Raw genomic sequence first — 144,179 nt, 5'->3', positions numbered from 1 at the left:
TTAACTAAGGTATTCATTTATACATGATTTAATAGTCTACAAAGATGACTAATGTATAAATTAATACCTTAGTTAACATGAACACCATTAGTAAATGATTACCAGACACATTAGTTAACTGTTAATTAAGGGTTAGTTAATGCTTATTAAGCATTAACTAACCCTTAACTTAGTGACCCTTATTGTAAAGTGTTACCACTTTATTTGTATAGCACAATTCATACAAAAAGCAACACAATGTGCTTCACAGAGCCAAAGTAGAAAAAACAAAAGAAAAAAAAACCCCGCAGTTGTACCTTTTCTCATTTTATCAGCCTGTTCTTTCCATTGTTTGACTTCATTCTCCTTGACCAGCCTGTGGACACGGACACACACACACACACACACACACACACACACACAGATGTGAGTTAAGTTTTTATCAATGGAAAGTAGGGTTTTCAAGCATCTTGTGCATCTCTCTTACGAAAAGCAAAATGTGACAAAACTGTGCTTGAGCCGTACACTCTATTGAAAGTGCATGTGACAGCTGACATTTATTTATCTATTTTAGATAGGTTGGGGAATCAGAAAGAGTTTTGTGCGGGGGCCCAGGGCCCATTAAATAATCAAGTAATGAATTACTTTGTAATTTAGTCTATTTATTCATAGATTAATAAATTAATTTGCAAACAAATTTATTGTACAATTAGTTATTAATTAATGAAATGCTTTATTACTATTTCCATGACACTTGTGGTCCTCCATACTGGCATAGCTGCTCAGCAGTCAAAGGTAAGAACCCTAGAGACTTACATGCGGACCACATTTTTGACGTTGAAGTTCTCCAACGGAGCGACGTCGGGGTTGTCGCCTTTGTCGTTCTGGAGGACCAGCTGCTGAACGATCCGGTCCAACAGCAACCAGTACTGAACTGTGTTCCCATTTCGCTTATCTGGTCAAGAGAGAAATAGACAGCGAGAGAAAGAGAGGGAAAGAGAGACACAGAGACACAAAGAGCCCATCAAAGAGAGTAGGTGTGAAGGCTGCTGTATCTGAGACAGGGCTTTTAGTGGGAAATAATAACCAAATGGCAGTGGTGGAAGAAGTACTCTGATCCTTTACGTAAGTAAAAGTACCAATACCGCAATGTAAAAATACTCCATTACAAGTAAAAGTCCTGCATGAAAAATCCTACTTAAGTAAAAGTACATAAGTATTAGCAGCAAAATGTAGTTAAAGTATTAAAGTAAAAGTAGTGGTTTGGTCCCTCTGACTGATATTTTATTATATATGACATCATTAGATTATTAATACTGAAGCATCAGTGTGTAAGCAGCATGTTACTGTTGTAGCTGCTGGAGGTGGAGCTAGTTTGAACTACTTTATATACAGTTAGCTAGTTTAGTCCAGTGGTTCCCAACCTAGGGGTCGGGCCCCTCCAAAGGGTCACCGGATAAATCTGAGGGGTCGTGAGATGATTAATGGGAGAGGAAAGAAGAAAAAACAAAGTTCTGATACACAAATCTGTTTTCAGTTTTTGGACTTTTTCTCTAATCTTTGATTTTTGCTGAAATATTGGATCATTTGAACATTTATTGAAATGAAACCATGTGAGGTTTAGAGGGAAAAATCACTATTTGGTGGAGCTGTTAACAACTCATAGACATCTGAAATGTGACCCGACTACACACTGCTTTTTGTAAGACGTCAAAAGCCAAAAAGGTTGGAAACCACTGGTTTCATCTTTAACAATGTGTTGTATTTTAAAAGCTTGTTATATTATCCATTGTGTCAAATCTCCATCTGAAAAGTAACTAAAGCTGTCAAATAAATGTAGTGGAGTAGAAAGTACAATATTTCCCTCTGAAATGTAGTGGAGTGGAAGTATAAAGTAGCATCAAATGGAAATACTCAAGTAAAGTACAAGTATCTCTAAATTGTACTTAAGTACAGTACTTGAGTAAATGTACTTAGTTACTTTCCACCACTACCAAATGTACCCTGTAACAAGTTTTGCACAGACCTTCTTGGGGCTTGATGGATTTGCTCACGCAGGCTGTGGTTACACTTGTCATTTCCATATGTTTATTGGGATCTGATTACATTGGATTTTATGTGATCACATCACTGTTTGTCCACACTTAAGGGCTGTGCAGAGGTGGTAGAAGTACACAAATTCATTCATTCATTTTGTTATGCTAGGCTTTCCAAGCATGAGGAAGAAACTGTATGAAACAAGGAAACGCTCCAGTTTCAGGTTTTCCAGGTTTGAGAGTATTTTTTTAATTTTTTTTTTATTTAACCTTTATTTCACCAGGTGAGTCTCACTGAGATTAGAAATCTCTTTTCCAAGGGGGATCAGCACAAAACGTTACACAAGATATGACAGGACATAATAATGATACATTATAACAAATACAACAAAGTATAAAATGCGATAGTATAAACTAGTTTATCGAAAAGAGAAAAGCAGAAGCTAGAGAGAGAGAGAAGGAAGGTGAGAAAGAAAATGGGTTCTTGTACAAAGATCTTCAAGAAAAGTTTCCAAATTAAAAGTTTTAAAAAATTAAAAGTTTGGATTTTAATGCTAACCTCACAGCTCACACTCTGCTACTTCTCCACTTCTTGTGTTTTTTTTTATTATTATTAATATATTGCTGTTAATTGTTTCTTTATTGATCCTAAAGAAACATTAATTGCTTTTATATACAGTAGACACAGTAGTAGATGACACACACACACACACACACACACACACACACACACGTGCAAACAAACACAAACACAAAACATGTGTTACTATTTTCTGCCATTTTCTTGTTGTTTCTATTTATTTATTTTATTTTATTTAATGAATTGTAGATATATATATATATATATATTTTTTTTTTCCATCTCATTATTGAATTGTATTATCCTTGGTGGCAATATTGCTCACCTGACATTCATGCCAATAAAGCATACTGAACTGAATTGAATTGAATTGAAAGAGAGAGAGTGTGAATAAACTGCTCCAGACATCCTTGATCTGAACCCCCCGAAAGACTGGATCATGGATCATGTTTTATGGTAATCTCATGCCACTAAAGTCATTCAAATTGAACGTTTATTAGGCAGACAGACTGAAAGACAGGCAGACTTACATGGCATCATCAGACAGTGTTGAAGTACAGAGAGGAAGTGCGGGTGAGCCTCAGTGTGGTTCAGATTCTTCCGGATCAGCTCAAACACCTGACTGGCACTCTTAGTCTCTATGTGGATCTGGGGAAACATCACAAAATACTATTATTACTAGGATTCTAACATATCACACACCTGACTGATAAACTATGCACTCAAGGTGGGATGCAGTTATTGGAATTTTCATGTTTCATGTTTCATTTGACATCAGAAAGGATTTTAATGCTATAACAGCAGCTGGAATAGGAGTGAATTTTTTTGCAGATTCCCAATTGTTATCATTGGAATTTTTCAGCCTCACTTTGTTTAGGGATATAGGAGAGGGAAGGTACCAGTTAGTACCATCTAACAGCTAAAGTGCATACTGCTCTTCTGTAATCTTTGGTTAGCATTTGTTTTTATCTGATTACTCATGGTGAAAATTAAAAGATCAAAAGCTTTCTCCCATTTGGAAACTTTTCTTGCAGATATTATCTTTGTACAAGAAGCACATATCAACTAACCGGACCAATGTCCTACTAAGGTGAAGAAATGACCCAACAGAACTGTCAGTCTACAGTGAAGTCAAAGCATACTCATAAATGTAAATGGTCAGACCAGTCTGAGGTCATAAACCGCTTATCCACAAGGGGGCAGCAAAGCCAGTAAGCCTGGAGCCATGGGCCAGTCACCCTGAGTAGAGCAGGGTATTTAAAAATGGCTAACGTAGAGTTCTGTCTACTTTTATACACTATCAGTTGCTGCTGAAAGAAAAAGTTGAAAAGAAGACGTTATGTGCGTCCTTCAAATAGGTCAAAAATGCAAGATGAGGAACATTATTCTCTCATTTTGCCCCTGTGGAACTTTGATGAAGAGAGAGATTCCCCGATATTTTTGGATGTCAGCATCGAAATTTGACAATCTCCTTCATCAGATGGCCTTTGATTGGCCATGACCAGATCCAGTGCAATCACACTGTCACACTGAGCTCCTTAGTGACTGGGACCAGTCAATAGGCATGGAGTTTTAATGGTGTAATTCTAGAGAAAGGTTGCAGTATTGAAGCAGTTTGACAGTATGAAACATCTGCATGACTCACAGCGTCAAAACGTTTGGACAGCACAAGTTCATCTTCATTCCTCAACATCTCAAAGAAGTCCAGATGTCTGAAACACAACAACCAAACCAAGAAATCCATTTACAATCAACTCCTGTCAATCTGCTAATACCAATCCATCGGATAACCTGGAGATTAGCAGTAAAGCATCACAGTTTAATGATGATGTCACACCCAGTGAAGAGTAGGTTGACGAACAGTAAAATATAGTAATCGTAAAGACAGCTAGTCATGAAAGGATGTGTTTTTGACATGGAAGGAATCACACCGAGGAATCACAGTTAATATGTCAATTAGGGCTGAACAATTAAAAATCGAAATTTTATCGAAATCGCAATATGGCCTACTGCAATTTTCAAATCGCAGGAGGCGCAGTATTTGTTAAAGGCGAAATGTGTCAAAATAGCATTTTAAAGTAAATATTGTGGTGCTGCAGAGATGTCCTGGCCTACACATCATATTCTACAGACTTAAGAAAACATCTTTGTTTGGTACAGATCCCCGCAAAAATCACACCATAATCATTTTAATACATTTTTCAATGGAAATGAGAATAATGATGTAAAAATTATCATTCCCTCTAATATCGCAAATCATATCGCAATTACAATATCAGTCAAAATAATCGCAATTAGATATTTTTTCAAAATCGTTCAGCCCTAATATCAATGTATTGATATATTGATGCTTAAAAATGCTACAAGCACCACCTGTAAGTTTGGAGTTGCAGTGATATCGTACCTGTCTAGCGTGGAGTTTTCATGGGAGCGTAGCTTGTCAATGACTGGTTGGATACCCTGCATCAGGAACTCATAACGCAGATGGATACGGAACTCTAGACTGGCCTGAAAACACACACACGCACGCATTGCTACTTTGGCTAGAAGAGGAAACAGGGAAGGAAGGTAAGATTGAAAGAAAGAAAAGGCATCATAGAAGACGAGAAGAAAAAGATAGAAGGGGTTGACAGATGTTAAGGGAGGGAGATCCATGGGTTCTCACCTCTCCTGCTCCCTGGCTGAGCACAGCATTGATGAAGGACATGATGGCAGTCTTCAGACTGACTTCATCTCTGTAGCGGCCGGTGGATCTATCCAAGTCTGTCAGCAGAGTCTGTACACACACACACACACACACAAAACAACACACACACAAAACAACACACACACAAAGAAAATCTTAAAGCTGTTACCAGTAGAAGTAGAAGTAGACCCCTTGAGTCTCTTAGTAGTAATATTTTACATCACTGTCGCAAAGACGTCAACGTCAGCCCATACAGTCTATCTCTGGTGTCATTGCTTCTCAGATGCTTGGTCTGACTGAAGAGCAGAGGTGAATTTGAGGAGATGAAACGCACTGCGTGTGGTGTGCTAGTGTTTACCACAACTGTATCTCACCTGCCTCCTGTCTTAAAGAGACCATTTAGAGTAAAAGTACAATTATTTTGCAAATAGTTTTGGCATGGCAGGTAATGATCTACATGTGGCGGGCTGCTATTGTAGAATACATATAGGGGAAATAGTGTAGTAGTATAGTATAGTAGTCTATATAGTTGTCTATAGTCTGTAGTACAAAGCCAGTTGAAACAGCTGGAATATGAAAATCAACAACTTGTGCCGACTTGGAACTTGATAATCTGGATAATCTTGATAACCGGATAATCAAATGAATACCTCCTGCTAATTTGCCATTAGTGGCACCCATTGGTTCCAATGAAACTTGCTACTAGCAATGTTAGCAAGTCATTTTTTGGTTAATTGAACAACCTATGTTTTTTCCCACATTAGTACCAATTCAATGTGTCAAGACATCATTGTAACATTTATCTACTTCATCAACACTTGAATATTCCTTTGCAGACAGTTCTACAAAGTACACACACAAATGAACCCGCACAAACACACACCTGAAAGCGTGTTCTCTCTGAGGCAAACCTCTGGTAGTGCAGCATGGATTCTAGTATTTTCTTATGGCCTCCTGGCACCAAACAGACAGCGCCAAGGATCTCCAACACTGCAACCTAGGGATGGAGAGAAGGGTCAACTAAAACCGAGACAATGAAAGGACTTCTGTATTTCACCTGCTGGTATTGTTTTTGTTCATACACGAGGCTGTATGTATATTCTTGTACCCACGAGTTGTTTCACTGTGATGTACTAATACCAATAATGTGCAGTTTACTGACGTGATGTTATGCGTTTTTTGGGGAATTTAAGTCCTCAAACTTCAGTCTACCCTCGGTGCCATTTGGGGCTGCCAACATGCAAAGTTGCCTAGTGCAGCTTTAATTATGACTATTTCTAATTATGTTACAAAAAAATCAGTGAACGGGCAAATGTCAGACCAGCGTACCTTGGTTTTTATGTTTTCAGTAGCGAGACTTTGTGCAATAATATTGATGCTTTCGCCATGTGCCAGGACGTGAGCTCTGCCCTGGGAGTTGTTCATCAGAGCTTTGATGCAGCCGATCAGCGAGGTGTGGATCTGGGATTCGGTCGTCTCGTAGTCCATCGACTTGAGGAAGTTCAGGATGCAAGTCAGGCCGTCCAAGTCAATGAATCGAGTCACAAACCTGGGGGGAAATACAGGTTGCTTTCTAAATCTTCTCAAAACCATATTTGCAAAAACACAAATATCGGATTTGTAACGATGCACAAATATGTCTGATCATCATCACTAATATTGGATTTATTCATTTTTATTAAGGCAATTACTCCATGTTAGCGGGATTACTGCATTAACAGAAGTCCTTCCTAAGGACTTTCCTTATTAATTTCCAATGTTTGCTCTCATTTGCCTCTGGCAGACCCTTTTAACACCAAGTGTATTTTTATTTTTGTTTTACATTCTGATAGAATATGTCTAAGCTTAGCTGTGCCTAAACGTAAAGGACAGGAAGAGTCCTCACCTACTGACTGACTTAGGGCTGAACAATTAATCGAAATTTTATCAAAATCGCAATATGGCCTACTGCAATTTTCAAATCGCAGGAGGCGCAATATTTGTTAAAGGTGAAATGTGTCAAAATACCATTTTAAAGTAAATATTGTGGTGCTGCAGAGATGTCCTGGCCTACACATCATATTCTACAGACTTAAGAAAACATCTTTGTTTGGTACAGATCCCCGCAAAAATCACACCATAATCATTTTAATAAGTTTTTCAATGAAAATGAGAATAATGATGTAAAAATCATCATTCTCTCTAATATCGCAAATCATATCGCAATTGCAATATCAGTCAAAATAATCGCAATTAGATATTTTTTCAAAATTGTTCAGCCCTACTTTGGAGAGACATTGTCATGCAAGAATAATCTTTGTGAGTTATGGAACAAAATGTGGTAAAACAACCATGTGTTCCAGCAATTACAATAGACTGCTGAGACTTTGTCTGCACCTGTATTTAGGAGACTGAGATAAAAGCCTGAGAATCAGCAGAGCAAAACCTCTACCTCATGGGCTGTGTCCTTAGTGCTGTCTTCAGGCTCTCTATGACTTTATTTCTTTCCTCCTCTTCCTCCTCCTCCAGCGCCAGCAGAGTCTTCCTCTGAGAAGAGAGGGGATGAAAACAGAAATGGCTCACAACAATTTGAAAATTCCAAATAGGCTACAAAACTGAACCACGGCAAAATGATACAGAGGGGCTGGCCAGATTGTCCAATATGTTGTTAGATATGTAAATATATCAGTGCCTTTAGTGATATCATCTGGTATAATATTGCCAAATACTTAGTTATAGCCATGGAACAGGAATGTGGAGCTAGCATGTCTGCCGCACAAAATTGCAATGCACTTTTACCATATTTAAAATCAGAAACTATGGAGGGAATGCCAGAAAGCACTGCATTGAGTCCCATGTAATATCTGTTGAGAGTTTCACTCAAAAGCATTACTATCAAATATAAAAGATCTAAAAATCGCAGGTAATTTAAATGAAGCAAAGCAGGTAATAAAGCAAAAACTGTCCATCCATGTCTCTGAATGAAAATGAAACCAACAAAGCAGGATGGTAACTTGGACTTTAGAGGTTACTCACAGTAGCCATGGACTTGAGCTGGTCAATATAAAACTCCGGCCAGCTAGTTGCTCCTTTGATTTCCTCTGCCTCCTGAAATACATACAGACACACACAGGTCAAGGTTATGGATACACTTACATATACTAGGCATCAAATTACAAATGCATGTGTCCCAGGTAGATCACTGGCTCTGGTGCTCCATGCTAACACTTATAGCATACACTATGTTGAGAGACAGTACCTTTTTCTTACTACAGTAGATCTGCCATTTTTTCTCTGCCGGCAAAGCAAACATGGCCGTCCTATGTTCCTCTGTAAGGTCCAATTCATCCTGGGAAGGAGGAGAAAAGAAAGGGAAGGAGGGAAAGGAGAAGAGGAAAAGGAGAAAGCAAAGGGGAAGAGATGACAGGAGAGTAGAAGAGGAGAAAGGAGAGAGATGAGGGAAGAGACTGACCATAAGACAATAGCCTACATGGTCACACTATTAATGCACTGTTAAATAATGTAACAATGGCTGAGATAAACCCATAGGTTGAAAAATTATTAATTTTTGAAGGGCAATATGAATACTAATTATTCACAAGAGAAAAAAAACTTTATTTTCTTTGACTCAAACCATAGGCTTACAACACTGAAAGAAAAGTGAAAAAGCAAGCCATTGCTTTGCTAGTAGGAGATGGCATGGCAAAGTTAGGACTGAACTCAAAGGTAATGCACAAAAAGTCTCCTTCCCTTAATATCCTCAGTCTGATTTGACATGTCTGGCACAGTTACTTGGTGTGAGAACAAGCGAGTGAATTGCAACAGCCAATCTCTGCAGGACTTGTGTGGGTCAGAGGTATAACAAGAGAGGATGATGTGTGAAAAAAGTACACATGTAAAAGCGCACTCCAAGTATCCCACCATGCAAGCAGTGTATGACTCTATTAATGCAGGGTGAATGAATTCCCATATCCATGATCGGTCTCACAAATGTGTCCTTTGTCTTTATTTAAACTTTTTAAAAAGAAATACAACTCTAATAATGGTGTATTCAAATGGATTACTTGACTATGGATACTTTTGACTACAGAAATACTAATAATTATTTTGACTAGTCCCACGTCACACAAACTTAAAGAATAACACTGGTGTTTTTTTAATGCATTTCTTACCGTCCACAAATCCTATGAAAATAACAAAATCAACAATGCGTTTGCTCTACTCCCGTTACTTTCTGACTTCCCAGGTTCCATTTTTAACTGTCAACCCGGAAGCCATTGGCTCCAATTGTAAGCTAAAAACCTTGAAATACAGCTCAAGACATAGTTTACATTTTAAAAATTGCTAACTGTTACCATGAAAAGTCAGGCTGTTGTAGTTATTACCAAATCAAATTCAAATGGGAACAAATTCTTCATTACGCCGGGGACTATTTTCTGTGCTACGGAACTACTTTCCTGAGATCGCAAACATGTTTACAGCCGGCTTATTACATTGTTTGAGGAAAAAATTCGGTGCATCGTGATGATGAAATATGCTGCATGGCTCTTTGATGTGTTTTTAATTGGGTTTTTTTATACAATGGAGTTCTATGGCTGCTCGGACATGACTGCATTGGGCATCGGCTACATGGACGAGACTTGCTAGCAAAACAAATTCATTGCTGATTTTGTTATTTTCATAGGATTTGTTGACGGCAAGAAATGCATTAAAAAACACCAGCCTTATCCTTTAACGTAAACTCTACTAATGCAAACTATCTATTCCAACAAACTGTTTTGACCAGTCCCATGTTGTATAATGTGGAGCACAAAAGGTCAGTAGGTGAGAAATCGGACTGCATCTGTAACTCAGACAGTGAAAATCTGTGAGCTGACTTCAAAGTGGGGTGTATTAGGTTTGTTTAGTAGAAAAGAACATCCGTTGCTTCTGATTGGGCATGTTGATATGTCATTTGTGTGGGACTCATAACGTGACTGCATTGCATTCTGGTCTATTGAGGCTCCTGTGGGTGGAGAAATCGGTCTCTCTCCTCTTCTGCGATGGATTTCTCCCTGTATGATCGTTGAACGTCTCTTGGTGCAAAATGGCGGCTCAAGAAAGAAGCCCTCGCTCTTTCATTCTGAGGGACTGACACCAAAACCTGACACTTGTACTCACCACTAGCTCAGTAAACATAGCGTCCAGCTCTTCAAGGGGGGGCATGGGCGGGGTGGGTTCTAGCGCGGCCATGGTAGTCATGTTATCATGGAGGTAGGTGATCTCTGGCTGGTCACTTCCCCTGAAACAGCAGGAGAGTAGAGACGATAGGCCACGCCCATTGCGCGGCTTAACTCGGGGAGCCATGGTTACGGCAAGGGCCTGACCAGCGGTATCGACTAGAGAGAAAGACGAAAAGTAGCAATGAAATAGGACGTTCCTGTGTTTGTGATGGCAAATGTTACTTTGAATTTTTTTACAGTGTAGTTTGACATTTTTTACATTGTACAAACTATCCTGTATCTGAGACTTTGCACTTCATTCGTGAAATTGAAACACCACAATCAAGGCCTTGTATTGTCTTCCAGCCTCAGAGGGATTTCCCAAATCCTACTATGTTGTCATGTCACTGCAATCCGTTGAATCTTGTAAAAATGAGTGAATGAATAGGAATTTCAATGGACTATTTTTACAAATGAAAGAATGAGAGGAAAAGAGAGAAGAGGCAGAAAGTTTGTTTAATGTCAGCTAGATTCATTACCATAAAGGCATCATGCATGTTGGCATCAGATTTGGGTCCGAGAGACAAAATCTCATCAAATGGGGGTCCGTGGCTCTAATGTGGACTAAATTAGGGTCCTTGATATGAAAAAGGTTGAGAATCACTGCCTAAGACTTTTGCATAGTACTGTATGTCTCTGATGTTGTGCATGCACACACACTGCTATTCAGCATGCTCCAACAAGGATACAAACACATACACATTCAGTTGGGCGTGACTGAAAAGCCACACCTGAAATTGCTGTTTTTCACTGAGGTGAATCATGAGGTGTGGCATAAGCACACAAGTGTACCTCCATAACAGAAGTCCTATCAAAGCCAGTGTTATTATTTCATCAAAGATCATATTTATGCAAAGCATTGTAGTCACAAGCAAGTTGCGTTTTTCTATACAGCATCATTTTTCCAGTAAAAATCTGGTGTTCTTTGTGGTTCTTGATAGTACTTAAGGGTATGCATATTTGCAAATGCAAATATTTAATGCATTATAAGTCATTGAATGGATGTTGAAATCAATCCACTTGCATTACTGCATTTTTGGTCACACAAGGAATTCCATTCTGTGGCCACAATGAGTTGGACACAAGCCATAATTAGGGCAGGAGGTGACAGCAGGTGTACAATTATTGGCATCCTCGATTAAGATGGTTAATATTAAACTTGGCATGGATTTGAACATTTATAGGGATGTGAGTGCCATTTTACACGAGTAGGCTACTCCCGCTCTAAAACCTACAGTCACAGTTTCTGTTGGTATTGCCATAGGTCACCAAGAGACAAATTCAGCTTGGTCAGTCAGAATGAGACACTTCACTCCTCTATACCTGTACACTATAGAATTGATCACATGGTAAAATAATTTTCTATAAATAAAGATTAATCTGCAATTCATAAAAAGAAGTAAAAGTTTTATTATTGTGAAAATTTAACTATAAATCTTCACGTTTTAGCTGCAAATTTCCAAACAACCATAGTGACTCTCATTCACGAGATGCGAGAACATTCTGGGTTCTTCACTGATTAGTTTGTATGGACTGCTGCACCAACATGATGTATGTGTATATTATACAGATAAATGTTTTAATGATTGTAAGAAATCCCAGACTGGTATTTTATAATAACCTCAGGGCCAGGCACTGTTTTGTTATGGAACTGCACAGGCTAGCATGTTAGCCAGTTAGCTAGTGCACGCTGCTTATTTCCAAAACCTGCAATCTCGGAACCCATCGTCTATCGGTCTGATGACGATTAGACTCTGGGGGCGACGGCCAATATTTTGGGGTTTCCGGTGCGTCTCAAGTTGCTAATCGGACTGTAAACAATGATCGGTGCACGGAAGAGGAAGTCTTGGCCCAGATGTCCACTGGCTACACCTGAAACCCCCAAATATTGGCCGTCACCCCCAGAGTCTAATCGTCATCAGACTGATAGACGATGGGTTCCGAGATTGCAAAACCTGAGGTAACTACAGCTCTCTGGTTGCAGAGAGGAACACCGCTGTCTAAAATGTAACGGACAACAACATTTTCAACCTCATTTCATCTGCGTCCACACTACAGCCACTCAAACCGCTTTGTATGAACCACAAATAGACCAGTTGCCGCCTCGAGTCAAGCAGCTTCCTTGGGAAAGAGTGCCACCAAATTTTCTAACTTCAAAAAATTTTATCAGCACCAATGCCACCAGTGAAAAAAGTGGTGAATCCCTGATAAGCGGTGCAGGAGAGGCAGGAGAGGTATGTGAAGCACGCTAACTCGACAGACAGGCTGAGACACACCCGCAGCAGGAAGACTAATTGGCCGTAACAGATCAGTACTGTGAATCAAGTTGTACTGAACAAAGATGGAGAGCCTCAGCAAGAAGTGGCTCTTTACATGGTTCATCTCTTGTGTTTTAAATGCTTTAAACGCACAGTATGTCATTTCTGCCTCTAGGGGTCTCTCAATCAAAACAATAACAAAAGACGTACTTTGATGACGTCGTGAAGTAGCGTGGGATCATGGGAGTTTTTTTACGGGGACATTTTCAGAACCCGCAGCAAACGGGAATGAATAATCGCGATCCGTCACGAGTGAACGATAAAAACAGTAGAATGAAAAAAACAACAGAGCGGCTACAGCGGCTAGCTAGCTAGTTGGCCGACTTCCTTCCTCACTCTCTGACGGATCATCTGGTGTTTCCCGTGTTTCCCCGGAAGTTAGGGGGTAAAGGGGATATGACGCCATGACAGGAAGTTAGGGGGTAAAGGGGATATGACGCCATGACAGGAAGTTCGGGGGTAAAGGGGATATGACGCCATGACAGGAAGTTAGGGGGTAAAGGGGATATGACACCATTGACAGGCGACCAAATGAAACGCACCGTTACCTTGAATAAAATTACGGATTTCTCTGGGTTTGAACATTGTTGGAAACATTTGGGATAATGTAAGTACACAACTCAAAAAAATAGTCGTTTTCAGATATTTTAATGCAGAAACGTTACCTTTAAAATGAAGCAGGTTTTAGGGGCTAGGCTGATAGTTAAGGGTCTGGGACACTGTTTCCCATGTGGTGTAGCTAGGGTTGGGCCATATGGCCAAAATATTATCACAATAAAGATTTTCAGTCAAACAACAATTATGAAGATACTTCTTGCCTGGCTACTTGTTACTCATAAGTGGAAGCTGAATACACCAGAGTTAACTGCAGTTTATGTATTCTTTGTTGTCAAAACATGACAAAACCACCTTTGCAGTACATTAGCTTATGGCATCTGTGATGTCTGCGGCTGTTTGGGGAGGTTTATTTTTGTTTGGTGTCATAAGGCATAATGCTTGAAAATGCTACTGCTATGATTTGCTGCTGAGAAGTAATGTCAGTTGCACAGTGTAGTTCACTGGTTCTTGAGGGTCGACTACCAGAAGCTCTAAAGGGAGTAGTGCTTCAGTTCATTTGCATTTACTTGCAGGTTGAGTCCGAAACTGACCCACGCAAAAACCTTAGAGGAAATCTTGACCACATACTGTGCGGCAAGAAGCAACTGTTGGAGAACTGGTTCTGATGTGATACCTTCCTCCTAAAGTATGTCCAAAAACAGACACTCAAAGGTTTGATTGCGTTATTAATATTCCCCCTTTTGGGGCAGTTCTGCTTTCATTTCATAGTTAAAGCTGCACTAAACTGCAAAACAGGTGACTCTTTGAACTTCAGTACCAAGAGATCATGTAAGGTGACATCAGTAAATTTCACACAACATGCTCCTTTTTTTTTTTTTTTACCAAAAAGCTGGTCTGTGATTGGTTCATACCAAAGGATGCCAAAGGGACAAGTCAAGAAAAAGACCTACTGTTGGTGAGTCCAGATTTCTCTGGGATGTTTCAGAGACATGTTTGGATTTTGCTCTTAAATTTCAATTCGTCACTTTCTGTGGGTGGAGAAGTGACCATACCCAACACCAGAATTTAATTTGGACAAATAGGACGAATCTACTATGTCTCAATAGTGGGGATGGGATGCTCTTCTCTGTTGCAGCCCCTCTTAGTGATTTAGCCTGATGAGACGGGATTAGTTTAACATCGAAATGTTGCCTAGTGTAGCTTTAACAGAGAGAAAGGGGGGCAGGGTGCTGCGAAGTGAGTCAAACCCAGGACATTGTGGGTAGTACGCACTTTAGCGAACGGAGCCTCAAGCACACCCATTAAAACCCACTTTGAACATCTCAGAACTGGATCAATGCATGTTGAAATTAACTGTGTCACCCTACTGGACAAGAGCCGTTCTGCACGACCCTGCGGTGCCTCTAGCACACCAAGACTAAATTTCAAAATAAGAGTGATACACAGACTAAACAAAGCAAACAAACTCATAAAAACCCTGTGGTACAGAATTGTGAGCTTGCATTTTAGGATTTGCATCTTTGGCATCAATCTCAGCTACTGTGTAATCCCATGGCCATGGTTACCTTTCATTTATTCTTCAATGCTAATATGAGGCACATGGTTATGCCAACAATTTTAGTGGCTTTGCCTTCTACTACATCTCTGCCATTTAGCAATTGTATTGCTATCGTAAGACAACACTTACATAACCATATATGACACTACACAACAGCAATTTCAAGCTATTTAAATATGCTGATGACATGGCTTTAGTGGGTCTTTTCCATAAAAATGATGATGTCTCTGATTATTTCGCTCAGGTTTCCAAGTTTGAACAGTGGTGTAAATCCAGCTCATTGTTAATTAATGTTGGAAAAACAAAGGAACTTATTCTAAACCTAGCAGATCCACTCTCATCACTGACACTGTGTGACCAAACTGTGACCAAACTGTGGAAACTGTCAACTGTTTTAAATATCTGGGAACACACATAGATGACAAACTGAGTTTGACTAGCTTTCTTATATAAAATCAACATTGTTTGTGAGAGACTGTTGCTAATTAGGAAACTGGAGGGGTTTGGGGTCAGTCTTGACTAGTGTTGGGGATTACTGTAATCACATTACATTTGTCTGTAATGCAGTAATGTAACGCGTTACGGTTCCTAAATTCAGTAATCACGTTACAGTTACTAATCAAACAATTATGTTGTTTTTCTCGTGTGACTTTGGCTAGAGACAGTTCGTGCGGGAGATAGGACAAAAATGGCAGAGCAGTCTACAACTTTTAAGAGGTGGAGATATGCACATTACTTCGAATTTGTTGCGCCAAAGGACAAGAATATGACGGTAAAGTGCAAACTGTGCCCAGGCCAGCAACAACGATCCACTGCTGTGAACACGACATCAAATCTCTCCGACATGCTAACACAAATCATCAAATCACAAATACAATAATCACAAATCACAAACACAATTGTGTATGTTCTCCTTATTAGAATAGGCATTTGTGCTGATATGTGGGCATATGTAAGGTTTAACGTTATATTGTTAACTGGCAATTATGTGACAATGCATCTCGGGCGATGTTGCGGAGTAACGCAAAAGTAATGTAACGAGTAGTAATTACTTTCTACAGGGAGTAAATAAGTAAAGTAATGCATTACCTTTTTTTAAAAGTAACGAGTAATGTGTAATACATTACTTTTTTTGAGTAACGACCCCAACACTGGTCTTGACATTTTGGAAAAAGTGTATGTCAGCCTGATAGAGAGCATCCTTGTTTTTAATATCTCTGTCTGGCATGGGCACTTGACTTTAGTAAGTAGAAACAAGCTGAACAGGATTGTTAAAGGAATAGTGCACCCAAAAATGAAAAATCTGTCATCATCTGCTCACCCTCATGCCAAATGAAACACAGGTGAAATTTGTTAGTCCATATAACACACAGGGAGGTTGCCGGTACAACTTGGTAGCAGCCTTCTCCAAAACAACTGAAGTCAATGGGGACCAGTTCTTTAGAGTTCCAAAACAAAAACAGCCAAACAATCACACTGTGAATAGAAAGACCTATACACCATTATTTGTTGCAAATCAATCAGCTGTAGTTCAGATTTGCACTAAATGATGGTGTAAATATACTGTAGGTCTTTTTGGAACTCTGAAGAACTGGTCCCCACTGACTTCAGTTGTTTTGGAGAAGGCTGCTATGGAGTTGTGCTGCAGCCTCCCTGTGTGTTATATGGACAAACTTCACCTGTGTTTCAACTGGCATGAGGGGGAGGAGATGATGACAGAATTTTCATTTTTGGGTGAACTATTCCTTTAAGACAGCAGGGACGCTAGTAGGCCGCCAACAAAAGCCATTAGATGACCTTTAGAGCACAGCGGTACACAGGAAAGCCCTGTCAATCATCGATGACAAGACACACCCCCTCCACCCTGAGTTTGAGTTTTTTTATTCTACAGTGGCATGTAGAATACCCCTGGCAAAGAAAAAGATCCCATTATGCAATTAATGTGGTCAACAAACTACAGTAAACTTAAATATGGGAGTGTAGGCTGTACACCGAGGGTATGAATGCACTGTTGTTGTACAGTTGAGAGATCTTTGTTCTGTTAATGTGATGTTTTGTTGATGTTTTTATCTTGTGGACATGTTTGTGTTATTCTATTCTATTCTATTCTATATGGGTTTACATTAAAGGAATAGTTCACCCAAATGTGAAAATTCTGTCATCATCTACTCACCCTCATGCCTGTTTTTGTTTTGGAACTCTAAAGAACAGGTCCCCATTGACTTCAGTTGTTTTGGAGAAGGCTGCTATGATGTTGTGCTGGCAACCTCCCTGTGTGTTATATGGACTAACACATTTCACCTGTGTTTCATTTGGCATGAGGGTGAGTAGATGATGACTGAATTTTCATTTTTGGGTGAACTATTCCTTTAAAGGCAGTGTTTCTGGCCTCTCTAAACTCTTGGTGTTATAAGCTATGAAGTAAAATCTTCTTCATTGAACCTGATTCATTTTTCCACAGATGTCCATGTACTTATTGATGTTTCACAATGTATTTTCAATGGCATGGAAACGTTTCTGCACATGTGAGACAATGTCAGCTGTCAATGACAATAAAGCAAATGTTGCACCACGTGTGCGTATGTGCATGAGCATGTGTGTATAGATTAATGTGGGGTTTATAATCCATCCTGACTGTCAGATGAACAAGTCTAGTCTGAGGGTTTTAATCGATACTTTATTGATCCCTGTAGGGAAACTGGGTTTGCTCGTAGCCCCTCCCACAGGGAGGTCAGAGGGCAGCTGGTGGGGATTCAGGGTCTCTGTCGATTCTCGATTCTGATTGGCTGAAGGGGTATCTAACAACAATTTATTACTGAGGGAAGAATGTAATTTAATTCATACCTGAACATATTACATCCCAGGACATGAATCAAGCTCTTTCTTTCCACTCATCTTCTGTGAGATGTTGTATGTAGCTGCTCTGGGTAGGCCATGAATGATATTCATATATACAGATTTAGTCCCTATAAATATGTTTTATGAGGATCTAGTTTTTCAAACAGTGGTACTCTTACAGAATGAGTTGAATGCTGCTGCTGCTAATCTATACACTGAATTTAAGACTGCAGCTTCAAGAATTCCGACTTTTTTTAAACAAATATAGACATAAGACACTTCTTGTGTGTGATGTTAGTGCCCTAATTCAGTGGTTCTCAACGTGGGGTCCGGGGACCACCAGGGGTCCTTGAGGGGGTTCCAGGGGGTCCCCAGCACATTGATGAATTATTAAACTTCAGCATTATTTCATTTACATTAAGTTAACACAGTTAGAGAATATAGAAGAATGACTGTTTTGATCATAGTTTCTCTGTTATCTCTCTACCTACAATACAGATAGTCATGGAATTCTGCAGAAAATTATATCTAACAATACAAATATTCTCAGATTTGGGTCTGAGAGACAAAATCTCATCAAATGGGGGTCCGTGGCTCTAATATGGACTAAATTAGGGGTCCTTGATATGAAAAATGTTGAGAATCACTGCCCTAATTGATGCCAGTGCACATCAGATGTGTGTGTGTGTGTGTATTCTCTCTATATTCTCTCTCTATATATTGTGATGGGTTTGTCAATAATATTGTATCACTGATGAAGACGTAATTGAACTTTTGACACAAGTTTGTATCGTACTTCTGTATACGCTCTTTATAATTATGAGCATTATGCAAATTCTTCAGGACCGACTCAATTCACTTTGTATTTGGAGTCAACACACCTGCAGGTCCATATTATTTATGGACTAAATTTAAAGCGCATCAGCCGTTTCCTACTTTTTGATTATATCCTACTGGGGACACCCATGCTAAAAAAGTTTGCACTACAAACATACAAACATACATTTGACATACAAATGTCATAAGTATGTTTTTTGGGTGGTAAGTCCACAGCAACAATCACAACATCACCATGGTAACAGACAAGTGATGCAGTTTAAATGGGCAAAAGAACTCACATATACACAAAATCTTACGCACATGCTAAAACTGTCACTATAAACACACACTAAATCATACATTAGGTGAAACTACAATTTTCTGTGGCTTCTCCACTCATCCAATTATTTGTGTTTTGTGTATGTGTAATATGGTTGATAACATGTGACATCCCTATTCAGCTGAAAAATATTTAGTTTAAAAACAGTGTCACTAAAAGTTTAACCTGCCATAGGAAACCTAGGCCTGTGTAAACTTTCATGAACTCTCTGAAATAGTCGCCCCAGATAGATTATCTGTCAGGCTGCAAAGGCAAACAAAACAGTAACATCCAAGGCTGGGCTCAAATCAATTTGGTTTCAATCAATTCAAAACATTAACCGAAAGTCAACTGCAAACGGTAGAGCATTCATTTGAAAATATTCGGTAACACTTTACAATAAGGGTCACTAAGTTAAGGGTTAGTTAATGCTTAATAAGCATTAACTAACCCTTAATTAACAGTTAACTAATGTGTCTGGTAATCATTTACTAATGGTGTTCATGTTAACTAAGGCAGTGGTTCTCAACCTTTTTCATATCAAGGACCCCTAATGTAGTCCACATTAGGGCCATGGATCTCTCGGACCCAAATCTGAGAATATTTTTATTGTCAGATATGATTTTGTCCAGAACTCCATGACTATCTGTATTGTAGGTAGAGAGATAACAGTGAAACTATGATCAAAACAGTCATTCTTCACATTCTATAATTGTTCTTGTGAATGAAATAATGAAGTTTAAATTCATCAATTTGCTGGGGACCCCCTGGGATGCCCTCAAGGACCCCTGGTGGTCCCCGGACCCCACGTTGAGAACCACTGAACTAAGGTATTAATTTATACATTATTTAATAGTCATCTTTATAAACTATTAAATCATGTATAAATTAATACCTTAGTTAACATGAACACCATTAGTAAATTAAACATTAGTTAACTGTTAATTAAGCCCTAATTAACCCTTATTAAGCATTAACTAACCCTTAACTTAGTGACCCTTACTGTAAAGTGTTACCAATTATTCTAATTTACATTGGATATAACATCCCTCATATGCAGGGGCATTTATCAATTTTCACAGTTTGTTGAAAACTAATTTAGTGAATTGAGTGAACTGAAACTGAAATTGAATTTAGGCCTAAAAGTGAGGAAAAAACTAATAAGAGAAAATCACTATCCTCTCTCAGGACTGAAAGAAAGTGTGTAGGTCATCATGGATTGCTCACCTTTAAGATCAGATTTAAGAGCCGGTTCTATGTGATGCAGTGAGGTGTCATCTCCAGTCCCGACAGTGCAGAGGCTAGTGTCAGTTCAACGTCACATCAGCTGCTTTTACCTGCAAACTGCTCAAACTGCTTCCTCCTGACAACATCTCCAGTCGCTCAAAGCCTCAGTTAAGACTCAACTGCGGAAAATGCTTTCAAGTTTTCACCTGTTTCACAACTTCCCCAGTGAGAAAGTGAGAGAGAGAGAGAGAGAGAGAACTGAAAGTCAGAAATGGAGACGTGGAGAGAGGCAAAGACGTACAAAGATGCACAGAGAGAGGGAGGAATGGTCAAAGCCTAATTGAGATGATCTTCCAGTTCTTTCAGTCTGTAGAGACAGGTGCTGCAATAGTTTAAAAAAAACAATCGGTGTTCAGATGAATGGTAAACCAAAAAAGAATCCGCTTCTGGCCATTTCAACTGAGCAGAAGTTCCATTTGAAATGTTAAGATCCACAAAGAGAGAGTCAGAATCCACAAAAGTTCATTCAATTAAAAACCGGGTAACAAATAGAATCCTCAAATGCCAAGAAAAATAAAAGTTCAGCTGGAGAATAAAACCGACAAAGGAGTTGGATCTAGATCTACCACAAGTTCTCTTTGTCTTATATTTCTGTCCCATCTATTCATGCAACTCCTCCTCTTGTATTTCTGCCTCTGTTTATATTTCTCTTTATTTCCTTCTTCTCTTCTCAATCTGTTCCTGTAGATTACTCCAAAAAAAGATATTCAAGTTGCTGTTTCGGTAAGTGACAAGCTTCCTGTCTGTCATGTAGAACCTAAAGTGAGCTGGCGAGTGTGTACAGTATGTGCGCAGAGATAAAAACACACACTACTGCATTCCTACTGGAGGCAGTCACACCCTTGCTTCTCCCACTGCATTGTGTGTGTGTGTGAGTGTGTGTGTGAGAGAGAGAGAGAGAGTGAGAGAGAGAGAGAGAATCATTGACATAACACAGCTGAGTTTCTGTATGACAATCTGTTCCCACAGTTTCTCATCATGACCAAGTGACAGAAGAATTTGCTGCTCTACAACCCAGACCATGATGCTCTTCTAATCCCAATTCTAATCTTAACCCTAAACCCAAATCCTAAACTAACTTTAACCTTTAAAGACCCTATAGACAACTTTTTTTGCTTTAACTTATCATTATGAAGTAAATGTTGATTGCACAGTGTAATGGCTATAGAATAATGACACCATCGGCATTTAGATTGGTTCCCTATAAGCCTCGCTTTCACTATGCAATTCTGTCTGCCACCGGGTTCGATATCCCGGGAGAATGAAGGCTCCATTTACGGCACAAAGGAAGTGCGTCATCCATTGAGCAACCAAAAGAGGAATAGGATAGGTTTTCCCCGGTAGCTAGCGTTAGCCATGTTGCTAACGCTATCGCTAGCAGCCAGAAAACAAACCAGGAGCTACAAGGAAGCCAGGACCAGCCAGAAACAAACATCTAACTATGTTTGTTTCTGGCTGCTAGCGTTTGCTAGCGTTAGCAACAATGGCTAACGTTGCTAACGCTAGCAGCCAGAAACAAACAAATGATCCATTATCCGTTTGATATGCTGCCTTCAAATGGAACTCATGAGCTCGTGGTTACGACATATGGGAAGTCATGTACACGACTTGCTTGGCGTTCAAGTGGTTAAGTTGTGAGAGCACTGCTGCTAGGCAACGCTGCTAGCGTTACTGTTGGCGTCTAGAAGCCACCGAGGCTAACAATTTAGCTAGCTAGCGAGCGGGTAACGTAAGGCATAATGACAGAGGAAAAAGATGAGGCCGTTGGGAATATCAACATTTTCCTCAGACATATTATAAAATTACTAAGAAAAACTCTATACGACTAAAATTACAATATATTAACTTACCATCCACCGAAAAATGAACTTCCATGGCCTCCGCCATTTCTGAAAACATCAACAAACACGTCACAACTCGTGAACTCGGAGCTTTCGGAAAATTTCCACTTCCGAAGTCGTGAATACCACAGGAGGGGGGGGGGGCGTTCATATGGACTCTTCTCGTGAACACGGTCAACACGACTCCATTTGAAGACACCAAAAATCTAAACAAAGAACAGGTTTTCTTGCAGTGGCCTTTCTAAAATGAGCAGTGGTGAAAGTTACTATATTGTAAATGATCAAGGAGTTGATAAGCAGACAGATGGTTTGTTCTGTTGCACAGAGCTTGGCTCTAACAGAAAGAGATCCGGTTGTCTTTGAGACAGCGGTGCAAACAACAATACCACTTGGAAACACTAGGGGGGGACAACGGGGGGAAAGTTGAAAAGTTGTCTGTATCCACTTTAACTTTAACGCAAGCGAGAGCACATTTCCCCGTACGGGCCTCCCTCCACTGGCTCCCTGTACGTTTTAGGATTGATTTTAAGATTGATTTTATTGTCCTTTTGTCTTTTAAACTGGTCTTTGTTTTTATTGTGTTGTTTTATGGTTTTTGCTATTTTGATTGTACAGCACTTTGGTCAACTGTTGTTTTCAAATGTGCTTTATAAATAAATTTGGATTGGATCGGATAACCTTAACCCTAACCTAAACCTAATTCTAATCTTAATCCTAAACCCAAATCCTAATCCTAATCTAGCCCTTTGAAGAAGACGACGACTGGTAAAATGTCCTCACTTAGAAAGTCTAAAACTCAAACTGGTTCTCACAAGGGTACACACACATACACACACACACACACGCAGTTTCGCATTAAAGCCATTTGAATATTCACTGGCAGAAGCACACCGCGATAACACACACACACACACAAACGTGCATATGCACAAACCCAACCGACACACATACAGCTCTGTATTATGTGGGCAAAGGTTGATGCAGAAAAAGTTGTTGACACACTATGGGCGCAAAGCAAATACCCAGAGAGAAAGGAAGATAAACACAGAAAGAGAGGGAAATAAAGAGAGGGGGAGAGAGAATTTCCCCAGCAAAGTGAGGGCCATCTGAAAGGCAGCCTATGTAAGACTTTCACTTTAATCTAGCCTACAATCTTCTCAGTAGGTCAAAAGATATGGTGGAGGGATACGTTCACACTGCAAGCTTTAGTGCTCAATTCGGATTTATTGCTCAGATCCAATTTTTTTGTTTGGCTGTTCACATTGTTTTTTAATTGTGGCAATATCAGATTCCAGTGTGAACTGGTCACGGTCCTGAACTGACCCGCATGCGCAAGTCGATGTGAGCAGATGATAACGAGGACGAGGATGAGGAGAAAGAGAGCCAAATTTTGAATTATGGCTTTTTGTGGAGCAATGGCTGCTACTTCTGTACGGAGGTGTGTGTGGATGTGGAGTCGGGGCCAGGAGTGGTGGGATCGTGACGTGAATGGCTTCACTCAAACAGATTTCATCCAAAATTTCACCCCAAATACTTATGAGGTCTAACACCTCACTGTCCATCCACTGACACACTCCATCGCAGCTGTCTTCCATGTTTGTATTCACCGAGTGTCTCCTGCCAGAGCAGAATTGTGACGAATGTCGATCCAGAGTGACGTAAAAGTCGCATGAATATGGATATGACTGTTCAGACTGAGGTCGCATTGCAAAAAATCAGACTTGTATCCGATTTAGGAGCACATATGAAAGTGGCCCAAATCAGAATTGAAAAGATCAGATTCCATGTGATTTGTGCTGTTCACACTGTAATGAAAAAAACAGATCTGAGTCACATATGAGCAAAAAAATCAGATTTGGGCCACTTTGGCCTGCAGTCTGAACGTAGCCTAATCTACTCTTTGCCCATTTGGTTTGTTGTTGTCTCATTTTCAGTGAGTGTAGTGTATACGGGCCGTACAAAAGCTCCTCCCCTATAGCTGGAGCCCCTCACACCACTTTCAACCGCCCAGGCTCAACCAACTCCGCCTCCCCCAACGACGGATGTCGAAGAGCAGCCAGGCGTAAGACGGTATGTCTCCCAAATTGCCTTTGATAGAGCAAGGTCAAAAACAAGAATCAAGAGGTTTATTGCTGAAAGGAGCAGGAATCTGAGACAAATCAAAAGAGTCAAAACTAGGGCTGAAAGATTTTGAAAAAATATCTAATTGCGATTATTTTGACTGATATTGCAATTGCGATATGATTTGAGATATTAGAGGGAATGATCATTTTTACATAATTATTCTCATATCCATTGAAAAACGTATTAAAATGATTATGGTGTGATTTTTGTGTGGATCTGTACCAAACAAAGATGTTTTCTTAAGTCTGTAGAATATGATGTGTAGGCCAGGACATCTCTGCAGCACCACAATATTTCAATTAAAATGGTATTTTGACACATTTCACCTTTAACAAATATTGCGCCTCCTGCGATTTGAAAATTGCAGTAGACCATATTGCGATTTTGATAAAATTTTGATTAATTGTTCAGCCCTAGTTAAACCTGATGCCAAGTCGGCCGTTTTTCAGATTTTTTGATACAAGGAGGACATCATCTGCAAACAGTGAAAATGCCAACCTAATATCACCGACTCATACGCCATGACTCAAATATTCATCATTGCTCACAGTGCTACTTTTGGCCAACAGATTGCACAGTTGGATGACTCGTTCGAAATTGCTTTGGTCTCAGTGAATGTAAACTTGTGAAAACTTCTTTGGGTGTATGTACAAATACACATTGAGACATTGGGAAAACCTCAGTTTGGAGTTTTGCAAGTCAGATTTTGACTATAGAATGGCAGCAACACCACAAAGGGCACAACTGGCCATATGTCTGACTGAATGATGAAGTGCCAGGGAATAGCAAGACTAGACCCCACTTACACTTTATCTGTTAAATAATTCTAAAACTGGAACCACTCCATGGCACCGTCCAACAATCGATTCCATAGATAGAAAGACACTCAAAAATGTGCACATATCATTAACTATTTGCACATTTTGGTTTGCTACAAAGTTTTGTAAAAATGTATGTATTTAGAGTTCACAAGGCGTGAGTATATGGCACCCTAAATATACTGCCAAGGGCCAATGAGGTCCCTTTTTTTGGCTTTTTTTTTTGCCTTTATTAGATAGTTGAAAGTGGAGAGACAGGGAAGACTGGGCTAGATCTGAACCCAGGACATCGTGGTTACATGGTATGCACCTTAGACCAGTGATTCTCAATCTTTTTCGTATCAAGGACCCCTAATTTAGTCCACACTAGGGCCGCGGACCCCCATTTAATGAGATTTTGTCTCTCTAACCCAAATCTGAGAATATTTTTATTGTCAGATATGATTTTGTCCAGAATTCCATGACTATCTGTATTGTAGGTAGAGAGATAACAGAGAAACTATGATCAAAACAGTCATTCTTCTACATTATCTACTTACTTCTTGTCGTGTTAACTTCTTGTAAATGAAGTAATGGTGAATTTAACAATTCATCAATTTGCCCGGGACCCCCTGGAGCCCCATCAAGGACCCCTGGTGGTCCCCGGACCCCACATTGAGAGCCACTGCCTTAGACCACCGGGCCACCAGGATGCCCCATGATGTCCCTTTTTTAAGTTGAATTCACATTTCTGGACATACTGAAATCCCTGTCACCATGTTTTCATCGGTTTTATGTTGGAAGACAATGATGCACACAGTATTCAGAGTGCAGTTACAAATAACTTTGGAGTAAAATAAAATGTGTTTCCATTATGTTTTAGGTTGCCTGTAGTTTGTTTTACATTGGTTATTAAAAAGTGTGGCTATGTTTACGTGCACACAGTAATGGCACTATTGCAAATAGGCGATAATTTGATTAAGCCGTTTACATGATTGCATGAACTGGCAACTCCCCATAACAATCCTGTTTACATGACTGAAGTATTTATTGTAAAAATAGAAATAAATAAAATAAATAAATGAATAAAATTTTTCAATTACATCCATGATTCTGCTCTACCATACCATGTAGTTTGCCTTCGACCCATTTCTTCTGAAATTACTGAAATTTTAAAATGCCATATTTCAGATTTGTAGGAAACCAGGAGACGACTCATGCAACTGATGTACCTGTGGCAACCGGCACCATCTAAAAAAAACGCTGATCCTGCAGTTTTTAGATGAGGATCCCCGGTGAGGATTGGTGGGACTGGGGTTCCTGAGGGAGTTCGGTGATGTAGAGTGAAGAGAACTTAAGAACATCGTGAAGATCTTTCATGGAGTTGTTGTGAACTACTGCATTAAAGGAACAGTTCACCCAAAAATGAAAATTCTGTCATCATCTCCTCCCCCTCATGCCAGTTGAAACACAGGTGAAGTTTGTCCATATAACACACAGGGAGGCTGCAGCACAACTCCATAGCAGCCTTCTCCAAAACAACTGAAGTCAGTGGGGACCAGTTCTTCAGAGTTCCAAAAAGACCTACAGTATATTTACACCATCATTTAGTGCAAATCTTAACTACAGCTGATTGATTTGCAACAAATAATGGTGTATAGGTCTTTCTATTCACAGTGTGATTGTTTGGCTGTTTTTGTTTTGGAACTCTAAAGAACAGGTCCCCATTGACTTCAGTTGTTTTGGAGAAGGCTGCTACCAAGTTGTGCTGCAGCCTCCCTGTGTGTTATATGGACTAACAAATTTCACCTGTGTTTCATTTGGCATGAGGGGGAGTAGATGATGACAGAATTTTCATTTTTGGGTGAACTATTCCTTTAGAGAGTGGTAATTGCACTGTATAAACTTGGACGTTTTGCTGAATGCATGGGGAGGTATCGACAATGAAAGACAGTTAATGTGACAGACAAGCTTTCTGTGGTAATGAGTTTATCCTAGCTGACATTATCCATCAGTGTGGTTTTCAACATCAGACATGAAAGAACAACACACTGTCACATCACTGATGCTTCACTGCCGCGCAACAATACTAGCCAGGTAGCTGTGTGTGTGTGTGTGTGTGTGTGTGTGTTCGTCTCACGTACTCTGGAATGTCACCCGGCTTCTTAACACACAGAGAAAGGGAAGAAGAGTGAATAATCATCCAGGAGTATTCATGGCATTCTCATGTCATTTGTCATTTCATGATGTGATGGATAAGATAACATCTTACTGTTCGTTTATGATGCACAGATTAACCCTTCAGTGTCTCTCATTTCCTAAACCAGATCTGATTGAAGGTGAATATAGGAACTGGTAAATTTAAATGTGGATTGACAGCTGTAATAAACAGCTGTCAAAGTACAACAAACTGGTGGTGCACATTTGTCGTCTACTGTGACCTAGTTGACTGGCGTATAGGATTTATGGTAACACTTTACAATAAGGGTCACTAAGTTAAGGGTTAGTTGCTTAATTAGCATTAACTAACCCTTAATTAACAGTTAGCTAATGTGTAATTTACTAATGTGTTCATGTTAACTAAGGTATTAATTTATACATTATTTAATAGTTTATAAAGATGACTATTAAATAATGTATAAATTAATACCTTAGTTAACATGAACACCATTAGTAAATGATTACCAGACACATTAGTTAACTGTTAATTAAGGGTTAGTTAATGCTTAATAAGCATTAACTAACCCTTAATTAATGTACCCTTATTGTAAAGTGTTACCAGATTGATCTATGAGGGGGTAGAGAATGTGTTCATGCATGTTAGCTTAATTAGCTAGTATGCGTTTACAAGACCACAGTGATGGTTAGCTGCCCAGATGGTTAGCAAGCTAACAAGCTGACATGATGTCACCACAAATCAGATGTGTCGGTGATGAAATGATCAGTTCCCAGTCAAAAACAGCACACAAATGAACCCTGTCTATTTAATTCTGTTGAGACGGACAGGTTGTACATTTAGAAACACAATCAGCTGTTCACAGCAGGGTTATTATCGTTAACAAAAACTAACAAAATAACGAAAACTAGGTGTGAAAAAGTTTTCGAACTGAAATAAAAATAAAAACGAGGCTTTACAAAAAAACGATAACTAACTGAAACTGTATGTGTTTACAAAACTAACTAAAATAAACTAAAATTATAGAGAAAATGTCTTTAGTTTTCGTCTTTGTCAATTTCATACATCAGCCTAGTATTTTGAATTTTTGAATCTCGCCCCTGACAAATACCCCATATTACAAAAAAAGACTAAAACTAACACTGAAACTAATAAAAACTAAACTAAAACTAAGCATTTTCAAAAAATAAAAACTAAACTAAACTAGCAAACCCGCTTTAAAAACAAATTAAAACTAAACTGAAATTGAAAACAAAAAGTCAAAATGAAATAAAAATAAAAACTAATGAAAAATGCAAAACAATAATAACCTTGGTTCACAGCCACCGGTGTCATGAGCTGAGGAAATCCAATATGGCTGCCAGAGGGTGTGTAAACATCACCTGAAAATCCTGGCTGGGTCAGGTGTTGCAGAGGGAGACTTAGAATTAGAATTATTATTGGGGAGACAATGCCTTATTTTCTAAAAGTATTATTCTAGATCCTGTAAGAGGGACACCACAGTGGCCCATAGAGTTGTATTTAACATTTATAGATGTATGCATTAACGTGCTTTTTCTTCAAGCATGATTTATAGTAAATAGGTTTCATATTGTCACCAATTTGGGAATAAGAAGACTCAAGGTAACGTTCCCATGACATTGCAACACACACTGCAACACACACCCACAAACCCACACATCGCACACTGTAAGGTTTGCTTGGACACATACGCCAACCATCTCAGAAATGTGTGTATGTGTAATCGTGCAAACGTGCGTGTGTATTGTGTGTGAGCACGTCTTCAAGGTGCACAGGGTGTGTTCCAGGCAGTATCAAGGGTGTGTGTATGAGGGAGGCTGGGAGAGCTGTGTGTGTGTGTGTGTGTGTGTGTGTGTGTGTTCTGTTCATAGTGCATGTATGTATGTGTGGGTTTATGTTTGCAGTGTGTGTGTGTGTATATGTGTCTCCTATGTGTTGTCCAACCATACCAGTCCAGAAAACATCTCTCTCTGCTGGTTGCTATATGCCAAAACACACATGGAATGAATGTGTGTGTGTGTGTGTGTGTGTGTGACAAAACTGAAGTGATACTTAAAATATGTAGACATTCCTGACTGGTCTGTTTAGGTTCAGTTAAACTCTCCCATAAATCATTGCTGGAAAGGCCTGTGTACATTTCAGACACATTTGCACGGCACTGAAAATCAGGCCAGACTGTTTCTAAGGTGCCTGGGAGCACCTCAGGCTCTCAGGCCGGGATCTGTGTATTCGCTGGTTCATTCACACTTTTTGCAATGCGCAAACGCTTAGGGGAATTATGGTATGCGCTTACAGAAGGCTGTGCAGAGCCTCAAGGGCCCTGCATATGGGGAATACAGTGTGCTGCTGTAGCGTGAGTTATTGATGGTGTCTGATATTTAACCAGTGGTGGAAGAAGTACTCTGATCCTTTACTTAAGTAAAAGTACCAATACAGCAATGTAAAAATACTCCATTACAAGTAAAGGTCCTGCATGAAAAATCCTACTTAAGTAAAAGTACATAAGTATTAGCAGCAAAATGTAGTTAAAGTATTAAAGTAAAAGTAGTGGTTTGGTCCCTCTGACTGATATTTTATTATATATGACATCATTCGATTATTAATACTGAAGCATCAGTGTGTAAGCAGCATGTTACTGTTGTAGCTGCTGGAGGTGGAGCTAGTTTGAACTACTTTATATACAGTTAGCTAGTTTAGTCCGGTGGTTCCCAACCTAGGGGTCGGGCCCCTCCAAAGGGTCACCGGATAAATCTGAGGGGTCGTGAGATGATTAATGGGAGAGGAAAGAAGAAAAAACAAAGTTCTGATACACAAATCTGTTTTCAGTTTTTGGACTTTTTCTCTAATCTTTGATTTTTGCTGAAATATTGGATCATTTGAACATTTATTGAAATGAAACCATGTGAGGTTTAGAGGGAAAAATCACTATTTGGTGGAGCTGTTAACAACTCATAGACATCTGAAATGTGACCCGACTACACACTGCTTTTTGGAAGACGTCAAAAGCCAAAAAGACTGAATTCCAAGCTTGTTTGAATTTAAACCCATATAATGAACAGAGGAGATGACTTTATGTGAAAAAATTATATTTATTACACTGCTCCCTCTCCTGACTCTATCCATCAGTTTTGGTTATTCTGCAGTCTCTCTACAGAAGCTTGATGCTGAGAAAAACAGGTAGACATGGCTGAGGTATGCCTTCTCTTCCTGTTCTTCTGTGACGCATCTGCTCCTGTATGTAAACATCAAGAATTTTGCAGGTAAAATACATAGCTCAAAGCACACATCATATTTTAAATAGAAAAGTTTGAAGTTTAGGTTTATTCGTAACACTTTACAATAAGGGTCACTAAGTTAAGGGTTAGTTAATGCTTAATAAGGGTTAGTTAATGCTTAATAAGCATTAACTAACCCTTAATTAACAGTTAACTAATGTGTAATTTACTAATGGTGTTCATGTTAACTAAGGTATTAATTTATACATTATTTAATAGTCATGTAGAGCCATGTTCCCCTGCTTCTAGTTAAGTGGATCCTGTGTCAGCATGTTCTTTGGTGTCTTCCATGCGCCCCTCTGTTGAAAGTGTAAACAAATGGCTGATATGAGTGAAAAGAGAGATCTTTATTTACTAGTTTCTATAGTGGTTAGCCAGCCAACAGCACCACTATCAAGCTAAATGCTCTACTGACACTATCGGGGAATGTTAACATGTTTAATGGGATTAAATTATCACTTTTGTATACAACAAACGCTGATTTATACTGTAGATAGTCTTTTTAGATGTAAAAATTCTGAGTTCGCAGAAAATATCTCAAAAAAGCCTTTTCATTTCATGTCATAATACAGTTTTTTGGGGGTTTTTTTTGCCGTGACACTTCGATTAAAATGTATGCACTCTCCCTATGAGTTTCTATTAAAATACTGTGAATGCTGCATGTATGCTTAATCCGTATTCCCTAAGATGTTTTATTTGTCAGTTTGAGTCCAGATGTCTCATCCAATGCTGGAACTGACCATGTGGAAAAATACCATAAAAATGTGGTGCATTACCATAGGACATGCAGTGTGTGGTAAATATATGGTACATTACCATAAAGCGTGTGGTACATTACCACAGGACATAGTGTGTGGTAAATCTATGGTACTTTACCATAAAGCCTGTGGTAATGTACCACAAAATTTGCTTGGCCTGTGGTACCAAAATGAAGTACTGTAGAGTAGGGGTTTCTGGCACAACTTCACCTACTTCCAAGGTGCATGGAGAAGGGAAAAAAGTCTAAAGTCTGCGTTTCGGCTTGTGGCCTTCATCAGGGTCCCTGATGAAGGCCACAAGCCAAAACGCGTTGGTCTAACAATAAAGTTGTTCTATATACTACAAGTGTTGCTGGAGTTTTGACCTCACCAAAATGAAGTACCGCAGGAATACCACAGCAACATTTTCAGGTACCACAGGAAAAAGGGGAAAGTCAGCTAAGAATAATACTAGAGGTTAGCTTGGCTAATGTTGCACCTGGCTAGCCTACGTTGATCATCGCCACCCTCTTCGACGTCGTAATTTTTGTCGTCCGGTGTAATTCTGATGTCGAACCCATAGTCGCCGACTGTAGCCAGAAGTCCTTGTGATAGAATTTTGCCAAGTAGGTCAAAATGTGGTAGTGTGGATGGGTTGGAGCCACTGGTTGCGTTTTGTTTTTTTAGCTTGGAAGTACGCAGCCTTCAAAGCTTTCCATCAGACATGGACCTGCTCGCTCGTTCTGGGATGACCACCCTCTCTCAACTTCTCTGAAACATGTCTAAAAATGTCACCATTGGGATGTTTTCGCCCATCAAGAAAACACATTAGGTCCATGTCTCTCAAAACTCTTAGCATGTGTTTCATCTGCTCCCCAAAAGTGCTGCTTCTTGGTTGCGGCCATCATTTAAGTTTAACGTGTGACGTTTATCATTATGCAGTTTGAAGGTATGTTGGAACATGTGAGCTTAGTCCAGCTCAGCTCAATTGCTGGATGATATGGGGTCAAGTAGCTTGTTACTTGATCCCATAGACATCCAGCCAGACATCCATCCAATGGATGTGGCTCCCATGCATAAAACTCCCATCATGGTTGTATGGTTGATGCATTAGAATATTATAAAGTGCATTTCTTTGTTTTCATCTCCAAATGAGAGCATGAAATACGGCAAACTTTAGCTGACACTGAAGAACAAGAACAAATTGCCCATTTCTAATTAATACTAATCAATTCTTGAAAGATCCTTTATTCATGCTGATGGAAACACACCTGATTCATATTTTGTTTTTTTTGCGACATTTCAAAAGTTTGTGTAAACCTCGCTTGACAGTGAGATGGAAACATACTGTGACGACTGCTCAGCGAAGAACAGCTGACCAGTAACTAGGCTAGAATTGAAAATGTCACGATAAACAAAAGAGGGATGTGTTTCAAACCCTGTGCTGACAAATGGGGTGCTGTCCCCTCCAGTCCTCCCTCAGATCCCCTGTCCCTTGCTGTGTTAGTCTTTAAATAGACCTTTAGGCAAACGATCTTCAAACGCAGATGACCTTCGGGGTTCGGTACAGGATGTGGATCGATGAAACGGCTTTCGTGGTACAGAGCAGCGTGAGCCACTGCTGCCATCCCGTTTGAAAGAATTTGATTAATCCTGGCTACAAAGAACGTCACTACTATGGGTTTTAATGGAGACATTTACTGTCACATGGTCTAAATCAGTGGTTCTCAACGTGGGGTCTACCAGGGGTCCTTGAGGGGGTTTCAGGGGGTCCCCAGTTGATGAATTGTTAAATTTCAGCATTATTTCATTTAGAAGTTAACACAATTAGAGAATGTAGAAGACTGTTTTGATCATATTTTACTGTTATCGTCTACCTACAATACAGATAGTCATGGAATTCTGGACAAAATCATATCTAGCAATAAAAATATTCTCAGATTTGAGTCTGAGAGACAACATCTCATTAAATTGGGGTCAGTGGCTCAAATGTGGAATAAAATTGGGGGGTCCTTGATATGAAAAAGGTTGAGAACCACCGGTCTAAATGTTATACTGAATAGTGTCATTAGAATTGGTTCCAGTGGAGAGTCAAAGAAAGGCATTGGTGTTCATTTCAATGGAGAGTTTGTCATATGTGAATACTGTTGAGACAAAAAAATGGGTTGCGGTGAAAGCTGATTTTGTCATCGAGGCTCTACCACAATGTGATCCACGTTAACAACCTAGACCTCACGAAAGCCGTCCCCGCTGTCAGCATGTCCTACGTCGTCTACGAGTACACGAGGAAGGTCCTGGGGGTGGGAGTCGAGGACAGGAAGGGAGGGACAAGGGGAAGGAAAAAAAGGATAGATAAGGGGTATGGTATTGGAGTGGAGTGGTGTGGTGTGGTGCGGGGACTTGCATCTACAAGCGCATACAAATCTGTCGGGAATGCATGAGGTCTTGGATTTGGACCATGGCCACTGACTGAATACGCAACTCCTATATAACATAAATCTTGAGTTTGCAGGATGTAGGGAGGATAGGAAAAAAAAAGAAACCATGGAACAACAGATCCCTAACCAACTAGCTCCCCTGCTTCTGGACTTCTGGACTTGCTTGAACCTGCTTGAGAACCAACAGATAAAAGGTGCTGCGTGTGACCAGATTTGGAAACCACGTTACATTCCTACAGTACCGAACAATCCACAAGAAGAAATTACAACGTGACTTTTTCTCCCGTGCATCATTAGGTCGCGCATAGAGAACGCTTTGGATTGACGGGAGGCGGTTCCATCTCAATGTCTTCATCTCAGAGTGAAGGAACCCTGCGGCAGCTCCACTCCTCCGGTCTCCAGTGGAATTCTAGAATCAGGAAGTCCTTTGAGTGACATGCCTTGAACAAACGTTACAAGCAATCACGCCTATGAGCGACAGACAATTTCTGATCTCAGCTCTCAAATGATCTCATGGACACAGCTGAAACGGTGAAAGAGGATGAGGAATAGAGGCGGTCAGCTTCTCTCTCCTGAAAGGATTACTAGGCTGCTGCATAAAGCACCAAAGGACTTCAGATTTTACAGGAGTGAAATGGTCAAAGCCAAGTACTGTATGCTTGGAGGAATAATTGAAACCTCTCTTGCAGCGTGTTTATTTCTGATTCTTCTGATTCTACAAAGAGTGTTTCTACACACAGTGAAAGATGTGCGTGTGTATGTGTGTGTGTGTGTGTGTCTGTATTCTGCATAAGGTAACCTTTTCATATGAGTGCACAACATACATGTTTAAAACTATGTTTGAACTTTAATTGTGTCTATATTATGAATTCCCTGATGCCAATGAACAATTTATTTGATCATAATATTTGACCATAATTGAAATCTGGTCATATTTATTATGGAATACGTAAATTAATGCATGCATGGTGGTGCCTTGAATTTAAATAATGCCATGAAAAAAACAAACAAAAAAAACAACAACCTAGACCTCAGGGTACAGAGGGATGTATCACATCTACAGTTTTTTTTAATATTTATATTGATGCCAACGATTAATTGGCAAGCTGCTGAGATTACTGGCTTGAGTTCAAAAACTCACATCCCTAAAGAAAGCCAATGTCAGGCCAAAAAGTGGTGCCCCTTAAGACAGGACTTCCATATTGTCAATGCTTAAACAAATAGTTCACCCAAAAATTGGTTGAGTATTATATCCACAGAATCCACAGCCTTCTCCAAAACAACAGAAGTGAATGGGAATGTGTTTTTTAGAGTCGCAAAATTAGCAAAAAAAGAACTCAAAACAGCTTGTGCAGCATAACCCAAGTGTTCTCTAAAGCAAAGCAATTGCACTGTGTCCAAAAGTCTATAGAGCAAGACCATCATCAGCATGGTGGCACCAGTTGGACTGTTTTCAGAATCATCAACACTGAACGTTCTGTTATGTTTTACCGAGTTAGCAACTTTTTTTTTTTATATTCTAAAATTCTATTCAAACACTTGCCGTGAATAGGATACTGACATTACCACAGTTCCTGTCTGTGGATTTTTGGAACATATCAAAGGTAAGTACACTACTTCCCCGGTGCATAAATGGGCCGGTCCATTATAATTCCAGCTGTTGGGGGGGGATTATATGTATGCCGAATTTACCAGAGTACCCTACCGATTAGTACAAAAGTCTCAAATTATATTTTCTGATGTGTGTTTTTTGCTGATTTGTAAGGCAAAAAAAAAATTTGCCAGATTTTTGAACAGACCTTGGTGTGGTAGGAGGGCCTTCAAACAACAACAATTGACTACAACATTGATTACATAAGATTTGGCCCAAATATCTGTCTTTTCTCAACATGTACAATCTTCTCAGGATGAGTCATGTTTGAATATGTATGCGTGTCTAGTTAGGGACAACACACATCTTGGCTGGCTACATTTCCATACCAGAGTAAACAGACTACTGCTCATACTGGTTAAAGTCTTATTCAGGTTGTTTACATGAGCCTTTAATAGCCTGTGATTGAGTCTCTGTTGCATAAATAAACCAGTAAACAGAATATTCCCCCTCCCTCTTTGACTGCGCAATAGTAGCTTACTTCTGATACAGCGAAAAAAATAGTAGTAGTAATAGTAAGTACTGCTCTGTGCTTTTTATTGACATCAAAAGGTACCCATAATGCTGTGCAAGTCTGACAGGTGGTGAAAACCAAAAGTGGGAGTATCATACCTGGGTTATTCTAACCCAGGTATGATGTTAAAGGAATAGTTCACCCAAAAATGAAAATTCATCTACTCACCCTCATGCCAAATGAAACACAGGTGAAATCTGTTAGTCCATATAACACACAGGGAGGTTGCCAGCACAACTTGGTAGCAGCCTTCTCCAAAACAACTGAAGTCAATGGGGACCAGTTCTTGAGATGATGACAGAATTTTCATTTTTAGGTGAACTATTCCTTTAACCACTCAAGTTTGAGTCGGCCAAAATAATATGTATTCTCCATATGTATGTCAGTATCTCACCCTGCTTGTTTTAAATTCTATGTCCTGTATAGAATCAGGTACTGTTTGAAACCTTCAATAAAGAGATGAACAGATAGCAGCGTAACAGGCAGCCTATCAGGAGCCTGTTTGATACGGAGTCATTGTGTTGCTTTGATGTGATTGGCTCGCGGTCAGAGGTATGGTATGGTGACTTGCAGGGACAAGTTTGAAAACAGGTAAAGACCAAAGACTATTTAACCAAGATATTCAAATATTATTGTCTCATGTGCTGCTAGTGAACTGTGATCCCCCTCACCAGATTTGACATTGGAGGACATAAGACCATGATATAACTGCGGTGGGATTCACAAAATATCAGAAAAATGTGTTTCCATTTCCAACAGCTTTTCCCTGTTGTACCAGCAGTCAAAAAAAGATCAAATCTAGCTCACAAGATTAAAAATTTTATGATGCTTCTGTGTGAATCCAGGCCAAAACCACATTGAGCCACATTCCAGCTCATACCTTCTTTATATTGATTAATAAAGCAGAACTGCCATAAAAATAGGTAGACAGACACAGACATGATGAAAACGACACGTACAGTATGTTTAAAAGGAAGGGGTTTCCAAAAACACAGATTTATGGATTAGAATTAAGGGAATGCTATATCCTTTCATTAAAATATATGTGTGTTTCACCACAATGTTTGGCACATACATATGCTGCATTTACACATGAACACATAATCTGAAATTTACGCCTTTGTGGGACAGAGCGGGACAGAGGAGTTCCAGACTGTCCCTAGCAAAATGAGAAATTCCCTAGAAATTATCCCAACTAGAGAATGAATATGAATGGCTGTTGTAACCCTAGGTTTCTCTATCACGACTATTATCTCAACCATACAGTGTAGACAGTTCTACAACTCAATACTAAATCCACAACTATAATCTTCCCATATGGGTCCCTGGGATGAAATCTGATCAAATGGGGGTCTGTGACAGGAAAATATTTAAGAACCCCTGGGGCTGGTTGCACAAAACACCTTAAGTTAAGATTTTCCTTAAAGTCCGAGTTAAGGTTTCCTTAAAATAAAATCGGTTGCACAAAACACCCTTAAGTCTTCTCCTTAAGGTTTCCTTAAAATGTTCACTTAAGTATTTAAGGTTTTCTCCTTATCTTGGTCTTATACTTAAGGAATCCCTTAAAGTTAGCTAAACCGATGCACAAAAGACCTTAGCAACCAAAGTAAGGAAAAAAAACGTAAGGTACCTCTGACTCTCTTAACCGCAACATGGCCGAGTTTATGGCGATAAATGAAGAAGTTGTCGTATTTTTTTTTGACCTCTTGGATGAACCTCTTCACCAGACTTCTTGAATTTCCTCCCACATTTGTTGTTTTCTGTTTGCTGTTATTTGCGGATCAAATTTACTTTTTAGTATGTGCTTTCTTTTATTGTATTCCTCCAGAAGTATAATCTTTTCCTCCTCTGACCAATTTGGTTTTCTTGTCTTCTTTTCTTCTGCCATTTTTTTACTATCTATAGGCCGACTCTGTGAGACGATAACAGGTGAGGCGATAACAGGTATCACAAGCGCAAGTGTAAGCAAACAAACGGTCTCCATGGAAACTGTAGAATTTTACCGCTGTAAAATCTCTTTCAATGCAGTAAATGCCTTAACGTTTTTCCTTAACTAAGGAAACCTTTTAAGGGATTCTGTGCAACACCCTTAAGTAAGTCCCTCAGCTAAGGAGAAATTAAGCCTTAAGTGTCATACTTAAGGAGAAAACTTAAGGTGTTTTGTGTAACCGGCCCCTGGTCTGAAGAGAAAAATTCCATGAGGTATTCTTCAATCATCAAAATGAAGATCAGATCTGTGCCATAAAGAGTTAAAACATAGCTATAAAATCCAGCCATAATCCATCAACAGATCATTCTAGTCCACTCAAGAACATCATTTTCTGTCCCTGTGTCACCTAGAATTTTCCAAAAACGTCCCAAACTGGCAGCAGCCTCCTGTAGGTCCGTAACTACGAAACACGGATGCGTTGCAAAAAACTCGGATATTTCAAAATATTCCAAAAAACAATGTCACAAGCTGGTATCGGCCGTCTTCACTTTTGGCCCGCTGACAGAGTTGGGGAGCGCCGCGGTGTCCGGCTGGGCGTCTCGGCAGAAGAACACAGCGGGGTTTTTACAGGCCCACATCGCCACCTCCCCTCCTCCTCCTCCTCCTCCTCCTCCTCCTCCTCCTCCTCCCCCCCCCCCCTTTCCGGGACTGGAACTCGACAGCCGGCTGTTGTTGTTCACTCCGACCCGACTCACGTAGCGGTCCCTGATCCGCTCGGCTTGGTTCGGCCGCCCCTCGCGGTTCTGGGTTTGGTTGGACAGGTACGCGGCGATGTTTCTAGTCCGATAGCCCTCCTCTCGGCTGCGCCCCAGCAACATGGATATGTTGGGGTTCCTCAGGGCGTAGATTAGAGGGTTGATCGCCCCGTTTGCCCAGGCGAGCCAGATAGCCACCGTGTCCATGGCGGGGTTGAACGTATAGTCCCCCATTGCCGTGACCAACCCCATTAAACAGTATGGCCCCCAGCAAAAAATAATAAACACGATCATAATCAATACTGTGGTGGCTGTTCGCATTTCACTGTAGAAGCGTAACAAGTAGGCGTACGTGGTCACCGGCCTGACGCGGATTTCGGAAAGCCGAACTGTCTTGCAGATGTTGTAATGGCAAAAACACATGAGAGAGAAGGGTAATAGATAACATACTACAATAAGGGAGATGCTATAAGCCGTCCCCATGCGGGAGGTCCCAGAGTGGAATACGTACATACAGTGGTAGAAGCCCCGCTTATGGATTTCTGTAGGTGTTCGGACTAAGAGATACCAAGGCAGGGAGAAAACAACCGCCGTTATCCACACGGCTACCAACAGCTGAGTTGCTTTCTGGCGCCCTATTTTGGCCTGCGGCTGCCTCACTATGGCGTAGTATCTGTCGAAGGAGATTAGAGTCATGGTTAGAGTGGAGATGATACCGAAGCAGGTGTTGAAGAATCCGTTGGCCACGCAGAACCGATCCCCGAACATCCACATCCCGTCCTTGCTGAAGATCATGACGAAGGAGAACGGCAGACACAGGACGGCCGTGAGGAAGTCGGACAGCGACAGCGACATGATGAACGCGTTGGTGACCGTCCGGAGCTGCCGGTGCTTGATGATGACGATGACGACCGCCGAGTTGCCGAGGCTGGAGAGGAGGAAGATGGAGAGGAGGACCAGGGCCTGGGCGGCCACCGTGACGCCCTGCAGGACCGAGTTCCGCTCGGCGGCGCTCAGCACCGAGGGCGTCGAGGCCTGGCGGACCGGGTCCAGCTCGTTCCCTCGTCGGTCTCGGAATTCCGAGAGGTTTCCTGCGGCTGGGATTCCCGCTGTGGCCTCGGTGGCGGCGGTCACCAGGCTGGTCACTATGGAAACAACCCTAGGAAACCAAAAACAAAGAGGGGTGATTGTATTAGGAGTAGAGAACAAGTGGGCAGCATAATATCATTTTTTCAGAGTAAACAAATTCATGGGACCAACCGATTTTTGGAAGGCGATACTGATATTTTTGCACTGATACTGCTGATAGCCAATATTTTCTTCCCATAAACAACCACTGTAGTATTGATCAATTCTACAATGAATATGTAATGAAGCAAACTGCATCATATCCATTATATGGTTGGGCAACGCTGACGGGCTAATATCTGATTTGTTTTTTAAAGGCCATCAGTCTAACCCTACGTCTGATATAGGAAATCGACATTGTGAATATGCTAGCAATTGATAAATCAAGTGTCAAGGTGGCTGCAGAAGTTTTCCAACCACTTCCCTTGATTGAAATAAGGCAATGCTGGGTGTAAGGGCAGCAGGGTGGCAGAGTGAGTGAGGAGACTGAAAAGCAACGAGTTCAAGCCTCCATGACAGCAAGCATCCACCCTACTGAAGTGTCCTCAAGCAAGACACCGATTTCCTAAGCCAATGGATCGAGAACCGTTGGCGTAAACTAATTTCTTCCAGTCTAACCTTTGCCAGGGTTCCCACTGTTGCCCTGATGTGAAATTCCATGACTTTTCCCTGCCTTTCCATACCTAAGTTGAAGAGCTTCCATGGCCTAAACATGTTCTTCCTTCCTGGTTACCTCCACCAAGAAGGTTATGTTTTCGGTGCCGTTTGTCTGTTTGTTTGTCTGTTAGCAGGATTATGGAAAAACTACTGGCCCAATTTTCATGAAACCTGGTGGAAGGGTGTAGCATGGGCCAAGGAAGAACCCATTAAATTTTGGAGCGGATCCGGATCCGGATCCGACTCATGAACAAGCAATAATAGCACGAACCTTGGCGGAGGTCTGCGCTCTCCGAGTGCCCTTCTACTTTGTTAGTGTTTTTCTAAAGGGGTGAATAGTCTGGTTTACACTACAGCTGGGCTGAAAACCACCATCTAATTCAATGGTTCTCAATCCTGGTCCTCGGGCCCAGAGTAATGGTAGTTTTCTATCCTACCAACTAGTTAATTGCATTCACCTGGTGTCCCATGTAGGGATGGAACTATATGCTTATCTTATGTTGCGATTTGATACGTAATATAGGGTTCACGATTCAATGCAACCACGATACAATGTAATTAATAAAAGTTCAGTGACAACAAAGTCTGACTGTGCAGAATTCTGTTTATTTCTGAGCCACAAATCTTTCAAGCGATGGCACTGACTTACTAGAATGTAAACAACAATTTAAAAATGTCATTACAAAGTGCAAATAATATAATTTGGATGGAGAGCTTGTGAAATTGATGTGCAAGCTGTCTCATTTGTGATTACTACAGCAGAATAAAATTCATTCATTTTTCTGCCCCACGATACATATTGTCACATTTTTGTATCGCGATATATTGAACTTATATATATCGTCCCATGCCTAGTCAGTGTTTTTGCAATTCCTGCTGGTCGCCAGTAGAGGCTGAAATAAGTCATAAATCAGTGGTTCTCAATGTGGGGTCCGGGGACCACCAGGGGTCTTTGAGGGGGTTCCCAGCAAATTGATCTATTGTTAAACTTCAGCATTATTTTGTTTACAAGAAGTTAACACAATTAGAGAATGCAGAAGAATGACTGTTTTGATCATAGTTTCTGTTATCTCTCCACCTACAATACAGATAGTCATGGAATTCTGGACGAAACCATATCTAACAATAAAAATATTCTCAGATTTGGGTCCAAGAGACAAAATCTCATCAAATGGGGGTCCTTGATATGAAAAAGGTTGAGAATCACTGTCATAAATTACTCACTTCCCCTTTCAGTCAAATAATTCAGTTGCCAAGTGCAGTTTTAATTACAAAAAGAAGGAATTACCCTGAAACAACAGGTGCGGCGGTGCCTAGCTGGTGGGTGAAGCTCGGACCGGAGGTGTCAGCGGTGTAGTTGCCGCCACTGCCGCCCTGCAGGGCCGCGCTAACAGACGGATCCATGGATGGAGGGCAGAAAAGACCAAATGAAATTCATCCCTCCTCTCACGCACATCCATTCAGATTAGCGTTAGTGCGCGTCGGTGGTCTGGTTTCAAACGTAGCTGCTGACAGCTCCTCCTCTCCCGCTTGTACTTTTTTTCCATTTGAACGATCTCAAAATCCATCCACAGAGGGGAAAAATAGACAAGTCTTTAGACAAATCCATGTTCAGAGGCTATTATAGATAAAGAGGAAGAGAAAGCCTACACTAACTTAATTCTGAAATACCCTTATGCAGACTAGTTTCTGGTTCTAGTGCAATGCTTTGTTTTTTTTTGGTAAGTTACTGATAGCTTACAGTGAAACTTACACTGTCTTGACACCATTTATTAGCTAACTGGTGAAAAAAGGTCAGAAATTGTCTTTGTGAGTGACTCTACACATAATGTCAATTCCGATTAATTGCTGTAGCAGATAAAAGCTGGGAATACATTTTTCTATCTCATATTGCAGATGTATATACTGTATATATGTACGTCAAGAGTGTGAATGTGAGTGAGGGATGGCTGCAAATACACCCATCTCATCACTTCTACCTGGATTTTAGAGTTTGAGTCACACTGTGATGGATCTAAAAGAACAAAACACAAAAAATGCATGTATAGGGATTTAGCGATTGTGTCAAATAGATTCAACTTAGAGTAAAAAAAACCCATAACCGTTTAGACGGTCATGTATAATTGCCAACACTGATTCATATCCCATGGAATTACATTGCATTATTATTTGTGTATCAGTTTGCTTTCATTCTCTTCAGATGTAGCCACCTGTTGTCCACTTTTACCACTTTCATATTTATTCTCTTTGTGGACAGGTGCTTGCATTTGTAATGGTGGTCAGCTATTTAGGCTTTACATACGTACTTCTCGATTTTGACAGTATATTTGGTCAACATTTGTGCTTTGCTGAATAAATGTTTTGTTCACCCACATGAAAACTATATAACTATACATATACTACAGCATTGGATTGTAATATTTTACTATAGTAGGCTACAGTGTATTATGATAGAACTGTAATATGGTCATTTGAAAAATACCACAGTATATTACATTATTCAACAGTATTTACTCTAGTATTATGGTAGATGTAGCAATTTGAATAGTACCACAGTAGGCTATACTACACAGTTCTACAGTATTTACTATAGTATGGTGTAGTACAGTAGGCTACTATTCTTAGTATTGCAATTTGAGGAATGTTGCAGTTGCTTTATTGTTAGCACGTACTGTAGTATGCTATAGTAGCCTATTCTATTGTGTGTGATAAGTAGGCTAGTGTTTTGATATGTTTACCTGTCTTACTGTTAAAATAAGCAGCAACCCCAGTTATTGTGGGTTTAGGCTGACGTTACCACAGCACAGGCCTAAGCATTATTTATTAAGTAATAAAGGAAACATCTGTATGTACGTTTAGCCTGCTCTATTTTAATAATAATAGGGTTAGCACACAGTTACCTAACTTACCCGGAAGTTATTTTGTTGTCATGGCGTCGATATTTGGCTGGAATACACGGATTTATATCTTGTTCTTATTGTTATCTTTGTTCCAGACCGTAAATTAGCATATTATATATCCGTTATTTGGTTGCGAACAGGCCTCGCTTCTACTCTCCCTCTCTGCCTCGTTTTACCTTCAATTTTTACTCATTTTGGTACAATCTCCATCGCTCTCCGCATAAATTATTAAACTAAAAAAAAAAAAATCAATGTCAATCCCTTTGCATAGGTGTTTCGCTCGGTCCGTTTGTTTTCCTTTATGTTTCAGCTTCGTTCAGTATGTTCCCCGCCGTTTTCCACAGGTTTTGCGAAACCAAACAGAAATGAAAAGCCACGTTACGTTCACCGCTCAGTGTCGCCATATCGTCATGAATGTCCATCTTATATCCGTGTATCGTTCAGGTTTGCTCTTTGAATTCCCTCGGGAGGAAACAGAAGGCGGCGGAGGAAATCAATACCTCTGTTTTCCTTTCATTGGCTCTGCTCGGCGTCTCTGGAAGGAAAGAAAGGAGAGCATCAGCGTCGCGGAGAATGCGGCTCCCGTCCTGTTGATTTCAGTCAGGAGAAAAAGATGTAGAAGAAGAAGAAGAAATATGTTCGCTTCTGTCTCTCGGCTTCCTATTGGCTCGTAAAACTGCTTTAAAAAATCCCAGGTGTGGATAAGCCTAAGCACGAGCTCTTCTACTTGCATGCAGTAGGCTACTCTCTCCCCGCTCTCTCTCTCTGTCAGGGTCTTTTTCTCTATGTCAGGGTCTCTCTACCTGCCTTCTCTCTCACTCTCTCTCTCTCTCTCTCTCTGTGTTAGGGTCTCTTTCTCTATGTCAGGGTCTCTCTACCTTCCTTCTCTCTCTCTCTTTCTCTCTCTCTCTCAATTCAATTCAATGATACTTTATTGGCATGACAAAATTCACACGTTTGTATTGCCAAAGCATATTACACGTGTAATAATTAAAAATGTGAACAATGTAAAACAAAAACAAAAAACAAAAAAAAAACAAAAAAAGAATATTATTAACATCAATTACATACAATTCAATTCAGTTCAAATTCAATTAATTAACTGGCATGAAGGGTAATCAACCGTTGTTGCCAAAGCAGAACAATGATAGGCTATATGCAAAAGAGGCTATGATTAGATAATTAGATGAAATACAATCTAATGTCTAATTAAGTAAATATTTTAATAATGAAAACATAATTACACATTAATTACAAAAAAGTAAATGATCAAAATTAAAATCTAGCTACTAACAATGGTCATAAAGTTGAAATATAACTGCAATTCAAGTTCAAATATAGCCAGCTGGTAAAGAAAAACTCAAATAATTTTTTTTTTTGGAAAGAATATTTTTCTGATGGTTTCATATTTTGGGCATTGAATTAAAAATGTCACTCCTCCTGTATTTTGTAATGAGGTTCTTTAATTTGGTTAATGTGGAGATAAATAGCACAAGAATTAGCTCTGTCTCTGTCAGGGTCTCTCTACCTGCCTCTCTCTCTCTCTCTCTCTCTCTCTCTCTCTCTCTCTCTGTCAGCTTCCAATGACGTTTAATGCAGTTGCCATGGCAAACGCTGCTGGATTTCTGCATGTATGTTCCTGTAAGATGATATCATAACTCATATGATGATAGGGATGATATATTCAAAATATAGCGTAAAAAATTCATACATCCAGCCCATTAATAGTTAATACAACCGTACAGCAGAATATGAATAGGGTTGTCAGTTTGCTAATGGGGCCAATATTAATCTTTTTTTTTTAAATAAAAAATTAGATCTGGTCCAGTCAGTGTGGTCCACCTCTGATATGATGGATATGATTCACTTTGACTGATTACATATTTATTGTAGAATTGATCAATACTAACCTGAATTTCATCATACTACAGTGAAACATAAATCCCTTTTTTCAAAATGCTTTATTTTCAATTATGCAATTATATACAAAAAATGTACAAAGATACATTGTATAAGAGGTAAAAAAAAATAAAAAATAAAGACACACACAAACAACACACAATCTGTTTATGTGTATTTAAATAAAAAAACATAACATAAGCCTTCAAACATTAAGGGTTTTTCTTGCTTTACTGTTTCTTATATACCATTTTAATATTCAAATTATATTTTGGAAAAAAAAAGTGTTTTCATTTGCCTGTTTATGATATTTTCCAAATATAATGTAAAGATTCAATAACCAGAATATTCTTATTTAGTTTATAAAATATTAGTAAAATGTCTTTACAATCAAAATCAACCCTTTACACCTGTGTATTAAAAAAAATGCATGTCTACATTGTTGTTGTCTGTGATTGGTATATTTTACCATCATATCATGGTCTACAGCATTATGGGTAGTTTTCTAGTTTTCAAAATTATGATTAGTATTTCCATATCAACTCAACCAAATCCATAAGACAGTACACCATCTTGACATTTTCAGTATCTGATGGTAAAGAAAAAAAATGGCTATTAAACATTTTAGTTTGCTGAAACAGCAGACGCTACAATGTGCCAAGATATTTGACATTAAATAGGGGGTTTATTTGGAGGAAATGGCAAGCTGAAAGTGTTAGCATCCAAAGCTAAAATGTATATATATTTTTAAGTAGTTTTTATATTTTTTGAAATAAAAACAACTTTTTTCCAGGTCTTTGCCAGGACGGTCGCTATGGTAACAACATCATGTGTTGGGTAGAGGTGGAATCAAAGAGCCGTTGCCATGGTTACGCTGTCTGCCTGAGGCAATATAGGACGAGGACAGCGCATGCGTATATTAGCAGCCTGAAATATGGGCCAGATTTTCTTTTTTATTAGGTGTTATTGTTTCTGGTCAGATTCTTCTTAATTATTATTCTTCCCCCTTTGGTATTGGCTGTAGCTCAGCATCTGATTGGTCGATGTTTTTCAAATTTGGTGCACACATAGCACACCCCGGTAAGCAGGTTGCCAAGCGGTTTGGTAGCACTTCAGCCACAGGGGGCGCTATAACATGCAGTCAAACTTAAACGGTCAGCCCTGCTGCCCCGTTTGACCTAGATACTTGAAACTTGGTATATAGCTGTCATTTTGCATGCTGAACAAATTTGCCTCAAAGACCCATAAGGTCCGTCTGGGTAGATTGGTTGCCATCTTGGAAATTCTGTGAAACCTTTGATAATCTTCTTCAACCTTAAGTCCAAATGACACCATTTGATATGCATGGTCCATGGACATGTCCAAACATAAATAGCATTTTTCGTGATGATTGGGTAAAGATTTTTAGTTAGGAGTTATTAGCCAATCAGATTCTGACATTATTCAATGAATCTATCACATGTCCACGTCACAGTGGCCTATGACCTTGGAACTTGGTGGGCACATTAATGACAACACCCCTAGGGACTGTACCAACTTTGTTGAGAACAGCAACACAGTACGAATTTCAATTTGTGCTAAGCTAACCACTAATGCTAGAAATCGAACTAGCTAGAAAAAACTTAGAAGGCACATTTGGTGCAAGATTACCTTGCGAGGCAGCTGGATTCGTGAGATCACGATCACACGAGAATCCATCTTGCCAGGCTTCAAGTTATGCGTTTGTGGCCGAACCACAGCGGTTCGGACCAATCAGCGTCCTGTGAGGGCAGCTGGGGGCGGGGCTTAGGTGTGACGACAGCGAAAGGCGACTGTTCGTTCACAACAATGGCGGCTCCTAAAGAGGCTAGTGTAGATGCTGCTATAACATCAGTTATTTCTGAACTGGAGAGTAAGAATGCCCTTCATGCGCAAAATTTTCCTGGCAAGAATCGTCTACCGACATGCTAACTACATAGTTTGTTGTTGTCTTTCACCTGTTGTCACAGGTGAAATTTGTCCATATAACACACAGGGAGGTTGCCAGCACAACTCCATAGCACAAACAACTGAAGTCAGTGGGGACCAGTTCTTCAGAGTTCCCTGGGAACATAGGAATGACTCCCTGTGGACACGTAGTCTGGGAAAATAACGTTTCTCCACCATAAAATAAATTACGTTCCCCCGCAACAAATTGAAATACGTTCCTCTGCCACAAATTTAATATGTTCCTCCGCCACAAATTGAACTCCATCCCTCCATCAGGTTGGTTAATGGTTACGTTTAGGCAAGTACGACTTTGGTTAAATTTAGACATGTAAAACAAGTTTGGTGAAGGTTAGGGTAAAGGTTATGGTTAAGTTCAGGCAAGTAAAACAACTTGGTTAAGGTTTTGGTTAAGGTTATGGTTAGGCAACTAAAACAACTTAGTTAACGTTTTGGTTAAGGTTATGGTTAGGCAACTAAAACAACTTGGTTAAGGTTTTGGTTAAGGTTATGATTAGGCAACTAAAACAACTTGGTTAAGGTTAGGGAAAGGGCTTGGTCATGGTCAATCTCGGAACCCATCGTCTATCGGTCTGACGACGATTAGACTCTGGGGGTGACGGCCAATATTTGGGGGTTTCCGGTGTAGCCAGCGGATATCCGGGCCAAGACTACAGTCCGATTAGCAACTTGAGACGCGAGAATGGAGTTGGAGTTGAGAGACGACATCTACGACCGGATTGTTTCACAAGCTTTTTAGGTCCAGACGACATTTCGGCTAATCTCTATAAACAGATATCTGCATATGAGCTTCCTTTGCCTTTTGTAAAAGAAATTGTCTTTTGTTCTTTTTCTCGAAAATTAGATCTTTTTTATCCGCTAAGAATCTAGAAACTGTTATCCACGCTTTCATTTCATCCCGATTAGACTATTGTAACTCGCTGTATTCCTGTCTTTCTCAATACAACCTCTCCAAACTCAAACTAGTTCAAAATGCTGCAGCAAGACTACTCACAAAATCCAATAGAAGAGTCCACATAACGCCTATTTTAGCATCTCTACACTGGTTACCTGTACGTTTTAGAATTGATTTTAATGATTACTTTTAAAGCATGTTTGGGGTTGGCCCCGGATTATATCTCTGATTTACTAACCCCTTACAAGCCTAAATGCAGCCTGAGATCTTCTGGCAGAGGTCTGTTAGTAATCCCTAGGTCAAGGATAAAAACCAGAGGAGACCGAGCCTTGGAATCATGGCCCCACGACTCTGGAACTTCCTGCCGGAGGAGATCAGGCAGGCTAGCTCTGTTTCTTCTTTCAAATCTCTCTTAAAAACGCACTTTTTCAGAATTGCTTTCTGTTGAATCGGTTACTCTTCCGTTTTGATTTTATTTGTTTTATTGTGTTTTTGTAATCCATACCTCGCATGTCATGAGTACTGTATCAATTCTACTTTTATTTTTATCTGGTAATTTCTCTCGTTTTTAGACTGAACAAAAATATAATTGCAACACTTTTGTTTTTGCTCCCATTTTTCATGAGTTGAAATAAAAGATCTAAGACTTTTTCTATGCACACAAAAGGCTTATTTCTCTCAAATTTTGTTCACAAATTTGTTTAAATCCGTGTTAGTGAGCACTTCTCCTTTGCCAAGATAATCCATCCACCTGACAGCTGTGGCATATCAAGATGCTGATTAAACAGCATGATTATTGCACAGGTGCCTTGGGCTGGTCACAATAAAAGGCCACTCTAAAATGTGCAGGATTATCTTGAAAAAAGACATTTATTAGGCACTGAACTATGGATCTCACATGGCTAGGGCTACAGATATGCATTTTTTGAAAACCAGTCAGTATCTGGTGTGACCACCATTTGCCTCATGCAGTGCGACACATCTCCTTCGCATAGAGTTGATCAGGTTGTGATTGTGGCCTGTGGAGTGTTGGTCCACTCCTCTTCAATGGCTGTGCCAAGTTGCTGGATGTCGCCAGGAAGTGGAACAAGCTGTCGTACACGCCGATCCAGAGCATCCCAAACATGCTCAATGGGTGACATGTCTGGAGAGTATGCAGGCCGTGCAAGAACTGGGATGTTTTCAGCTTCCAGGAATTGTGTCCAGATCCTTGCAACATGGGGCCGTGAATTATCATGCTGCAACATGAGCTCTGGTGGACATTCCTGCAGTCAAAACTTGGGACATCTGTGGCATTGTGTTTTGTGATTTACAAACTGCACTAAAAACAGTTGTCTTCCGTTAATGCATTTATTTTACCATATACATTCAATTATTTTTGGACTCGAATAGAAGATTATATATTGTGTAAAACTAATCATAATATTAAAATTGAGTGTAAAAATGTCATTACACATTTTGAACAGGATAAATATAACATTGAATTCATTGTAAACTTATAAACACTAAAAAAAGTAATACAACTTTTTTTTATCATAATTTTATATTAATGAAGTTTATCCCAACTCTGTTTTTTTTGGGGGGTTTTTTTTGGGGGGGGGGTAAATAATTATTATTATTACTTTTATTTAAAGTCATATTCTTGTTTCTTTGTATACTACTATGATGAGCACATGTGTGCACTGTTTGTATATTTGAATGTTTTTTCAATAAAGATTGAAAAAAAAAACAAAAAAAAAAACAGTTGTCTTCCGGTTTGTGCTACGTTGGTTAAGTTCGGTTCCGGTTAGGAGTTATCTATTACCAAATGGGAATATTGTAGCACTCTTGCTTTTAATCTTTATTTAGGCCAAAATGGGTAAGTTGAAGTTGCATGTAGCTTCACTGTGTCGTTTTTCCTTGTCATCTGACGCCAGTTAGCTTGCTAGTTTGACCGCTGCTGTATGCAACATTATTGTTGTTACATTGTGAGTTAACGTTAGCTAGTTAGCTCTTACTAGCTGACTGGCTAAACCAGCCAAAATCCTTAGCTAGATGACGTAACTTTTAGTTAGCTAAAATAATAACTGTAAGCATGTCAATTTCACCAGTGACCAGTTAAGTTGTGTTGTTGATAAATTGCGGACTTTGTGAAAATGTGTACTTACTAGCTAACCTTAATCAACACTGGATATTTAATAACGACCACCGGTGGACATAGACTCTTAGCACCCAATACTTGCATTTTCCTTTCTCTTTCTCTCTTTGTACGTGGATATTGTTAGTTTAATGCATTCAGGTGTGTGGGGAAGATGGTAGATACGAGCTTCCCACTTGAAAATACTGTTCAGCTCAGCTTTTAGACGGTAGCCTAAATACTACTAGAAGATATTGTTCTGCTCAGCTTTCAACTAGTAAATACTACTAGAAAATACTGCTCACCTCAGCTTTCTTTTTTGTATGGTATTTTTCAAAAACAAAATAACATACACATGATGCAGAAGACTATTACGGGCAATTGATACAGTGTTTGGCCACTCCCCCCTCTGTCTCCATATGGGAAATACAGGTCGTTCCTTTCAACCCTCAAGTCATTGTGAGGGTTATTCCCATTTGATGTGAAGAAAGCATAATGTTGCATTCATGTCATATGGGAATGATAGAATGACTTTAGACCCCATTTGAAGCTGTTAAAAGAAGCTTCTGTTTATTGCAATAGTAATTGTTTTTATCTTGTTGCAGCTGTGGCCATGAGCTCTACATGTCCGGGCCTGTACTGTGGCAGGATAATCAACGTCAACGGATCAGTAGAGGAAGAGTGTGGCGTGAGTATAAAACCAGTGGTTCTCAACGTGGGGTCCGGGGACCACCAGGGGTCCTTGGGGGGGGGTTCCAGGGGGTCCCCAGCAAATTGATGAATTGTTAAACTTTAGTATTATTTAATTTACAAAAGTTAACACAATTAGAAATGTAGAAGAATGACTATTTTGATCATAGTTTCTCTGTTATCTCTCTATCTACAATACAGATAGTCATGGAATTCTGGACAAAATCATATCTAACAATAAAATATTCTCAGATTTAGGTCCAAGAGACAAAATCTCATCAAATGGGGGTCTGTGGCCCTAATTTGGACTAAATTAGGGGTCCTTGATGTGAAAGAGGTTGAGAATCACTGTACAACAGACTTGTGTTTGTTTTTTACAATTTGAGAGATAGAGTTCAGTTTTATTAGTGGAGAGAGTAGAATGGCACTAGTGAGGTGTTTGGGGAATGAGAATCACTCCTTAGTATGTGTCAGGATGGTATCACATGCCTATATCATGAGTATGGTACACACAGAGAAAAATAAGATTCATTTACACAACATAACACAAAATAATAACATCTCTCTGGATAGCCATCCAATTAAACATTTATTACAGGCTGTATTACAGTCAGTTTTTAATAGTTACATTTCATTTAAATATTGCAATGTATTGTATTAATCTGCTTAATACCTGTTGTCAGTTCTTGTCTGTCAGGAATGGATCACTGTTGAATTTTGTGTTTGTAAAACCACACACACGCAAATACACACGTGTGATGATGTAACTGAATAAAATACACTGAATACATACACTACCAGTCAAAAGTTTTGACACACGCATTTTTCTTTATTTTTACTATTTTCCACATTTTAGAATAATAGTAAAGACATCAAAACTATGCAATAACACAAATGGAATTATGCAGTGACCAAACAAGTGTGAAACAAATCAAAACTACTAAGATGCCATATTTTTCCTTGATGGAAAGACAAAGGCTTTGGAAAGAAATTCATACATAGGCATCAACTTCACGATCAAGCATTTAAGCGTAAGGCATGAACACATAGGGTCATATGGCGTGCTTGCCTGGTCCTAATCCCGTCCATCTCCTGTGTTTCCGTCCTCCCTCCTGTCTCGCCAGGTCTGTCCTCGCGGGGAGCGGACGAACCTCCAGAAGGTGTGTGAGCGCTGCACAGAATCCCCCGAGCTCTACGACTGGCTGTATCTGGGCTTCATGGCCATGCTGCCGCTGGTACTCCACTGGTTCTTCATAGAGTGGTACTCTGGAAAGAAGAGGTCTGGATGCACACATACACGTACTGTACTTCTGCTTCCGTCCATATGGAAGGGACAGTGTAGCAGAACTGTAAACCATAGAAAGCTTTAGTTTAGTGTAGTTTATTTGACAATCAGTATTAAAATTCACATTACAAACATGTGCAATACATTGTCAAGGGTGACACATTAAAGTCACAGACTCATCTCCATTGTGGTCCTTGATGTTTCAGACAGTGACAAGATGCCAGCAGAATGGTCCTAAAAAGACAATTGCAAAATGGCTGCCAACCAACAAATGCACATAAAATCACTATGGAGATAATTTTATGTCACGATTAACATACAGAATCAAAAACTTTTATACAAACTGATTTACTTCTTGTATAGGTCAATAAATTTTATAGAAATCCAAGAAAGTGTTTGTGCTGATGCCCATCAGTGTTATCAGTTCTTCTCTTCTCACCAAATACCATTTAATTTTTTAGCACATTCTCATATCATGCATATTATCGTTTATTTTTCTTTGTCTCGGTGTTGGTTGTGTTTTGCTTACCGTATTTCCTCTAATAGTGGCAGGTAGTCAATTAAAATCCGGGTCTCCGATAATGGCTGGGGCCGTGGTAAAAAACGAAGGAAAAAACAACGGTGGATCCCGGTAAACTCCTGGTGCCTGTTATATAATGTAACTGTAGTTTGTAGTAACGTACAAGTGCCACAAGATGGCAGTATGCCACGAGACGGCTCGGCCTGCGGAAGTCTCTGGAGCGTGCCGTCATCGATTACCGTAATTATCGTAATGCGTTGCAGTAACAAAAAAACGGCTACCTAACGAACCCCAACAGAAGCAGATCAGAAAACAAGGAGGCTTCGTACTAAAATATCAGCAAATATACTTATCAAACAGAGGGAATTAGAAATAAAGGCCTGTCTCTAATATAAGCCTGCTTCCAATAAAGGCCTGGTACCCTCTGCAGCTGAGGGAAATAAAGGCCCGGGCCAATATTAGAGGCAATACGGTAATACCCCTCAACCATTTGCTATGTTCTTACCATATTCTGTTTTTCCTTGCTGTATCCGACTGCACCATTTCCCAACAATTCAAGTTTCGTCTTATCTGGTGTTGTGTCCACGCGTCCTCAGCTCCAGCGCTCTGCTGCAGCACATCATAGCCATGGTGGAGTGCAGCGTGTCGGCTGTGGTCACCTTGCTGGTCAGCGAGCCGGTGGGGATGCTCAGTATCCGCTCGTGCCGCGTCCAGATGCTGTCGGACTGGTACACCATGCTGTATAACCCTAGTCCAGACTACGTCACTACGCTGCACTGCACGCAGGAGGCCGTCTACCCACTGTAAGTAGTCGGTGATAATATACAATTTTGGATATCACCCAAAAATGTAGTTTCCTGCCCTGCTCGTAGCGTTGCAATCATGCGTTTACCTCGCAATGATACATGTGAAAACTATCATCTCTAGTGAAGTGAGTGCCACGATAGATGGGGGATTTAAAATGGAAGCTGCTGTATGAAATTATGCATCCATAGTCTAACCCAGTGATCCTCAACCTTTTTCATACCAAGAACCGCAAGTTCAGTACACATTAGGGCCACGGACCCCAATCTGAGAATATTTTTATTGTCAGATATGATTTTGTCCAGAATTCCATGACTATCTGTATTGTAGGTAGAGAGATAACAGAGAAACTATGATCAAAACAGTCATTCTTCTACATTCTATAACCGTGTTAACTTCTTGTAAATGAAATAATGGTGAAGTTTAACAATTCATCCATTTTCTGGGGACCCCCTGGAACCCCCTCAAGGACCCCTGGTGGTCCCCGGACCCCACGTTGAGAACCACTGGTCTAACCGATATAAAAGTTGCCATTCAGTCTGTAAACACATACAGTTCGTTTGTGTCAAAATTGAGTGACCCGGACAAAAGTCTCAATTCGTCTTTCTTCTCTCTCTCTCTCTACATCATGTTATTACATAACCCATTGTGTGTTTAACTGTATTGCCTCTTCTTCTCTCTCTCCTTAGCTATACCATTGTGTTAATCTACTATGCGTTCTGCCTGGTGCTGATGATGCTGCTGCGCCCCCTGCTGGTGAAGAAGATAGCATGCGGTCTGGGGAAGTCGGATCGCTTCAAGAGCATCTACGCCGCTCTGTACTTCTTTCCCATCCTCACTGTACTGCAGGCTGTGGGAGGCGGACTACTGTGTGAGTATTATAAGAAGTACTAGTAGCAGCAGTAGTAGTAGTAGAAAGTATCTCTAGGCCTCTATGTTTATCACTATGCGAAAGCTGCTCAGAAAGTGTCTCTCCCCCCTAACCCACTTTGTCAGACACTAAGCTATGGGACACCCAGAAGTCCACTGGCCATTCAGCAGTATGGGTCAGTTCATTGAAACATCTTTGTAGCCCATCATTTCCGGTTTTCAGCTGTGCCAAAATGCCTCTTAGGTCTACATCCCAGGTTTACTCCTCACTGCAGGGTTCCTACGCAGGTCTGGAAAAGTATTAAAAATGAATTTGATCATTTCCAGGTCTTGAATAGTTTGGGAATTTGAGAAAATGTCTGGAAAATGTTGCGGTTCAGGTCCAATACACACATAATTCTAGCTTTTATGTTGTTGTAGAGCCACTTTGAGTCCACAGTTTTTGTTGATGTGAAGAATAATGTTCAGATAGAGGGACGCTCTTATTACCCAGCCGCTGTCAGCATGCATTATATCAAATACCCACCAAAATCAAATCCAGTCAAGAACATAGGGTCTGGGAAAAATATGGAATTTTAAAAAGGAAACCGTGTAGGAACCCTGCCAATCATCTCACATATTCTGATATTTGTGGCTGTGAAGAACAATCTTCATCTATACAGTGATATGACCTAGTTAGCAGGGGCAAGATGTCTATCTGCGTAAATCATATTGAACACCAGACAAAATCTTCAAAACAAATCAAGGTCTGGAAAAAGTATGGAATTTTTTAATTGAAAATGTGTAGGAACCCTGTCACTGACAATGGATCCAAGCTTGTTTCTAGAAACGTTTTGAGTGTAACTTTTAGATGAGAACTTTTCTTGTCCTCGGTCTAAGTTTGAGACCACATGTAGGGAATGTACCATGAGTTGACTTCAAAGTCCTTGGACGTAACCAACTCTGAATCAGAACAACAGAGTTCAGTCAATAGAAAAGAGCTGTGGAGGCAGACAGCTGGTCTACAAGACAAAGTTGCAGAATTTTTCCATTTGGCCAGTGGGCCATCTTGTCGGCCCATAGCCAGGTTACATAAACGAAAGCCTGTGATTCCATACAATGAGCATTCTAGGTTAAATTATAAAACATTTTCACATGACCAAATTATACTGTATATATACTATACTCTCATTGATTGATTGATTGATTGTGTCTTCCAGACTATGCGTTTCCCTACATCATATTGGTCCTGTCTTTGGTCACGCTTGCTGTTTACATGTCTGCCTCTGAGATACAGGTAACAACACTCATTTCACTGTGCGTGTGTGTGTGTGCGCGCGCATAAATACACACTGGATATAAAAAAGTCAATACACCCTTTCAAATTGGTATGTCCCACCATCATGGTATGCAGAACATCATTGTGGCACACAACCAACAATCCATAGTATTAGCATGACATCATATTAATCGCCACAGACAGGTGACAGCAAAGCAGCTAGCTAGCAGTCAGATAAGACTGTCTGTCAGTTATGATATGTTGTTTTCTACACTGGTTCAGTAACAACATAAATAAAAAGGCTGATCTTAGATTTTGCAGCATCCCAGCTGGTAGGAAACACGAAGGGAAAGCAAGGGAGAAGTCACTTGAGGAGAGATCTGTGGCTAACCCAGTGTTACGGAAACATTTACATCCCCTAAAAAAAAAGCTGTCTTTTCCTCGATTTTGTGCCAGAGAAGAAAATAACAAAGTCATTTCAATTTTTTTGTGAATTGTGTTTTCTATCGCTGGCTATTCAAATGGTAAAACGTTTTAAAAACACTTCACAGGATAACAGAGAATGGAAGTAGCCTACGGAAAGTAACCTATAGCTAGTTGCCTTGTAATAAGTGGAGACTTGTATTTGATCTCACAGGTGTTGATTCTATAAGGAAGTTGCCAGGCATTATATTAGTCTACTAACCCCCAGCAGAATTTCTTTGTACAGTGGAAAAACAACAACACACCACCAGGGAAACAAATTTTTTTAAGTGATAAAAATTTTGGCACATCACCAGTAATGTTGACCTGTCTTGACTAGCTTTATCTATCATGTTGGGATCCACATGTCCATTAAACCAATCTTTCCATCATATTTCCTTTTTTTCCCCCTCTCTCTCTCTCCTTCCTTCTCTCTCTCTGTGCACCCACCCCGCCCCCCCGCCACAGTCTTTCAAGAACCTGGTAGCGAAGAAGAAGCATCTCGTCGTCCTGTTCAGCCACTGGCTGCTCCACGCTTACGGTATCATCTCTATCTCCCGACTGGACAAGCTGGAGCAGGACCTGCCACTATTGGCCCTCGTGCCCGGCCCCGCCCTGTTCTACCTAGCAACGGCCAAGTTCACCGAGCCCAGCCGGATTTTGTCCGAGGGCGGCAACGGACACTGATTTGAGTTAATGGGAAAAGCCAACATAAAACACATTTTACACGGTTCTGTATCTCCTACAAATCGGTTTTTGAAGAATTCCGCGGAAGAGCCATTAGTAGATTGACGACCATAGAATTGGTTTTGAATGGTGTTAATTTACCTGGGTTCAACCAGTAAGTGGCCACACCAACTTTGAATTCAAACAAAAAAAATGAAAACACCAAAATTAGAGTTATGAGGTTTTCAACATGGCATATTATGTTATCCAATATTTGGACATGACTTCATGGTCAAGGCGAATTTTTAGTGCAAAACAGTTGAAGTCAGACAGTTAATTACGCATACTATAGGTTAAATGCATTTTCTATTTTTAAGGAAGGATCCAATTCCATTCACAACTATTAACTAGAAAACATGAACACTGATCTGTGTACATCCTGGTTGGTATCACAGCATCCCATTTGGCTACAGCTACATCAAAGTGCAGCAGAGCTTCCCATCCGCATACAACAACTACGTGAGGATGGGTATGTAAGTAGTCTCTGTGGTCGTGCATTATGCTGAATGGTTAATAATAATTACAGTGTCCAAATGTGATGAGTTGCTTGCTCACAGCACTGAAATATGGAGAGCCAGCTGTCACTTGTGTTATGTTATTTAGTGAAGACAAATGTTGGTAGGCTGCACGATGCTGGAAAAACATATTTTCCAAAGAGTCAGGAGGGTGGCATATTCACATTCTGAGGATTTGTTTTAATTTGAATATAATGAAAAGATTTCTCCGACATGCAGTTTGATTTGAAATCCTATCTGGAACACCTTTCACAGTGCAATTTTTATTTTTATTTATTTTTTTTATTTTTTTCTCCCAGTCCTAAACCTAGGTCTGATCTTTAAAATGGCCTGGGCTGGTTGAGTAGAAGGGCAGAGTTTTGTCTTCTGTATATTGTACATTGATGTAAATATATGCTTGTAAATATTGAATGGTGTACTTAGTGTTGAATGTCTTTGGCTAGATTTACACAGGCTCAAACAACAAACAGTGAGCAATCGTTATAATTCACAATCTACCTACCTGCATTTTTTCAAGACAGTTCTTGAAAATGCCAGATCTATTTTGTGAACTGTGCCCTCCTTCAGTATGAGCTGAAAGCATAAGCATAATGGATAGGAGACAGGTTAATGCCAGATTTAAAGGGGGCCATAGCTGTCTAAACAAGAATTATTAAGATTTCATGCGGTTTATCTCTGTTTATACACTGATGAAAAGATTGGATGTTTTTACCTGTGTAAATCCAGCTATACAGTAGGTTCCCCATTCTTTTTTCTGTGTAAGAAAATGGATTGCATGTGCCAAAAGTTTTGCCATTGCTTCTCTAAAGTGGAGGCAACATTTCTTAAATAGAACTGCTACTGTCTTTGGAATGTGACCATTATTTTCACGAAAACTGCTAAAGCATAGAAAGCATGTTCCCAGAAAATGATATTTTTCTGGCTTGTCTTAAAATAATAATTCGTGACATTTTCATAAAAACGATTATCTGTTTTGCTATCACTGATTGATGTAACACAATAGCGATTTAACCTACAGCCAGTTCATGAACCTTTACATTGTCTATTCTAAACAGCCTGTGCCTGGTAGCTCTTTCCTGGGGAAAATCCTCTGGCGTACAGGAAGTGATGCGTTTTTACGTTTGTTGGGAATCGCCAGAAGAAGAAGAACTGGGTAGTTAGCATGAGCAGCGATAGCCACCATGGCTGAACAGACAAAGACAAGAGCGCCACCTGCCTGTTTGATTGACAAGTGATCTCCAGGAAGTGCAGTGCAAAAACACCACAGGAATTCGGCACCAAAGATGGAGACAAAATAATAAAAAAAAAAGGAGAATCTCACGAATTACCACTTTAAACACTGAAAAATGTGATTGTACATACGTTTAATTTAGCAGTTTGTATTTAATGATGCATTTTCAGTCTGTACTAAAAATGTGTAAAAACAGAGCTGGACTCTTTTTTTTTCAAATGGTTATGCAGTAAATTATAAATCCACCTTTGAGTGTGTATGCTACCTGAATGCGTATGTGCGTTTTCTTTTTATTCTTTTTTATTTAACCTTTATTTTATCAGGCAGGTTCGAACAAATACATATTAACATGGACTCAAGGACACCCTTACTAGCGGTCAGATTCCTAAATATTTGTATGTGACAACCTCAAGCTCTGAGCCATTGCAGGTCTTTATAATGTGAGAGGGCGAGTTTTTCTAGCCAAACCACATAACTTTGGTTTTAGAGCAGTATCCAAGACATGGTCCAGATCAGATAGGGTATTCTGCATATTCAGAAAACTTTCCTGGAGAAATTTCGAGACAGAAGTTGAGGAGGAACTGACATATAGGATAGAGTCATCTGCAAAAGGGTGGGACCCAGGACTGAGCCTTGAGGTACACCTTTGATGACAGGCAGTGGATCAGACATCAAAGGTCTGGGGCCGGATTCACCAATGTGTTCTTAAGATGGATCTTAAGAAATGACATAAGAGGAAATTTTAGGAAGTTCTTAAGAAGGCTCTTAAGCGCAATTCCTCAATATTTTCTTAGTAACAGTCTCATTTCTTACGAATTTCTTTGATTTTCCTACTTAAGAACTTCTCAAAATAGGGCCTGAATTAATTCTGGTTAATAAACTTTAGGCTTACTGCCATTGAGGCTAGGAGACAAGGCTAGGAGGCTAGGAGACAAGGCTAGGAGGCAACCCAAAGTGCTTCCATCTATAAAACAATTGGGGAAAAACCTATTTAGGGCAACTAGAGAATGATTTAAACATTGGTTGCTGTTGATAACTGTAAAATTTGCAGCTTATTTTCAACAGACATGAGACAGAGGCCTACCTGGCCCTACACCAACTAAGCTTTACAATAAATGTTCATCTTAATGTTAGGTGTAGGGGAACCTATGAAGACTTTGAACTATAACCTACTTGTCTAAAATGTGTTTAAATATGATATTAGAGGCTTACCTTTTCACTGTAGGAGTTTTAAGACAGGTGAAGGGCCGTCTTAAAGTTAAGAAAAAAATCAAGAACAAATTTGAGAACTTTCAATTCAAAAATACCATTTATTCCTAAGTTTTTTCTTAGGAAGAAACATAAGAAGAAAGTTAAGAAAATATATAAGAACTGTTTTTGAGAATAGCATTTTTTTTTCTTAAGACTAAAGTTAAAAAAAATTGCACTTCAGAATATTTTTTTTCTTAAGAGGGTTTTGTGAATCCGGCCCCTGGTCTCCCAGGCAAATTCAAAGCCTGGAACTACCAACATAGGATTCTCCCTAGGATTCTCTGGCCCCTGCTGATATATGAAGGTCAGATGTCAACAGTGGAGAGCTTCGAGAGGAGAGTCGGCAGCTATTTGCAGAGGTGGCAGCTGTCTTTGTTCTCCTGCTTAGGGAGAGTTGTAATATTAATTGGACTGCCCCAGAACATAGGATTTTGTAAATTGAGTGGTATTCCTCTGTCTACTACTGTCTTCTTTTATCAAGAACACAAAATGGGAGGGGGGAGGGAAGAGGAAAGTGGGGTGGGGTGGGTTATTTACTGTTATATTCATGTGATATAACACATTTCTATGGAAGAGAATTAGGGCCACGTGAAAAATGTATTTTACTTCTGAGTTTTAAAGTCAGAATAAAGTCTGAATTCTGACTTTATTCCCAGAATTCTGACATATTTCTCAGAACTCAAATACATTTTTCACACGTGGCCCTACTCCTCTTCCGTACATTTCTGATGACCCAATGACAGCCAAACAACACATTTTGTAAGAACATTAACTTTTATTCATTCACGTTACAATAAATTTAAATAATCTTTCTCGTTATGCATAAAACTGTCAGTGCAAATGCTTTAAAAACAAAGAAATAATTTAAGTTAAAAATAACTTTCAAAACAATTTCTTAAAACGAGGAGAAAATGCAGCGTGGCTACATTAATTCATTGGTAAACGTTATGCCACCATCAGTGATATGTCAGTTTTTCCCTGGAAAATCTTCAGTAGTGAAATTGAAACTAAAACTACACCGATCATGTGACGGCTACAATTTCATTCTTAGTGTTCAAACTTTTACATTAGTGTCCCGTTAGCGCTTACACAGGAAGAGACATTACCAAACCAATCATTAAAAAAAAAAAAAGATGTATCCTGAACATTTTAACATTCTTAACATTGTCTCAACTAAACACAGGATCTATCGCCATCAGTAAAATGTACGGTAACACTTTACAATAAGGGTACATTAATTAAGAGTTAACTAATGTGTCTGGTAATCATTTACTAATGGTGTTCATGTTAACTAAGGTATTAATTTATACATTATTTAACAGTCATCTTTCTAAACTATTAAATAATGTATAAATTAATACCTTAGTTAACATGAACATCTTTAGTAAATCACACAATAGTTAACTGTTAACTTGTTATGTTATTAAGCATTAACTAACCCTTAATTAACAGTTAACTAATGTGTCTGGTAATCATTTACCAATGGTGTTCATGTTAACTAAGGTATTAATTTATACATTATTTAATAGTCATCTTTATAAACTATTCAATGTATAAATTAATACCTTAGTTAACATGAACACCATTAGTAAATTACACATTAGTTAACTGTTAAGGGTTAGTTCATGCTCAACTAAGCCTTATTAAGCATTAACTAACCCTTATTAAGCATTAACTAACCCTTAACTTAGTGTACCCTTATTGTAAAGTGTTACCAAACGTACTAATGGCTGTAAAAGACTAGACAAAAATAAGCAATGCTCAACTTAAAAGAAACTTCCACCCTCGGGTCCTCTTACACTTTTCTATATCACCAATCTGTGACGTTCAACGCAGTTATTTTGTGATGTAAGTGTTGTCATTTACTTTTTTGGTGCGCCCACTTTCCCTCAACCTGCCTCCTGTGGGTGGAGAAATCGGTCTCTCTCCTCTTCTCTGATGGATCTCTCCCTGTATGACTGTTGAACGTCTCTCGGTGCAAAATGGCGGCTCTAGAAAGAAACCCTCGCTCTTTGATTCTGAGGGACTGACGCCAAAACCTGACCTTTACCGCTGAGGTTTTAGGTTTTCTTCATTTTTTAATTCTCCTTGTTTTACATCAGTAGTCTGAAAGTCGATGAGAACGGCTCTGAACTAGGTAAGTTACTCATTTATACACCGTTGGTGTTCCAGCCAGGCTAATTTCTGAGCCCACCTTTCTGGAGGCGAAATCATCTATGAAACCCCACATAAACCGAGTGAAAAATGCACAGAGAGAAGTGCTTTTCGGATCTGATAGCCTCTCGAAAAACTTTTGGGAATGATATGTCACCCAAAGAAAAAAAAGTTGTCCGGGGTGCGTTCACAACAAGCATGTTCTGAGCAGTTTATAGAACTCTGGAGTGTTTCCTCCTTCAGTTCTGTTCATTTGGCGAGACCAATGCCATAGGGCTGGGCGATAATTCAATATTATCGTTTATCGTCTTTCAGTGGAATAATATTGTGATGATATGAAGATATTTTAATATCGTGACACACATTTCTGCTGTCTGAATTGATGATGACAAGCAAATTTTATTAAAAAACTCTGATAAAATGAGGTATGGTAGGAATATTATTTGAAAATTTCAGTTTTGTTTGACATCACCATTCGGTTCAATGAGATGAACATTCATTTGATTATTTAACGTGATTTTACATGAACCATACCGTGATATATATTGATATCGAGAAAAATCCTTATGATTATCATGATATTGATTTCGACCATATCGCCCAGCCCTACAATGCAGCCTAGCTCTGCCGATCAATACAATTAAACACTGCCAAAGTTAGGCTGCCATGCGTGTCAAAATGAAAGATTGCTGAACACACACCTTTTGGAAAACAATTCAAGTTACTACTTTCAAGAACCTACAAAAACACTCATTTCTGGTTGTTTAAAGGCATCCAGATACAGCCTACAGTAAGAATCCTGCAAGAAACAACTGAATAATAATGGCCACACAGACTGTACAGTAATTCTCTCCATTGGCTTTTCCTTACTGATATGTCTTTTGACCACCATAAATCAAAGTATTTCTCTACGACAACATTCAATTCATTACGACCGTATTCACACGTATGAAAAAGGATATTACAATTACAAGGGCTGCAACAACAACCACATAGTAATTACCCATACTGTGGTAATTGAAGGCTTACTGCAGTGTTGAGCAGAAATAGTTGATAGCGTTGATAGCTGAAGAATGTCTTGGCTTCAGCAAGCTTGCGTGTAATGCTACAGAAAATACAAACACAGCCTACAGTAGTCTAGTATTTGTGCCATACTGTTTTAAGTTGCAGTACTGGTTGTGGTATTTTGGGCACATGCTGGCTATGAGTAAATAGCCTGATGCATGTTACAGGTGTTAATGTAGTAACTTCTCATTCATGTCATAATTTGCAGCTAATAGTGTAATCACCCTATCAACAATCAACAAAGCCCTATAACTATAGTATAGCCTAAATAAAAAGATACAAAAATCGTTGTGTGCCAAATAACCTGGACATTAAATTAAAAGAAAAATAACCACAGCATGTGTAGCCCTATGAATGACAAAAATACTATATGTACTGTTGCATGGAGGAAATACAGTATATGATGATATGGGTGGTTGGCTAAAAATGAAGAATATGAGACTAGCTGTATTGCTTGTGGTACATTCCCATGTCCGTACCCCATGCAATGAAAAGGGGCTTCCACTTCCACCCGGCATGGGGTGAATGTTGTACAGCTTAAGGTTTTTATAAGAAATCAATCCTGTCGTCTTCACATTCAGTGCTTTGCTTCTTATGATAGAGCGTTGGATTCATATAGGAGGCACATAGCAAGGTGCCTCATACCTTTGTAGGTGAAATACTGCACACAGAGCTGCGTACATTGTTACTGTCATTTTCCTCAGTGCTGGAATACCCCTGCCCTTCTCCATATTCTATAGCCTGCAGCTCCCTCTTTTGGCCAGTTGGAATATAACACGTTCCTTGCAAAAATAATGCTTAAAATGGGCCATGCTGCCCATGGCACAATCCAAGTTTAAAGCTGCAATATGCAACTTTTTTTCACATGAACATAACAAGAAATTTGCTCTATTATATATTATCAGTCTGCGTCTGTCTGTGAGCCTGTATGTTCATGCATAAATCCCCTGTTTGCGTGAAACCTGCTTTTCAATGATGTTGGGATGTTTTAAAGGAATAGTTCATCCAAAAATTCTGTCATCATCTACTCACCCTCATGCCAAATGAAACACAGGTGAAATGTGTTAGTCCATATAACACACAGGGAGGTTGCCAGCACAACTTGGTAGCAGCCTTCTCCAAAACAACTGAAGTCAATGGGGACCAGTTCTTTAGAGTTCCAAAACAAAAACAGCCAAACAATCACAGTGTGTAGTTCAGATTTGCACTAAATGATGGTGTAAATATACTGTAGGTCTTTTTGGAACTCTGAAGAACTGGTCCCCACTGACTTCAGTTGTTTTGGAGAAGGCTGCTATGGAGTTGTGCTGCAGCCTCCCTGTGTGTTATATGGACAAACTTCACCTGTGTTTCAACTGGCATGAGGGGGAGGAGATGATGACAGAATTTTCATTTTTGGGGTGAACTATTCCTTTAAACTGTGAGTGTCATATGGGTGTGAGCCAGCAGTGAGCTGGTTGTGGCGAGTGTGCCACAGAGTATGTTAACTCACAGCAACAGCAACAATGATGGGAAGCAGTATGAAAAGAAAAGAGGCTTTACAGATGCCGGTTACCTCAGCCTCAGGCTAGATGATAGCTCATCAAGATGAGTGACAGGTGTTGGGGTGGGAACTTGACCAACTGAGGGCAAGAAGTGCCTCACAGTAACACCAAAAACTGCATGAAAGCATCACTCTTGTTACTGCGGCAGGAGAAATTCCACACCGTCCTTTAGGAAAATATCCCGACTGATTGGTTGACCTCATTTTTGGAGTTACGCTGATTGAAAAAAAGCTTGAAACCCATTACATAAATCCCCTAAGTACCCATCGGCCATAATCACGACCGCAGGCTAAAGCCATTTCCACAGCCATCCACCCTATGAGCACAATTTCTGTCCTCAGACAGTCCATTACCACTAAATGAGTCCCAGAAGAGTGAGCATTAACCAAAGAAAACAGCATGAGACTTGACTCAAGATCGTCAGCTCGGATTACTTTTGGATGTAGATGATGATGATGCACAGAGTTCCCACCAATCCCAGAGCCTGGATGCCCAGGAACCAGAGCAGGAGCCAGAAGAAGACGATCACCACCGGCTCCACGATCTTCTCTCCAAAGTACATCTGGCTGAAGCCCAGACCGCGCAGGCACTTGTTCAGCATCCCGAACAGAGTCCCCATCCGCTCGCAGTCGTCCAGCTGAGGCCGGGTGGTGGGGTCGTCCACGTGGGGCCAGCGGGCGGCGGGGTCGCTGGAGGGTTGCGGCCGGGCCCTTGGGTAAGCGGCGGGTCTCGGCCTGGCTCTGCTGCTGTCACCCTGTGGAGGCAAAGCTCAGGTCAGGCTGCCCACACACACACAACGTCAGTGTGGCCAATTCTGGACAGCGTTCAACTGAAACATTCAATAAAATAATTCATCCTGCACTGTTTTCATTCAAGTTAAAAGAGTAACTAAACCTCAAAAATGTGTAAGGCCTGGCATCTAATGGTAAATAGCATGCTACTGAAACTGCCATCTGCTATTGGCTGATCTTTGGTGCCAGGTGATGTCACTACCTGTTGTACTCTAGAGAAGGTGACATCACCTGGCACCAAAGACCAGCCAATAGGCCCTTTTCACACCGTCATCGTCAACAGCTAAGCATTACAACTTAGCAACTGGCAAGTTTCTTTTTGCGAGTTATTGACAAACCAATCCAACAAAAGCAACAAAATTGTAATGGTTACTAGCACTAGATACATAATGTAACAATTACAAAATTTTAGGCAGGTTGTGGAGCGATTTAGCGGAGGCCATAGCTGGCAACAGGAAGTTGTAATGCACCGGTTTCTCAATGCAGAAGCATTGAGAAACAGAATGTGAAAAGGGCCTATAGCAGATGGCAATTTCAGTAGCATGCTTTTTACCATTAAATGTCAGGCTGTACACAGATTTGGGTTTGGGTTTAGTTACTCTCTAATCATGCTCCACTTTTTTTTCTTCTAGTCCATGCAAATTGACAATAGCACAAGTAGATTTGAAATGCAAAAAATTTAATTCAGTTCATGTCGGCTTCAATACTAAGCCTTCCTCTAGCTTTATAATGTTACAGATACCTGTAGGAGTTGTAGACTAGATACTTAAAGAGCAACCAAACGCAAATCTGTGTAAAGTCTGACCTCTAAAAGCTAAAAAGCATAATAATAACATAACTAATGAAATTGCTTCAGAATGGTCAGTGTGTGTGTGTGTGTGTGTGTGTGTGTGTGTGTGTGTGTGTGTCCGGAATTGGTCACAGTTCCATGAATACATTCCATCTGCAGGCTTTTGTAGCCAGAGCTCACATACAAATATCTATATGAATGCAATCCATTTATATCACCACAGGCAGGAAAATAAAATCACACAGAGTTTGCACACTGATTTGATAAGAGAATGTTAGATAGCATGGTAAGGTCGTTAAGTCATAAGACAAATCCTATGACTTGCATTCCGGCAAAGCGTTACTTCCAGGTCAATTACACAGAACATTTACATGCATTAACATGCCAGTGAATACACAAAGAGTGGCATAAATCACATAATGAAGTTAAACACTGGTTGTGAGTTGTAAAATGTGGTATAACTTGTTAGTCAGGAGGACTAGAAAGCAAGCAGTAGCACTCTTACTGTCAACTAAGGTTAGATTCAAATACAACTAACACAATAATAAAGCCAGACACCCACCTAGTTATCTATCCTGTTCCTCATTGCAGATGAACAATGCATTTGTTTGTTTACATAATTTGTCATCACCTACACAATTAGCTGAATTAGACTAAATTAATGTTGTTTTTGCGGGCATAAGCACACACACACACACACACACACACACACACAGACACACACACACACACAATAAGACCTTAACAAATGAATAGGAGCCACTATTCAATGTGGTGTATATACACACAACACACCAAGCAGGAGTTATAGCAATAGTGTTTAAACTTCTAATACAGTTTCGCCTGTTGTTCCTACAGTCCACGAAAATGCACTGCGGAGGGCGGTAGCGAGCAGTAAGAACCAATTCTAAAAGTTGATATTTGATTAATGCAAGTGCTGCTTGGTGAATCATATTGTGCCGAATTAAATAATGGACCCTAATGATTCGTAGAAGTTCTTAAGTAATGTTCTACCATTTGCTTATATGCAAGGACACATGAAATTGTCCGATTTTTGAATAGAGTTTGGCGTGACGTTCTCTCCTGTAACGGCTACCGGGGCTAAATTAGGCCCAACATTGAAAGTATCCCAGTGACAATGGAAGTTGTGATGAACTAAGGACAGTAACTAGAGAACACACTGTTCCTCTCTTTCATATAACTCAACTAAGGTTAGCATTGCTCTGTAATCTAAAGTAAACGGTAACAGCTAGCTTGTTTACTTTACCTGGTCCTGCTGCTGTACGGTTTGCCTTGCAGTGTGAACGGGTTGGTGCCATCTTCTTTGATTCGCTAACGTTAGCTCTTCAAATTCACGACGACTACCAACATAATGCTCATTCACAGGTGGTGCTGCGGCGGACATTTTGAGTACTGTCAGAGGAAATTATCTACTTAGCTTACTAGCCAACTCGACAAGAGCAAGTCGGCTAACGCTAACTTTCAGAAATCAAGGCATGCGAGTGATTGGGCGTACGCAAGTGACGGTCCGCCCACTTCCTGGTCACGTCAGTTGCAATCGCTAGGAAAAGGCGTGCCATGCTGCATTCAAATCCTACAAGAAATGTAGTAAATATGAACCTCCTTGAGCCTATAACTTGAGGTTTATATTTAATATTATTTCAATCTCTTGTCTGTTTTGAATTGTCTTTTTTCTGTCTTTTTCGTATGCACCTGATCCTATTGGTATATTGCAAAGATTTCTAAGCCATGATGTTTGTACATGGAAATTGTTCGATAAAAAATAATAATAAAAAAAAACAAACTTGAGGTTTGGCTTTGTGATGGACCCCGATTTTAAAACTTTGAAATCACCTGTTTTTATAGACTTGCTTTTATGTGATGCCTTTTACCCAGTTATTGTTACTCTCATTGTCTTACTCTGTCTTTGTCTCTGTCTTACTCTTAACCCAAACACTAACTGCACTAACATGTGAAAAGCATGAGAGTAATTATCATGGGTGACCAAAATCTACAGAAAACTCCATTCACAATGTCTTGATGGCTTCAAATGGGTTCGAAGGTGTGAACACTTTCAAGTCGTTCCTTTAAGTCGTTCAACGATTATTCCCTTAGGACTTGAACGCAACATAAGATATCATAATGTATACCAGTGTGACGATGATGTATACCAGTGTGGATATTATCCTACATCCAGGTGCTATCAGATATATCAGAAAAAACTAATTTGCTGCTTGGAAATTTCACATTAACGCCACTGAAAGTCAGATAATGAAGCTGGAAAGTCTGAGAAAATTTTGCTACCAAAATTTCCAAGTGATGATGCAATGATAACCTTTAACCTTCTCAACAGGGTGGAAAAATATAATTTTGTGACAGTCAACCCCCCCTCCAACTACTATCTGAGTAACTTTAAATGCCTAAAACAGGTTAGGAACAGAAAACATATTATGGAACAATATCAGACATGAATATACTAAATTACTAATATATAGGGCTGGACGATAATTCAATATTATCGTTTGTCGTCTTTCAGTGGGATTATATTGTGATGATATGGTGATTTTGGGATATTGAGACGCATAATTCTGCTGTCTGAACTGATGAGAACAAAGCTAATTTTATTTAGAAACTCAGACAAAATGAAGTATGGTAGGAATATTATGTGAAAATTTCAGTTTAGTTTGACATCACACCAAATATTACCATTCGGTTCAATATGATGAACATTAATTTGATTATTTAAAGTGATTTCACTTATGTGAGCCATATCATCATATATATCAATATCGAAATAAATCGTTATGATTATCGTGATATTGATTTCAACCATATAGTCCAACCGTACTAATATATATATTACCATTTGTTTCTATTTTAAATCTTATGCTGTATGAAAATTAATTGCCATCCTACGTCATAGACTTTTCCCACTTTTAGATGCAATAAGTACAAATAAAAGTACAAATACAACCAAGTTCATTCCAGGCTACTTGATCTCTTCATCTTGTGATTTCTTATTCTGACAGTGAGACGCAGGATTAGATGCTGTTTGTAACCTGGGTAATCCCAGCTAATCTGGGCTTCAGTTTTTTTCACTGTGCGCTGTAGACAAAGTCTGAAGCCGCACAGGACCTGGACTGGGAATATGGAGCAACAAAGGGCTTCTGGAAACGCGGAGCTGGTCTGGTGAAGGATGTATCTACTGCTCCTTGTTCACGTCTTCCAGTCGTCCCTGTCGGTGGTCCACTCTTGTCCGTCTCTGTGCGCCTGCGTCTCCGGAAGCAATGGAATAGGAGAGCTCAGGTTGAGTGAGGCTGGCTTGATTCAGTTCGTTTTACCTTCCTCCTTGTGCATGGGTTTCTTTGGTGCATGGACTTCACTCATTTTAGCCTGGAATATTTTAGGTTATTGCTGAGCTGTAATATCAGTGCAGCTGTGTTGTATGCATCAAACTGCTGTAAAGTAAATGTAAGCAAATCTTTAAAAATGCAGAGTGTTTGTCAGATGATGGCATCGCCTAATGTCAACAAATATTTTGTCATCAACTGGCATTGCATATCGCCAGTGAAAATTGTAATGATATGCTCTCCCATGCACACTTGTTTACAGTGTTGCGGTAATAGTGGATAACACGTGTACAGTAACGCGATTACACTAATCTTGTCACAATCAAAATCGGTACCTGCTATCCGATAATGTCTTGAATAAAACACATGCTGACAGTCGTGCTTGTAAATATTGATTCAAAATGCATCCGTAAAATTAGAATAATTGCAAGTTGAACATAATATTCTATAGATTTTGGAGGTAAAGTCATCCAAAAGTAATGAGATTGCGTTAGTGCAGTGGTTCTCAACGTAGGGTCCGGGGATTACCAGGGGTCCTTGAGGGCATTCCAGGGGGTCCCCAGCAAATTGATGAATTGTTAAACTTTATTATTTTGTCAATTTAGAATGACTATTTTGATCATAGTTTCTCTGTTATTTCTCTACCTACAGTACAGATAATCATGGAATTCTGGACAAAATCATATCTGACAATAAAAAATATTCTCAGATTTGGGTCTGAGAAACAAAATCTCATCAAATGGGGGTCCGTGGCCCTAATATGGACTAAATTAGGGGTCCTTGATATGAAAAAGGTTGAGAACCACCAGTGAGTTGGAGTAATCCACTGGATTGTATTAGTGACTGCAACTAAAGCAACCTTCTTAACTGCTTTATCACACAAGCAGTGTTTGAATAATGTATTAAAACAGATATTAATACACAGAGTGGGAATCAAGCCATGGCTTACAGATGTTTGCATAAATTTTTATCAACTTTTCATCAAATAAAGAAGGAACACGATCATCCAGAAGGAAGCACATCAGCTAAACTTCTATGGCACTTTCATCTGTCCAAACTCTAGACCTTACAGACTGTGTTCATCATGTCAGGTCGGTGCAGTGCAGTGACCCTGGAATCTCAGCCGTTCCCGCCAACGCCCCGGCCGACACGGTCAAACTGCGTCTGGAGAAGACCGCGATCTCCAGGGTGCCCAGGGCAGCCTTCTACAACCTGTCAGAGCTGCAGTTCTTGTGGCTGACCTACAACTCCATCACCTCCATCCACCCCAGCAGCTTCGTCAACCTGAAGGCCCTCCGAGAGCTGCGGCTGGACGGGAACCTCCTGTCCGCGTTCCCCTGGGAGGGGTTGAGGGACATGCCTCGCCTCCGCACCCTGGGCCTGAACAACAACCGCCTGTCCAGCCTTCCCGCCCACGCTGCCCTCTTTCTCCCCAACATCACCTACCTCGATCTCTCCAGCAATAGGTGTGTCCGTATGCGAAGGGACTATGCATTGGTAGCTAGCTTTCAGGTGACCCATCTGGTGGCCATATTGGAGGTCCTCAGCTCTTGACAGTGGCTGTGAAATGCTAATTGTGTTTCTAAAAGTATAACTTGGCCGTCTCAACACAATTCAATAGACATGGTTCATTTCTGTGCTGTTTTTGACTGAACTGATCATCACTGGTATCCATACCTGTCAACGTTCGGCTTTGAAAATAAGGGAGATTTTGCCCCACTCGACCATAATTTTTTACATTATGAAAGGGGTTTCATCTCTCGGTTCCAGAGATCTAATGACCAAGTGCCTTTACTACCTGCACTGCTGTAATCTCAGAGCAAAAAGGATTAGGTTAACTAGTTCAACAAATGGATGTTTCCCAACATACTTCTGGTCAGGAATGGGAAAATAGTCTTCCAAGTTAAATAGTCTATGGCTCTAACCGAAAGAACTTGATTGGGCCAATTAGGATTCTGTATACCTGTAAAAATAAAAAAGGGAAATACGGGAGCACAGCAGGAGAGGGGGTGAAAATATGGGAGAAACCCGGGAAAAACGGGAGAGTTGACAGGTCTGCTGATATCTGACTAATTTTGTGTTGATAAAATGTCAGCTTGTTATCTAGCTAACCATAGTGTCTTATAGTTCTCTTCTCTTCTCTTCTCTTCTCTTCTCTTCTCTTCTCTTCTCTTCTCTTCTCTTCTCTTCTCTTCTCTTCTCTTCTCTTCTCTTCTCTTCCCCAGGTTAACAATATTGCCTGCTGAGCTGCTGGACCTTTGGTTCCCCCTCCCAGGACAACAGGGAAGCCCTGTACAAAGAAGAGTTTTGGGTACAGTATATTTTGGAATAATAGAGAGGCATTTCATTTTGTATCTGAATAATGCAGCCGCCCTAACCATTCGCCTTTATACACATTTAGGTTATAGGGCCTACTCAGGAAGCACTTTGTGGAGGACAGTGAGGCAGATGTTAACAGAGGGAAACAGCTGATCTTTGAACAAAAAAAAGGCATTTCAAATGTCATTTCTACTTTTCATAGGAGAAGAAAATGATTCTTAAAGCCCTGAAATGACGACGAGTGAGGACTAGGTGAACCACTGATGTGAGCAGGTCTCATCTTCAACATCATGGATGTTTCCTTTAATTCAGTTGCTGTAGCCTTTGATTTGGACTTTGTTGTGTAATTTGGCCTCCAGCTCTGCTTATCACTCAACAATATTGAAATAATTTTGTTGTATATAATGTTTTGGTCCAAATACAGGTTGAGCCATTGTTTACTGCTGCCTCACTGTCAGGTTTCCCACCCTGAGTATGATGTAAATCAATTATAGCTGCTGTGTAAATGAGGCCAATTTTCCTGGATGCCCAGGTCTCCATGACAACCCCTGGCTGTGTGACTGCCAGATCTCCATGGCGATGTCCTTGTCCATGTCCCTGGGAAGCCCGGTAGCTCTCATGGACCAGCTGTTGACTTGCAGCAGGTCTCTCGGCCAGTCAGGGACGCTGCTAACCCAGGCAGACCTGTCCCGCTGCATGAGGCCCTCAGTCCAGCCTGCAGCCACCAGTGTGGTCTCTCCACTGGGCAGCAATGTAATCCTTCGCTGTGACGCCACTGGCTACCCAACACCAACTCTGACCTGGATCAAGACCTCAGCCTACACTGGTAAGTATTCCAAGGTCACTCCCAGATGATGAAATGATATTAATTTCATTTGAGGATCAATCAAATCATGTTGTCGTGATTTGTCACTCTGTATAGATTGCTGCCAACAAGAAATCCCAGGCAACTCTGAACAGCTGCCGAAGAGTTTGGAGAGTTGTAAGTGGTACTACCTTGTCTTATCAAAGTTGTTCTTTGCTTGAATTTGCTCAGATCTGCTTCTCAGATGCTCAGTCTGACTGAAGAGCTGAGGTGAATTTGAGGAGATGATGCAGTTGTATCTCTCTTGCCTCTTGACCAAAAGGATACGTTCTGCGATTTTGGACCTATATATAATTTATCTCTTACATACCTGTAGTACTTATTCAGAGAGAATATCTTCTCATGAGTCAGCTGTCGGTTAAAACAGCGAGCTCCACAAACCCCATTTGGACTCATTGTTGGCAGCAAGAGTTCTAGCAATGGAGCTCGCCGACAGCTGACTCTGGAGCCAATATTCTCTGTGGGTCCAAGTACAACAGGTATGTAAGAGACAAATTATATATAGGTCCAAAATCACTGAACTAATCCTTTAAAGAGACCATTTAGATTAAAAATACAATTATTTTGCAAATATTTTTAGTATGGTGAGGAAAGGTTAGGTTGATGTAGTGGCAGGCCGCCATGTTAGAATAGATATAGGGGAAACACTGGAAGTTAATTTTTTGCATCTTTTTATGTTCTAGTTATGCAGGATTCTCCACGAGTGGGAGTTCGTTGGTCAATCATTAGTCTAAACGGGCTATCATACAAGGATGCTGGTGAGTACCGCTGCCAGGCACGGAACATGGCAGGAACATCCGAAGCCCCTATTAAGCTGAAGGTGGTGGGAGTCATCGGAGGATCCCGTTCCCCAAAGATCAAGTCCCAGAAAACTCCACCTAGATCATCATCAAAATACAGAAAACAAAAGCCAATGCCTTTTCCAGCCACTACTTCTACCTCCACCTCCACCTCCAAGAAGGATAACCAGATACTGAAAATTGTCACACCATCTACTACCATTAACAAGGCCCGGATAGCTCCTCTTCTTGCGAGGAAAATGTTTCTCAGAAACAAGTATTTCAAAAGGCGCACAATGAACTTACAACTGGATGCAAAGAGAAAGACTCAGATGTCCATCAAGACTATGCCTGAACCCCCAGTAAAGTCTGCTAATGCTTAACGCTCAGAAACAGTTGTATGAGATCCAAATTAGTGGCTCCATTGTGACTTGGTTGACCTCAACAATGGGTTAAGATAGGAACTAAACTTCAACCAAAGACACAGTATGGTGCTTGATTGTGAAACGTGGTCCAACTGAGGTCAAGATGATTTTAATAAAGATAGTATGATCTGATCTGCGTGTAACAGAGGTGGGGACTCGAGTCACAGTTTGAATTGCTTGAGCCTTGACTTGATGCATGAAGAGAAGACTTGAGACTTGACTTGACTTGGGTTCTGGTGACTTGGGACTTGACTTTGACTTGTACTCTGATGACTTATTCTGTTTTCTGAATTTGTATGGAATGATTGAATTTATTGAAGTTGAAACTGATTATAGAAATCAAACTCATGATGCTCTTACCAAGTTTTTATCCTATTAAAACCATATTGCATTGAAAAGTCCTAGATATTTAGTTTTCTTTAAGTTATTAAATTGATACTGGACTGTTGATTTGTTCTGACTTGACTTGCGGTTCTACATTTAGACCTGAGACTTGACATTAATGACATGGACTTGACTTGGTAATCTGCATTTAGACTTGGGACTTGACTTGAGACTTGTACCTCAAGACTTGAGACTGACTTTGGGACTTGACCAAAGTTGACTTGGTCACACCTCTGCAGTGAAATAAACAATGAAGTAATTTTCCTTGAACATGAGTCTTTCTGTTGCCACACAAGTCCTGTGAGTCATAATCACATATTGCTGTTGTCAGGTGAAAACCTTGTTTTCCTTTTCAAGAACTAAGAAAAACAGCCTTGTTTTTTAGCTTGATGGCCATACATTTTGGAGTTTATCCAATTGGTGTGTGAAGGATTTCATCAGCCCACGGCTTGTACAATCTTCTCATCCTTTGGAGGCACATGTGATCCTTCAAGCAAAGTTAAAGGTTTACAAGTTACAAGGTTTTCACACAGCACTAACAATATGGTCCTTTAGGAAAAACTGATGTAATGATTAGTAATAGTGTAGGCTGCAGTGCTGTGACTGGGCTGTGTGAACCTCAGTTTCTCAGAATGTATTGCCATAGCAGCCTCATAGTTTAACTTGAATTATTTAGATTGTGAGATTATAAACATAACATAGTCTATAAATTGGAATAAATTGTTCTTTTAACTGCACTGGATTTCAAAGGAAAACTAATCTCAAAATAATTGTAAGTATTAAAATTATGTTCAGTTTGAGTATTTGAGTGAATTACGTTGACAATTAAAACTTGGATCAGTAACTTTTTGAAGGTAACCCAGACTAAACTGGTCATAGCCTCTCTGTTATTGTGCTTTTCCACTTTTCTGCTTGGTCTCATAATATTAAGAGAAATGTCAATCATATACTTGTGTTCAGATGTTTTTGTGATCACATCTTTTTTGACATTGAGAATGTTTGCGTCAATACAAGTTATGGTTCTGATCTGCTGAATCAGTGTCTTCACTTGGACATGTGAATCATTGGGATAATACTGTTACCAGCACTTGAAAACAGAATGGTCAACTAATTTTTCTCTTTTTTTGTAACTGGGATATTGTGTTTCCTTTAGTATGAATAGATGCCATTGGACTGCACTAAAAACCCAGCGCTTAAAACATCACAAGGTTTAAGGTTTAAGGTAATTATATTGAACTTCCTGTACAGTAAGTCCTAACTTTTTGTAGCTTTGTGTGTGTGTGTGTGTGTGTGTGTGTGTGTGTGTGTGTGTGTGTGTGTGTGTGTGTGTGTGCGTGCCAGTAGGTGGCACTCTATAGATACACTATGTCAGTGGTTCTCAACAGGGTGTCCGGGGACCACCAGGGGTCCTTGAGGGAGTTCCAGGGGGTCCCCAGCAAATTGAAAAACTGTAAAACTTCAGCATTATTTCATCTACAAGAAGTTAACACAATTGAGAATGTAGAAGAATGACTGTTTTGATCATAGTTTCACTGTTATCTCTCTACCTACAATACAAATAGTCATGGAATTCTGGACAAAATCATATCTAACAATACAAATATTCTCAGATTTGGGTTTGAGAGACAAAATGTTATCAAATGGGGGTCCGGGGCCCAAATGTGGACTAAATTAGGGGTCCTTGACATGAAAACGGTTGAGAATCACTGCACTATGTTACTCTGCACTCACTGGTAAATGACTTAGTCCAATCAATCTGCCTTAAATGTATTTGTTTTACAGACCTGTATTTTTGTGTCAAGCTGACTGATTGATGGTTATGCAGTACATCATGATCAGAGAACTGCACTGAATTGTCACTGCATGTTCATTACGTGTGTGTGTGTGTGTGTGTGTGTGTGTGTGTGTGTGTGTGTGTAAAGGAAGAAATTATGGAGTGTGAAACAGCACTATAGGCTATTTACTCAAGTTAAGTAGTCATACGATCAGAACACAGGACCTACATGACTATGCAATAACCACAACACCAGACCCATACTTATTGCTTTAGCCACTGCCAGAAGACTATACTTATGAACTGGAAAACTAGACATAAGCTCAACACAACACATTGGCTAAACCTGCTTACAGAACACATCTCAATGGAAAGACCAAATTCCACTCTTTGAAGCAACCTGGACCCCTCTTCTTCTGAAAGCATTAAACTTACTAACAGCAACTCAACTCACCAATTTACCAACACATACTTAAAAGATACTCATACTTATTTTTTGTTTTATTGTATTTATTGTATTTATTTATTTATTTGTTTATTTATTTTATAATTATTATTATTATTATTTTTTGGTAACATTTTACAATAAGGGTACATTAATTAAGGGTTAGTTAATGCTTAATAACAGTTAACTAATGTGTATGGTAATCATTTACTAATGGTGTTCATGCTAACTAAGGTATTAATTTATACATTATTTATACATTTATTTATACATTATTTTAAAGATACTCATATTAATTTTTATTTTACTGTATTTATTTATGTATTTATTTTATAATTATTATTATTCTTTTTTGGCAACACTGTTCACTGTATCCCCCCCCCCCCCCACCCCCCTCCCTCACCCCACCCTACCACCCTACCAGCTAAGCAGGTTAAGGTAGTACAGCAGTACTGCCTGGGTTTGAATCTTGCCTATAGGTTTCCACATTATGCTGCCTCAAAGAAACATTTTGATCACTTTTAAAGCGGTAACCTACAACAGTGGTTCTCAAAGTGGGGTCCGGGGACCACCAGGGGTCCGTGGCACTCTGCCAGGGGGTCCGTGAAAAGAAGTGTACAGAAGAGGACATGTCTTCTGATATCAAGTCACAACTCCTGGGAAGATTGAGAGTGTCTAAATTAGCAGTTCAATTGGATGAGTCCAATTGCAATGCAGGCATGTGTTCAGTTTGTTATGGTTAGGGTTAGGGTTGTTATGATTCGACTTTTATCAATTATTACATATGAACTAAGAGTGAAACACTTTATCTTGATATGTATGTGTGTGTGTGTGTGTGTGTGTATGTTCTGAAATGCACCTCAAATTTCTCTTGATTTCCCTTTGATATTTTCTTTAGGTACAGTCTTACTTGCAGCTAACTGATTGATTGTTTTATGGGTATTCTGTGTTGAGATGGTGCAAATATTTTTAATACATATCTAATATCTTTCTAATACATTCATCTTGTGTTGTTCTTTCACATAACTAAGACTATAGAAGTGTAAAAAATAGGCTACTTCAGATTATTCCAAGGGACATACATGTCAAGTCAAGTCAATTTTTATTTATATAGCCCAAAATCACAAATCAGAATGAGGGGGTCCCCGGTATATTCTCTATCTTGTAAGGGGTCCTTGGCTGAAAAACAATTGAGAACCTCTGACCTACAAGATCCCTGTGGGGTTTTTTTTCCCCCAGAGATCACCTGTCAATCAGACTGTGTCCAGCACTGTAACGTCTTTTTCCTTGGATTTTCTGTTGAAGAAGTTTGAATTTCTCTTCTCTTTGTCTGTTCAGCCATGATGGCTATCGCTGCTCATGCTAACTAGACAGTTCTTCTTCTATTTTTTTTTCAAACAAACCGGAAACATAAAACGCATCACTTCCTGTGCGCCAGAGGATTTTTCTCAGGAAAGAGCTACCAGGCACCGGCTGTTTAGAACAGCAAATGGAAAAGCTTTCATGAACTGGATATAGGTTGAATCACTATTGTGTTATAGCAATAATTTATAGAGAGAAGCAAAACTATATGAAAATGTCAAAGATTATTGCTTTAAATAGAATTTGGCAGTTTATTTACAGTCAATACAGGTTATAAGGGTGGAGCATCTTATGCAGTTATTTGATGATTTAAGTATGGATAACTCTCAGGCCCAGTATCATAAAATTGCCACCATCCTTTTAAACCCTCAACACAGTTCAAATCACTTCAGCTGGCAGCTCAGTTGCCACATCAAGACACTGACAGGAATGAGCTTTTCTGTTTTCCTCACACAGATCTTTTTAGTGGAGGCTGAAGGTGAGAGAGCCATAAACTTTATCACCGACTTATCTGTCTGACTGCTGACAATAAAGATACAACGGCCAATATGAGGAAGGAGCTCAGGGTCAAGTCAGTTGCACAAGCTGGTCTTGTGTGTGTGTGTGTGTGTGTGTGTGTGTGTGTGTGTGTGTGTGTGTGTTATTTTTTACTCATTTATTTACTCACTTTGATTTGAACTGTATCACTCTACACACATTAAAGCTATGCTCTATACTAAGATAAAATAAGATAAAATGCTATTATAGATTTGGTCCCCATTGACTTCAGTTGTTTTGGAGAAGGCTGCTATGAAGTTGTGCTGGCAACCTCCCTGTGTGTTATATGGACTAACAAATTTCACCTGTGCTTCATTTGGCATGAGGGTAAGTAGATGATGACAGAATTTTCATTTTTGGGTGAACTATTCCTTTAAAATCAGCTCTAGCTTGCACTGGTAACCAGTGAAGAGAGGCAAGAGAGAGAGAGAGAGAGAGGCCAGTAGTGTCTGTGTCTGGCCAGAGAAATGCCAAATTAACATTCCCCCTAACATTCCTCAACTTGAAGGAACTCTAATTCTAAGACTTTAGTTTATCCCACTACAGTGGCCACAAACAATATAGCCATTGTTTTGCTATTCTCTAAGGTCTACGTTTCACATTGCAACTCACTATTACAGCGGCCAAAGAGCTGGCAAATGCAGCGACATGCTCAGTCGCATCAAAACACTCTACCTCCTGCTCCCCGATGCGTCTCGGCACCAATGTCAGCAGAGCAAATTATGGTACATTGATCATACTTGGAAATTGGACATGGACCCATAAAAATGTGATATAAATGTGTCATGAACTCTCGCATGCAGAGAGCAACAGCCTTCATTTTGACGTACACACTGGCCAAAACAGAACACACACCAAGTCAACCTTGACTTTAGCCCAGAGGTTGTTGATTTACAGGGAATGACAGATGTTTAACAAGGGGAGGCGGTGTAATTTGTCCCACAGCAGCTTGAGGAATAAAGCTCTCATTCAACGCGTGGGATTCACTCCGCTGTGTGATAGATTTCCTCTCCTCCTCTTTCTCCTCTCCACCCCTCTTTTACCACAGAGGCAAAGCTCGGATCAGCTCGCTCGCGGCAGCTAATCTTCCCGGGGCAGGTTCCCGCCGCCGCAGCAGCCCCGGAGCTCTGATTTCAGGTCAGTTTTAGAACAGGAGGGGGGGAAAAGTCTTAGTCAATAGTCAGATCAGCTTTCGGGAACGCCCTCCTGATATCTGCTGCTGCTGTCACTCCATTAAAGTTGGATCCCGGGGTCTGACCTGGAAGGGAAAGCGGGGCATTCCTCTCACCATGGTGGAGAGCATGGACTTCGAGAAGCAAGAGAAGCGCTACTGCGTTCGCGGCAAGCACGTGGCCGTCATCTGCGTGACGGTGGTGGTTTGCTCGGTAGCCGTGGGCCTCGGGGTGGGCCTCACCCGGCCTGACGCCACCCCTACCACTACCACCCCCACCACTACCACCCCGACCCAGCCCCCGCCGCCGCCCGACAGAGGGCCCTGCGAGGCCTCCGGCGACTCCGGCGGGGACTGGAGGAACTTCCGTCTGCCCGACTACGTGACTCCGCTGCACTACGACCTGCACCTGGAGCCCGACCTGGACGCGGACCTCTACACGGGCAGCGTGGCGGTCCGCCTGGAGGTCGGCAAGCCCACCCGCCACCTGTGGCTCCACATCCGGGAGACCTTTGTCAGCGCCGTGCCCAAGCTGCTGCTGGAGAGCCAGGCGGGCCAGAGGGAAGTGGCGGTGAAAGGCTGCTTCGAGTACAAGCCTCAGCAGTATGTGGTGGTGGAGGCCGAGCAGGAGCTGGCGGCCACCGGTCCGGGCGAGGCGTACGTCCTCAAGCTGGACTTCCAGGGATGGCTCAACGGGTCTCTGGTGGGTTTCTACAGGGTCACCTACAAGGAGGACGGGGTCACCAAGTAAGTTCTTTGCATTGTCTGATCGTGGACAGAAGAACAGGGCAAAGAACCCGCGCTCTTCTATGCTCCAACACAGCAAACGTTCGAGCACAAAAAGGCTCTTTGTCAGGACGAAAACATTTAAAAAGAAGAAGTTTTTGAGCCTTCGTGCTCGAAACGTTGTCCATTAAAGATGTGTTGGAGCATGGAGGTGTGCGGGCTCTTTCCTTTTTCTGTGAGATTTTCTTAGCAACGACAAAAGTGATGCGTATATTATCAGTAGTGGACAGTAGAGACGGGAAAGGTGGGCAAGGGCGGCAATGACACACTACAAAGGTTGAGCGTTGGTGTTCATCCAATCCATGGAAAAACATGGGAATGGTGGCACTAAAGTTACATGGGTGTCCTGGTGGTTTTGGTATCTTATGGTCTGGGTCTGGGTGAATACTCGATTCTGATTGGCTGCAGGGTGTCCATTACTGTCTGTTCACCGTTCTAAATTAATGCGCTGGCTACGTAGCATCAGCCTGTATCTAAAATGAGTAACCATAGCAACAGGGACGCAGTCAAAGCCTCCGTTTACGTTCATTTGTTCGTGAAAATCTTGATATTGATTTGGGGACAATGACATGGCTGGATAGCTAGCTAGTCTTGTTGTTAAACATACTGTCAAATTATATTTACTGTTTGTTATTGACTTTGAATGTTGCTAGCATAACGTTAGCTTTCTGGCTCATAGCTGAGCCAAAGGGTTCTATGAGCTGAGCGGACTAGAAATATCTCCCGCTGCCAAGTCCTATCTAAGGTTCGTCCTATTTACTGAAGTAGTGAACAACCCTGCCATTGCATAAGAACCTTATGGGATGGTAATGATTGTTCCAGGTATTAGCCAAACCCTCAGGTGTTACCAGGGAAACTGAGTTATGGCTTGTGAAAAACTTTAGATTTTGATTACAAAACGCATGAAAATATAAAGTAATGGTCTTCATTTTTTTTTCTTTGGCAAGTGACCATGGTATAAGCAAGATCGTCCATTAATTCCTGATAATGGACACCTCGAAGGGCATTATCCCTTACTTTTTGAAGTACGGGATAATGCCCTTACTTCAAGCTGCCGTGGGATCTTTGTCACATGTCATCCTCCTCTCTCACATCATTCCTGTCTCTCTCTGCTGCAAGAAAACAACATATTTTTTTATCAAAGGCCAAAATCAGGCTCATGTGTTTTGGCATATAAGCACTCATCAGAGGATTCATTTGGAAGCCAGTTTGTAGTTTCTGACAAGATCACCCAGTCCAGAAGAAGGTTGTGCTGCACGTTTTTCCAATGATCTTTGGTATAATTGTGTTTACATGTGCATATGAAGAGCGGTGTCTACCTCTAGTTTGTAAGAAAAAGACAGCTTTACAAATGGAAATCTTTTTTGTAGCTGTACTGGAGGACAAACTTTATGGAAATAGTTATTGTGTAAGCTTTGTTATAATAACTAACAATCATTCACTCCCATTTGCTATACTGACACTGATGCTGCATGCTACTTTGAACTCTGAATCCATTTTATTCGATTTCATGTACAATGCGTGAGAGGAAATCTCTGTTGAATAATTTACATAGATTAGATTTGTGATGCAGCTGCAAAGAATTTTGAACTTGGCACACAACTGCCTGCTACATAGATGATATAGATGGGTTGAATGGACCAGGTGCATGAATCATTACTTTTTGTTTCATACCTGTCCCACAGTGCTCCCAATCATCAATATCCACTTTTGCCAGTTCAAGGAAGAGGTCTTGATTATTGTACTGTTGACCAAATGATTCCCAATCTAAGAGGTGGCAAACTTTGTGCAACCTGGTCCAACTTTTGCAGTTCCAGTATTATAAAATGTAAACTATCAGGCTCCAGTTAATTTTTAAGGTGGTGCCTCTGTTGATAAATAGAGAAAAACCCCAACATAACTCATGTAATCCTCAAGTGCATTCCCCATCTATACAGTTAGTTTCTGTTTTCTCAAATACCTTCTGCAATGATTTGTCTTTTCACCTGTTCACCAGAAAAATCGCCGCAACTGACCATGAGCCTACAGATGCCCGCAAGTCATTTCCCTGCTTTGATGAACCCAACAAAAAGGCCACCTACAATATCTCCATCACTCATCATGCTGCCTATGAAGCTCTCTCCAACATGCCGCTTGAGGTATGACTGAGGTTTCATTTCCAAAATGCTGTATATCCATTTTGGGAAAGAATTAATACTACATATTTGTTGCGCAGTATGTTTAAAAATTCATAAGGTAAGATAAGATGAAACGTTATTGATCCTTGTGGGGAAATTGGGTCATTGCAGCAAAAAAAGTAATAGGATTCAGCAAGGAAAAATACAATATTTGCACAAAATAGAATATAAATACTGAATATAAACAGTAAAACAATAAAGCTATATAAGAGTGTATAAACATATGCTGGTGTCAGTTTGAACATGTTTAGTAGACTGTATTGGCTGGAAATATAGGGGAGGAGTATGGATCACTAACATGTATGGATTAAGTCTCAAGTTGTTATTGCAGTTACATAATCTTATTACCCCTCCAACATTATTAGTAGCATCTTTATGTTTTTCCCTTGGGCTGTTCTGTTCTAGGACTGCACAGAACCCAGTACAATATACTCTAGATCTGTATATTTCTGCTTTTATCTTTGTTACTGACTTGCATAGCTTCCTATCAGTGCAACCATACTACTTATACTTATATAGGCTGCTTCTGTCTTTGTATATCACTCAAAAAAGAGACTTAATCCCTAAATTTCCACTAAATTTGTTATATCGCTGCAGTGAAAATCTCCAAACCTTTTCAGGAACAAAGAAAGCAGCCTTGTTTTTAGCCTGATCACCATGCATTTTTGAGTTTATCCAATTGGTTTCAAAAGTGTTGTAGACGTTTCCCATCCTATAGAGGAACATGTGATCCTTCAATTGAAGTTAAAACCTAAAAAGCCCCCAAATTGGAGGTTTTCACAGTGACAGTATGCTGCTACTTCTACGCAGTGGTGGAAAGTAACTAAGTACATTTACTCAAGTACTGTACTTAAGTACAATTTTGAGATACTTGTACTTTACTTGAGTATTTCCATTTGATGCTACTTTATACTTCCACTCCACTACATTTCAGAGGGAAATATTGTACTTTCTACTCCACTACCTTTATTTGACAGATTTAGTTACTTTTCAGGTGGAGATTTGACACAATGAAAAATATAACAAGCTTTTAAAATAATTTTAAAAAATTAATCAATTAACAAAACACATTGTTAAAGATGAAACCAGGGGTTTCCAACCTTTTTGGCTTTTGACGTCTTACAAAAAGCAGTGTGTAGTCGGGTCACATTTCAGATGTCTATGAGTTGTTAACAGCTCCACCAAATAGTGATTTTTCCCTCTAAACCTCACATGGTTCCATGTCAATAAATGTTCAAATGATCCAATATTTCAGCAAAAATCAAAGATTAGAGAAAAAGTCCAAAAACTGAAAACAGATTTGTGCATCAGAACTTTGTTTTTTCTTCTTTCCTCTCCCATTAATCATCTCACGACCCCTCAGATTTATCTGGTGACCCTTTGGAGGGGCCCGACCCCTAGGTTGGGAACCACTGGACTAAACTAGCTAACTGGATATAAAGTAGTTCAAACTAGCTCCACCTCCAGCAGCTACAACAGTAACATGCTGCTTACACACTGATGCTTCAGTATTAATAATCTAATGATGTCATATCTAATAAAATATCAGTCAGAGGGACCAAACCACTACTTTTACTTTAATACTTTAACTACATTTTGCTGCTAATACTTATGTGCTTTTACTTAAGTAGGATTTTTCATGCAGGACTTTTACTTGTAATGGAGTATTTTTACATTGATGTATTGGTACTTTTACTTAAGTAAAGGATCAGAATACTTCTTCCACCACTGCTTCTACGAATTCCTTGTATGTGCAGACTTACTTGGCCAATAAAACTGCTTCTGATAATGATTCATGTGGCAGCTATAGTTTGTGGTAGCATCATTTCCCCAAAATTCCCATGGTTGGGATCAAACAAAGGGAGAGAAGCCAGGCCAGGAGGGAACGCCGTGAATACTAAAAGCGGAGGCATCCATCTTGGGCCTCTGTTTTTGGGGGGCAGGGGAACCACCCGGCTCTACGGGCTGAGTGACATCCACATTAACCCATTAGCCTTTTCCTCTGCCTCTCCAGGGCGAGCCACAACCGCTGCCTGGCAATAAAGTGAAAACCTCCTTCCAAAAGTCGGTTCCAATGAGCACCTATTTGGTATGTTTCGCCGTGCACCAGTTTGCCCATGTGGAAAGACGATCTTCACGGAACATTCCTGTGAGTTTATCGTCCTTTAAATCACTCCTACACAACCAAAAAGGCCTTCTCATGATTTGATTTCCATGCTTTATTCTGAATTAATTATTTAATTTTTTTGTTTTTGTTCTTAATATTGTCATATTTTATTTATTTATTATTTATTTGTATTTTTTAAATCGCTTTTAAAAACCCACTTGTCTAAAAAAGCCTTTCCTTAATGCTGTGGCTGTTTCTTTAATCACCTTATCTGTGTTGCATTATCTTTTAAATCTCTCTTGATTGACCTGTTTATAATATTGCTTTAGATTTTTAGACTTTCCTTTGTAAATCCTCTGTGTGCTGTGCTCTTTTAAATTGTGTTGATTCTTTTATTTTTGTTTTTATTTATTTATTTATTTATTTATTTATTTATTTATTTATTTTATTTTAATGGTTTGACTTTGTTAACCCTCTGTTACTGTGCTCTTTTAAATTGTGTGGTTTCTCTTTTACTCTCATTTCATTTTTACTGTAATTTGTTTTAATCTTGTAAAGCACTTTGTAGCTCTATAAATAAAGTTCATTATTATTATTATTATTATTATTATTATTATTATTATTATTATTATTATTATTATTATTTTAAGATAAAGACGTTTCAGCTTAGTTTATCCCTTTAGTTTGTTTATCTGCTGTGGGATAAACTAACAATATTTAAAATATTTAATATTTACACATATAAATACTGTATAAACAAAAAAATATATTATTTTTAATAATATTGAATCAAGCATATATTATCTAAGTATATTATATAAATATTAAATATTATTTTATGGTTATATAGTATACAACATATGATATTTCATATGTAATGTTTTATTTTAAATATCCCCCACTATTGCTGTTTTTTCTTTTTATTGTCTGTTTGTTGAGCACTTTGCAAGTTCTGTTTTGAAAAGTGCTACATATATAATGAAAATTTATATATTTTTTGTCCCTCAACAAACTCCATGACATATGGAATGGAGGATCTTTTATTTCTTTTTTTTTTTGTCACCTTGATTTGAGATCAGTCTTGGTATTCATTCAATCATAGCAACACACACACACACACACACACACACACAGACATGCACACACAGACTCACTGACTATGTTTTCTCTCATTCCTTCCTTGCAGTTGAGAATCTACGCACAGCCAAGTCAGATAGAAACTGCTGAGTATGCAGCCAACACCACCAAGGTCATCTTTGACTACTTTGAAGAATATTTCAACATGAACTACTCCATTTCAAAACTCGGTAATTTTAGAAATCCACTCTCATAATCATCTCCATAGCAACATTTAGCATCAGAGTGAGTCCTCTAAACACATAAAGCAGGGAAATAACTGGCTCACTACACCTCTATGAACAGTTGTGACTAGATATTATCGTGTGAAATGTCCAGTCTATTGAAAGAAGGACACTGGAGCTGAGTCATTGAGCTGAATCATTATCAGTCATTGCAGTAGCAAATAGTGATAGGATACACCAGGGGAAAATAGAATATAAAGATAAAAACAGAATGCAAACAAGAATATAGCAAATTGGGGTTATTTTAACATAATGCAACCAACAATTTCAACAGTAGAATATGTTAAGAATGTAAAAAGTATTATTAGTTGGGATGGGATGATATGCTTATCTCACGAAACAATGCGATACAATACACAATATGGGCCAATGGCATTGGTTTGCTAGAATGTAAGCAACATTTTTTGTACAAAGTACAATTTCAATGGAGAGCTTGTTGTTTTTTTTTTCGTATTGCGATATATTGAAATTCAATATATCGTCCCATCCCAACATAAGGCCATACATATGTACAGAAAGTACCCTGGCATGTAGCAAGGTTATTATCGTTAACGAAAACTAACTAAATAACAAAACTAGGTGTGAAAAAACATTTTTGTTAACTGAAATAAAAATAAGAACGAGGCTATACAAAAAAAACGATAACTAACTGAAACTGTATTGTGTGTTTACAAAACTAACTAAAATAAACTAAAATTATAGAGAAAATGTCTTTAGTTTTCGTCTTTGTCAATTTATTTCATACATAAGCCTAGTATTTTGAATTTATTTTGAAAGTATTTTTGAATCTCGCCCCTGACAAATCCCCCATATAACAAAAAAAGACTAAAACTAACACTAATAAAAACTAAACTAAAACTAAGCATTTTCAAAAAATAAAAACTTGAAAACAATTGAAAACAAAAAGTCAAAACTAAATAAAAATAAAAACTGATGAAAAATGCAAAACTATAATAACCTTGGCATGTAGGCCTGTGTTGTAAAAATCTATACACCTTGTCACTGTATTCATTAAAAGATGCAGGTAGCACATGGACAGCATGTTAGTGAGTGAATATTAGTGAGAGTTTCCCCTTAGCTGAGACATTTGACTATGACGCCATGGTAATATTCATTGATGAGTCAGTCACTATCTCTCTGTATGGAACAATAGTACTGCGATAATGCAATATGTGATAAGAGGTCACTTCTAACGGACTCCCTTTGTTCTTTTGATTCAGATAAGATAGCCATCCCTGACTTTGGTACAGGCGCCATGGAGAACTGGGGCCTCATCACCTACCGGGAGACCAACCTGTTGTACGATGCCAGCCAGTCGTCCTCCTACAACAAGCAGCGGGTGGCCAGCGTCATCGCCCACGAACTGGTGCACCAGGTACCAAGAAAACCAGGCCAGGGTTTGAATTACAAGAGGTAGAAGTAGGGTTCCACCTAGGGCTGGGCGATATGGACAAAATCATTTTGTTTTTATAAATAATCATCAGTAATGTGGAAATAATGACTAAGCGGGTAAAGGCAAATAATAGAACAGCTAGAACAGTCTGGTAAGTTCAGAAAATGACATCACTTTACTGTAATGCAGGCTTTAAAACCAGGAAAAGACACTTATGCCATATCACGATATTACGATATCCAAAATCTAAGACGATATCTAGTCTCATATCACGATATCGATATAATATCGATATATTGCCCAGCCCTAGTTCCACCAATATATTCCTGCCATAGTCCATGGGCCAGACCAGATTTCAGTACCACTCAAGAAAATTTTGAAAAGGTATATGTCCATAGATGATATTTTGGTATGATAACCATTGCTGAATGGCAGCTTTGTCACAGTAATCAGCTCATGAAGTTAACTACCCCCTACAAGAAATTGGATTGTAGGTGCTGATGCATATCCTATTTTAGACTCATTTTCAGGACCTTTAGTCATGTTTTATGAGAATATGCGTGATATCATTTTAAAGGGCAGCTTCTTAGCTTTCATTCAAGCCCAGTTGTGAGTCTGTCTGACAAATAAAGAGGTCACATGAGCTCTTCAAAATGTCAGTGACATTCATTTCCCCACAATTTTCACCTAAGCTATAGTCTTTATTTGAGCACTGTGACATCAAGGAACATCACAGACACAAACATCAAAAACTGGAATACTCGCAGGACTGTAAGGACTCAGAAAAGGTATAATCTACCCATACTCATCAGGGTACAGGGTACATATCAGGGTACAAAAGCCTCTGAAACAGCATTTAGACCATCATAGGACACTAAAACCTTTAGGTGGAACACTAAGACCTTAAGGTGGGTTAGCAGCAGGAAACATACACTCCTACTACTCCAGCTATTGGTCCATTTTGTTCCTGTGGATAAGTGGCCAAACGTAGACAATGTTACATCACTTCAAAATATTTCCAGCAGCTCCAGTGGAGTTTGATAGCAGAAAATGTTTCAGCGATCTAAAACCTCAGCGGTAAACGTCAGGTTTTGGCGTCAGTCCCTCAGAATCAAAGAGCGAGGGCTTCTTTCTAGAGCCGCCATTTCGCACCAAGAGACGTTCAACAATCATACAGGGAGAGATCCATCGTAGAAGAGGAGAGAGACCAGTTTCTCCACCAATGGTAGCTTCAGTAGAATAAAAATAATAAAATAAGTAGCCAATATTCATCAAGTCTCCTACCCAAAATCGTCCTTCACATTGCTTCAGCTGCACTTTGGACGCTTCATGGTTGGCCTATGCTATGCTACCGTAATGACGCTAATAAACGTGAATACATTGATTTTGAATGGTCTTAATTCCTGAGAAATCTAATGGGAATAGTTTACAACAGCGGTGCCTCCAGTACTCACTGTCCATACATTAACTCTGCTGATATTTTCCATTTTCAGTTGCCTACCTGTTTATACTTAATAATAAACTTCATTCTCATGATGACTTGCATTTATGTACAAATTTCATGAAGGCAGCTCTAGCGCAGTGTTATCTCAGTGACTATATTTAACCATGTAGGATGGAAAAGTCATATATCAAGTTGTTTCCAGCTGGCTCAGTGTTCTTTTGGCAATGACACTGTGCTATCTTTATTTCACACTTGATAGGTTTGTTATTAACCATGGAATTGGCCAGAGAAACACTGGAGTTCAACATTGTACATGTTGTAAATGCACTATGTGTTATCTTTCAAGCTTTTTATGACGAACGATGCAGGAACATCTCTCCGAGATATCAGATATTTTACTGTAAAGGGAGATAAGGGGTAGTGAGGCCGACAATTAAGTTTTATGAACTGTTCCAAGTTACGGGAGATCATATTGAATGGCATTTTATGTTCTCTTGGCTCTCACAATGGAGAGGAGACCATAAGTCATGACCAAACCAAAGCGTTATCAGGGTAACTCCGGAGTCATTCCTATGTTCCCAGGGTCCTATGTTCCCCAGTTCTAGGGTTAGGGTTAGAGACCTTCAAAATCAAATAAAATGATAACCATTGGTTTTGTTGTGTTTATATAGTTGTTTTGAAGCCTTGTTCCAATAAAAAACTGGATAATATCTATGAAATATTTTAACTTGAAACGGGTCAAATTTGACCAGAACACAATAGGAGGGTTAATGTGTGTTAACAGAATATTGAGGAACGTAGATATGCTCCCGGTAGCTCCTATCCTGCATATAAAAACATACAACACATACTACATGTTACTACACATGTGATAATTCATACTATCTATTTGTTTATTTATTAGTTGATTTGTTTGTTTTTTAATTTCTTTATTTGTGTCTACATATGTATCTAATGCCGCTTTCATGTCATATTGGATTTACTGAAAATACGAACTGCCGATTAGGAAAATTGTCAACTATGTCGCTAGATTTAGTTACTTTTCAGGTCCCTGGCAACATTATTTCTCAAAAGCAACTAGGACAAATTTTGGAAACTTTTTTGGACCATGGGAAAAATGTTAATGTGTTGACTCCAAAATGAACAAATCGGTGTGGCTGATGCCAATGCGCATACATTTGCACTATTTGCTTGTCTAATCCAAAGAGGTCACAGCACTTTCCAAATTGGCACATGACATAATCTGACGACTTGTAGCAACTTTTTGATCAGCCAATAGCTACTTTCCTTCAAAGAACGTTGACAACACTGGCAGTATCTCCCATTTGCTGTCACTAAATGTGGCTGCTGGACTTTGCTTATGGTTAATTTAAAATAACTTGTTAACGAAAATAATTGACCTTATGATTGCCAACTTGGATGTGGGCCAACAAGTTAAATCAGTGAATGCTTCCAAGTTGCAGCATTGAACCCCCTTTTAAGACATCTACACCTTAAAAGAACAGTAATCTCTGAATGTGTGTGCTAAAATATAAAATTCAGCTTACACACTTACACACTTACTGTACCCACACATAACATGCTCACTTTCCTCTGTTCGGATTCCAGCAACTCACACCAAATGTCTTTTCTCCAGTGGTTTGGGAACATAGTGACGATGGACTGGTGGGATGACCTCTGGCTGAACGAGGGCTTTGCCAGTTTCTTTGAGTACATCGGTGTGGAGAAAGCTGAACCTACCTGGGGAATGGTGAGTTCTTTAGTGTTCAAGTGTTTTTCCTGACGCTGTTCCAAAGGAGGTCTTTTACAGTTCATCTTAAAGCTGCACTACGCAATTATGGTTGTGGGATGGCCCCTAATGGTAGCGAGAGGTAGCCTAACCGTTTGAATTTTGAAGACTTCAACACCCAGAAATCCTGTAAAGTGACATCAGCAAACTAAAACTAAACTAAATCTTCTCATGCTGCATTCAAGTCAAAGTCAGAAATTCCCAGCTAGTAGGTCGTAATTGGTCTGTGTACCTTCAGGCAGTTCATTTTTTCGTTTGAAACCAAAAACGATAAAACGGAAATACCATTTTTTGAATTTGGTTTTCTCGTTTTTCGTTGTTTGATTCAACAACAAAAACACGAAAAAAAACGAAAAACGGCTCAGTTTTTCCGTTTTTGGTTTCAAACGAAAAAACGAACTGCCTGAACGTACACAGACCGTAATTACACCCTCAGTGTGTTCCAGCGGTCCAGCTCAGAGAAACCACGGTACAAACATGGATGCCCACTAGATTTTCTTTTCCCAGCATAAAAACATGTTCCCCATGCAACAACTAACAGTTAACAGCTAACAGTTAACAGCTAACAGCTAACAGTTAGGCTATGTCAATGATATTTGCCAATGTTAGCAGGTGGAGCAACTTTAGCTAAACATGATGGACTTGTTTGCGTTTTACCAGTGAGGAACACATGAAGAAATAGTTGAATATGAGCATCAGTCCAGACTGCAATTCGCCCTCACTTCATTTTGTTATGCTAGGCTTTTCAAGCTGTCAACATATGTCTCCTTTTACCCATAAAACCTTGCATTTTGGGGTTGTTTCCTGTAGTTAATGTGGACTGACTCAATGCACCGCACTAAAATTCTCTTAGAGCAGTGGTTCTCAACGTGGGGTCCCGTGACCACCAGTGGTCCTTGAGGGGGTTCCAGGGGGTCCCCAGCAAATTGATGAATTGTTAAACTTCACCATCATTTCATTTACAAGAAGTTAACACAATTAGAGAATGTAGAAGAATGGCTGTTTTGATCATAGTTTCACTGTTATCTCTCTACCTACAATATAGATAGTCATGGAATTCTGGACAAAATCATATCTAACAGGTCCGAGAGATAAAATCTCAACAAATGGGGGTCTGTGGCCTTAATTTGTACTAAACTAGGGGTCCTTGATATGAAAAAGGTTGAGAATCACTGTGTTAGAGGACTAACACTTGCATTTTCAGATGTCTTGGTGTCGTTATTTGGTGCCACCAGAGTTCAAATAGTATTGTTCTCACTTGGACAAACCAACCCAACTAATGGAGGAAACCCTCCAGATGATAGAACTACAGTACAGACACACATGACACAGGGACAACAGGATGGTGTTGCATTGGGAGGACTGGATGATGTCCATCCACAATGATAACATGCTTAACGCACTTTACCCATTGAATGTGTTGCGGTGAAGCTGGTTTTGCACTTGAACATTTTATTCCCTTCCTATGGTCTACAGCGCGACATCATGATCATCAGCGACGTGCTTCCTGTCATGGTGGACGACGCCCTTCTCTCCTCCCATCCAATCATAGTGAATGTGTCGACCCCTTCTGAGATTACCTCTGTGTTTGATGCCATCTCATACAGCAAGGTATGACTGCAACAATGCCTTCTATTTCATCCTAGCTGACATATGAGAGTTACACTCCAAAATGAGATTTTTTTTAAAAAAACAATGTGGTACCTACTCTTTTACTCCAAAATTGCTGCCATGAAAGTAAAGCTCAGTATGGATTATTATTACTGAAGCTATCATAAATTATCCAGTTTGAACTTTTGGGTAACAAGTGGTGCTCATAACATTAACATTATGAGTGCATGATAATTATTATAATTACAGCATGATATAATAAACACAATGTGCATAAAATATTTTATGGGGCAACTGTATAATTAATGACATGATGTTAAATGTGGTTTTGTTTGATGATTATCTTGTAAGAAAAGTACAGCTATGCTTCTAATAGGTGTATAATCTGCTTGCAATGCACTTAAAAAAATATGTTCTCTAAAATTATATGTAATGTTTTGAAATTCAGCTTGTCATAAAGTTTATGACCATGGTTCTGGATAGCCTCCAATAAAACAAATGCAGCATACTGTAACTTTTATTGCTAGGGTCATTAAATCTTTGCTTCCCCTGGGAACAATGGCATTTGTCAATTACAGTAAAAAAAAAGAACCAAAACTGTATGCAAGGTTTATTCATGATACCAACAAATATGACATATGTATTCAATACAGTACAATACAACACACTTGGTAATATAACTTCTTCTTCTTTAGGGGGCCTCCATTCTCAGGATGCTAGAGGACTGGATGGGTAGAGACAAATTCAGAGATGGCTGTCGAGTAAGTCAACGACTATCCCTTCTAATCAAAGATAATACACCATCTTAACACTGAAGCCCTCAGCTTGCCCTTTGATATATCCTATATACTGTGTAGAGGAGTACCGACACACACATACAGAGAGAGTTAAAGTTTTATCCTCGCTACAGATGATTTTGTTTCGCATGTTGTGCTATGATTTCTGTCTTGGCTGCTACAACACTTATTGTTGCAGCACCATTAAAGGAAAAATCCACCCTAAAACACTCTTAACACTGTTAAAAAAAAAAACAGCTATTGGTAATGTACCTTGCATTCCTGGGTCCATTTTGTTGTCTGGTGATGTATTTTTCTTCTTCCTGGGGATAACTGGACAAACTCAAAATTTTCAGGGATCTAAAACATCAATGGTAATCACAAGGTTTTGGTGTCAGTCCCTCGGAATCAAAGAGCGAGGGCTTCTTTCTATATTCAACAGTCATACAGCGAGAAATCCATCCTAGAAGAGGCAGAGAGACTACTTTCTCCACTGACAGCTGCCTCAATAGACCAGAATGCAATGCAGCCACAAGCCTCTCCTTGCTCAGTCTCCGCTCAACACTTACTATATCGCTATTGCTCTCTCCACCAACAGATAGCTGAATGTTCACACTTTCAAACTATTTATATATGCCCATACACCCACATGAAAGCAACAAGTTCACACCCCTTCTCTGGGGGTTGTCAAAAGGCATTCTAGGAAATGTAGGAAATCACAAACTACAGTAGAAGTAGACAAGGAAGGTTGAGGGAAAGTGGGTACGCCACACAAGTCCTAAGGGGTGAAGGGATTCTTGAGGGGGATTTTTTCCTTTCTGATCAGTGAAACTGTGAAGGTTCCAGCAGCCGAATAATGGAGACCTGCATTTATTTTCTTTCTCTCACCAGAAATACTTGAAAGACTTCCACTTTCAGAACGCCAAAACAGCCAACTTCTGGGCATCTCTCGCAAATGTATGTTTGAACTTCATCTTTTTTGTCACCTCTCAATGTCATTTTTGCTGTAAATAACCACGTATCACCCTGAACCTTTGTCTATGAAGTTCTCTGAACATACTCTCCATTCTCTTGCCCAGGTGAGTGGGTTGCCAGTTGCAGAGGTAATGGACACATGGACCAAACAGATGGGTTATCCTGTACTGAACCTGTCTGTTTCAGAGACTGGTGCCAAACTGAAGCAAGAACGCTTCCTGCTGGATCCCAATGCTGATGCCAGCCAGCCTCCTACACCTCTTAGGTCAGAGATACTCAAAGTCCATGTTCATTGGTTGAATTCCCACACCTGTGTAATGATGGGCCAAGTGGATAAAGATGGCGTCCTCCTGGCTTGACATCATTACCCATCCAACAATGCAAAATATTCAAAGGTTGCCATCTACTCCTCTGTTTACTCAGGTCAGACTTGGTGTATGTTATACTGTATGGTGTCAATACAGGAGGATGCTATCTTTTACCTAATAGGAGATGTGAATGTATTTGAGTAGGACTTGTATGCCAGTGTGTTACAACAATAAATGTGTTATTGTAACAGCTACAAATGGACGATCCCTGTGAAGTGGCACTCTGTGATGAGCAACAAGAATATGTCGGTTATGTTCGACAAGAGCAACACAGGTAGTACGCTGAACTTAAAAATGATGTAATAATCTTCAAAGTATTGAAATTAACGTCAACATATCTGACATTGTGGCGTCAAGTCTGGCTACTGACCTATATTGCATGTCATGCATTTTCTCTTTCTAATCTTTGCCTAGCACGTTACACAGAACTGTCAAGTAAAAAAGTACTTTTTAAATTACAAAAAAAAAATGTTAAGGAGAGGCACCACAGGTGAATTGGGAAAAAATGCCCTTACCTGTCAGTATGAATTTTTATATGTTGAATATTATATTATGACTTTCATTTTATTATTTTATTACGTTGTTATTATTATTTTTATTTATAGATTTATTTATTTAGTTGTTACATTTTGTTTTAAAAATTTCAATTATTATTATTTTTTAATTTGTTTTAATTTCATTTTATTTTGTTAATGGTTAATGTCAGAGTGAAGTTTTATGCATAGCTAATTACTTTGTTGTTTGTTCAGAGCTTGTTGTCCCGGACTACTCCCTTCCAATGGATGGACTGCTGAAGATTAACAATGATCACATTGGATTCTACAGAGTCAACCATGATAACCTCATGTGGAGCACAATTAGCCAGCAGCTTCAAGACAACCACTTGGTAAGCAATCCTGATGGTAGTAGATCTAATAGACCACCTACAATCCAAATTGCAATGTTATCATAAAATACTGAGATTACTATGAATATTTGTGGGATATTGTTTCCATTTTTCACATGTCTGGTTAAAGCAATATAGTGAGTTTTTGTTAGAATGCCCCCTTAGTCAATTTAGCTGTTACATAGTGTATGCTAAAGTGTTAGCATGGAGTCTACTATCACTCGACATAACGCATGCTAAAGTGTTAGCATGGAGCCTACTATCACTCGACATAACGTATGCTAAAGTGTTAGCATGGAGCACCGGAGCCAACAATCTATTGGAGATGATTTTGCTGTCTTTATCACTTAAAGGTCCCATATCATGTAAAACAGGATTCCCCTTGCCTCTTTGATTCTAAAGGAGTTGGATGTGCAATCTAAACATGGTGAAAGTATCAAATCGCTAACTAAATCGACACAATCCATATTAGAAAAGTGAGCCTCTAAACGAGCCGTTTGGACTTCCGTAACTTTGTGGCGTCACAAAGGTTCGCTCATTATCATTTTTGTAAGAAATAATAGACTAACAAAGTGTTTTTTTCATAGCGGTTGAGCAGTTGTCATTGTTTATTACCGGAGAGATTTCCCTACCTGTAGCTGCCGGGCTGCGGCGTCTCACTCTTGAAACAGTTAACCAATCAGAACAGAGGGGTCATTAATATTAATGAGCCTTAAAGACACAGGGACAGAAACAGCCTGTTCTTGGTAAGGCTCAGAGAGATGCTGGAAAATGAACATGTAGAAATGCAATGAGAGTGTTTTTCGTACATGACACCACACACACAGCTTTGAATGGACCTCAAGACATAAAATAAAACACAGGAGTGTACAATATGGGACCTTTAATGGGAAAGCTGACCCATGGGACAATCTCTTAAAAACTCAATGTATTCCTTTAACATGTTCTAGTATTGAAATTGTTGGTTGCGTTTGACTATAAAACCGCCATTTCTTCTATTATTATTCATTTGACTCTTTTCACTTGCTTAACAGGAGCTTGATGCAGCTGATCGCACCAGTTACATTGATGATGTTTTTGCTCTTGGGAGGTAAGCTCTTACCCAAAAATACACAGTAGAAAAATACATGTCCCTTATCATATAACTTTAAATTGATGGCACATTACTGTTTCATTTCACTCATCAGGGCGGATGTTGTAGATTATGGTAATGCCTTCAACCTGACCAAGTACCTGACAAATGAGACTGACTACATAGTTTGGGACCGCGTGTCCTCTTCTATCGCCTATGTTCGGACTATGTTATCAGACAACGACGCACTCTACCCTAAGTTTCAGGTGAGGGAGCTGCTAAGCCTTCCACATGTTCATCTGTCGAATTTAAAACAAAGGAAAACCCATTCACTTTGAAGCTTTTGTGTCATCTCTTCATCTGAATTGTTACAATCCACGTCTTACAATCCAAACTTAGCTTATTAATGGAATTTTATACCTTCTTTTTAAAGATTGAAACATCAGTATACTGTTGTCATCTAAAGGTGCTGTGTGTAGAATTTTAACATCAATAAATTATTACCACATTCATTTTGAGACATTAAACAAACAAGACCATCACCAAGAAGATATGCAACCTCTACCAGCCTCTACAGGTATTTCTGCAAGAAATACCTAACTTTATTCCAGTTCCACTATTCTAAACTGGATACTTTCATCTTGACGTTCGCTTATCAGCCCTTTTAATTGTGATAATTTGGTATAATTACCATAAACAAATGAGACCATGGTAGAGAGCATTGGTAGGCTCTATCTCACGTATTGTTAGTGCTAGTGTCTCTCAAAATGAATACCACATTTTCCATAAAACCTATGGGCTCCTGTCACTTTTGTATTTTTTCCTAGCAACTATTTCGTGAGCATGTTCGAGCAATCTCTACGCAACTTGGATGGAAAGATGAAGGAACACAGACAGAGAGGTAGGGGCAGTATAACAAATGCATGGCGACTTAAGAGCTTTGTCTGTCTCCTTCATTTCTGTTATAATCTATGAAGATTCTGGTTCTGAACTGGATATTGGTAACATTAATAACTTTTTCTCATTCATTTAAACCAGAAAATTGTTTTGTTTTCTATTAACCCAACACATTGATGGTAACACTGAACCATGCATTCCGTAGATGTATAATAGACAGGACTTGTTTTCAACTTGTACATAATCAGTTCATGGAAGACACTTCTATTTCTTTGATTCTATCGTGTAATGTTGGATTTGTCTGACAGGTTACTTAGAGAGACCGTCCTTGGTATCGCTTGTCAGATGGGAGACCAGGGCGCCCTGGATGAGGCATCTCACATATTTAACCAGTGGATTGATGGAAGCCTCAGGTATCACCACAACAGTACATTACTGTACATCCAAAGTCCAATGCCGTTTCAAACAAATCACATCAGTGGATTCATTGCAGTAAATTGAGGGATGTCCTTTGGAAAAGACTTTACATGCTGGATACAACTATAATGTTTTATAATATGTATAATGTAAGTGCACTTACTATTAGAAGCTCTTATAACAGACATAATGTTAAGTCTCTTCATGTCAGTTGGAAGCTCCCCTATCATAGTTGTATTTTTTACCATTTTTTATGTATTTTTAATTATTTTACAATATATAATGCATAGTATCTATCTATCTATCTATCTATCTATCTATCTATCCAGCTATCTATTGTATAATATATAATATATATTGGTAATTCTAATCATACCTAACACATTGAGATATTTCCAGCGCAGCTACAATGGAGTTTGATAGCAGAAACATCAACGGTAAATGCAAAGGTTTTGGTGTCAGTCCCACAGAATCAAAGAGCAAGCGCTTCTCTATAAATATAATATCTTAACATGACATCACATTGTCTATGTTTGGCCAGTTATCCACAGGAATACGAAAAATACACCACCAAACAACAAAATGGACCCAGAAACTCGCCAATATCTGTTTTTAACAGTGTTTTAGGGTGGATTTTTCCTTTAGCTGGCGCATGGCCTATTGACCTTATTCACATGGCAGCCATTTTGAAAACTGGGTGGGAAACTCTATCTGGAAGAGCGAGTAGGCCTACAACCCAACTATGTGCTACTATTGTATACCAACACAAACATTTATCATTTCACAGATTCTCCACTGAAAAACATATTAGAAACAAATGGATCTCAAGAATCCAGAGGGACATTCACATTTTAATATATTTGCCGCATTATCGCTAGTTACCAGAGTCTAGCGTAGCTAGCTAGTCGCTTGCTAACTACTAAGCTAACTAACTTCCCTGCTAAGTTTAAGCAGTTGTTATAGTCATTATTCCTGATATTTCTAGCTAATTTGATAACTGTTTGGTCTAACTTAAGTCCTCATTTACGTGCTGAAGGTACACTTGTTTTGTGCCAAACTTCTGAATAGAGTTTCCCACCCTGAGAGTTCAAAATGGCCACAATGTGAAGTCATTAGCTGGGGTACTCGTGCATATAAACATAGCCAGTGATCTGATATTAAACTCTGATGATCTTTTGGCCTCCAGCAATGTGGCAGTGAACCTGAGACTGCTGGTCTATCGATACGGGATGAAGAACTCAGGCACTGAAGAAAAGTGGAATATAATGTTCCAGAGGTACAAAGATGCTACTTTGGCCCAAGAGAAGGACAAGCTGCTGTATGGACTGGCATCTGTGGAGAATATCAACCTTCTATACAAGTAAACAAAATGACTACTGTCTTTTCAGAATGGTTACTCTACGAACCAGCAATCCCTTAAAATAACCATTTCATTAATTTAATGAATTCCCCCTTAATTCATGCAAAATCCACTTTAAAATTAAGTAAGGGCATTATTAATGGACAAGATCCCATCGAAACCTCCTTAAACACCCCTTAATCTTGACTCCTTTATAATTTAATGAAAAATTCAGGGAGACAGGAACTTTCCAATAATATTTATGTAATGGAGAAATTAAGGACATTTCAGGGATAACATTAAGGGATTTGATTTTGTAGTTTTGATGCAGACACAAGGCATTTTTGCTTCTTATAAAGGCCTATCTGTAATACTGTAATTTTTTTTTTTTAACAAATCCCACTAACTCATCTAATTGTATATTGTTTATTTTCCATTTTTGCCCACGAAGAGATTACATATTTGGGTAGTTTTAAATAGTTGTTTTTTTTATAGAGCACATTTCATACAATGCAACTCAAAGTGCTTTACAGACATGATTAAAACAACAAAGAACAAACAAAAGTGACACAAAACCAGCCAAAACTATAACAGAAAGAACAAGTATAAAGCAGTAAGAAGGTGAGTTTTTAATTTTCTCTTAAGGCTGTATGAGGCATCTTCTCACTTCGGCGGCCCCAAGTGGCAGTGAGAGATAACTTTGAATTTTTGAGAGTGTGAAGGACTTCATTACCCAGAAATCCTGTAAGGTGACATCGGTCAAATCAGTGTCTTCTTCTTAGTGTGAGGTGGGGTGGAGGAGGTGAAGAGGTTCAGCCATCGTTTGGGTCGAGCTTTCTCTGGACAGAACACTCACTTTTTTTGGATTTCACTCTTAAGTTTCAATTTGTCGTTGTGTGGAGAAGATTTCCCACCAGTGACCATAGGAATACCAGAACTGAATTTGGGCAAAATCTATGGTGTTTTAATTGGTAGAGATTGGATGCTCTTCTGTGTTACAGCCCCACTTTTTGATTTGGACTGATAAAATGGCTGGATTTTTTTTTTTTTTACATAATATCAGTGTTTCTGAAATGGATGAAAGTGGATATGTTAAGAAAATAAAATTTGTGCTCTCCCAAAGGCTATTGGAGGCATCTAAAGACGAGAATGTGGTGAGGAGTCAGGATCTGTTCACCGTGGTGCGATACGTCTCCTTGAACCCACTAGGGAAGAGCATGGCCTGGGACTGGACCACCCTCAACTGGGATTACCTGGTTGACAGGTCAGTACAGCAAGAATAGGACTCAAGTGGATCCGACTGGCTCAGGTCCAGTCAAGCTGAATTTCTCACCAATTTACTTGGGCTTGGAACAGACTTTGTTTCAAAAAACACTATTGAAAAATATTTGTCATTAGAAGACAACTTTTGAGTTTTTAGCAATATTCAGGTTTGGGCTGTTATCACACATGGAATAATACATAGGCATACTTTATTATATATATTCCTGTTCCATTGTTCCTGTATTTATAGACATCAGAGGTGTGACCAAGTCAACTTTGCTCGAGTCCCAAGTCAGTCTCAAGTCTTGAGGCACGAGTCTCAAATCAAGTCCCAAGTCTAAATGTAGAACGGCAAGTCAAGTCCAAGTCATTAATGCCAAGTCTCAAGTCTAGATGTAGAACAGCAAGTCAAGTCAGAACAAATCAACAGTCCAGAATCAATTTAATATCTTAAAGGAAACTAAATATCTTGGACTTTTCAATGCAATATGGTTTTAATAGGATAAAAACAGAATTTAAATTCAGTCGTCTGCTGGAACAAATCTCATCACTTTCAAGTCATTTACACAAACACAAGATCAAGACTTTAGAAACCTTTTCAGTCAAGTCAAGCAATTCAAATTGTTGACTCCCACTCTGATAGACATAAATGGTAATTTGTAATCATAAACTGAGGATTGTACCTGCAAAATGTGGGTTAGAATCCCATTTGTAGATTTACACAACTGAGTTTGGGTTTTCATATCAAAAACAAAGAGCCACAAAGACATCACAAAAGCCACAGTGTATTGTATTGCAAAGACATGCTGCCAAATGGTAAACAATGTGTGTGGTTTGAAAAGAAGACCAAGGTTTGTAATGTTTCTATAATGAAAAATACATTAAACTTCAGTTAACCTTCTGGTAGCTTCAGCTTTCAATCGGACCAAAAAGTAGCCTTTAAAAAACATCATGATGATGGTGATAATGATCATGATGATAATGATTATTATTATTATCATTTTATTGCTGTTGTTTTATTGACCATGGCTGTTGATTTTCCATTACATAACAGATACACCATCACTGACAGAAACCTGGGCCGCCTGCTGAATCGCATCACAACCAGCTACACCACAGAACTACAACTGTGGAAGGTTAGGACCGGTCTTTATTTCAATTCAGCCTGTTGATTTTAACATGTTTTTGAGCAATTTTCTACCATTGCTTTGTTATTTTGCTTGCCCCCGCTAGTTGTGAGTAATTTTGTCTCTACTGCTACAGTAGTAGCCATCAAAAAAGTCTCCCATCCTGCATCTGTCCTGCAACTATCCTCCACCACTACTGCAACAGCGTATTGTTTATCAAATATTGTAGATGACACTGAATAGACATATTCGGACACACAACTCTAACGTGTTTCAACCCTATGATGCATTGTGTTCAGGAATCTCGTGACATATTTCAACATGCTGCTGTATGGGCGCTTGTCTTTTAGATGGAACATTTCTTCAGTTTAACACCTGATGCCGGTGCTGGGGAGATGCCCAGGAAGCAGGCGCTGGAGACGGTGAGGAACAACATTGAATGGGTCCGGAGGAATGAGGAGGAGATCAGAACATGGCTGGAAACCAACGTTGCCTAAGATACATATGTCCCATTTGCATACCTACAGGTTACAGCGAACTATCCCCTTTTGTTTTTTATGGACTGGTCCCATTTTCTCTATTTCTGAGGGCGCACTCGTTTAAGGGCTCCTGGTCGGGTGGTGATGAACTTGCTGGGTGGAATTTGCGTTTGTTTCAATGAGGGCCATTAACAGTGGAAACCAGCCAACAACCAAACAAATGGCCACAATCTAACCAGTAATCACTCTGCAATTCAATGGCCAATGTATCAAAAGAAACACTCGAAGTCCATGTACTTTTCCTGATCGCTGATTTTTTTCTTAATGGTTCAAAAAAGACATGTAGATATTAGATTATTCACCCTATTATTAGATTATTCGCCCTTTTCCCCCCCTCTGTGTCCACACCCCCTTACTTTTCAGTTCTACGAACAGTTAATTTCTGTTCAAGACCTTTTTACTCTTGTATTTTTATCTGATGGTGGTCTGCTTGGACAGAAACCTCATGCTTTTAATAGGATGAACAATTAAAGCTTGGACAAATTTTTCGCTGATAGTGATACTTTTGATACATTGTGGGCAGCGCTGGAGTTCCCAACTTTGGTCTCATGTGGCAACAAAGCTTTGATTAGGATAACATCCCATGGAGAAATATAATTTGTAACGTATAGATGTATTTCATTTTGCTATCAAAGAATAACTGTTGTAGCTTGATGTTAGTTTACTGTATCATTATCCGAATTCGATAGGCTACAGTAACCATGTAGTAAAATGTAATATTTCAGCTCCAATTAAATTATTTCCCTCGCAAAAATAGTACACAAGAACTTACCATTAGCACCAACAATGGAGGCCATTGTTCTATTCCTGTACTCTTTTAAGTAGCAATTATCCAGCAAGGGAAAATCCTGGATCACGGTGATCAACTTATCATGATCCATTTTTTTGTCATGAGGCAGACCATTTATGTACGGAATTGTCGTCACATCAGTAGGAAAAACAGGAAGGTACTGCCAAAAGTTCCGGTTTGGTCAACTTTTCTTGGCCGGCAAGCTAGTTGACGGCTGGAATGTCGGCGAGTCTGTGAAGTTGATCGGCTCAATAGTGGCAGAATGGACTTCTTGTGACTTGTTGATCGAGTTGACGTTGCTCTGAACACACTGTCAGGAAGCACTTCTCCCTCTGGTTGCTTGAGCACAATATTTTCCACTGTGTACAGCTAACTATGTATCATTAGCCGCTTTTCCACCGCATGGTACCGGCTCAACTCGACTCAACTCGCCTTTTTTGGTTTTCCATTGGGCAAGTACCAGGTACCAGGTACCATATTACCTGGTACCTGGTGCTTTTTTTCGTAGCACCTCCGTCGAACTTCCAAGCGAGCTGAGGCGATACCAAAAGGTGCACTGCAGACTACTGATTGGTCAGAGAGAATCGTCATCATTGCGCGACATGGGACATATATGCTAACATTAGCTGCCAGGTTAGCTTACCCTCTTGTGTCGCCTTTGATCAACCAGAGAGCAGTCTTTTGTCTTGTCCTATTCTCTCCATGTGTATTTATGTCACTGACATCTTCTATGGGCAAATCAGTTGCAACCACTGAATCTTAATTCAAAACATCATGTAGAGGGAAAAACTTTCAAACTCCTTGGTAATTTGTGACTAGATATCTTGAGCTTGAGTTTCCTTATACCTTATCTGACAATGCCTTTAGGATTTTTTATTACTGCCTTTTTTTTTGCAAATTTTTAACTCATGGAAGTATGAATACTTTTGTCCTCAACAAAAGTCACAAACGCAAATATTGTACAGTACACTGCACTTTTGAATTCACGTATAATTACTTAAAATCTCAGGTGTTGCAATTTGCATGAGCACAGAAATTATATGTCCATTTGTATTTGCAATTTACATGAGCACAGAAATCATATGTCCATTTGTATTTGTAAATTATGTCTCAATGAAATGCAAATGTTGAAGTACAAACTTTGTAGAAAGATTAAGATTTTAATAAATACATTTTTACTACAATTACTACATGTCCATCTTTATCTTAAGCTTGTCTTTTCGTGTTATTTGTTCGGTAAAATGCTCATTGCATGAATCAGGGTGGAAACTGAACTTGAATGTCACCAAATGAAATCCTGCTTGTATCATTAGCAGACAGCATGTGAGGGGGAACAGTTCTGGGGTTTCTGTTCTTGTTTTGGCCTTATCTGAGTGCAAGTTGATACTATAGCATGCAGAAAGCCGAAAATGTCTCTGTCAAGGATTTGAAGAATGCAATTGATACGCAGAAAGATTTTCATTGTTATGTTTGTTATTAGTCAACCGCCGAGTACCTGGGAGAAAAACAATGGCTATAATGCCACAAAAAGTGGAATTTACACAGTAAAAACCACTCAGCATATAAAAAGTCACTCAAAAGAAAAATATCTAAGATGGATAGAATAATATTGATAATAGCAACTAAAGTGTACATCTAATAGAATTGAAATGCATGAGATCCTTATGGAAATCCAGCCATTCATGCTCTGCCCCTGTAGTAATTTATTATATGGCTTCTAGGGTTTTAATACCAGGGGATATTACAGTAATATAGTGTGATGTGTAATACTGAAGCAGTTTCAGGTCACTGGGTCAGAGGGAGTTGAGAGGTCGTCATGGGAACTTGGTTATTGATGGTAATTCGCTGCCTGGTTTGACACCGGATCATTCCTGTGATGGCTCTTCTGAACCTGAAGAAAAAGTTCAGAAGTCCTTGAGTGCAACATCCAACCACTAGCTAGTACTATTATCAGTTGATTACAGAATCAGCATCAAAAACTTTCAGTCCAGAGTAACTATGTACACACTAACCAGTATCATTATGATAAAGAGAAAAGACATACTTTTTGTTGGCAATGACATAAATACAGGGGTTGTAAAAGGTGGAGGACTTGGCAAAGAGTGGAGCGATGATGGCCATAGGGGCGGGTATCTTCTTGGGGTCGCCAAACGATGCCCAGAGACACACCATGGAGTATGGAGACCAGGCCACCAGGAACATGACGATCATCACTATGGACATCTGCCGGCCACATACACAGAGCATAACAGCTTTAGAATATTGTCGAAAAAATATAAGATTGGAGTTTCAGTTCTACAAACATTTCTCAGAGGCAGAGCTGCTCTGGAGGCAATTGTTGAATGAAATCTAAATGGGCGGAGCAAAAGAACCACAGTTTTCGGGGCGCAAGTTAGCTAACCGGCAGATTTGAATGGCAAAGAAGGAACTCTGGTCAAAATATAAATATAAATAAAAATATAAAGAGCAATGCCTTATTCTTTTTCATTCATTCATCACCATGGCATTTATGATCTTGGAAGGTCAGCAGCTAGCTAACTAGCTTACCTAGATAGCTATAGGGTATGGCTAGTTTGAAGTTGGAAGGTCAGCTAGGCAAACTAGCTAACCTAGATAACTCAGTATGTACAGTTAATAGCAGAGCCCTAGGCTTCATAATATTAGCTTCCTCCTCTCTTACCCCTTGCCCTTCTCTCCGGGCTTCAGTCTAATGTTACTTGGCCAGAAAAACTGTGGTTATTTGGCTCAGGCCATTGAGGTTTAACTCAACCAATCAGATTATATCTGCCTCCAGAGCAGCTCTGCATCCGAGAAATGTTTGTAGAAGTAAAACTAGAAGAAAAAATATGGCAGAACTTCTCAAGTACAACAGTTTCAGCGCTCCTTTTTTCTACCAGATTGCCATATAGGCTACATGGTGTGGTTAGGAATTTGTTACTGACACATACATTCATGTAATTCTAATGTATGCATGTAAACTGAACAGTGATGCGTAATAAATCACTAAAAGGGTCAGAGCCACGCATGGGACGGTATCTGTAGCTACCAGGCCACCCTATTGTGCCTTTGCTTGCTGCCCCAAGATTGATGCTCATATTTTACAAAAGCATTTCCAATGGATCCAAAACTCACGAAACATGCTAGAACATATTAGCTCCCAATCACAATGTGAAACCATACAATGGCAAAATTGCAAATGAGGTAGTTCTAGGGTAGTGGCAGTATCCTCATTAATAAGGAAGGATAAGGAAGAAGGAAGTTGAATGGGCCTGGAAATGGCTGTCTCTGGTTTTGCTTGCTTTTCACCTTGGTAACGTCTATCTGGTCTGACCAGTCCAAGTTGATGTTATCCAGGCAGGTGCTGGATTTGTATCTCTTCATGGTGACGGACACATTGTAGTAGCAGTACAGCATGACGGAAAGAGGCACCACAAAGTTTACAGCAATCACTGCCATGGTGTAAGAAATGAAGGAGCTGCGAAGGGAAAGCAGAATATTAGCTATGGTGTCTATTCACAGAACGGTACATTGACTTCTGTTCTTAATAGTGAACTACATGTAATTAAACTAGTAGTTTAACTACATTTTGCAGTAGCTTGCCGGTAGTGAACTACATGAACTACATTCATATTTGCATAGTGATTCAAGTAGTTAAATTACTTTTTTGCCATTTTTTGTGTGGTTAACTACTGAAACTACAAACTACAAACAATTTTGGGCCATAAAAGAAATGGAATGATTTTTTATTTTTATTTTACCATTACTGTAATTGAACCCCCTTTGACCAGCCCCGTCCCCTTTTAGAATTTATATTGCGGGAGCGAATGGGGAGTAAGCATTCCATTGTACTTGTTACACATGGCAATAAATGATTATTGCTATTTATTAACAAATGTTCAGAGAAGTTGTTGCATGCTATTTTACAAGTTACCTGGCTAACTGAGTAATCCTGCTTGCTGCAATACCCCCACCTGGACTACCCCCCCGATGGACATTGTATACAAAACCAAAGCTGACATTCCTTGCACTTTCCCCATGAATAGTGGGGTATTTTATTTTTGGTTTATGTATGACCTGTGAACAAGTGGGCACTTTTTGCAATAAATTCAATTGAGTGGCATTTTTTGCTGGCATGTGACTTTTTTGTATTATGTTTTGTTATAATTTCGTATCACATGTACATTGTCAATTTGATCATTATTTTTACAAAGTAGTTTGAACTACTTTTTCTAAGTAGCTTTAGTTAACCAAACTAGATTTCTCCCTATGGTAGCTTTGCTACTTTCAGTGTGAAGTAATTGGTAATTTGCAAAGCTATGCTTTCAAAGTAGCTTCCCCAACACTGATTATTAGTATTAGTTTTAGCATTACCATTAGCATTAGCATTAGCATTAGTAAGCACTTTTCTTAGCAATTTTCTGAGTAACTGGGAAACATAGTAGTAGCAGTAGTAATAGTAGTAGTAGTAGTCGTAACTGTAGTAATAGTAGTAGCAGTAATAGTAGTACAACAGTAGTAATATTAGTATTAGTAGTTAATTACTATTACTGCTACTTCTAGCAATAGAAGTACTTCTAGCAATAGAAGTAGCAGTAGTAGCAATTGTAATAGTTGTAGTAGTAGTTGTTTTGTGCGTGTTAGTGAACTCTCAGTAATTCTTGAAACAAAGTGACAGCTACTGTCCAACATATGGTGACTGGGGATAAATGTACAAATGCATTGGGGAAACTCAACCAAACTATGAACATATACAGAACATATGAACTCTATCATGCCTTCTACTGCTCATGAAAGTGAGGATGATAACTCACGCATCATTTTGTCTCCAGTTGATGGTGCAGGTAGCTCCAGTTGGGTCGGGGGCATAGCCAGACCAGCCTACTATAGGCATGGAGGACCAAAACACAGCGTTGAGCCATGCTGCCACAATAAGAAGGGTGTATGATCGGACGGTCATCTTCTGCCCTATGGAGAAAAATTACATGAACATGGACAATGAGTCAAGAGACATGACGAACTGTAAAACTACAGGCCCAGTTTGGAATTACTGGCTTTGTTAAAGTTTATTTCATTGGGTTGAAGACATGTTTTCACTCTCCAATTTATTAAATGAAGCTGTAAATGGTTTGTTTAAATTTGTGCTATTGGAGAAACACTTGAGAAAAAAGTGCCTTTGTTATCACTTACAGTTGCAAGAAATTATTTTCCTGAAGCAACCCCAAACCCTTCAAGAGTCTTTGTATAAACCCAGAACAGACATACCTCAAAATAGACTTGATCTTTAAAATAAAAATATGACCTTTTCAAATCTTTGTTGGGTTGGTTCAACATGCATGTACGGACAGTACCAGAGAAGTAAAAAGATACCTATGTCAGGTCTGCAGATGGTAAGGTAGCGGTCGATGGCCACCACAGTCAGAAGGCCGATACTGGCCATGCCAAAGAAAATGTTGAGTGCTGCATAGATCTGGAGGCAAAAACACAAAAAAACAAGTTCATAATCATGATAATGGGCCTAATGACAAAGTGAACAGTGTTGTAGAGAAATTGTTTTTAAATGTGCTATGTGCAGCATTTCAACATCAATAAATTAACATGAATTTTGTCACATATGAATTAGTATAACAAATGAGATTTTCACATTGTGAGCCATAAACAATGTAATGTGGTCTTCATTTTGAGAAGCAATAGCACTAACAATACCAGTGGTGTGAGATGGAGGGTTAGGGTTAAACTTTTTGATTGTACAAAACATTTATAGTTGTAGCAATAGCTCTTTATTGCACTCACATTGCGCTTTAACATGAAACTTTGCTCAGTCGCTTGGGTCTGGGTTTCCCAGTTCAATTCCTCAACCCAGATTAGTATCACATGCCTCAATATTGCTGTGAAATGACACAGGGCCTTGTAAAAAGCCCATAATCTGCTTTTTTATTGCTTATGTTATTTTGGGTTTGTTCATCATGTGATAGCGACAACATGTGATAGTGACAACATTTTTTGGAGTTTTAGCAACATTGATAGACATGTAGAGATGAAGACTTCTGACTAATGGAGAAATGCCTTGTGTTCATACCTTTTGCATGAATATTTGGATTATATGAATGAATGGATAGTGGATAATGTAAGAATTCTTCTCAACACACCCTAGCAAGAATTTGACAGAGAGTGATGTGCAGTAAGCAGCCAAGTCCAACACATGACGTGCAGTTTCAACATCAACCAGACGAGCACAACATTTTCACAGTATATTACAGCTTTGGAAACTGTTTTGGAACTGATATCATAAATCATTTTAGGTCGAATGCAGGTAGCAGACTACGGATGTCTCAACTTTCATTTTGGAGCTATATTTACACAGGTTTTCAACACTGACGCAGACCGGCATATCAACATCTATTCAACATCTATTCAACATCAAAATGACTCTCACATTTAACCAACCTGGCAACCCGTGTAGCCAAATTTCCAGCTCCCATGAAGGTCCGAGGCAGCGGACATTGGATAGCCGATGCCGGCCACTCCAATGTCAGTGAAGGCCAGGTTGATTATAATGGCATTGGTGGCAGTGCGTAGCTCCTTAAATTTCACAAACATTAGCAGCACCACAATGTTGCTAGCTAAACTGACGACACCTGAAAAAAATGGAAAAGCCAAGATGAAACACAGTGTGGTAGGAAAAGTCAAATGGCCACCAAATGGTCTTAAAATAAATGATCCTCATGTTTTGGTGTCTGAAATGTTATTGCTGTAGAAATATAGAATGGACCGCTGGAGTTACAATATTTTTTTTTAACAATGAGCTTCATTAGATCAGTTGAAAAACAAAATCAGTTGTATTAGCCTCATTTACAGTGTAAGCATAAAACTGCTGGAACTACAACCTTTTTGGAACCATTATGTAATTACCTAATAATTATTGATTACTTGTAATGTTTGATCTGGAAATCTGTGACCTGGGAAACATAGCTTAATATGTTGGGTCCATTGTAAGATACTCTTAAAATAGAAAATATTTTTAACATCTTTTAGGGGATTATAGGTGTTACATGTAACATTCTAATATTAAGAAATTGTTACCATATTCATTTTGAAACATAATTACCATAAACAAGGGAGACCATCACTGTGAAGACTGTCAGCCTCTATGCTCTAAACTGCATTTTACATTGTGTGTCACCAGGTTGGATTTGGAGGGAAATCTGCTGGCTTGCTTTATGGCACAAAACAGGACAATGGCAGATCTGACAATGGCAGATCGTGGATGGAGTGCAAGGCAGATGGGAAAATAACTTTCAACATGTTTATATTCTTCAGGGAGGGGGACGGGGACAGGAAGCAACAGGGCTTATGGGAAATGTAGTCTTAATTTTGAGAAGCACTAGCACTAAATGGTGTGACGTAGAGGCAACCAATCGTCTCCATTGTCTCTCAAACCATGGTCTCATTTGTTTACAGTAACTATACCAAGGTATCCCAATCAATTTTACAATGAGATATTGATGTTTAAAAATGCCAGACATAGCACCTTTAATGAGCTTAATGAGCTGAAAGGTAATGGCATGTACTTCACACGACAGCAGGAAAATGAAGGATAAAACCTGCACATCATAACACAAAAACATAATTTTTATATACTTATTTTCTGCATTAGTGTGTCAGTAGACTGCCCTTATAGTGATTTTTTTATATTTTGAAACTTCATTTCATTATTTTTGAAAGCATCTTCTCTTTATGGATTTTTTTTTACATGTACCTAAGACTTTTGCACAATACTGTATATGTACAGCATATAGAGAAATATTTTTAAGTCATTTATTTGTTGTTGAATATCATAGGTTAATTGTACAGGTTGTATAAGGATACACATTCATGCATGTTTCATATGTTGAATCTTTTCTGAACATTTGGCATAGCTTTTAAAAAATATTCTATTGATCAGAACAGTTCACACTAACAAATAATCTCCATTAACAGGGTTTTCCAAAACCAAGGTTCCTCAGTAAGGCTTTTTTTTCCAAGCTGTGGCCCCATCACCTGTTTCATAATATTTTACTCTCTACTGTAACTGTAACTGTTTCAACTCTACTATAGAGTGGCAGTGCAAAAAGTTTCAAATGGACACGTCTCTAAAAATGCAAAAGAGGTTTGCTTTGGAATACTAATTTCTGGAACATCACATTCTTTTAATAGGAAAATTAAGATTTTCTACTCCTACCTTGTTGCAGGAAGCTACAATTTTTGTAGAAACCTTAAAGCTGCACTAGACAATTTTGCACACTGTTTAAAATGTAAGCACTCCAGTGCCAAGAAATCCTGTATGGTGATGTCAACTGCACACAGCACACTTATGTTTAACAGCATGGACAGTCTGTGATGCTTTATACCAAAGGAAACCAAAGGGACAAAAGAGGAAAAGATCTAACATTAGTGAGTCCAGCTTTTTTATTAGCTGCTGTTTAGGAGACAGTCTGGATTTCACAAGTTGCCTGGTGCAGCTTTAAAATTAGTGATTTTCATTATTATGGAGGTGATACACAAAGCAATTTGGACATCGTTCTGGGAGAAAACAAAGAAGACCCAGGGTGAGAAAGGTCCTATGTGATCAATGCAACAATGCTAAGGTAAATCCTTCAGCAATGTTGCCCATTAGTGTTGCTCATAAAATTGCCCTGTGTATCACTGCCTTGATAAAACTGACAATACAATAATGCAAAACCAGGGATTCAGAAATGTGATTTAAAGATATTAGAGCTTTGTTGAAATTGTCTTAAAATGAAACAAGGTTTCATAGTAGACATTCTTGCTAAACTTCCATCATGGGACACATTGGCAAGGCTTGGGTGAGTTACATAACGCTCTCAGAACAGCTTTTTAAGCATGGAGAGAATGCCAAAGCTCGGCTAATACAGGCTCTTTTGAAAGGCCATTGTCCATTGAGAGTTACAGCATTAGATGACAGTGGGGGAGAGGGGGGTATGATGAGCCAGTGGGTAAGTTGAGCCAGCCACTGTGTCCTAGCAATGATAAACACTATGTGTCATGTGACCAATGACCAATTTAGGAAGAGACTTCCATTTCAACATGGCTGCAATGGAACGAGCCACATATGACAAGTGGTCAGTACATTTATGCTCATAAAACTGTTTTTGCAACAAAAGGTACATTTTTTATATTCATTGTTTAATGGCTGTTGTCTCAATGCCAATTTAGCTACATTCAAACATATATAAAATAAATGCTGCTCTATTACAAAGGATTAAATCCACATTAGCAAAAGGTTAGCAGTGAACTAGTGTGTGTGTTTTTTCCCCCAAAAAGGTGGCTATGGTGTAAATTGAACAATAGCCAAGGGGTAAATGGAACCAGTGGTTCCCCTGTTGATTTGTGATATTAACAGTAGTATTTTAATGAATAACTGTGCATTTGTTTTGTATCTTGAACACAATAGAGCAGTGTTTTTCAACCCAGTCCTCAAGGGATGAGAAACTTTTACCTCCAACTCTACTCTTGCAGACCCGATTCAATTAAGATGAGGTGTCATGAGAATGTGTGGCCCTTAATTGAATCAGGTGTGCAAAAGTATTTTGTATTGCCCTGCAGCCTGGGTAGATGGAATGTTGAGCAGGTGTGGCTTCACAGGCAGGAGTTGTGTAAGAATTAAGCAGACAGACAAGGTTGTAAACATTCCATCACAGTCCCTGTAATATCTTGTTTTCATTTAGTCTAGTTTGTGTTGCCTATATGTGATTTTAACATGTTTAATTTCAACAGGTAGCCACAATAGCTTTTTATTAGGGCTCTGTTCAATAATAAAAGTTTGTTTACGAAACATATTTGTATTTAGTTTTCAGCAATGTCCATTTAAAAAAAAGATTGGCTTCGATCTTTTATTTTAAAGACTTTTCAAGTAGCCAAATGTTACTTGTAATGTCACATTTAACTCAGGCTTGTACTTTGGTTTGCAAAATGGCATGCAAGAACATTTTACTACTGTTCTATGGGAAAAAAACTATTGAAAAAATAAGTAAAAAAATAGTTTTAATAAAGATGTTTTAAAGTGACAATATCGTCTTTAAATTCATCTGACAGAAATAATTTATTTGTATTTTATCCAAACTGAATAATTCAGTGACTCAGTTGTCCCCAAGCAGCTCAGTTTACCCACTTGCTAGGATCAATTTAAATATAAGATAAGATAGCACTTTATTAATCCCCCCAACCTGGGGCAAATTGAGCCAAGCAACCACTTTTGTTTACGAAGTTATATTTTCATTCTTCTGTCGTTTATCTGCATTCCTACCAGTTAATTTGAAAGTCAACGTCTTGAAATATGAGTGGAAAAATTTGTTTTAGGTCTCATTTTCCCTTGCCGAGATAACATTTTGAGTAAAAACTGGCTCATCTTACCCCGCTCTCCCCTACATACTACACACAACAGAGAAATGCTTGTACAGGACAGATTCCACTGGTACTGATTTCCTTCTGCTGTCTAAAAGAATCTTAACATTCCTGTATTATCAGCTGTTAAAGATCACATGAATCCTTCTGAACTATTATTAGAATGCCTGACAAACACTGAGATGACCAGTAAATAAACTAAATCTATTAATAGCTCACACAAACGGTGCAAACAAGGTATACATTTTATAAATTTAACATGAGTTGTTTCCTGCCATAAGAAAGATTTACAGAGCATTAATTGTATTGCAAAAACTTGTAATGATTTGAACACAAGTCCTCTCAAAAGTATCTAATTTTGAGGTGCACATTATATTTCATTATATACTCTTTTACAAACAATTTATTTGAAATACAATACTGTGCAAAAGTATTTTTTATATACATTTCTTAGAAGTCTTAGATGTTTATTTGTTTTCTGCATTAGTGTCAGTAGACTGCTGTTTATTGTAAATTTTCGATATTCAGAAACTTTTCATTTCATTAGTTTTGAAAGCATCTTAGCTTTATGGATATCTTTGACATATGCCTAAGACTTTTGCACAGTACTGTACATATATGCACAGTAGAAACAGACAAATGCTCCCATGTAGCTACAGAAGCACACAAGACAAAGGCAAAACTCACAATAGTTTTCATAATCCATTCAGTAATTTGACTAGTTGTCTTATCTTTGTTACCTGCAGTGATGAGATATGCAGCCACTATGTTGTGCTCCAGCTGGGAAAAGGCACTTTCCCCCCCATACGGTTCGATATCACCCGAAGTGTTGACTCCAGAGTCCAACCCCATTTTCAGAGGTGTGAACAGCAAAAACAAAAAGAAATATATACCCAAAATGAAATTAGCAGCCTTCACAGAAACAGTCTTGGGACTTGGAAAACGACACAGAAAACGACTTCCAGTTGGGCAGAACGGTCAATATTACTTCTGACTAAAATCTGTGGGGGATTTCTGGAGACTCTGGTTGAGAGGTGGGGGAGGTACATGGGGAGGGTTTGTTTGTGAGGGATTACTGCATACTACTGCTCCCCTATTACCGGTTACTAGGAGGCAGTCGTCTGTACGTAACATGGGCAGCAGGGCTACACAAGAGAGGATTAGGACTCACGTGGAATTTCTTGCAAGAGGGGCTCCGGCCAATAAGCTTGGACATTACAAATTTGATGGTGAGCTGAGGCCTGAACCACCCCAGACCCCAGACAAGTTCAGTTCAGTGTGGGTAAATAGCCACAGCTGTTTTCAAGCTACACTGACAGCAAAAGAAAAACCTTTAATCAGGGGTGGGATCCCTGATTAAAGGTTTTTCTTTTGCTGTCAGTACCAACCTTCCATGACTTTCCATAACTAAGTCGGAGCACTTCCACGGCATAAGACTTGTATTCCCTCCAAGGTTATTGTTAACGAAAACTAACTAAATAATGAAAACTAGGTGTGAAAAAACATTTTTGTTAACTGAAATAGAAATAAAAACGAGGCTTTACAACTAACTGAAACTGTATTGTGTGTTTACAAAACTAACTAAAATAAACTAAAATTATAGAGAAAATGTCGTAGTTTTCATCTTTGTCAAACATAACCCTAGTATTGAATTTTTGAATCTCACCCCTGACAAATACCCCATATTACAAAAAAAGACTAAAACTAACACTGAAACTAATAAAAACTAAACTAAAACTAAGCATTTTCAAAAAATAAAAACTAAACTAGCAAACCCGCTTTAAAAACTAATTAAAACTAAACTGAAATTGAAAACAAAAAGTCACACAACAAAATAAAAATAAAAATGAATGAAAAATGCAAAACTATAATAACCTTGGTTCCCTCTTGGATTATTAATGTTGTTTTTCAGTCTGGTTTCCACTCCAGTTGTGCTGAACACCATTTAATGCAATGAATGTGTGAAACAAGTTGGAAAATACATTCTGCTATACTTCTGGAAAGTGACCCATTTGTAAAATTCCCTGATATTCCTGGAATACTCAAAACTCCAGTGTTGAATGCAACACAAAGTATGGTAAACATCACACTTTCTATGGTAAAGATGATACATAATTTTAACTGTGGCATCATCATTTTAACTCTCTTCTTTCAGGTTGCTCCTTTCTGGCCAGGCTCTATAGCTGCTTATTTTCAGATAAAAATCTGATTAATAAATCAAACAAGGGTCAGCCCAATATATCAGTTTGCTGATATATCGTGACAATATGCGCTTTTTTTTTTTTTTTTTGTAAATTAATTTTTCATTTAAAAGCAGTAATGTCCAAGAGTTTCCCCTACCACTGAAAGTCTGATTTAATGGGTTTTGATATCAGGTCAATCTGCCATGATAGAATCAAACTTGACTTTGAAATTTTGTCTGTTTTCTCCAACCCAATTTCGTTTATTTGTATAAATCGGTTTGAAATTGAGCTTAAAAACCAAAATGGGTAATTATACATTTAAAAGTGATTAGTGCACATAGGAGCAGAAAGACACAAATGGGGGAAAAGCATTGGAGGAGTATTTTAGATTAATATAAAAACACAAATTCCAGCTAGCGTGTGTAACATGGCCCACTGCCTATTGCAAACTTAATTTCACCAGAAAATATCCCAGGTAAGAAGCTATTTATACAATGAAATGATTTTGAAGAAGACTACTACTGAAACCAGTCATAAGGGAGCCAAAAGAGAAACAAACAGGAAAAATGATCAGTTTTACACCAAGTTCTTCATTATCCCCTTGAGGCAACATGGTGCCATGGGAGTAGAATATTTCTCATTGGAGGAGTTTCTTGGTCTGTTAGAACTGACATTCGGGAGATCAAAATAATTCTAAGCATTAAAGTTCCAAAGCAAATTTCTGACTGATGTTCCCAGAGAGCTGAGTGGTGAATGCCTCTGGAACTACTACTGCTGACCAAGGCTGAATCCCATCACAATGACAAAGTCAATGTTGTGATAAGATATGATGCCACGCATTGTTCCAACAGCAGTTTTGTTGAGAGGCATTTGGCATTTGAGTGCCCTGGGCGACCCCTTAGGGTGCAGATTGACCTGATGTCCTCTGGGTGCTGCTATAGAGTACCAAAACTTACAAAAGAACCCATTTATCACCACTGTAATGAGTTCATTTACACATGAAACAGCTTCTGAGCCTGAACTTTGTATGTTGTACTGGGGCCAGTTGCATAAAGCTAGTTTAAGACTAGTCTAAGCCTTAGACTGGTCTTAGATTCTAGTCTAATTAACACTGTCTGTTATTTAAATATTACAACCGACTTATTTTGAGGTAAGAAAGTTAGCCACCTTTCCCCCCGGCTAATCTTGAGTGAAGAACTTTGTTGTTATGGCAACGAGTCGGCCTAACTGTCAGAGTGGGAAGTTTAAATATTGTAGTTGTTACATACAAGATGCCAAATCTTTGGTTTTTGGGAAGAGTCTGAAGGAGAGAGAGAGTCTTTAGAGACAGAAACAAACCATTAGAGATCTACAACTACTAAGAAGTAGGAACAGGTAAATATAAATGTCTATAGCAAGTTTGACTTAAAGTCACATTTAAGTCTAAGACCAGGTCTATCTTTATGCAACTAGCCCCAGATGAGTAACTTTACTTTGCATTCAATCAAGCCATTGGCTTCCTCTCTGATCCCATCATCTGATCTTTGCCTGTGTCATATGATGTGATTTGTTCTGCATTATTTTTTAAAGTGTGTCTACAAACCAAATTTCCCACACAGGAAAAGATAATTCCATTTTGACTGGTAATTTGTAATGGCGACTTTTATGTTAGGGCTACAAAAATATAGGCAGGACAAGCAGAACAGTTGTTTAAATAAGATTTAATATCATTGTAACATATTCCTTATGAGGAAAGATGTCCAATTCAATATTCAATTGATGTTGCGCAGCCGATCGTTTGGCTGATGTTCTTTAAAACCGACATCTAAAAAGGAAGAGAGTAAACTGTCACAGAGGTAGAAGAGTGAAGGGTTAAAAACTTGTTCCATAGTTTGTCTTCTGTTCCAGGGAGGTTGGTGACGATGGTCCCGGGTTATTACTGGAGTAGGTGTGACAGTGAGCTGGACACGCCAGGTAAAAGACAGTTAAAACGTCCATCTTAGTCTTTCTTCTTGTAGTCCTCAAGGTGGGCTAGGATCCATCCAGATGGTCCCAGGATAGCCAGAGCGAACATCCCCAGTCCGACGGCAGTTTCCTGGACAAGAGAGGTGGCATTCATTCATTTCAGATACAACCATTATTAGTGATGTGACCATATACATTCGTTCAATATCATCGCAATACAAAAATGTGACAATACGCATCGTGGGGCAGAAAAATGAATAATGATATTAGCTCCATTTTATTCTGCTGTAGTAATCACAAATGAAACGGCTTGACCATCACAGTTTCACAAGCTCTCTATCCAAATTATATTATTAACACTTTGTAATGACATTTTTATAAAACAAACAAACATAAATCTGCAGAGTCAGATTTTGTTGTCACTGAACTTTATCACATCGTATCGTGGTTGTATCGAATCATGAACTTCATATTGTGTATAGAGCTGCAATGATTAATCGATTAATTGATTAGTTGTCAACTATTAAATTAATCGCCAACTATTTTGATAATCGATGTGAGTAATTTTAAGAAAAATAAGTCAAAATTCTCTGATTCCAGCTTCTTAAATGTGAATATTTTCTGGTTTCTTTCCTCCTCTATGACAGTAAACTGAATATCTTTGGGTTGTGGACAAAACAAGACATTTGAGGACGTCATCTTGGGCTTTGGGAAACACTGATCAACATTTTTCACCATTTTCTGACATTTTATAGACCAAACAACTAATCGATTAATCGAGAAAATAATCGACAGATTAATCGACAATGAAAATAATCGTTAGTTGCAGCCCTGATCATGAGATAAGCATATCATCCCATCCCTACTGTTCGCTAATGCTACATTCAAGACAACTGGGAAACGTCCTACGTCCATATAGGAAAAATCCATTTGAACGGCCCTCCAACACGTAATTCCTAATTGGAAACTTGGGACCCGACACATAGTTCTGTAATATCATGTAAATGCAAATCAGACCTCTTAAGTTTCTCTTTGCATGCCGTACTTTAAAAGCAATTAATACAGTTGGATACTTGCAAAATTGGAAGGTTGTTCTACATTAATGCTAAAATTGCACAGTAGCCTTTGGGCTAGACCAGTGGTTCTCAACGTGGGGTCCGGGGACCACCAGGGGTCCTTGAGGGGGTTCCAGGGGGTCCCCAGCAAATTGATGAATTGTTAAAACTTCAGCATCATTACATTTACAAGAAGTGAACACAATTATAGAATGTAGAAGAATGACTATTTTGGTCATAGTTTCTCTGTTATCTTTCTACCTACAATACAGATAGTCATGGAATTCTGGACAAAATCATATCTAATAATAAAAACATTCTCAGATTTGGGTCCAAGAGACAAAATCTCATCAAATCGGGGTCCGTGGCTCTGATGTGGACTAAATTAGGGGTTCTTGATATGAAAAAGGTTGAGAATCACTGGGCTAGACGATTTTAAAAAAGTGATAATTATTGATCCTGGCTCACGCTCTGAGGTGGTTAAGTAGGAAATTCCAAGTGCTCCAAAGTTTCCTAGTCCCCAGTTGTTTTGAACGTACCACAACAACAAGTGTGATCATATGACCGTGCAAGTGACACACACATCCAGATACATACGACAACCACACACGTCATCTCTGAATTTAAAAGCCGTCCGGATCAATGAGTTAAGTCACTGAGGAGCCATGCAAATATTTTACCACACACGTCAGCCTGGGAAACTAATCCCAAGATTTTCTTATTGTCATGGCAACACTAACGGCTTAAAGTTAGATGCCTGTTACTTTGGATCGTTTTAAAGATGATTTTAACCCTCCCTGCTTCTATCTGTAACAGTTTGTAATTGATTGCTTTTACTCAACTGTTTCTTTTTGATTTTTCTTTTGTTTCTTATCTATTATTACTGTCATTGTATGTTTGCTTTGTCTGTTTGTTCGCCTTATTTTAATATTGTACATTCAAAGTCACTGTAAATGAGGGTCACCCTCAGTGATTTTCCTATTCAAGTAAAGGTTGTGAATGAACGAACAAACTGATTTGATTGTCCAAATACAAGTGGCATGTAGGTTGCATGCCTCGGGATGTGATTTTGCACCAGATATCCATGTGGTCTATATGGGAATTTATTATAAACCATCAGATCTGTGTCACATGTGAGGGGAAAAAAATACAAATCAGAAGTGGGACACTTTCAGCTGCAGTATTAGACATGCTGGAGATGAGACATTACAATACTGTAGCTATTATTTCCATTTAGAGCGTGAAATAATAACTCAAATTGATTTTGACTGCTGTTGCCTCCTGCAAATGTTGCTGCAGGTGAGATGATCCAGGATTAGTTCCATGACTATTTAGACACTGACACAGTGGTTTTGCTCCACAGTTGTATTACTTTGAAAATAAAAATAAAATATTATAATGACTATTGGGGCTGCAACTAACGACCATTTTCATTGTCGATTTATCTGTTGATTATTTTCTCGATTAATCGATTAGTTGTTTGGTCTATAAAATGTCAGAAAATGGTGAAAAATGTGGATCAGTGTTTCCCAAAGCCCAAGATGACGTCCTCAAATGTCTTGTTTTGTCCACAACCCAAAGATATTCAGTTTACTGTCATAGAGGAGGAAAGAACCCAGAAAATATTCACATTTAAGAAGCTGGAATCAGAGAATTTTGACTTATTTTTCTTAAAAAATTACTCAAACCTATTAATCAATTATCAAAATAGTTTTCAATTAATTTAATAGTTGACAACTAATCGATTAATCGATGCAGCTCTAATGACTATGAAGCTGAAGTGCTGACTGTCAACATTTAGTAGTTATTTTGAGATATTTATTGCTGTACCAAATGAAGAATCAATGAGCTACAGGTCAGTTTGTACATGGTACCCCTCACTTTAGGGTGCTACAGGGTTTTGGACAGATTACGTTAAATAATGTAGCCCAGTGATTCTCTGTGGACCCTTAGTCCACATTAGACCCCCATTTGATGAGATTTTGTCTCTTGGACACAAATCTGAGAATATTTTTATTGTCAGATATGATTGTGTCCAGAATCCCGTGACTATCTGTATTGTAGGTAGAGAGATAACAGAGAAACTATGATCAAAACAGTCATTCTTCTACATTCTCCAATTGTGTTAACTTCTTGTAAATGAAAGTTTTACAATTCATAAATTTACTGGGGATCCCCTGGAACCCCCTCAAGGACCCCTGGTGGTCCCCGAACCCCACGTTGAGAACCACTGATGTAACCTGTATTGTTATGTGGCCAATAGTAACTGTACAATGACTCAAAGTGGTCAGCCACCTAGCCTGGCTCCTGCCTTTCCACACATTCATTTCACGGATCATGTTTTAATTCATATCAGCCTGTGAAGTGTATACGTTTGCATGAGAAAATCAACATTACACTGACAGATTTGTAATGGTTCAGTCCGACGTTAAACGGCAGTTTATGCCACAGGGAGGTTAGGCCGAATTTGGTGAAGGAAGTTGAACTGGGGACACTCCAAAATTCACTTAAATGAAGTTTTTTTCAGGCATGCTGTGATTTCTATACAATTATTACATTTCATTTAGCCATTTATTGCAAAATATAAGAAAACAAGAATAGCACGTAACCACTGGCTCCATGAAAACCGGTTTTGACCTCGTCAGCCAAGGGCGGCACGGTCGCTAACGCTAGCTAGAAACGGAGTTAGCATTAGCATTAGCGCAAGGAGGTTTGGTGATTTAAAAGCGGACTTACGACGGGACCGAGCGCGTCCTTCGCCGGTCTGGTGTAGAGATTAGCCCGCTGAGTGACGGCGGGTCCCCGCAGAGCAGGGGCCACGCGGGTAGCGATAGTCCTCAGGAGCCCGGGCATGTTTATCTGCTGCGGTAAAGCGACTTTCTCCTCGCTTGAAGCTGTAATGAAGAAGAGGAAGTGGATGCAACGCAGAGGTGAAGCGTGTTCTTCTTCTTCTGCTCCACCCGGGCTCAATGGTGAGTCGCATACTGCCGCCTAGTGTCTTGGATGGTGATGTACATGGAGGTATCATTAATTCAGGGGTTTTCAAAGTTGGTGGGCTCCCCAGCAAAACTATGAATGGTTTAATTTCACTATTATTTAATTAACTGGAAACAGAATGCATAAGGATGACTATTTTACACGTAATTTATCTAGTGAAGATTGAGCTCCATGCGCTTTTCCAGCTCCACCCTGCTTCACGTTCATACAGTTTCACTCACTCACACTGGGAGGTGCCCAGTACAACCACAGTCTTTGGTGGTTGTTTTTTATTGTAAAAATTCCTATGATCGGTATTAACAGATTTTATCATTATACGTATCATTAAGAAGATCACTTAACAACTCTAATATTTAAAATAATGCAAGGGAGCAGAGATGTGGAATGGTTTACTTGCAAAACATCACACTTTAATTATTTCCATGCTGCCTCCCCTATAAACTGAATCTCTTTGTATGTATAGCCTACTGTATATATGGTATAGTCCCATATTGGGAGCCCAGCAATAGAGTTCGTTTTCTTTACGGAAGAGGAGGGCTACATGTGAAAAAATTCATTTAAGTCAGAATTCTGGAACTCTAGGAATAAACTCATTAATTTCAGATTATTGGCAGAACTCAAATACATTTTGAAGCTAAAAAAACAAAAAAAGAGAGAAAAAATATCGTCAATCACGTGTGTCTTATTGTGTGCCGTGATTGGCGAGTGCCGCCCACCTGAAGTCACGTGACTTGTAACGGGTCATATGACCAAATAGACTTACTGAAATAATTGACTTCTTCCAAGTCTTCTCGACCATCAAATAGTGTATTTTTACAAGGTAAAAACAAGTAACTGCAGTATCATCTAGTGCGTGTTATTAACAATGGGTTTCAGGTTAGCTAAATAACTTTGGTTGGCTAGTTAGCTGTAGATAAGCATATAAGTAAAGTTGCGAGTGTCTTCTATCCAAGTTAGCTTCGCTCGCTAACGTTAGCCTCAGCTAACCTAGTCCCAATAGGTTACGTATGGGGTGAACGTCACGCCAAACTTCATTAAAAAATCTGACAATTTGATATGATCTTGGCTATCGACAATGTTACAAAATCCTTAAAATATGACGCAAGGCAATAATAGGAGCCTGACTTCAGTTCGGCATAAATTCGGTCCAACAAGCAGCACTTGTTTCATTATATTAACAACTTTTAGGATTGGTTCCCTCTGCTCGCTACCGTCACCGACGGTTTATAGTGATGAAAGAAGATTGTGGGCCAACTAATGTAAAAGTTGGAATTCTACAGCTGCTTGGTGGAGCATACGTATGCCGAATTGGAGAATAAATGTGTCTATGCAGGGTAGGCACGTAAAGGCATATTTTAACGTGTTAATACCTTTGCCTGTAAGCAAGACCACGTTAAATCGCCAGTTTTTGAATGGCCATTGGTTATTGTGTTCTAAATACAACAAACACAGGAACCAATTGAGCTTTTGTCGCCAGTAGAGTAGTACTAACTAACAACGTTACTGTTTTTCTTCCTGTAACTTCATCACACTACTCATGTCTGTTTAGCTAGTCGACAAAATGAGGCTGGTCATTCTGGAGGAATACGACTTGGCCAGCGAGTGGGCAGCCAAGTACATCCGTAACAGAATCGTCCAGTTCAAGCCCTCTGCGGAAAGATATTTCACTCTGGGGCTGCCTACAGGTAAACACGATGGGACATATACAGAAGAATTATTTCCTGGTCTAGCTAGTGGGCAAACTATTCTTGAAACGTCGTCATTATTATAAGTAATGTAAACTAAACTTGCTAATTTGTTTTCTTTTAGGAAGTACTCCGTATGGTTGTTACAAAAAATTGATTGAGTACCACAGAAGTGGGGACCTGTCTTTCAAGTATGTGAAAACCTTTAACATGGACGAATATGTAGGTGAGTTGAGTTGTATTTCACACTTTCCTAATCAGAGATGGTAAAGGGAATAGGGCTGCAACAGGAACCATATCACTGTGTAGTATTGAAAGGTGCACTACTGCTACCACTATATAACAGTCTTTTGCAATTTTAGGCTTTTTTTTGTCATAAATTGTGTTTCTATCTCTGTTTCACATGTGAGTGTGTTGGGGCACAAGGCAGGTCCTGAAAAAGTCTTAAAATGTCTAAAATCATATTATCTAAACTCAAGGCCTTAGAAGGACTTTAATACAGTTACATTTTACAGGATTCCCACTGGTCATGGAATTTCAGAGGTCTATTCCAGACATGGAGACAAGTCAGGGAATGATAAATTCTCTGGGGAAGCCAAGAAATTTTACAAACGGCTAACCTGGCAGGGGAATATAGACTTGTTTCACACATTCATTGCATAAGATGGTAGTTTTCAGCCCAACTGGAGTGGAAACCAGTAGAGCTGCAACAATTAATCGATTAGTTGTCAACTATTAAATTAATCGCCAACTATTTTGATAATCGATTAATCGGTTTGAGTAATTTTTTAAGAAAAATAAGCCAAAATTATCTGATTCCAGCTTCTTAAATGTGAATATTTTCTGGTTTCTTTCCTCCTCTATGACAGTAAACTGAATATCTTTGGGTTGTGGACAAAACAAGACATTTGAGGACGTCATCTTGGACTTTAGGAAACACTGATCCACATTTGTCACCATTTTCTGACATTTTATAGACCAAACAACTGATCGATTAATCGAGAAAATAATCGACAGATTAATCGACAATGAAAATAATCATTAGTTGCAGCCCTAGAAACCAGAATGTTTACCCCTGTAATCCCTGTACCCAGCTGTTTCTGAGCTGAAAAATAACGTTAGATTTTTAGGTCATGGAAGTGCTCTGACTTAGTTATGTAAAAGTCATGGAACAGTACATCAGGGCCACGGTGAAAATCCTGATTTTAAGTCTTAAATTCAGTTGTAAAAATGTTGTGGTTTGTCGGGATGCTGTTTTTCTGGTGGAAAATCAGCTCAGTTATGTAGACCTAATAAGTGTAGAGTTGTTTTAATTTTCACGTTCAATTGCAAATTCAGTCTCATATTTCATTATGTCTGGCATTAAAAAGGTCCTAAAGGCCCATTCACATCTAGAACAATAACTATAAAGATAACTATAACTATAAAAACATTGAAATCGTTCTACGTAAATAGAATGTCTGTGTTCACACTACAACTGTAACTATAAAAACATCCAAAACGACAACTAGAACTATATTCTTGGTTCTATCTCAGAGCGATTTTTCTGGCGGTAGAGACAACGATAAAACATCTTCAACCAATCAAACTAAAGTTCTACAAAGGACAGGTTGGGAGAGTTCAGTAGTTCACTGCAGTGATGGAGCTGCTGCTGAGGAACTGACTACAGAAGTCCAGAGGAACCCGGCGCTGTTTGACAAAGACCATCACCTCTAAAAATGTTGAAAAGAAACGTGACATACCGGTCGGGATCGGAACAGCTCTTGCTGTATAATTTCTGTATAAAGCATAATTACTTGGCCAACCTGACCGCAAATGCGCTATTATCCTATGTTTTCAATATGACCTGGAGGTAACAACATGTGTCTCCAGCAGCCTGTTGAAACCCGTTTAGCCACGGTGACGTTCAGGTGTTTCTCTCAACATGGGCTACAGGAGACTTTACTCTTTGACCCACAGTAGATGTGGTGTGCAGAGTCTCCTACTGGTAAAGAAATTAATAGCTTCACTTGGTGACCATTAGTACCATTAGCTCTCATATAAACAAAGCACAATAATGTTATCAAAGCTAAGACTGGGTATTGGCAAGGACCTCACGATACGATTGTATCACGATACATTGCGATACGAAACATATTGCGATACATTGCAATACTCTACATAATTTACTGAAAATTTAAAAATAGAGCTGAAAATACAACTTGCTGCGTACCACCTGGGTAGTCTAATATGTACATCACATTATATTGATAACTCAGCGGACAAATTGAGTCAAAACTATTTAATTCAAAGGGATTTGAGGGAAATTTAAGGACATTTTAAATCTGTTTAAAACATGAATAATATTTTTTTAATGTATCGATACGAGGGGCTGGAAAATCAATACAGTATCATGGAAAGAAAAAATATTGCAATACTCAGCTGTATCGATTTTTTTGCACAGCCCTAATGAAAGCGCCATAAAAGAGCATTATTATCTGCCATCTCTTCTCTCCTTTGCATGCATGAACCCAAATCCTTCGGCTCTGTCGTTATGAATAAGAAAAAGCATGTCGGTAAAGTAATCATGCTCCATTTTTTCCTCTGAATATTCGTCGCCGATATCGTTGTAGTGTGAACACTTGAGCAACAGCATATCGTTATAGTTTATAGTTATCTTTATAGTTGTCGCTCTAAGTGTGAATGGGCCTTAAGTCTTAAATTTAACTTGATGACACTTCTGAGAAAGTGCTGCTTGTGGCATCAGTTACTATTGAGTTGGGGCCCTTGATGGTCTCCCTGTCTTTTCTCTGATGGATTTCTCCCTGTATGCTTGTCGGATGTCAGTGCAAAATGGCAGCTCTAGAAAGAAGGCCTTACTCTTTGAGGGATTGACAACTGTTGATGTTTTAGATCTGCTGTCAAACCCCATTGTAGCTGCTGGAAATATCTTGATGCGATGTCACCTTGTCTACTTTTGGCCAGTTATCCACGGGAAAAAGAAAAATATACTGCCAAAGTGTGTTTAGGTGGATTTTTCCTTTAAAGCTGCACTAGGCCGTTTCGCACGTTGGCGCCCTCAAATGGCAGCAAGAGGTGACTGTTTGAATTTTGAGTAGTTGATTACCCCAAAATCCTTTAAGGTGACGTCAGTAAACTACCGTATTTCCTCTAATATTGGCCCGGGCCTTTATTTACCTCAACTGCAGAGGGTACCAGGCCTTTATTGGAAGCAGGCTTATATTAGAGACAGGCCTTTATTTCTAATTCCCTCTGTTTGATAAGTATATTTGCTCATATTTTAGTACGAAGCCTCCTTGTCTTCTGATCTGCTTCTGTTGGGGTTCGTTAGGTAGCCGTTTTTTTGTTACTGCGACGCATTACCGATAATTACGGTAATCGACGACGGCACGCTCCAGAGACTCCCGCCGGCCGAGCCGTCTTGTGGCATACTGCCATCTTGTGGCACTTGTACGTTACTACAAACTACAGTTACATTATATAACAGGCACCATGAGTTTACCGGTATCCACCGTTGTTTTTTCCTTAGTTTTTTTCCCCGGCCTGTATTTGGGGCCGGCCTTTATTTGTTTGTGCCAACGATTATCAGAGACCCGGCTTTTAATTGACTACCGGCCACTATTAGAGGAACTACGGTAAACGTCTTCTTCTTAGTGTCTTGAGGGGGTGGAGGTGGTGAAGAGGTCCTGGACCATTTCTTATTTTTGCGCTAAGGATAACCCTGGACTAAGAATGTGCAGTCCTAAAAGTACTATGGATGCAGGATTCGTGCGAGTGCAGGTCCTCAATCTAGACGGTGCATCTCCTGTCCTCTAGGTCTGCCTCGCGCCCATCCAGAGAGTTACCACTCCTACATGTGGAACAACGTCTTCAAGCACATCGACATCGATCCGGCCAACGCTCACATCTTGGACGGGAATGCGGAGGACCTGGAAGCGGAATGTCAGGCGTTTGAGCAGAAGATCGCGGCGGCCGGAGGAATCGATTTGTTTGTGGGAGGTTGGTCACATTTCAAGTTGTTTTTGTTTTTTTTTACTTGCGCTTACTGTCTCGGTGGGTGCCGTTTTGTTATCACCTTTGCTTATTTATGAGTTTGATGTCATCAGCTCAAGCCATACTGCAAGAGCATCTATCATAGTTTAACTTTGACACCATCGTTGCTAAGATCACCTGTCAATCAAACAGTGTGTCCAGTACTGACGTCTTTTTCCTTGGATTTTCTGTTGATGAAGTTTGAGTTTCTGTAGGTGGCGCTCTTTTCTTTGTCTGTTTAGCTATTGTGGCTATTGCTGCTCATGCTAACTACCCAGTTCTTCTATTTATTCTAAATAAGCCAAAAAACATAAAACGCATCACTGCCTGTGCACTAGAGAAGGTAGGTCTTTCCCAGGAAAGAGCTACCAGACACCGGGTGTTTAGATCAGCAAATGTAAAAGCTTTCATGGACTGACTCTAAATCACTATTGTGTTATACCTTTGTCTTTTGGTCTCTCTTTCGCATTCCCTCTCATTCTCTTTTCTCTCTCTAGGTATTGGCCCTGATGGCCACATAGCTTTCAATGAGCCGGGCTCCAGCCTGGTTTCCAGGACCAGAGTGAAGACCCTGGCCAAGGACACCATCGTGGCCAACGCTCGCTTCTTTGGCAACGACCTCTCCAAGGTTCCCACCATGGCTCTGACTGTGGGCGTGGGAACTGTCATGGACGCCAGAGAGGTCAGAAGGAGAGGCAGCAAATTCAATCATCCATCTACCTGCAAGAACATAATATCACTTTCAAAAAAGATTTCAGAATCAGAGTTACATAATTTGCTAAGTACAAGAAAATTTGAGAAATTTGTTTGAGTGGCATGTAGGGTTTGACCAACAGGGGGTTTGGAAGGCTGATTTTTGGATTTAAGTAGCCAATATTTTGTACCAATGTTCAGTATCTGTACATTTAACCATTTGCATGACCCCCCCCCCCACCATATAAAAACCATAAAACCATACCATAAAAATTCCACATATTCAGTGTTTCCATCAGATTTTTATTATTGTCAGGTTTGAAAAGCCTCTGAAACAGCATTTAGACCATGGGACGCTGTGTGGAATCTGATCAAAATGACTCATTAGAATGAATTCAGTTAAGGGATTCCCATAGAAAACCAGTGTAGTGTCAGTAGGTGTACAGACAGTTGCAGGAATAGGAGGAGGTTTATACAGATTGTGGGCATGTAGACAAAGGCCTTGAGCTGGATTCAGAATCGCATTATCTTAAAGGTGCTATTCAAATATAATAATTATTGCTGGAAACATTTCAAGTACATGAGCTGTATACCAGCCCACTGAGTCCTTCAATTGAATTTTACTCATTATTGGATAACAATACTATTCCTCCTGTTACTATTGCAGTGATCCGGACATATAATTTTGTTGCCTTTTGGTTATCCAGTCAATTCATTTTCTTGTTGGGTTGCTTTACCAGTTTCTTCTGTCTTTTGGTTGCATTTGTGGTCTAAACAGGCCTTGTAAATAAATGGGGTAGTTTTAGGTGGTCCCCAGCAAACTGAGGAATTTTTAACACAATTAGAGAATGTAGAAGAATGACTATTTTGGTCCTAGTTTCACTGTTAATCTCTACCTGCAATACAGACAGTTCATCATATCTAACAATAACAATATTCTCAGACTTGGGTCCGAGAGACAAAATCTCATTGAATGTGGGTCCGTGGCTCTAATGTGGACTAAATTAGGGGTCCTTGATATAAAAAAGGTTGAGAATCACTGTTCTAGTGTGTTCTAATTTTGCTTTTCTTCTCAGGTGATGATTCTGATCACCGGAGCCCACAAAGCCTTTGCCCTGTATAAGGCCATAGAGGAGGGAGTGAACCACATGTGGACGGTGTCGGCCTTCCAGCAGCATCCACGCACCATCTTTGTCTGCGACGAGGACGCCACGCTGGAGCTAAGAGTCAAAACGGTCAAATACTTCAAAGGTACCAAAGACACATCCACCATTGCTAGGGCTGATGCTCTTTCCATAAAACGGTTACTGCTTGTACACACAGTGAGCAACTTGGTTGATGTGTCGCTCTATTCTGACTGATAGTGGGCGGTGCGAGAGGCTTTCAAAAAAAAACAAAAAAAACAAAAAAATTTTCAGCTCTATAGGAAATGAATGGACTTCCAGTGACTTGTTGATCATGTCGCTTACAGTGTGAATGCATGGTTAAAGGGAAGTCAATGTGAGGAGTATTTTGTTTGCATCATTCAATTTAAACTCAGTTTAAAATGATGCCAATCCAAAATTACCTATAAACTTGGGTGTCATTGGCTTGATTGACTTTTACTGATATGATGCACACAGAGCTAGATCCACACCAAAACACAAAGAGTAACTAAACCCCAAACCCAAATCTGTGTAAAGCCTGACATCTAATGGTAAAAAGCATGCTACTGAAATTGCCATCTGCTATTAGCTGATCTTTGGTGCCAGCTGAATCTATGCGAAAATGTCACAGGTTAAGAGTTTAAGTCTCCCCTTTCCTTCTTGTTGTCATTTCAGGTTTAATGCACGTTCACAATAGACTGGTGGACCCGGTGCTCAGCATGAAGGACCAGTAACCCTAAGATCTCCAAGGAAACGAATAGAAGACGTCAAAATGGTGAATGGATCCCAGGGTTACAACAAGGAAGAAGGAGAGCCTTAGCATTCTGGTAATCTTTGATATACCAGAGCAGCTGTTGAGTCACTGCCTTGGCCACAACGTCTGACCAACTATTGTGGCTTCTACAAATGCTTCTGTCATAGACATCAACTGTCATTGGATATTGTTTGCTTCTTACATTGTTACAGAATATTGATGAGAGGGAAATGTTAAAGCGTCTTACTTTTCAGATGCTCAAGTAATCATGAAATTGCTCCACTCATCAAGAATATGAAGGTTCTGTCCCACAGAGGGCTTTTGCTGTAGTAACTTTTCACGTAAAGGATAATACCGGGGTTTGTTTGTCTTTTTAATTTGTGCCACTGGTCTAGGTTGCCCCTCTTCTTTCCATTATTCATGGGTTTGTCTGCACACAGTCAGCATAGTTGGAGATATCGGGGTTTGTTTTCCTCCCTTCAGAAGAAGCCATTTGCTGCCATTCATTCTTGTACAGTATAAAAAACAAGCGAGATAATCCATCACAGTAAACATGAAGCCTTCATTTATCCTTATTTCATTGTGCTGAGTTGAGTGTTTTTGTATCAGTATGCGCATTATTTTACACTCCGCGTCCTGTCAATCACCTGACACCCACAGGAACAAATGGAAGTCTCCAGGAAATAATCCCTCAAAAACATGTTGCCTTACAAATGAATTAATTTCAAGCTAGGTTTGACACCACAAAGTTTGTAAAAACAATAAAAAAGAAGTAAATGTTAAAAAATCTAATTACATATATATAACACCGATATTCTCCTTTTTAAGAAATATTTTCTTAAAGTATTTTCCTCTTAAGAAAATTAAGAAATATAATCACAGTACAAGTATACGAGTTATATTCTCTCCACGGGGGAGATTTCATTGTCACTTCCAAGACAGAGCATTTGGACCTAATGGTTTATTTTTACTGGGGGAGGTCCGGCAGTTGTAGTTATTACCAACAGCAGGAAAGTTCAAAATGTGGGGCAAATTACCTACCAATTTTCGTTATTTTTCTTATTCGTATTCGAGTTAAGGGAAATTACAGACACCCATGGTCCTTTATGATTGATCCTCTGGAATTACACACAGAGAATTTAATTTCATATTTACATAACAGGACCTTCCCCTGTAAAATGAATCCAGTTGTGCTTAAGTCGTTTTTGATACTCTCAGAAGGCCTTGTGTTGTCCTTGTTTTTAACTCCTAGTGAGTTCTGATATTTACCTTCACTCTCATCTTTTCCACCCCTCCTCCTCCCCCCGTTGACATTTTAGTTGGTATAAGGAATGTTGTAAATTGGTTGAACTGAGCCCAGTCTACTCCTATTGAAATGTATTTTCTACAAAAACAACAATGCATATCTTCCACCCTCTGTGCTGATTATTTTTTTGTGTATGTTAGCTTTATGTTTTTTCATCAGTCATTCAGACCTGAACAGTCGCCCAGAGGAAGGAATGACTATACTGTTACTATCAAATCGACAGGTTGTCTATGATAATAAAGATGTTGCTTAATATTTGGTTCAAAGCACACTAGTCACTTAAAGTGACATTTCACTTTGGTTGAACATTATCTTTTAATCTTTTGTGTATCTGCGGAAAGTTAACTTAGCTGCAAAAACTAAACTGCAAAAAAACAGCATTATGGTATTGTTTCATTCTGGGCCCACAGTCATTATATCCAAAAATTCTGAATGTACTTGGTGACAGCAGATCCCCAGTGGATATGGAAGGAATATGGAAGGTTGACTCCTTCTGAACTCCTATGTGCGAAAAATGGTGAAGGTTCTACCATTGTGAAATATTGCTTTAAGAACCTAATGTCTGCCACAGGTTTACCAGGGTCAAGTAGACTTATATTTTAAAAGAGAGGAGTATTGATGACACCACTGATTATCACATATCGAGGCAACAGTTGACCTTAAAGTGGAAATGGTTTTCCATCAAATTCAAATTCATACTGTAAACTTTAAAACTTTAACACCAACTGAACGGCTAATGTCATGTAATGTGTGTAATGATAATGTTTGGCATTTCTAAATGTAGTTACAACTTGGCCGTCTCAACAGAATTGAATAGACATGATTAATTTCTGAACAGTGAACAGTTTTGTGTTTAGATAATGTCCGCTTGTTAGCTAGCTAACTATTGTCTTGTTAACACATCTGATTATCACACTAGCTAATGTGTCTAGTAGAGGCTAGTGGTAGTAGTGGCCAGTAGTCTCATGTTAACACTAACATCGATTTGCTAAAAAAAAAAATAGCCTTCTGGCTACTTGGTTAGCTAACAAAGCTGAAAATCAGCAGTTCAGGGAACTTCAACTGAGCTGACTCTTCTCAAGCTACAACTCAGTGTTTTGGAGTAGAGACTAAGGCTAAAGACAAGACAGTTTACTGTGTCACACTACATTTGGAAATAAATTACCTTATCAGACTATTCACTTTTACTTAGACCGTTAATTGACCTACAGCAACATCACAACAATCTTGTTCAGCTAGCTCTCTTTTTCTCGTCTGGTTGTTATATATTTTGATACATTTACTGACAGCTAATTCTACATTAGACCTCCATGATGGAGCCACACCTGGTTGATAGATTTGTGAGCAAACTGCAAAGCAGGAACAACACTCACACAGTCATCTCATCTGTATTTTTGTTAACATGCCATGTTACAGGCATATTGTTAGTTTTGGTTATTGATTATTTTTGGGGCATTTTTTTCCTTTATTTGATAGTACGCAGTGGAGGGTGACAGGAAAGATTAGGATGGGGGAAAGTCCAGATTTGAACCCAGGATGTTGTAGTTACATGGTATGTGCCTCAGCCAACTGAGCCACCAGGACACCTGATGTTACACTTTTGGATATTTGGTGGTTGTCACTGTCAACATGATAAGAATGACTTTGTAATGCTAACAGGCATAGGGAGAGACTGGTAGCGCACTAGCTGTTTCCTATAGGTATGTAGTATGTTTGTATGTACTTGTATGTATGTCTATTCACTACACTCCATTTGTATAGCCTACATGTGTTATCCTGCCAGTTTGCAGCCACAGCATGCGTTACATGCACTGGAATTGCACTTCCTGAAGTGGCCTGCTGTGATATTTTGCCATTGTTTGCACAAATTAGGAGAATATGCCAAATCAGAATGTCCTTTCTTATCTGTTCATATGTGAATGGGGTTTTGTAACATTCAAACATTTCCAATGTAAGGTTGTAACTTTTTCCCCCCCATCTTTTGTGCGGTTGGTTTGGTTACAATATTCCCTCCTTGGCGTTTTTGTATTCAAATGCCATTCCTCCTGGGCCAAGGCAGTTACTGTGATATATTTTAGCAATTGTTTTTGCACATGTGTCGTAGTTCTTAACGCTTAGTTTTCTAATGACAATAAACATTTTCTTAAGAATGCTTTGCTTTATACCTTTCTTTCATTAAGACCCTTCTGTCCATTATGCCTCTCCGGGATCGTGCATTTTAAGGTCAAGGAGATGTGATTATGAAACCCTTTTGATGAGAGACAAGATGGGTTTCAATACTTTAATCATAAATTGAGTCATACTGCATCACAAACCACTCTTTAATCAAGTTGTGTGTGTTGAAGTGCAGTCCCACTGGCATACACAGGGTGGCAGTCATTCCTTAGCTTTGTAACTAATGGCTGTACAGATAACTGTTGACAGGAGTGTGTAGCTTCATGAGGTGGAGTGGAAGAGAAACCTGGGGCCAAGCATTGAAAGAACCAGGCACCTTTGTTGTATTTGTCAAAGCAGTGGTTCTCAACGGGGGGTCCGGGGACCACCAGGGGTCCTTGAGGAAGTTCCAGGGGGTCCCCAGTAAACTGAAAAACTGTAAAACTTCTCTCTACCTACAATACAGATAGTCATGGAATTCTGGACAAAATCATATCTAACAATAAAAATATTCTCAGATTTGGGGTTGAGAGACAAAATGTTATCAATTGAGGGGGTCCGGGGCCCAAATGTGGACTAAATTAGGGGTCCTTGACATGAAAACTGTTGAGAATCACTGTGTCAAAGTATTTGTCAAAGTACTGCATAAGTCTGAAAATGTTTTAAAATGAATTATCTAACTTTAAGTCTAAAAAGGATTAAAACGTGTTACTTCACTGTGTAATGACAGTTTTCTTAGCGCTGCATGTCCACTCTTACATGAATCCAGAACGGGGTTAGTAGTACAATCTGCATCATATCTGCTTTAATAAACACAGTTAGACATCAGGTCTTTTAACAATTCATTTCCTGTTGTCCTATCCTACTCATTTATAGTTTCTGAAATTTTGTTAGCTATGTTCAATCAGAAATAGGCCAGTTTTGCCAGCTTTGTTTCTTTATTTTGTTTTTTTATATGGTCTAAAATCCACTTAGCATTGAAAAGGTCTTAAAAAATCTGGAATTTGTCTCTCTGAACCCTGCAGACACCCTGTTACTGGAGGAGTTACCAGCTGGTCTGTTGGTAAAATGAATATTGTCACAATACCAGCGAGTTAGGGAATTTCGATGATTTAGTTCTTCAGCCACTGCTCTTCGTCACACAAAGTTGAACATACTGTAGCAGGAGTGCTTTCCTCTTCTAAGGAGAAATAATCCCAATATTGAGATTCAAGTCACATGCATGTACTGTATCTTGGAATATATCTGCTGATCTGAGAGTAGTTTTCCTCTTCAAGGAATCTATGACTTCTATCCACCTCTCCCGGTGAGTCATTGGTATTGATCAATTATCCGATCAACCCCTACAGATATATTATGGTCATTTTTCTGCTATGGGGCCGTAAAAGTCTTACTTATTGCCCCTTTAGGTCGTAGTGATGGGTATAATGTCTTGAGACTGGACCAGTCAGCCTTGATCAGGTATTCACAGATGCTTTATGACTATGGGTTCTGGCTTTCTAGAGCACAATCCTCAGAAAATGTATTTATTTCAGTGGTCAAATCTATATTCTAGATCTAGATCTTACAAATATCTGGGTGTTCATGTTGACAAGGACTTGAACTGGAAAGAGAACACTAATGCTGTATTTAAAAAGGGCTCAATCCAGGTTGTTCTTCCTCAGGAAGCTTAGGTCCTTTGAGGTTAGTAGGAAACTTCTGAATGTTTTCTATCAAAGCATCTTGTCCAGTGTCCTTTTTTATGCTGTGGTATGTTGGGGAAATGGCATTACAGTCGATGCTAGGAACAGGATTAACAAACTGATTAAAAAGGCAGGTTCTATAATTGGCTCTACTCCTGATTTCCTAGAAATTGTCATGGAGGAAAGAACCAGGAGGAGGTTTAAGACCGTACTCAAATATGACGGTCACCCTCTGCATGGTATATTGAATAGCTTGAGGAGTACATTCAGTGGCCAGTTATTAATGCCAAGATGCTCCACAGAACGTTTCAGGAAGTCATTTGTGCCTTCAGCTGTAAAGCTTGCCACCAACAGGTGAATGTGCTTTGGATTTGGACATTGGTGCTTTGTAGCCCAGTGGTTCTCAACGTGGGGTCCGGGGACCACCAGGGGTCCTTGAGAGGGTTCCACGGGGTCCCCAGCAAATTGATGAATTGTTAAACTTCAGCATTATTTAATTTACAAGAAGTTAACACAATTAGAGAATGTAGAAGAATGACCATTTTGATCATAGTTTCACTGTTATGTCTCTACCTACAATACAGATAGTCATGGAATTTGGGACAAAAACATATTTAACAATAAAAAATAGTCACAGATTTGGGTCCAAAAGACAAAATCTCATCAAATGGGGGTCCGTAGCTCTAATGTGTTATGGGTCCTTGATATGAAAAAGGTTGAGAATCACTGTTGTAGCCTATGTGTTGGGTATTCATTGGCCTTGTTCTTTTTTATGTGGAGGACTAGGCTTCGTGTTGCTGTATCGGCTTGCACTCTAAAAGCCTTGTTGTATGTATTGCTATTAACTGGTGAACTGGCATGTATCTGGACATTGGGCTCTATGTTGTGTGTATTGGGTATTCACTGGCCTGGTTTTTATGTGTAGGTCCAGGTTTTGTATTGCTGTACTGGCTGTACTGTGAAAGCCTACAACCTGTTGTGTGTACTGGAATTGCATTGTATCCGTATCGCAATGTTTTTTTGTTTTTTTAATATTTTTCTGTTGTATCGGCTCTGGCTGGTTCCTGAGCAATACTTATGTTTTCTTGGAATGTATTGTTTATCCTCTGTGTTTTCTTATGGACTGTGTGATCTGTCTTCTGTGTCTTTTATGCCTGCTGTGGGATCTGTTTTTTCTCTATGTGACCAACCCAATCTCCCCCTTGGGGATTAATAAAGTTTATATAATCTAATCTTTATCTCATCTAATTCTAAGATATTCCTATTTCTATTTCTGCTATTTCTGCCTTGGTAAAGTCAGTGTGGTACAATTCCTTTAAAACAGGAAAAACAGATATTTCAGCTTTGCAAAGAGGAGCAGGAAACACTAATGGAACTTGTAAATTCAGAAATGAGATGGACGCTGTAAACATTTCACTTCATAGTTGCCTCATATAGTACTTTCAGTGGGTGAAGCTATCAGCACCCATAAGCTTTGAGGTGTCCAGATACTTGCGTTCTGCAAAAATAAGGCACATTAGCATTAAGAAATGTTTTGTCATGCACTCTGAAGATGCTTGGTACACTTCCACATGATCCATACTTTGCATACTACATTCAAATGCAGAGCACGATGTACACTATTATATTTGCCTGATTGAAACAGATCCATGGTTCAATTTTGCAGTGCTGAAGTGCAGGCGACAAGTCTGGATCACACACACACACACTGTAGATATTTGACACAGTAAACAGCGTTGAGTTTGCTTTTCAGCACCTCTGAAACTCATGATGCTGATTAAATTTGACATATATAAATACAGAGTAATTACTTTATTATAATGCGGCGAGGCTTGATTAAGCAGCATGCAGGATGACAGAGCCCCAACCCCCCCTCACCCCCTTCCGCATATTTTGTTTTACTCGCTAATAGAAACGATCTGAGACGTTTTTTTTGGCTTCCCACTGTATGAAAACGGCAAATGGAATTCCTTCTGGAATTGATTATGGGGGATAAGGATATACAATTTTTCATGGAGAAAGATGGCCTAATTAAAAATGTACTTCATAGACTTTCAAGTGCTTGGGAGATATTACTGGACAATGTTGGTCTTCATATAGTAAGTGGGGGAAGTATTGGGGCGGTTGAAATATGCTCTTGTTAGTGTAGCTCCTGAACAATCTATTAATGGAGGGGGGTCTATCGGACAGTTTAGTGTTGCCTTGCTTATTGGTAGAGGTACATACCTGGTAGAACATGGCTTCGGACATTCAGCATGCATCCAATACACCAATCGGCACTAATTTCAATAAAATTCCAACTTTCATCGTTGGTTCACCTCTTTTCACAATCCTCTTCCACGAGAATACACCGTGGATGGTGATAGAGAGTTTGAGCCAGTTCTAGAAGTTGAGATTTTATTGAAATGAGGTTTCCTGATGGATTATGGTGGATTGTCTATGTACCAAAATTACCAGAACAGCCTAAGGATTCTTAAAAGGTCTTCAGTCGCTTCCATAGTGGGTCATTTTGTCTCTCAGGTCGCAGCAGAGTCCTGGACTTCAGGTAATTGGACATATACCTGAGCAAGAACTAGGGAGTAGGAATGCTTTGGATTGGAATGGATATAGTGACCAAAGAACTTTAAATACTTTCAATTCATTAAAATGCACTTGTGGTCATAGACCCCTTGCATGCCATAATTCACTAATGGCCAACCATTGACATCTCCCTTTGAGATACTCTGTCAGAGTTGAAATACGGCCCTTAAAATCTCAGTGCAGCTCAATAGGATGTCAGCTGTATGATGAATTTTACTCTACAGAGCATCGGCACAATATAACATTAACACTGATGGTTTAATAACCGACTCTATGTCTAGGCCCTGGTAGGAGGGCAAACCCGCACCGCTACACACCATTTATAGTCCATTAACTCTATGTTGTACCATTGTAGTGTACAACATAATCCATTTTAGAGCTAAATCCCATTAAGTTGGCAGGTGAGAAGCTGTATTTTGGGTTTGGCAGAGGATTTCAAAGGAAAATTCCAACACACTGATAGTGTTGACAGTTCACAAAGGTCACATAGCTATTATATGTTATATTATATCATATATATATATATATGGGATATGCAACTATTAATTTATTTAAAGTGCATTTAAGACAAATTTTAGACACATTTTTAAATAACTACTGTTTCAGTGGAGAGTTTTAGTGTCCCATGGTTAATTGCTGTTTCAGAGGCTTCTCCACCCTTACAAGAATACAATTCTGGAGAAACCCTGAATACTATGAAAAGAGAAAAAACAAACAGAATATTGTTGCATAAATGCATATATGCACTGAAATGTGTGCATAATTGTGTAATAACTGCCTCACAGAAACATTTTTAGAGAAACAAACCTCCAACTGATTGAATTTGGGTGTGAGTGTTACAAAATGGAGTAACACTTAAGTCGTAAAAAATGACCCTTTGTTCCCCCCACCTCCCTTTGTCATTCTGAATATCCATATTCCTGTGCTTTGCCTGTTTGAGCTCTGGAAGTCGTGGCAGCTGCTGTAAATGGAAATAAATAGCAACTAATGGAGAGGAAAATTGCCTGTCAGCCTCTAAATGCCACCCTTAGTACAGCAAGGGAGTATGCTAAGCTGCCTAATGTTGCTGTAATACCAATGGAAGAACAAATCAATAAGGTCCATGCATGTACAGTGACACATTCCCAGTGCGTGACAGCTTTCCTTTACACTTTCTTACCCTTTACAAAAAGCCAGTACATGATGAACTTTGTTGAGTGTACTTGTTTGAATTTTTCCCCTCCTTTCATGAGGTTTATTTCCACTATCTTAGTTTTCTATCCAGCTCAAGCTAGGTCCACTATTGTTCAGAAGTGCATTGACCATGGCCGTCCAGCATCACAGTTTACTGTCCTTGTGGTTAAAGAACAAACCTCCAAGTTAGGTGTTACCAGCAGTTTAAGGTGGCTTGGATAAGCTGACATCTATTGCCTTGTTGCAAATGGAAAAACTGGCTGCCTCCCCAGTTTTTGGTGACATTTTGTGTCCAACCAATTTGCAGAGGGCTTTCATCACACAACGTACCCTCTGGCGGCCATATTGGAGGTCCCCATGCAGCTCTTTTGGCAACAAGGGCTGTGAACAGATGACTGTGTTTCTAAACCAGTGATTCTCAACCGTTTTCATGTCATGGGCCCCTAATTTAGTCCACATTTGGGCCCCGGACCCCCATTTGATAACATTTTGTCTCTCAAACCCAAATCTGAGAATATTTTTATTGTTAGATATGATTTTGTCCAGAATCCGTATTGTAGGTAGAGAGATAACAGTGCAACTATGACCAAAACAGTCATTCTTCTACATTCTCTAATTGTGTTAACTTCTTGTAAATGAAATAATGCTGAAGTTTTACAGTTTTTCAATTTGCTGGGGACCCCCTGGAACTCCCTCAAGGACCCCTGGTGGTCCCCGGACCCCCCGTTGAGAACTCAACAGAATTCCAGAGACATGGTTAATTTCTGTGCTGTTTTTGACTGGGAACTGATAATTTCCTCACTGCTACATCTGATTTTGTGTTTCAATATCAGCTCATTAGCTAGCTAAACATATGGTTCCCAATAGCCATCACTGTCCTCGTGTTAACATATCTGATTTGCACACTAGCTAATGTAATAGAAGCTAACGTAAGTAGTGGCTAATATTAACATCTTTGCTGGCTAGTTAGCTAACAGTTTGTTCGGGTTATGAGCTGACTCTTGTCAAGCTACAACTTCCAACATTTGGAAACCAATCTACCATATCAGGCTGGGTTTTTTTTTACCTCTAACATCACTGAGTGGATCTACAGCCACATCATAAGAATCTTTTTCAGATAGGCTATCTATGTTTTTCTAGCCTGGTTGTTATATTTAGGCATTCTTATCTACCAACCAGTTTTCCAGTGGACGTCCATGTTGGAGCCAGATGTGGTTGAGATATAATGCAACACAAGAGAGAGTGCGTTATTTTAACAATAATAATAATATTAGCTTTACATTGATGTTAAATTTGATCATGTCACTGCTTGATAATTTGGTCTGTAGTGGTGATACTCAATACAGTTCCAAATTACAACAAATTAAGATTGTCCTGACCTCTAACCTAGGATGTAATACCAAATTAGAAAAGGAAACCTGACTAGTTAACAGTAGGCTAATTGTGAATTGTCTCATTATTTACAGTTGTATTTCTCTAATCACCTTGTATTCCCTCTTTCAAACTTATCTTTTTCTATTGTTTGTGGTTTGTGTGTGTCTTTTTGTGTACATATGTGAGCATAGACAGTGTTTCTATGCCTCTGTCAGTATCTGGTCATGCACAGGAGGCTGTCTCTCTCTTGTTGTCTCTTCCATTTCAAATTACTGGTATAAAAGATATCCTGGAATTATGGCGTTCCCTGTTTTGACCAGCAAGTAAACCTCAGCTGAGATGGACCAGTCTCTTACCGCACCGGTGATCAAAGTGGATGCTGACAGTATCTGACATGCCGATAAAACTCCTCTGACCCGCGCACTTCACCTGCTGTCTCCCACCGCTACCGCAGATCAATTTTTATTCCGGGCGAGACCTTTGAGGTTCTCCATCCATATGATAAGTAAATACACACTTTTACAGTTTCAGTCGAACGGCCAGTTTCTCAGGTATGGATTAAACCTAGTCCTCAGCTAAATAAAATTAAGAAAATAAATTTGTCTGATTCTGTTGTATCTCTGCTGTAATTAGCTGGCTTACTCCTCTCTATTGGGAAAATGTGACTTTATTGTTTGTGCCAATTACAGGCCACCATAGAGATCGGGGTTGCGCCAGAGACTTGTTCTATCAATGTTGTTGTAAATCCTGCTGACAGAGGTCATAGATTATTTACTTGAAAATCTTCCGTAGTACAGCTTAAAACCATCTAGTGAAGCAGCAACGCCAACAGAACAACAAAAATGGGTGAAGAGGATAACTAATACAAAGTGGAAGACACAAGGGAGTCAAGGATAGTGATGGGAGAAACGAGGCTTTCTGAAGCTTTGAACCAATTGAACCAATTGCTTCGGGAAATGATTCACTGTTTCGAAATGCTCGAAACACCGCGCGCTGGCGACATCTGCTGGTCAAATGCATGTAAATGCAATGGGAAGACCCAAAACAACACCTATAATGATTCAACGATTTGGAAGTTACTTGCATATATTTTCATTTGAGAGTAGTCTAAGACAGTGATTCTCAACCTTTTTCATATCAAGGACCCTCATTTAGCCCACATTAGATCCACAGACCCCCATTTGATGAGATTTTGTCTCTCGGACCCAAATCCGAGAATGTTTTTTATTGTTAGCTATGATTTTGTCCAGAATTCCATGACTATCTGTATTGTAGGTAGAGAGATAACAGTGAAACTATGATCAAAAGAGTCATTCTTCTACATTTTCTAATTGTGTTAACTTAAATGAAATAATGGTGAGGTTTCATAATTTCACAATTAATCAATTTGCCGGGGACCCCCTAGAATCCCTTCAAGGACCCGTGGTGGTCCCCGGACCCCACATTGAGAACCACTGGTCTAAGATATCCTGAAATAAACAGACCTGAAGTTATGTAGAATATGGAGGCCTTCATATGGTTGTATTTTAATCATTTTCATGATATCATTTGTGTAAAGTATGTATGACAGTATAGCTTATATACAATGTTTATGTTCTATTTGTAGACTTTATAGACATATATAAGAAGGCATTTATATGCATATACCTTAATTTGTGTATGAAATACTGTAAACTTAATTTGTGTAGGAAATAAACATTTGTGTATAAAAGTAGTGTATGGAATAGGAAATTCCGCGTTAGAGTTATTTTTATTCAAGAAAACAATTTGTAGTTGTTTATATTTCTTGCTCCCTCCATTTCTCAAAATCAACTAAATCTTTCTGAATATCAGCCAGAATGACTCTTGTCTCTCTCTCCTGCATGAAAACCCACAACATTTGGCCATGTTTATTTTTATTGTAAATATTAGCAGGAAGGCACATCAGGTGAGCTGCAGGAAACCTGGAATCACTGACTGCAGATCAGCCAAAACTTGTTTGAGTCAGTCAGTAAGTTATGACAACTGATTCGATTCGACTGATTTGATATGACAACGCACCCCCTTCTACATCCCGACCCCCAATCCCCCACACCTTAAAAAAAACAAAACTGCAACATAGCCTCTTTATAGCCGCATTAAAGGCATCAAGTTTAATCAGAACACACGTAACAAAATATTCAAGAGATCACAACAATGCGCTCTCACATTCAAATGAAACTGAAACTGCAACAAAGTTTCAATAAATTGCAACAAAGTTACGCACAAGCATCACTTTTAAAGAGCAAAGAGGATGGATGAGGAGGACACACCACAGGCTCAGAGGCAGATAGGCCCAGCATCAAGTTTAAATTACAATTAACCATACATAACCTAGTGGTTACAGAAATTAGAACACCAGTAATTTGAATCAAATTGCAATAAAGTTACACACGATCCACCACGTCAAGAACAAAGAGAATGACACATGCATAGGGTCAGAAACAGGTAACATGGACAAAAAGAGGATCCCACAAAGAAAATCCCACTTGAAAAAATCCCATTACACCACCATTACATTTTCCCTCTCGCGCACCCCCTAGAGGCAGCTCGAGCACCCCAACCCCTGCTGTAGGCTAAACAGTTGGCTGCTTTAATGTGGCTGGTTACCCGGGTGGCAGGGCTGCTCCGAAGCTCATCTGGTGGGTGGAGGAACGTGTCACACTGTCAGAGGAATTGGAAAGAAGAAAATAACAGCCGTGGAGACGCATTTAGAAAGATGTGGGCTGGAAGTAAGTCCTCACATTCATCTGGAGGAGATTATAGATGCAGATGAGACCGCTGAAGCTCGTTATCATTTGATGCAGGTTTCTTGCTAGTTTCTTCTATGAATTTTGCGCTTTCCACAAAGTCGAGCCACGTTGCTGCTTGACAAACATCTCTAAGTCAATGCCATCTCTACGTCTTTGTCAAAAAAAACGGTCTGCAAATATCTTGTAACTCGTTCCACTTGCCATTACTCTGAAAATGCAATCAGCATTCAAAAATGTCCCCAATTGTCACCTACTAATCACTTTCCCACTGCAGGAGCTCTGATTAAAGTTTTTATCTCTTGGTAAGTTTTTATCTCTTTGTGAGATCGATGGAACCCTCAAAGCATGTGCAACATTTTCTCACGACTGGTTTCTATGGTAGCATACCTCAGCTCAAGGTACTGACAAAGTATTGCATGTTTTATTCATAGCTACCGGGTCTAAGGGGTTTGGACAGTGAATTAGCAAATACTTCACGCAGCACTTGTCTCTATGACGCCCATTTGTTTCAGATGAGCGGTTGCTAAATTTGGTTGCTGTGTGTGCAGAGATTACCAGAGAAACAAACCATCCAATCCAGTTTCACCTGGATCTTGGTCTACTCCCAGGTCTGCTGTTTTTAACTGCAGCCATGTAGCCAATTTTGCGCATGTAAAATTTGGTGTTTTCAGATAGATTCACGATGAGTTCAACTTTCCTTACCATTGTAACTCAAAATAAAGCTCTGTTTTACGTCACTGCAAATATTATCCATGTAAACAAGCCTTGTGTTCTGTCCCTTTGGAGATATTTTGACAAACCCCGTTTGGACTGCTTGTTAGTAGCAAGAGGCCTAGCAATGGGAGCTTGTTGTTTCAACTGACAGCTGACTGAGGAGCCAATATTGTCTGTGGGTCTAGGTATTGCAGGTATGTAAGATACAAATTAGTAGCACTTACGGTACACATATTATAGAATAATTGTGTAATTACATAGAAATGATCAGAAACAAAGTAGTAATTTCTGGTAATAATGAGCAACTATTTGTAATCATAATGTGTAATTTCTCAGTTAAATGCTGGTAATTTCTGGTGATAACGAGTAATTATTAGCATGATAACAGTACTACATTAATGTAGTAAGTTATGCAATCATTACTGAATAATTACTATGTAATACTTTGGAAGCATTTGCTTACCGGCCTTTCCAATACCTATGATGAGAGTACTAGATAACACCATGGGAACTGTACTGCCAAGTAAAGTCAGGCTTGATACCTCAATATTAGACAGATTTTACTGTGTAGTTACTCTATTTCTTGGTTCAGTAGGGTGATGAGATAGTTACCAATTACCACATTATTACTCAATACCTTTTTTGAAAGCTTGAAACTGTTGAAAAGTTGTTTTTTTTGTAGGAAGGAATTTGTACTGTGTTTGAGGTTCCGTGGTCCTAAACATATCCATAGGTTTATATCCTCGATACAGAGGATTAAAGCCTCAACTCTGTGTAGGGAGTACTATGTAGGGTTGGGTGTCATCAGCGTGCTGATGTAAATGTTTCCTAATCACACTACCCAGAGAAAGCATATACAAATTAAACAGGAGGTCCGAGAATGGACCCCTGGGGAACACCACATGTTATGCCCACTGGGTCACAGCTGAATTTCCTCCAAATTAGAAATTATCTAAACCAATTTAGAACTAGGTCAGACAGTCCAATCCATGCA

The 144,179-nt window shown here is 39.3% G+C and overlaps 9 protein-coding genes across 12 annotated transcripts in view; 4 read left to right on the top strand and 5 right to left on the bottom strand.

The window, feature by feature from the left end:
• daam1a (dishevelled associated activator of morphogenesis 1a) overlaps positions 1 to 20,960 on the bottom strand; it is a 36,646-nt gene extending 15,686 nt beyond the window's left edge. For all 3 annotated transcript variants that reach the window (XM_071543270.1, XM_071543118.1, XM_071543192.1), the window contains exons 1-13: positions 20,159 to 20,960; positions 10,421 to 10,638; positions 8,520 to 8,609; positions 8,297 to 8,368; positions 7,713 to 7,807; positions 6,611 to 6,830; positions 6,165 to 6,278; positions 5,261 to 5,371; positions 5,000 to 5,103; positions 4,241 to 4,307; positions 3,126 to 3,243; positions 796 to 934; positions 297 to 355 (exon numbers count right to left, since the gene is read on the bottom strand). In XM_071543270.1, the coding sequence (XP_071399371.1) occupies positions 297 to 355; positions 796 to 934; positions 3,126 to 3,243; positions 4,241 to 4,307; positions 5,000 to 5,103; positions 5,261 to 5,371; positions 6,165 to 6,278; positions 6,611 to 6,830; positions 7,713 to 7,807; positions 8,297 to 8,368; positions 8,520 to 8,609; positions 10,421 to 10,606 (1,375 nt within the window). In that variant the 5' untranslated portion in view covers positions 10,607 to 10,638; positions 20,159 to 20,960. The remainder of the gene's footprint in view (positions 1 to 296; positions 356 to 795; positions 935 to 3,125; positions 3,244 to 4,240; positions 4,308 to 4,999; positions 5,104 to 5,260; positions 5,372 to 6,164; positions 6,279 to 6,610; positions 6,831 to 7,712; positions 7,808 to 8,296; positions 8,369 to 8,519; positions 8,610 to 10,420; positions 10,639 to 20,158) is intronic.
• A 16,914-nt stretch (positions 20,961 to 37,874) lies between these two features.
• On the bottom strand, positions 37,875 to 41,785 carry gpr135 (G protein-coupled receptor 135). The gene is made up of 2 exons (XM_071543685.1): positions 41,551 to 41,785; positions 37,875 to 39,666 (listed from the first exon to the last, which is right to left on the bottom strand). Exons 1-2 carry the CDS (start codon positions 41,664 to 41,666, stop codon positions 38,244 to 38,246), a joined length of 1,539 nt encoding a protein of 512 aa, XP_071399786.1. The 5' UTR covers positions 41,667 to 41,785; the 3' UTR covers positions 37,875 to 38,243.
• A 7,930-nt stretch (positions 41,786 to 49,715) lies between these two features.
• Positions 49,716 to 58,683, top strand: jkamp (jnk1/mapk8 associated membrane protein). Its single transcript, XM_071543801.1, has 7 exons — positions 49,716 to 49,800; positions 50,664 to 50,746; positions 51,873 to 52,027; positions 53,150 to 53,356; positions 54,047 to 54,228; positions 55,427 to 55,503; positions 56,416 to 58,683. Exons 1-7 carry the CDS (start codon positions 49,797 to 49,799, stop codon positions 56,632 to 56,634), a joined length of 927 nt encoding a protein of 308 aa, XP_071399902.1. The 5' UTR covers positions 49,716 to 49,796; the 3' UTR covers positions 56,635 to 58,683.
• A 5,638-nt stretch (positions 58,684 to 64,321) lies between these two features.
• On the bottom strand, positions 64,322 to 67,483 carry fam241a (family with sequence similarity 241 member A). Its single transcript, XM_071544210.1, has 2 exons — positions 67,282 to 67,483; positions 64,322 to 65,187 (listed from the first exon to the last, which is right to left on the bottom strand). The coding sequence occupies exons 1-2, from the start codon at positions 67,417 to 67,419 to the stop codon at positions 64,864 to 64,866; spliced, it is 462 nt and encodes a 153-aa protein (XP_071400311.1). The 5' UTR covers positions 67,420 to 67,483; the 3' UTR covers positions 64,322 to 64,863.
• A 1,727-nt stretch (positions 67,484 to 69,210) lies between these two features.
• On the top strand, positions 69,211 to 73,710 carry lrit3b (leucine-rich repeat, immunoglobulin-like and transmembrane domains 3b). Its single transcript, XM_071543563.1, has 5 exons — positions 69,211 to 69,320; positions 70,456 to 70,830; positions 71,590 to 71,675; positions 72,216 to 72,523; positions 73,240 to 73,710. The coding sequence occupies exons 1-5, from the start codon at positions 69,211 to 69,213 to the stop codon at positions 73,708 to 73,710; spliced, it is 1,350 nt and encodes a 449-aa protein (XP_071399664.1).
• A 5,827-nt stretch (positions 73,711 to 79,537) lies between these two features.
• On the top strand, positions 79,538 to 101,710 carry enpep (glutamyl aminopeptidase). Its single transcript, XM_071543980.1, has 20 exons — positions 79,538 to 80,172; positions 82,208 to 82,349; positions 84,403 to 84,537; positions 85,682 to 85,802; positions 87,077 to 87,231; positions 90,330 to 90,443; positions 91,959 to 92,093; positions 92,789 to 92,854; positions 93,761 to 93,826; positions 93,949 to 94,109; positions 94,404 to 94,486; positions 94,962 to 95,098; positions 96,133 to 96,188; positions 96,286 to 96,436; positions 96,998 to 97,071; positions 97,376 to 97,480; positions 98,671 to 98,844; positions 99,947 to 100,087; positions 101,141 to 101,222; positions 101,564 to 101,710. The coding sequence occupies exons 1-20, from the start codon at positions 79,544 to 79,546 to the stop codon at positions 101,708 to 101,710; spliced, it is 2,874 nt and encodes a 957-aa protein (XP_071400081.1). The 5' UTR covers positions 79,538 to 79,543.
• A 2,617-nt stretch (positions 101,711 to 104,327) lies between these two features.
• On the bottom strand, positions 104,328 to 113,795 carry rrh (retinal pigment epithelium-derived rhodopsin homolog). The gene is made up of 7 exons (XM_071544097.1): positions 113,684 to 113,795; positions 108,987 to 109,177; positions 107,910 to 108,009; positions 107,354 to 107,507; positions 105,849 to 106,017; positions 104,587 to 104,765; positions 104,328 to 104,433 (listed from the first exon to the last, which is right to left on the bottom strand). Exons 1-7 carry the CDS (start codon positions 113,793 to 113,795, stop codon positions 104,328 to 104,330), a joined length of 1,011 nt encoding a protein of 336 aa, XP_071400198.1.
• Positions 113,796 to 116,807: 3,012 nt separating this feature from the next.
• Positions 116,808 to 121,036, bottom strand: cox8a (cytochrome c oxidase subunit 8A). The gene is made up of 2 exons (XM_071543912.1): positions 120,862 to 121,036; positions 116,808 to 117,200 (listed from the first exon to the last, which is right to left on the bottom strand). Exons 1-2 carry the CDS (start codon positions 120,976 to 120,978, stop codon positions 117,105 to 117,107), a joined length of 213 nt encoding a protein of 70 aa, XP_071400013.1. The 5' UTR covers positions 120,979 to 121,036; the 3' UTR covers positions 116,808 to 117,104.
• Positions 121,037 to 121,867: 831 nt separating this feature from the next.
• LOC139664499 (glucosamine-6-phosphate deaminase 2) lies at positions 121,868 to 132,868 on the top strand. 2 transcript variants are annotated; one of them, XM_071543380.1, is made up of 7 exons: positions 121,868 to 121,942; positions 122,672 to 122,807; positions 122,932 to 123,033; positions 126,624 to 126,806; positions 127,337 to 127,521; positions 128,609 to 128,783; positions 129,353 to 132,868. In XM_071543380.1, the coding sequence occupies exons 2-7, from the start codon at positions 122,684 to 122,686 to the stop codon at positions 129,409 to 129,411; spliced, it is 828 nt and encodes a 275-aa protein (XP_071399481.1). In that variant the 5' UTR covers positions 121,868 to 121,942; positions 122,672 to 122,683; the 3' UTR covers positions 129,412 to 132,868. The 2 variants fall into 2 exon arrangements, with proteins under 2 accessions (XP_071399481.1, XP_071399541.1); XM_071543440.1 differs by having other exon boundaries at positions 121,873 to 121,942; positions 122,676 to 122,807.
• Positions 132,869 to 144,179: the final 11,311 nt, after the last annotated feature.

The sequence above is a fragment of the Centroberyx affinis genome, unplaced genomic scaffold (genome assembly GCF_046629955.1).
Source record: "Centroberyx affinis isolate AG114_WGS23_722 - 3 ecotype Tasmania unplaced genomic scaffold, CSIRO-AGI_Caff_v1 ptg000021l_1, whole genome shotgun sequence".
In the NCBI taxonomy this organism is placed as follows: Eukaryota; Metazoa; Chordata; class Actinopteri; order Beryciformes; family Berycidae; genus Centroberyx; species Centroberyx affinis.
This window is presented reverse-complemented; position numbering and strand designations above follow the sequence as displayed.

Excerpts from the sequence above, each read along its gene's own strand:
- gpr135 (XM_071543685.1), bottom strand. The coding sequence starts at position 41,666 with ATGGATCCGTCTGTTAGCGCGGCCCTGCAGGGCGGCAGTGGCGGCAAC. Across the intron at positions 39,667-41,550 it reads GCCGCACCTGTTGTTTCAGG|AATCACCCCTCTTTGTTTTT; the intron begins GTAATTCCTTCT and ends TACTCCTAATAC.
- fam241a (XM_071544210.1), bottom strand. The coding sequence starts at position 67,419 with ATGTCCGCCGCAGCACCACCTGTGAATGAGCATTATGTTGGTAGTCGT. Across the intron at positions 65,188-67,281 it reads CCGTACAGCAGCAGGACCAG|GGTGACAGCAGCAGAGCCAG; the intron begins GTAAAGTAAACA and ends TTGCCTCCACAG.
- cox8a (XM_071543912.1), bottom strand. The coding sequence starts at position 120,978 with ATGCCCGGGCTCCTGAGGACTATCGCTACCCGCGTGGCCCCTGCTCTG. Across the intron at positions 117,201-120,861 it reads AGGACGCGCTCGGTCCCGTC|GAAACTGCCGTCGGACTGGG; the intron begins GTAAGTCCGCTT and ends TCTCTTGTCCAG.
- LOC139664499 (XM_071543380.1), top strand. The coding sequence starts at position 122,684 with ATGAGGCTGGTCATTCTGGAGGAATACGACTTGGCCAGCGAGTGGGCA. Across the intron at positions 123,034-126,623 it reads TAACATGGACGAATATGTAG|GTCTGCCTCGCGCCCATCCA; the intron begins GTGAGTTGAGTT and ends CCTGTCCTCTAG. Across the intron at positions 128,784-129,352 it reads AACGGTCAAATACTTCAAAG|GTTTAATGCACGTTCACAAT; the intron begins GTACCAAAGACA and ends TTGTCATTTCAG.
- enpep (XM_071543980.1), top strand. The coding sequence starts at position 79,544 with ATGGTGGAGAGCATGGACTTCGAGAAGCAAGAGAAGCGCTACTGCGTT. Across the intron at positions 96,437-96,997 it reads CACTCTACCCTAAGTTTCAG|CAACTATTTCGTGAGCATGT; the intron begins GTGAGGGAGCTG and ends ATTTTTTCCTAG. Across the intron at positions 97,481-98,670 it reads TGGATTGATGGAAGCCTCAG|CAATGTGGCAGTGAACCTGA; the intron begins GTATCACCACAA and ends TTTGGCCTCCAG.
- rrh (XM_071544097.1), bottom strand. The coding sequence starts at position 113,795 with ATGGGGTTGGACTCTGGAGTCAACACTTCGGGTGATATCGAACCGTAT. Across the intron at positions 109,178-113,683 it reads TGCATATCTCATCACTGCAG|GTGTCGTCAGTTTAGCTAGC; the intron begins GTAACAAAGATA and ends CATTTTTTTCAG. Across the intron at positions 104,766-105,848 it reads ACCAGATAGACGTTACCAAG|ATGTCCATAGTGATGATCGT; the intron begins GTGAAAAGCAAG and ends TGTGGCCGGCAG.
- jkamp (XM_071543801.1), top strand. Across the intron at positions 52,028-53,149 it reads TGGTACTCTGGAAAGAAGAG|CTCCAGCGCTCTGCTGCAGC; the intron begins GTCTGGATGCAC and ends ACGCGTCCTCAG. Across the intron at positions 53,357-54,046 it reads CAGGAGGCCGTCTACCCACT|CTATACCATTGTGTTAATCT; the intron begins GTAAGTAGTCGG and ends CTCTCTCCTTAG.
- lrit3b (XM_071543563.1), top strand. The coding sequence starts at position 69,211 with ATGTATCTACTGCTCCTTGTTCACGTCTTCCAGTCGTCCCTGTCGGTG. Across the intron at positions 69,321-70,455 it reads AATGGAATAGGAGAGCTCAG|GTCGGTGCAGTGCAGTGACC; the intron begins GTTGAGTGAGGC and ends TCATCATGTCAG. Across the intron at positions 71,676-72,215 it reads TGTACAAAGAAGAGTTTTGG|GTCTCCATGACAACCCCTGG; the intron begins GTACAGTATATT and ends CTGGATGCCCAG.